This window comes from Podarcis pityusensis (assembly GCF_964106645.2).
Source record: "Podarcis pityusensis genome assembly, chromosome: 9".
NCBI lineage: Eukaryota > Metazoa > Chordata > Lepidosauria > Squamata > Lacertidae > Podarcis > Podarcis pityusensis.
In genome coordinates this window covers 30377192-30521370 of record NC_138034.1, presented here as the reverse complement: position 1 = coordinate 30521370, position 144179 = coordinate 30377192, and the positions used below count along the sequence as shown (strand labels likewise).

General features: G+C 40.7%; 2 protein-coding genes and 1 long non-coding RNA gene across 4 annotated transcripts; 1 reads left to right on the top strand and 2 right to left on the bottom strand.

The window, feature by feature from the left end:
• Window positions 1-921: 921 nt before the first annotated feature.
• On the bottom strand, window positions 922-19438 carry HPGD (15-hydroxyprostaglandin dehydrogenase). The gene is made up of 7 exons (XM_081022159.1): window positions 19121-19438; window positions 17014-17137; window positions 14148-14254; window positions 6488-6584; window positions 3541-3617; window positions 2895-3058; window positions 922-2064 (listed from the first exon to the last, which is right to left on the bottom strand). The coding sequence occupies exons 1-7, from the start codon at window positions 19211-19213 to the stop codon at window positions 1920-1922; spliced, it is 807 nt and encodes a 268-aa protein (XP_080878285.1). The 5' UTR covers window positions 19214-19438; the 3' UTR covers window positions 922-1919.
• Window positions 19439-52883: 33445 nt separating this feature from the next.
• Window positions 52884-72522, top strand: LOC308485971. Its single transcript, XR_013990893.1, has 3 exons — window positions 52884-52919; window positions 66419-66548; window positions 72100-72522. It is a non-coding gene; the product is annotated as an uncharacterized lncRNA (long non-coding RNA).
• GLRA3 (glycine receptor alpha 3) lies at window positions 61167-131204 on the bottom strand. 2 transcript variants are annotated; one of them, XM_081022201.1, is made up of 10 exons: window positions 130500-131204; window positions 110011-110138; window positions 101204-101271; window positions 87493-87716; window positions 85380-85462; window positions 79492-79629; window positions 76982-77196; window positions 73890-74036; window positions 68224-68343; window positions 61167-62570 (listed from the first exon to the last, which is right to left on the bottom strand). In XM_081022201.1, exons 1-10 carry the CDS (start codon window positions 130568-130570, stop codon window positions 62289-62291), a joined length of 1476 nt encoding a protein of 491 aa, XP_080878327.1. In that variant the 5' UTR covers window positions 130571-131204; the 3' UTR covers window positions 61167-62288. The 2 variants fall into 2 exon arrangements, with proteins under 2 accessions (XP_080878327.1, XP_080878326.1); XM_081022200.1 differs by lacking the exon at window positions 68224-68343 and having other exon boundaries at window positions 130500-131197.
• Window positions 131205-144179: the final 12975 nt, after the last annotated feature.

Here is a 144179-nt window from a genome sequence, read left to right as displayed (position 1 = left end):
AATGGTGGATTCACCACCTACCCCAAACTTTATGTGTAGGACTACCTGGGGATAAGTGGACAGGCCCTATGTAAGACCTTGCTATGGAAGTCTTTGGTCACCATATTCAGAGCCAGGAAGAAGATAAATCGGGTTCATCTGGGGTTTTTGCTTCCCACATAGCAATTGTCACAACTTGATGGCGGATAAGGCATTGGGTTGGATCCTTAGTCTAGGTGGATGGGGGGTTGGGAGCCCCCTGGCCTGGTCCAAGGAATCAGGGTATCTTGTTAAAGGGATCAAGGGGGAGGTGTTTCTGCCTGGATGCCCAGATGGCAGCTGATGGGCCATAGCATCCTCAAAACGGTGCTCCCGATTCTATATATGTCATAGGACAACCCTTAACCTTGGTTTAACTCTGCCAAATAATCAAGCAGCAGACTGGTACACATCCAATGTCTGTGCCAAAACCTGACATCAGTAATCAATAAAGTTGTGGCCAGTTTAAATCCCAAGTGGTTGTCCTGTGTTTATTGTAATATCACCTTGCCTTGGACCCACTGCCCATGGCTTCACTGTGCTTGGAACCGCAAAGGTTGTCTCAAATTCAAATGAAGTCCTCCTGTTTGGTATTTTAGATGAAATATGTAAGGAAAGTTTTAAAATGTTAACATTGCTTGCATATTTGAACATTTTAAGTATTTTGCATCTACTATGTAGCTTTTTGAAATGTAGTAGTAAAAAATACAGCTTTCTAAGAGGAAAAAAGCAGTACAGGGTTCGTATTTCATACTGAAAAGGAAAATGAACTGAAGTCATTTCATTAAGTATTAATAAATGACAATTGGTTCCCTTTGTATAACAAAAATATCTTGTTCACATTAAGAAAACAAACATGTACCTGAGTTAAAAAAATTAAATGCCCATTACAGAATAACCAAATTGATTTTAAAGTTTATTTTCTTTGCAGTAACTACACAGGCCACATACAAGGTTTCTGAACCACAAAATTCAGTAATATGATCCTTAAGTAGTTATTGATATTAACCCTTTACAAGCTTTCTTTAAAGACAGAGTAACTTACAAAATGTCCTTTTTAAATTTTAAAATATTAGGTAGTAGCAGCCTTGGCCCTGGCATTGCTCAGGAATTCTACGATCCGACCCCCTCCCCCCATCAGTGCAGCTTTGAAATCAGTGGTTAAAATCAGTGCAGTTCAGAAAGGTTCAGTCTACCATATTGATTCAAAATGGCATCCAATTGTACCCAAACACAGATGAGGCCCTGTTACTTGATCTCAGGAACCATCATGCAAAATTTGGTTATGATAGCTTAAGATATCTGCAGATGCATAGCAAACAGACAAACTGTCCCAAATATATGGTTTAATTCTGTATTTCACACCATGGCTTGAATCCACAGATGACCTGTGTTTTGCTTAGTGTCAAACTAACTGTGATAACTACTTCCCCACCCTTTCCACACATGGGTGCTCCTGTTTTCCCCATGAGTCACCCCTCAGTATGTCAAATTACCACCCAAAAGTTCACTATGTGAGCAAAACTCCTGCGATTTTTCAGTTTTCCAGGACTGCAAATGGATCCCCCCCCCCCCCGGAAGGAATTAACATGGGGATGAGTGCCAAACTACATTCCACTAGATTTATAGAAGTGGCTTTTACATTGTGTGAAAGATCTAGTGAAGTGTGGAAATTATCAGGGAAGGAAACATCAGGAGAATCGAATAAACTGCCATCTGAATGCAGCCTCATATTAAGTTAAGAACTAAACTTCTAAAATTAAAAAATTAATATAAAAAATCATGTTTGTTTTGTATCTAATTCCTCACACAAGGAATATTGGCAGCAATATTTAGAACTCAGGTGTACCATTAGCATTGCTTTACAACTCAAAACAATTTCATTTCAGGAATGAAAACAGTCACAAATTAGAATTCCCTGTTTCAATGGGTGCTGTGTTATATTCATGAAAATGAATTCCTCGCTTCGTTGTTATCTTCATAACTTGTCCATTTAGTGAATCATCTTCAAGGATTTGTATCAATCCTTTGGCAATTAGTGTTGGTCTAAAAATGAATTTAAGTGATAAGAATCAGATACTCTGTCAGAATAGGTCCCCTGTCTGCTGTTAACTAAATCTATTCTTTAAATACAATCTGCCTCACAAGAGCATGTGAGCTTACAGAATGGCGATGACAGTTCAGTGAAAGAGAACATGGGATGGGAGAGAGGAGAAAGGGTCTAACCCCCACCCCCGGCCCAGACTGTACTCCTAATAGCTGGCATGTTGTAGAGGCTCCTTAAGTAAAGTTGAGACCTGTCTGGTATGACCTACTGCTGGTTTTTTTGTCTGTTTTCTTTCTCTAAAACTTTGCTGATGCACTTTAAGTGCTTTGATTACAGGAAAACAGGAATATAGCTCTTTCCAGTATTATTAAATAATTTCTATTAGGCTGAATTGGCATCTGTCTACCTCGAAAGACCATGGAGTGTGCCTCTAGTGGCGAAGTAAAACACTGGAGAATCACAGCACCCGCTGTGGCTGCAGTTTCCTGCTGCTTCCTGTGTTGGTTCCTGCTGCTTCCTGTGTTGTTTTTGCTGCATTACGCAGCGGCACGGTGACCTCCCCATGGTGCAAGCCTGGGCAGTGTGTATGGAGATCCTGGGCTGCCCAGATGACAAGACCCACCCCCTTGCCCTCGCTGATGTGGCCCAAAGGAAAGCAGAGCTTGGCTGCAGGAGTTGCCAGAAGGAAGCGTACAAGACACCATCCAACCGTTTTAGGAACTCCACTCTGTATTTGTTTAGGGTTTACTCCTTAGCCTTTTCTTCTCCCGAACTTGTCCTGTAAGGCGGTGGGTAATCTGACAAATACCATTGTGCCTACTTTACTTACTCCAATACGCCGTAGACTTCCATCATATCTTTGATCTTGTCAATGTATGCAACATATTGACCCATGTTTTCTTCCTTGTCTATTGACTGAAGAATTGGTGTGTTGACAAAAGCAGGACAGATGGTATTTATTCGTACACCATAGTTCGCTGCCTCAGAAGCCATCTACAGGAAAATGGCAGACATGTTAAGTGTTGGTGGTGTTGGGGAATCCAGTTGCTGATCACTTATAACAATAATTATCAGAGACTAGGAAGCATATTGTATGATCAACATTTGCCAATGCAATACATATTTAAGGCAGGCAGGTGTATGATAGTATTTATGTAACACTCAAATAAACTGACTACTGTCACAAAATATGTTTCTCAGAACTAGAACTAGCCCATCCTTTGTGGCTTTAGGTTTTCCCCAATTCAGATGCTTCTCTTAGCATTGCTGTCACTTTAACGAGCTGAAAGACATTCAGAAATCCTGGCAACCAGATTCTGAAGCAGCAAGATTAATTTTTATTTATAAAGCATAGTTACTTTGAATAGCTAAGATATTCAGATAATGCAGTTATTTTATAGATGAGAGGAGGGAAAATAGCAAGGTGAGTTTGTCATGAGGAAAATTATGAGAATTCTTCAGCTGCCCATACTCACGGCTATTGAACGTGTAAATCCAATTACCCCATGCTTTGAAGCACAGTACACTGGCTGGAATGCAACAGGCATAAGTCCTTTAACAATGGAAAGGAAAACAGTTACAAATATTTATTAAAATGAGCATCACTCCTGATAACTAATACTGAATGAAACTAAAAAGAACTGAGCCTGCATAAGTAAACATTTCTGGTTTTATATGTTTATTTTAAGGTTTTTGCTGCAATAGAAGGTGGGAAAGATGGGTTATTATTTTTTATACAACTTATTAATTGCTTTTCCAATTCATGTGGTATTCAAAGCAACACACAGAATAGTTTGAAAATGAACACTTCAGAAGTGATATTAGGGCAGATATAAGGGATGCTTTCCATCACAAACACAAGTCATGATTTTTCACAAAGTGGCTCATTCCACACGTGGGTGCTACCAAGGTCCACAAAACAGTGCCCTCAGCATGTGGCAAACAATTCACCATGGGGAGGGATATGAAGGTCTAATCAGAGTTGGATTAAGACAAAAAAAATTAAGGCTAATCCACATGCATAAAGTGAGCCTTGTAAGATCCCATGTATCAGCCAAGTTCTTCCGTGGGATCCCTCCTGCACCTGTGGGATTCCTACAGTGGGCTTGCTCCATTGATCAACTGGGCAGCTACCACTTTAACATAAGGTTGCTTGGGAGAATTGTGGGGAACTTTAGATGGCATGCAGCCACCCCTGTCCCTGAGGATGGAGGTCCTGTGAAACATGCCTCCCCTCTTAGCGGTGTAACTGGCGCTGACATTGTTATCATTTTGGCACCAGATCAAGACTTAATTATTTTCTCAGGCATTTTAAGGGTTTTGCTGTTTGACTCCGTCGCTGTTGTTTTGCTTTCAGCAGCCTCTGTTTATTTTGATATAGGTTTTATTGTTTTAGCATTTTATTGTATGGTTTGTTTAAACTATGAACTAGACTCCACCCTTAGTAGGTGAAGGGCAGCTTATAAAGATTTCAAAATAAATAAATGAAATGGATACGATCTGTTTCTAAACATATGTATTTGCATTTTTGTAGTTGTATATGCTACAGTTAGTATTTTTGGACATCAGAAAGTAAGACTTTAGACTATAGCTATACTTTGAAGGTATTTACAAATGGTTAAGTTCTGTCAGAGTCTTTCATTAAGTTCATGGATGTTAAGAAAATAAAAATGAGAAGTTTATTGTTCTTATGTGTTTGCCTGGAGCAAGAGCTATTCACTTCTCTGTGGTGTGTGCTATTATAGATTCAGCATTTGGGTGGGTTTTGTTTTGTGTTTTGCTGGTATAACTTCCCATGTTTACTTGAACTGGAAATAATAATGTTTAATGAACACATAGTCATAGCACCCTCTACAAGAGACAGGAAGTTCATAGATAAGACAGATTACAAGTCCTTAACTTCTCATTGTTAGCACTGCTGCTATACTGCATACTGAAAAGTGCAATTATTATTTAATTTGTTAGTAGCCCAAATCCATGAGTCTGTAGGTGACTTGCAAAAAAATTAAAATATAAAAAGTTTAAAACAACATCCATAAACAAATGACATTTTAAAATACAGTGATCTACTGTATTTTGAGCTCTCTTCTTCTATTTGGTTGACGGATGACACTAATGCTTTGACTTGGCAAATGCCACAACAGAATTTTGGAGAGCCGAAGGCACATTTTCGTTGTGGAGAAATGCTTTCTCTTTCTTTCTTTCTTTCTTTCTTTCTGTCTGTCAGGTGCTGGTGTGATTGCTCGAGAGCAAACAGGCAAGACTCCGACCTGTCTTTCCCAGGCTTTATTATTAGTGCAAACTATTTACAGTGAAGAGCGTCACAAGTTCATGTCTGGCTCACTTGCTAGCAGAATCTGGGAGTGGGCGGTCCTTATACCTCCTCCAGCATAACAGTCATGTGACCCCCAACCTTCTCCTCCCTTCCCTTCCCTTCCCTGCGCCTAAACCTACTGCGCAGACTGGGCGCTGGCAAAGGGGTACTTCCCTCCCCTCCGATTTGCTCAGGCTCAGTGTTGAGGCTCTCCCTAGCATCCCCTGCCCCCACCACTTCCTCTCCACTGGAGGTGGGGCTTCCCTCCTCACCAGAGGAGGAACTGCTTCGCAAGATTTTCGGAGGTTCCCTATAACACAACTGCTCTTCCACCTCTCGGCTCTGAGCTGATGGCAGTTCCCTGACTCACCCTTCCTTCCTTCCTTCCTTCCTTCCTTCCAAGTTCATAAAATTTATACACTGTTTGATTGTAAAAAATGAATTCTGCTCATATTGATCCAGTGCAGATTCCAAGGTGTAGTTAGCAGAGTAAAAAAACTTAAAATACATTGCAGGATTCCCAAAATATAGACAAGAGGCAATATTTCATCCAGCAGAGCTTTACTGCTACTGAAGTCAAATGAGCATAATGGTCATAAATCTAATACATTCAGGATTGGCACAGTCCATAAGAAATCCAGTTGCAGCAGACTTAACCTAAACTTACAATAACTTAGCATTTAGCATATTATATACAGAACACCACACCAGAATGAAAGAGAGATAGAAAGTGAAAACCATGCTCCTTCTGGCCTATTATTATATAGTCAGTATCACCATGAGTGAAAGAGATAACAGAACCAGTTTAAACCAGCTGTTCAGCTTCTCTGAAGGAATAACCCAAACATCTGGAACCTTCCGCTTGTTTTTGGGAGGAACAGAAACTTAGTGGCAGCTAGAAACTTCCAGCTTGTATCACACAGAGAAGCTTCCAGAACCTTCTTGAGTCAATTAGAATAGGAAAGATCTCTACACTTTAAACCAATTCTTTTTGTACCAAGGAATGCAAACTGACAGTTTTTAAGAAATTAATATAATCTCACTGGTCTTCAACCTAATGGAAATGCAAAAAATAGCCTTAAAATAAATAAGCTATATAAACTTCTTACCTGCTAGTGATGCTACATTAACAATAACTCCTCCATTATGTCCATTTTGAGTTTTCATGTGTTCTAAGCCGATATATGTTCCTCTGATCACTGAAATCTGGTACAGAGAACACAAAGGAAGTGTCGCACTTAAGTCTCTTCTCAGTCTGACATTAGTCTGTTACAATCAGACTTTCAGTAAGTATATTCAACAAGTTTAAAATCACTGTGGTTGCTTCCCTTTGTATTCCTCAAACATATAAGTTATCTAGAAATAAATTATTAAGGTGTCAATACTTTGATCTGCCTCCTTTTTTACAATGCCCCTTATCTTCAGCTCTTATAAGTGGTCTTCTAGATTTCCTAGAAATTCTGATTAACGGCAAATGGACCTAGAGCCCTTCTAGGTACCTGACAAATTAACTGTAGAACAACTTTACCCGTGTCAAGGTACCATATCTATGAAGTTTGAAACCCTAAAAAAGGGAAGGGGAATTAGATCCAAAAGCTACCAATCCTCCATAGGTTGACAGGTAGGTGGCTTGGTCATCATGAATTTGCACCTTTGTCAGAATGCAGGATGACAGAAAAAGGCACCAGGTTCTAAAAGTGCCACATTCTGCCTGCAAAGGAAGAATTGGGAGTGCATTTAAATTACATTCCTGATTCTTCATTTGCAGCAGCCATGGCTTCAATTTTCCACATCTGAAGATGGCTCAGCAAAAAAGCCTTATGGACCTAATTAGGCCTGCAAGCCCAAGAATCTTCAAAACTTATCATTTTCACTTCTGTGGAGAAGACACCTCTCCATGCTTGCTGTGAGAGTGGAAGGAAATTGTCATTTAAGTTACACATGTGTGCAACTGCTGCACACAGTTATTCCAGCAAGAAGTTGTGCATTGTTTGCAAAGGCTGCAAAAAGCAGAGCTTGCAAGCTTCCCCACCACCCCCTCTGCAGTTTTGAAACTCTTTGTCAGCTTCCCCTCTACAGTGAAGGGGCTTCTCCAATACTGTCACTGTATCACTTTAAGCGAGAACGGTAGAAAGTACAACAGCTTGTTTAAAGGGTTATCTAGGCCAGAGGTTCCAAACTATAGTTTACAGCCCACTGGTGGTCAGCAGGCTTCATTCAGGTGGTTCGTGTAGTCTGAAATGCATAGGTGAAATCTATAGAACGCCCTTACTATACAGTACAGGCAAAACTAATGGAAGGGTTGCAAATTTCCAAGAATCGCACAGCTATTGTGAACAACCTAGCAGAACTAGGGCAGGAGTGGGGAGAAAGTTTGTAAATTTCAGCATTACTCTTTACAAACTTTGATTGGTGGGTCAATAACATATATAATTAGTGCTGATTGTCCCATGCCTGGCAGTTGGATGGGGAAACTGTTGTGCGAGGGAGAAGTAAACACACATATACTGTATGCATGAACAGGTGTTTGGAAACTCCACTGCCACACAAGACATTTCACAGAATTTCTGCTGCTTTTCTGCACCATAAGAATGTAAGACCAGGCTAGTGGCCCATCTAATTCAGCATCCTGTTCTCAACAGCTATCCAGCTTCCCCCAACAGTGGAAACAGAGTACAGCCAAGTATTGATATCCTCCATGAATTTGTCCAGTCCTCTTTCAAAGCCATTACTGCCTCTTGTGGGACTGAATTCCATAGTTTAACTATCTGTTGTGTGAAGAGGTACTCAATACGATACAATACGATACAATAATCTTTATTGTCATTGTCCCATACAGAACAACGAAATTGAAAATATCTGCATAAGGCATTTAAAAATCAACAAGCCTGCTATCCAAGCCTGGTTAACCCCCTAAAAACTCTAATAAAGGTAAAGGTAAAGGGACCCCTGACCATTAGGTCCAATCGTGGCCGACTCTGGGGTTGTAGTGCTCATCTCGATTTATTGGCCGAGGGAGCCGGCGTACAGCTTCCGGGTCATATGGCCAGCATGACTAAGCTGCTTCTGGTGAACCAGAGCAGCGCACGGAAACGCCGTTTCCCTTCCCGTCGGAGCGGTACCTATTTATCTACTTGCACTTTGACGTGCTTTCAAACTGCTAGGTTGGCAGGAGCTGGGACCGAGCAATGGGAGCTCACCCCGTCACGGGGATTTGAACCGCCGACCTTCCGATCGGCAAGTCCTAGGCTCAGTGGTTTTGACCACAGCACCACCCCCGTCCTTACACCGTGCTTAAAATCAAAATCTCATTTGTATAAAAACTGTTTCTCAGGCGGCTAGTCCTAGTCTTTATAACCCTGTACCTTCTTCCAGAAGGCAGAAGCTGAAAGAGATCATTTCCAGGGTGCGTACTATCCTGCACTATCTCTGCAGCTTTCTTATGACACCTGGACTGTCTGTCCTGAAGGTTCCAATAGCCAGCTTCAGTGGATTCCCACGAGTTCTAGTGTTATGATACGCTTCAGTTAGCTAAGACACCAGGGTATGCAGTACTGGTTAAATCGTGTCCTCCCTAAAAGAGGGCACATGTTGTGGTGAGACCTGGAGACCAACCTCCTGTCTTGTGGGTGGGTTGGATTGCTCAGCCACAACACCCGATTGGTAGGTTCCTCATTGCTGGGTTCAATTTGACCAATGGGGCGCAGTCCAAATGGATCAAGGGACCTATATATACCCATGCACGTGATCCAGAGCTTCCTCTTTCAGCTTGTGCATTCGGAACACCTGCCCACCTCTCCTTATTTTTAGGGCATTGTGCAATTGACCTTGCTATGCAGTCATGTGTCGTCTGTTGTCTGGGACAGGGGCACGGCAGGAATTTGCCCACTTGGCTGATTGGCTGTTGCCATTTGGGTTTCGCCTGCCGCGTAGCAAATTGTCATAACTTGTAAGGTTGTGGATAGGCACTAGTTCCAGCGATAGGGGTGGGGGAGCGGTCTCGTCATCCCTATGTGAAGGGAATTCTATTAAAGGAATCCAGGGATTCAACTGGTTTGGTCAACCGCTATGAGGGGGTTGTGCCTGAGTCCAGGGGGGCATCTGGGTGGTGAACAGAGTCTGTTCCCGGCTTTTCACCTTCCCAGGTGTTCACTCTTGACTAACCTATGCTGGTGCCCTGGGTCAGCGCTGCCTGCAAGGGTGCAGGGAGATAGTCGAACCAGAGCCGATGCAACCACTCACCTTCTGTAATCAATAAAGTTGTGGCCTAAATTCTGCCAAAAAACAAAACTAAAATTTGAGTTATGTGTGAATTTATTTAGGGGGGAGGTCTCTGGATCTGAATATGCAAAAAGTAATCATAATGTTATGCACAGCATGTCTTCTCTCTGATGTCTGTTCTGGGTACTCATTTGCTTTGAGCACTCTGAAGAACTAGTGACAGGAAGAATAATAAGTGACTCGGATTTCCTTGTTCATCACATATAGATTGTCTACATGCCCCGCCCCCTGGCCCTGGATCTTGTACTCATCCAAAGCAAGTCTTTCAAATGCTCTCCACTTCTTAACCAGGACATAACTGACTTCCCCAATAGCTCTTTTCAGTTGCATAATTATTATTTTTTCTGGCAGCTTCTAGTCCTGCAAGTATGAATATGACTATCCCATTTACCACCAGGCCTGTCTCACTCATCATGATGCAAGCAAAATTATGAAGAAGAAGAAACGCATCATGTCAACTTCCTCTTATGTCATCCAGTTTCGAAGAGGAAAATCTAGAGATGTGGGTATCCTGCCATATGTAACCCTTCATCAGTCCTAGAACTCAAGTAAATACCCTCTGTCTCAACATCACCCTCTAGGCACACCTCCCATTAACAGATTTTTCTCCTATACCCTTTCATTTGTCAAGCATATTACTACCATCTTTCTTCATTATGAACATTATGAACATCTGCACACTTTTCAGCACAAATGCTTGTTAAAAGCCTTAGTAGCTTATGCTAATTTTGTACGTAGTAGCATTTAGACACCAGCTTATTCTATGTGTCATTTGCCTGATAGTTCTACAACAAACAGCACACATTTGCTAATCTTTACACTAGTAATAACCAGTGATCAATTCACAACTAAGGGTAGATCCATTTAAACTGAAGTACTTTCAACTTTCCTTAATTTGGGTAGAAAATATTTGAGTACTAAAGTTCCCACTGAAGGGCAAGATCCCCTCCCCATTAATTTTTAATAGAACTCAAAATTTAAAAACCTGTGGTTTGTTATTTATTTTTATTTATTTTAATATAGCTTTACTGTCTTGCTATAAAAATATTCAAAGTAGCAAACAAAATACAAAAGTTAATGCTATATATCCCAAATTATCAATTAATATCACAATGAAGCTATAAAAATCAAGACTGAGTCATGCAGCAGCAAAGTCCATTTAAAAGGCAATATTTTGCTCTCTCTTACCAACTTTATTTTAAATCCTGCATGAGAAGGTTCTGTGTCAGGATGATTTTTGTGAGATGCGACAGGACAATATGTTTTGTTAGCCAGTTTTTGCCTCTAGTATGTGTGTGTAAGGAGTTTACATAAGGGAACTAATAGATGTATAAAAGGGAACAATTATTGTTTTGGTCTACCAGTTAATTGAATAAAAACGTGCCTGAACAAACCACATGCAATCAAAATTCGCCTTCTTTAAAATGCCTTTGAGCATTTCCATTTCTTACTAACAGCAGATTTGGCTTATGCATTGCTTAAAAAAAAAAAATGTAATCAGTTGCATAGAGCAGGCATAGGCAAACTTGGCCCTCCAGATGTTTTGGGACTACAACCTCCATCATCCTTGATCACTGGTCCTGTTAGCTAGGGATGATGGGAGTTGTAGTCCCAAAACATCTGGAGGGCCAAGTTTGCCTATGCCTGGCATAGAGATTCAGCAAAGGACAGGAATACATAAAAAGCTGTGGAAGTCACTGCCTTCATCCTGAAAACAGCAGGCATATAATCATCACTACAAAGTGCAAACCACTTTACTGATTAGCTGATACTAATTAACAGCTCATATAATGTACAGTATATGCTGTCTGGGGTGTTAGGGGAGGGGTGGTACCTCTGGTGGGAGACACAAGCTCCTTCTTTGCTTCTAGAAGCTGTCAGCATGTGACAGTGGCCATACCTGGGAAAGGGCTTTGACTGGCTGGCTAAACCAGGAGAGGGTAGCTGATGGGTCTCAAAACCTTGGTTAGTTATGGGCTTCTGGCAGATTGACTGGACAAGACCAATAGTGGTCCAATGGTCAAGACGGCTATTTCAGCACGCACTGTAGAGGAATATGTGGGGCAGATGGGGCTCGTTACCCTAGGAAAGTAGCTCATTGAGGATAAGGAATACCCTGATCCATAATCTCTGATGCCTTGCGGCTATGCTGTTTCCTGATAAGGGCTTTGGGAGTAAACCCCAGAGAAAATCTGTATCTGCTGCCTTGCAGGATATCTTTGGGAAAAGAAAAGGCTAAGGAGTAAAACCTACACAAATTTGGAATGGAGCCCTAAGACAGAGAGCCAGCGTGGTGTAGTGGTTAAAAGCGGTGGACTCATAATCTGGTGAACCAGGTTCACGTCTCCGCTCCTCCACATGCAGCTGCTGGGTGACCTTGGGCCAGTCACACTTCTTTGAAGTCTCTCAGCCCCACTCACCTCACAGAGTGTTTGTTGTGGGGGAAGAAGGAGAATGTTAGCCGCTTTGAGACTCTTTCGGGTAGTGATAAAGCGGGATATCAAATCCAAACACAGTTGATGGTGCCTTGTACATCTCTTTCTGACAACACCTGCAGCCAAGCTGGTGCCAAACATATTGCTCTGCTTTCGTTTGGACCACATTAGCAAAGCCAAGTGGGGAGGGTCATCTGGGAAGCCCAGGACCTTCATACACACTGCCCAGGCTTGTGCCCCAGGGAGGTCATGTTGGTACTGCTTATGCAGTGGTTTGACTTCACCAATGGAGGCACCGTCTCCTGTGACAGATGGCTACCACTACCACCACCACCAATACTGTATACTGAGCTGCCTTATGCTGAGATAAACCACTAGTTCATCTAAACTAGAACTAACTTGACCAGCAACAGGTCTCCAAAGTGTTTACTAGACTTTTAAAATCTTTGAAACTGAACATGCCATAGACTCAGCCTGCTTCTGTGTTCTATGTGCCATGAATCTATGGCCTTTTGCAATCTTTTAGGCTATTAAGCTACTTCATTATGAGATTTAAGAATGGAATCCTAACCATGCTTACTACGGACTTACTTTTCACACCTTAAATGAGAAATCAGATACTGTATAAGACTTTCAGTTTAAGCCTGTTTCCCTGATAGGACATTCTAATGCCAATTATATAAGGTGTGTTCACAAGTTACATTCAACGAATGTAAAATTTGTGTACACAAATAGTTGAGCTCTACACTCACAGTTATTCACATGTAACATTTGAATGTGTACACAGTAGTTGAGCTGTACAAGTGTACACTCTTTCACACAAACACTTGTACGTGTGTAGAGACAGCTTATACGTGTGTTCAGTGCAACATGTGAACAAGCCTGCACAAACACTGTTGCTGTTATGAAATATGCACAAATGAAGCTCTCGATCATTTTGAGCAATCTGTTTTCACATGTTTTGTTTTATTCTGCATTTTCTTGTACTACCCTAGGGGACATTAAAACACCATTCTTTGTTACCTTTCTCCTTCTTTTCAAAAGCTCATTGTGGTCTTAAGGCCGACACCCTCTCCTTTATTTGTTTTAGTTTATAGAGTTTTGTACTGTGCTGTTTATTGCCTTTGTACTTGAAACTAGGACAATGACCTTGTTTAGGTCCTGCTTTTCATTTGAATTGTGCTTTACATATTGAGGCAATATCAAAAGTAAATAAGTATGTAATCATTCCTGGAGACCAGCCAGGTTTCAGCAGAGTACTGACACAATGCTCACAGTGCTCATTGTTGGATCTATCTGCCAGTATTTTTTCATCACCATACCCAGCCACTGAGATGCAGTTTAGTTTGTCATACTAAAATAGCAGTACAAGCAACGATTACAAGTAAATGAAACTGCAATTTAACTTTGTCTTGTAAGAAATGTAGCGTACTAGAAGACGGAATTTAGCATTGTATTATTACTTCAGGTGCACTTTTACATAGTTATTAAACCACTAAGCCAAGTGTGAACTTCTTTCTGGCCACAATTCTGTGTATGCATACCTGGAAGGAAGTGCCATTGGAAGTAAGTACAGTGGTACCTCAGGTTACAGACGCTTCAGGTTACAGACTCCGCTAACCCAGAAATAGTACCTCAGGTTAAGAACTTTGCTTCAGGATGAGAACAGAAATCATGCGGCGGCGGCGCAGTGGCAGTGAGAGGCCCCATTATCTAAAGTGGTACCTCAGGTTAAGAACAGTTTCAGCTTAAGAACGGACCTCCAGAACGAATTAAGTTCTTAACCCAAGGTACTACTGTAAACATGCACACTATGTTCCTCATCCTCATCCTCACTGTAGCACAGGTTCTGTACAGTACGATCATCTCCATAGTATTTCAAATCCCACTACGTTCAATGGGACTTAGTCCAGAGTAACTGCGTACAGGGCAACAATCTTAAAACTGTTAGTGGCCATCGATCCTACACATTTATCCTATCCTAGCATTTATAATGCTGTACAGGTTTTGTTTTTTTTAAAATGGAAATATTTAATGTATGAATTAATCTTACCAAGTTAACTTGGACTGTGATTTCCCAGTTTTTTTCATTATTCACTCCAGCATTGTTAACCACAATATCCAGCTTTCCAAAATGTTCAAATGCCTTCTTAAAAGCATCTGCAAGCAAATAGGGGTTAGAGTGAAAATATATTTTTTCATTATTTCCATACAATTCATCATTCTAGAATGATGGCAACAACATGATCTAAAGTATGAATTTTGCTTAAATGTGAATACAAAGAATTGTACTCATCTATAGCACTTCCTTTATTCTTCATAAAGTATATTTGTATCGTATGATAACATTTTATCAATTGAATGGATAAATTGATTCAGCCCCTCAATGTTGGTACGTTAGTCTTGCCTGTCCCTTGGTACATAAAAGTTTTTGTAGGGCTCTTTAGGTAGGGGCCGGAGGAATGGCCTCCCTGAATCTGGCTTTGTGATTTGTTTCAGAGCAAAGCATTAGGTAACCCTAGTGTCTGCAAAGATGAAAAACCGAATTAGTAAAGGGGTTCCTGGTGCTCATGATAGGATTTGTTTCCATGTGAACAGTAGGATCCTCATGCAGATTCCAATGTGTTTAAGTAAATATGAATACAGAATTATCATCAGAGGATGGTAATTATACAGGTTAATCCTTTCAGAACAAAATGATATGATTTGTTTTTTTTTTAATATATAGACATAATCTGTAATACAATCACAGATTAAGGAAATTATTAATCGAGCAAAAATTGACTGGTTCTTGATATCTCCTTTCTAAAGCTGTTACTAAAGATCTATCCCCCCCCCCAATAGTTCTCTAGGGTCCATGATAATTAATAGACAAATATTTGCACCAAGAGTCCACAAACTGCTTCATTCCTAGATATTGTCAACTCATCCCCTTAAATCCCATAACCTAGAAATGATTTAGCTTTACCACCAGCCATAGTTGTACAATCCTGCCAGGCTGACAGAAGAAGCGTTTGAATTTGATATCCTGCTTTATCACTACCCTAAGGAGTCTCAAAGCCGCCAACAATCTCATTTCCCTTCCTCCCACACAACAAACACTCTGTGAGGTGAGTGAGGCTGAGAGACTTCAGAGAAGTGATTAGCCCAAGGTCACCCAGCAGCTGCATGTGGAGGAGCGGAGACACACACCCGGTTCACCAGATTACTGCTCCCAACCACTACATTACACTGGCTACACCACAGTGTACGCTTCTGTGTTTTTGTTTTTGTTTTGCATTTAGAGATAGCTCTCTCTATTAGGAAGTGTTTCCCCACCTGTTAGCATTGCAATCAGCTACTTTGTGTAGACTCAGTTATTTTACTTTAAATGGATTATAACTGGGGCAATGCATGACTGCTACTAGACACAGGAGCCACCTGCTGGATCAGTCCAATGGCCTATCTAGTCTAGCATCCTGTTCTCACAGTGGCTAATTGGTTGCCAGTGGGAAGTCCAAAAGCAGAACCCGAGCAGAACTATGCTCTCCTGACCTGAAATTTCCAGCAAATTGCATTTGCGAGCATACTGTCTCCAACCGTGGAGGCAGAACATAGCAAATATGGTAATTAGCTGTTGAAAACTTTATCCTCCAGTCTCTTTTAAAGCCATCCAAGTTAATGGCCATCTACTTTTTGTGGGAGCAAATTCCATAGTTTAAACCTATGCACTTTCTTATAAGAAAGTGTGACTATACCAAAACCCTCCCATTAACTGAAAAGAATCCTGCTATTCTAGTATTTTGATGAATATCCTACTTTGTGTATGTGCCAATGACTGTTTTTTTTCTTCCAATTTAATTTTCATTCAATAAAAATGCAACAAATTTAAATCATTATTCATATAGTGCAAATTATAAACCGTATGGTTTTCATTAGACCAATATTACAATTTATAAGTGCTGACAAACCATCTCCCACCAAATCTTTCTGCTCTATTGTTTTTCTGAGGTAAGTACCTGTTTTCTTTTCTTTTTAAAAAAATTGGTGATCCCATAACCACACATTCCTGTTCAGAAAATAGTATCAGGAAGACTAATACAGCTAATAAAGAGTTATAACAAAAAACAAAATTCAGACAGAATCTTTCATGAAAAGCCTCTCGGTCCAAGTTTTATGGGCTTCTGTGTTACTTATTTGGACTGCTGAACAAATGTGTGAAATAACAACTTGTATTAAATGCTATCAGTTGCTGAAATGTTCTCTGCACTGAGCAAAGTCCCATTGTAGCCATTTAGAAGTCAGCTTCCTTCTATGTAAATATGCATAAGATTACAGCACACAACTCTAAACTCCCAACAAGTCTCAATTCCTCCAGACACTAAGAACAGCTTTTCAATCTGCACTGTAAATGGCTTTTTAAATTTGGGGACACTAAAATGATGTTAGTTATGCATAAATGGGAGAGGAAGTGCTACCTTTAATGTTAAACCATACTACTGGGTTTATTTTAATACCAAGTAGCTGTTTTCTTCTCTCTTCCCTACATATGATAATTGGCTTTCAATTTCATTTTTTTATAATGCTTATTTCAATATCTAATGTCATGGACTAGGTGGGAATGTTCTGTATTAAAGTTTAAGAATAAAACAAAACATGGTACAGTTTTTCACATATTGGGTTCATACAAACATCACAAAATATCCTGTAATTTATTTTTCTTTGTAATATGCCAACTAATTCAATTGAGGAAACACATTGCTATTGTTTCACATTTGTAGATTTCCTACACATTTATAAATCCTGGTTGGATATCGGCTTTCTTCACCACAGCCTAACCTGCACAGATTTTATATCTATAACATATTTTCTTCCCGTGACTCTGACAGGATAAACAGCAGGACACACACACACACACACACACACACACCCCTCTTTACCTTTTAGTTTTTCTTCACTTGAAACATCACAAGAAATAAATATGGTCCTCTGTGCTTCAAACTGCTTGTCAAAGGCATCTTTGCTTGCTTTTCCTCGTTCCACATTCTGATCCACAAGTGCTACCTGAGTGAAAAGGATAATGACAATAAGATTATGAGAGATAAGAAAGAATGATTATGTTCTTCATAGGGAGAATGGAAGATCTGTTTTAGAGGGTGATAAGAAGACTGACTATCTAGGCAGCACGAGATTTTGGGTAGTACAGGTGGTTCCCTTCAGAGGGGGCAGCAAACTGAGATGATCCATAATTGAGAAGATCCATTTGGGGGTGCCAAATTCCGAAAAATTACCAAAGTCTGCCCCTTAGCATTACATAAGATAATGTGTGAAGAAATTATGTTTACATGTTATTCAGTATACAATGTATATACTAGACATACACTGCACATAAAGTTCATGCATGATCCAGCTAACAAGCACTTTTATGTCCTGTTCAAAGGGAAGATTAAGCTTGTGCTTCCATCTTTCCTAATTAAGTCAATAGGCATTTAAAGTGTTTAATATTTGCCGGATGCTTCGTATGTCTAACAGTGCAATACAATGGATGTTTATGCAGAAGTAAATGGCACTATGTCAGATGGGACTCGCTTCCTAGTAAGCATCTTTGCGTGCATGTGCAAAACAACTTGCCACCTTCTGTTTCAACTTTTAAACACCAGCTAAAAACTTATTATTATTATTATTGTATTAGGCTTATGCAGGTAATTAAGACTCTTATCTTTCCACAATAGATAGTTGGCTTCTGATTTTAATTTTGATTAAATAGCTTTTAATGCAGAATTGCTGCAAACTACTGTATGGGGAAATGCACCCAGCAGACAAAATGTATTGAGAGGAGTTAGTGATCTGACACGGTTATTCCTGCCTCTGTTCCTTCCCCCTCCCTTGCTTATGTTAAGCTTTTTGATGGTATGAGAACAGTCTTTAATGTCCTGAGAGAGTTGGGAGCCCCACACAGCTGCCTTAATCAGGTGTGGAAGATATGCTGGGTACCGTCTTTGATATTGGACATGGTTTTGAGAAAGTGAGGCATTGGGAGGGGGTGGCTAATGGATCATCGGCACATGGCCAGTCTGGCAAGCCAGAGTCTGGCAAGCCAGAGTCTGGCAATGCTATCTATAAAATCGGATGGTTTGGGCAGAGTTTCTTTGAAGCTGGTGCACAGACTGATCGGCCGCAGGGCCCTGCAAACTGAGGCTACCTGGGAGAGTTTCTTCCAAGCGGCAGATTGAACTGCTTGCTTGGTATGTATACATCGCTTGCTGTTTTAGAATAAAATCTTTAATCTTCTCACTCACTTGCATATTTTGTATTATTTCTCAATCTCATTTTAAAAGAACCACCTTGCCTCTGGCAATAATAATAATAATAATAATAATAATAATAATAATAATATATTATTTATACCCCACCCATCTGGCTGTGTTTCCCCAGCCACTCTGGGCGGCTTCCAGCAAAATATTAAAATACAAGAATTCTTCAAATATTAAAAGCTTTCCTGGCAAGACAGCTACTCTGATTCTTTTTAATGAATAGCAGTATATCCTATTTGATAACTAAAGAATAAAAACAAAACAAAATAAGGCCCATTTAATTCAAAGGGACTTCTTTCTGACTTACTAGGAATAGATCTGACCTTGAGTGTATATATGGCTAAGGTTTTGTCTCTATAGTGACGGCTAAGCAAACGCATACATACGTGTATGCAAACAGAGATACACACGTATACTGCGTAGGTACACGTGTCTGTAGCATTGGTAAGTATCATTTCGAATACAGACACCGTGGATACATTTGAGCAGGTAAATGTATGCATTTTACACATACGCAGCATACTTTGAAACAGGCACTCTCTCTCTCACTCACACACACACGAGCTTCACAGCCCACAGCAAACGCGGGAGGAAGACCAATAGCTTCGCGGGAGCCACGGCGCGCACGCAGAGGAGGAGCCCGGTTGGTGGCTGCGTCCTCGGAGCGAGGCGGAGGCGACGCGGAGAAGGCGCGAGCCCAGATGCCGCGGTCCCTCGCCCCCCACTTCCTTACCTTGCAGCCCTTCTCCAGCAAGGCTCGGGCGAAGGCGTTCCCGATGCCCTGCGCTGCCCCCGTGACCAGAGCCACTTTGTCTTTCAGGTGCATTCCGACGGCCGGCGGGAGCGCTCTCCCCCAGTGCCCTGCCTCTGTCTCTGTCCGCCCTTCCTCAGGCAACTGGGGATTGATTTATTACTCGCTCCTCGTTTTTAATCTCCCCACAGCCTCGAGGGTTTCCCCCCACTTCCCCTCCCTCCCTCGCTCCCTCCTCTCTTTTCTTTTTTCGAAGGAGGCGGGAACGAGGGAAGTGCCTGAAGTCGGAGACACGAATACGCACGAGCGCGCCGAAGGAGCCCAACTTGGTTGTCACCTGCGCCGGAGTTGCCACCCGCCCTTTGTCCCTCCCCTCCTCCACCTCCAGCCGCCGCTGGCGCTTCCCCTTCGGGAGGGACTGTCGGCGGCGCGGACGGGAGCCGTCGGCTGCTCTCTGTCCCTGGGTCTGGTTTCGGACAGAGCGCGGCCACCAGCGCCTCAGGGAGCCCTGGAGATAAAGGGCGAACCGAGCTGCTCTGGCGAGAGAAGCGAACCCCCCTCACCCACCCACTCCTCCGCATCTCGTTCCTTCTTACCGCCTCCTCTTGATAAGCAAATTAGAGAGATATATATTTATTTTTCCAGGCTAGGGAGCTGTCTTCATTTCTGTTCGACAGCCTCCCGCGAAAACAAGCAACTTCTCTCCGGAGAGGGACTTTCCCTCCCTCCCTCCTCCTTCTCCTCCCTTTCTTTCTTTGGCAGCCCCTGAAGCCAGGCACGTTTTCCTTGTCCCAATTTGCACGATAAGGGCAGGGCGAAGAATTGAAACTACCGAGGAAACAAAAGATCCTCGGTCAGGATAAGGAGGAGGGGCAGGGCAGCTTTTCCTCAGAGACCATCAGTATGGGTGGGTGTGCCCCTGTAAGCAAATATTATTGCTGCCATAGCTTTCTTCACCTTTGCAAGCCTTGGCCTACAGCGGAGGGTTGGGGGAAGAGTATCCAGCACCCGCTGCTTTCCTTGAAGGTGTCTGATCCTTTCGTTTTCAACAAAAGAACATGCCCCATTTGTGGGGCAATGATCGATCAATCAATGATAGAGTTGGAAGGGACCCTGAGGGTCATCTAGTCCAACCCCGTGCAATGCAGGAATCTTTTGCCCAACGTGGGGGTCCTGACTCTGAGATAAGAGTCTCCTGCTCTACCAACTGTGCTATCCAAGTTTATAATTTTTAACGTTGTACCTATGAATTCACTAGACACAATCGTTATGCTGGGGTGAAATTAGGCTTCTTGGGGCTTTGTTATCATTTTAAACCTTTCTTTCCAAATAGATTTCTATATGTGGGATATATCTAGTCATTATTTCTGAGAGCTGTTCTTGTCTACCAAGCCAATCAGAGAATGTGACAGTTGTGATTAAGGTTTTTAAGGGTTAAAACTCTCACTATGATTTGAGCTCAGATGCATAACCATTGTAGTGGATAGGTAAAGGACCCCTGGATGGTTAAGTCCAGTCAAAGGCGACAATGAGGTTGTGGTGTTCATCTCGCTTTCAGGCCAAGGGAGCCGGTGTTTGTCCACAGACAGCTTTCCGGGTCATGTGGCCAGCATGACTAAACTGCTTTTGGTGCAACGGGGACACTGTGACGGAAGCCAAAGTGCATGGAAACACTGTTTACTTTCCTGCCACAGCAATACCTATTTATCTACTTGCACTGGCATGCTTTCGAACTGCTAGGTTGGCAGCAGCTGGGACAGAGCAATGGGAGCTCACCCTATTGTGGGGATTCGAGCCGCCAACCTTCTGATCGGCAAGCCCAAGAGGCTCAGTTGTTTAGACCACATTGCCACTGGTAGTAGATACAGAATAGGTGTTGTAGGCACAGACCCCCTTGAATCTTGAAGCCTTTATAAAGAGTACATTTTGCATTGCAGCTGTTCCAGAGCCTAGATGAGAGCACAGTAGGTGCCACAATGAAAGAAACGGAGTGTGCACCTCTTTTTAAAAAAGCCATAAATACAGCAGTTCTGAAGACAATATTCACATGAGGACTGCAAATATATACAGTAGGTGCACACAATATAGATGCACGTCTAGTGTTGCTTATGAGCTTAATAACACAAATGAAAAAAATACTTTAGGATTCGACTTTTGCAAGGCAGGATATTTGAGTTTCTCCAATTTCTCCTACCCAGTGCTGTCTGCCCCCTCCCCCCAAAAAAATTTCTCAAAGCTGCTCCTGAGGGTTGTGGGGACACCTCTGGAACAATATGGGATGTGACAACAGAGGGCTGTAATGAGTGGATGTTTGGATTGGATTCCTCACCTTGTGCTAGCAGGAAAGGTTATGCTAGTTCAAATCCACCATGTGATACAAGTCTATATTCTGTTGTGATAAATGGGGAGAATAAGAACACATATTTCGTGAGCAATAGTTGCATCTAATAATGGAATACTTAAATATAAAAGTTTGTAACTGGATAAAGCAATGAGGCCAGAGTTTAACTGTATTGCAGGAGGCACATAAAGTGTGCAGAGCATTAACCCAGAAAAAAAATGACAAGAAAAAAATATTAAAATGTTGAATACCTCATGTTGTCAAAGCAACATGAAATGTTACAGATTCTTTTTACAGTCCTTGAATTTTCACTGGCTTTGGCCTGTTTCATTGTATATTCATGGAGTAAACATGTCCAATAGGATGCAAATGAGGAAAGGAAATTGAGGAAAGAGAAAACTGGATTTCCAGATTGTATATTTTTAGGGTGGGAAATAGGAGCACCTATATGATATTAAACTGCTTGCCCTCAAAAGAAAAGCAGGATTTCATTAACCCCTTTCCTTTCAATTTTCAAGTTTATAAATCAGCTGTTGAATTCCTTTATTAATAATTGTTGTTGCATTTGTATTCTACCTTTTTGTCTAAAGAGCTCAAGGTGGTTTACATGGTTCTCCTGTTCCTCCTTATTTAATCCTCACAAAATCCCTGTGAAGTAGGGTAGGTTGAGAGGTAGTGACTGGCTCAAAGTCACCTAGTGAGTTTATCCTGCTGTCATGGTTTGGCCAGTTCAATAATTGTGTTTTAATGTGATGTAAAAGATTCTGATCTCCACAGGCTGTGCTGAAAAAGGAGGAGAGAGCATGAGCTTGAAGCTTATTTTTGTAACAGTAAACCATGTGTTACATCTGAAAAGGCTTATTTTTGTAACAGTAAACCATGTGTTACATCTGAAAAGGCCAATGTGTCATTTTTCCTTGAAAAGATGCTGGGAAACAGATCTTTCTTTGTGAATGACCATCAGATCCCCATCAGGTCTTTAGAAATACCATTTGTTGTTGTTGAATGGCTGCAATAAGAAATACAATGATTTTCTTAAGAAATAGATTTATTTTCACGTCTTGGTCTACTGGCACAACTACAGAAAACGGTCGAACAAAAGTTGGGAACATTTTTAAAGTGAAACATCTTATGATGAATTAGCGCAGGCAAGAGGAATCCCATACTCAAACCCTGCTTTTTGACGTTCAACAAAAGAGCCTGCCTAATGTGTTTGTGCTGAACTGATTTAGAACCTGCAGGAGCAAAAAGTTACCTTTAGGGAAAACATTTCTTCCTGGACAGATTAGCTGCAAAATATGGCATCAAACTTCAGAAAGTATGAGCATAAGGCAGACAGAAAAGCGGCTCTGTTTGAGAGGCTGAAAATTATACTCCTAAGGCCTATTATGGACAAAGTAATGTGTGGGAGTCTGTTACTGGAGAACCTGTGGAGTTTAAATGCAATCAAATTTCGTCTGCGGGATATGAATTAAAATTTGAAGATAAACTGGGAAACACATAAAAGTGCTTGAACGAAGTAATTTTGCAATCAGATAACTCAGAAGAGGTGTGTAGTGTGATTGCATATGCACACAAGGTTCATCTCAGGAAACTTTTGTATCTATCTGTGTAGCTGTGCTGTCTTCTTTTTTTAAAAAATGGGGTCAGTAGAAAAGGAAAAATGTCCTCATGCGCCCTACTGCCAATTTGACCAAATGTTCTGTATTTCTTTGGAAATGTGGAACTGCAGCTTCAAAGGCCCACGTTAGTTGGAGAATTTCAGAGCACAGGGAACGCTTTGCCCATGGAAAGCAATTTCAACGCAAACATATTTAGAAATGGTAGAATTGGTTGATGTGATGCTAAAAGTTGCTTCCATGCTTGGTTGCAAAAACATGTTATAAATAAGTCCAAACGTAGGGTGTGGAAATGATATACGAATACCTTTAGGCACAGTGTAATGCTTCCTGTGGCAGAGCCAAAGGCACAGCTGCCAACAATACCATATGTACAGCCAAGCACAAATTCTCCTTCCAGCCAACTTTGCAGTGCAAATGGAAGTGTATTTGTAAGAGTGCAGAGTGCCAAGCAGCTCATCTTGGTGAATTTTGACAAATTCTCCAGACATGTCACTTGGATCAGAGAACGGGGGAGAGAATGCAAAGAAGAATCCAAAGAGCATAGTAACAGATTACAGCAAGAGCTCTGCAGGGACACTCTTAATGAAGAAGCCCAACACAGGGGGTAGTGTTGATTGTTATGAAGCACTTTGACATTTCAGATGTTGCTACATGTAGATGCTCTTGTGGTAAAGAATTATTATAACACCATGAGCAATTTCTGCCAGTATGTAAGGCAGGGAAAGGGAAACAAAGACAAGCTGAAATACAATTGAGTATTTTCACATCCCCTCTTCTCAGCAATTTTCCTCCCTCCTTTGATCAAAATACTCAGATAATCACTCCAATTTTTCTAGCTTTAAGGATAGTTGTAGCTTGCACTTGCCCTATTACTTATCTACCATACAAAGAATGTCAAAGTAAGTAGATATGATAAATCAATTTGTTGTGCAGTACTTACCTGCTCCTTTGTAATTCTATCAAATAAACTCCCAAACAGAATTGTTTAGTAGCCAATGGATAAGTGGAAGAAGACAAAATCAGTGGGCAGAAATATTTCAATGCAATAATAATAGAATACTAGAGACGCTCCCTAAAAGTGGCGGCAAAGATGAGTAAGAAAACTAGAGAAGTAAATTACTGCTATGAAAAGGTGCACCGCATCTTAGGAAACAACTGGGCAGGGAAATTTTCATGAAGACTTGAAAATCTATGAAGTGTAAATGCCCAAATAGTTTTTGTCCATCTTTTTTGTCCATGTTTCTGGGCAAGAGCTGTGGAGATGATGATAAAGTCCCCTATATGGAAAACATTCTTCATGTTTTGGGAAAGTAACTTCGGCATCCATGTTGCCCCTACTGTCCAAAGGATAGCTCAGTCAGTAGAGCATGAGACTCTTAATCTCAGGGTTGTGGGTTCAATCCCCATGATGGGCAAAAGATTCCTGTCTTGCAGGAGGCTGGACTAGATGACCCTTGTGACCCATTCCAACTATGATTCTATGAATAATTCCTAAGAGGACAGGCATGCTTTCTTTGGATCCCAGAAACCATTTTTTTTTAATTGATAGGTCTGCATCAGTGTTAGAAACAGAGATATGAAAGCTAGGAGCTAAATAGCACCTTAAACCTAGGTTATGGGCACAACAAGAGACTGTCTAGGCATGCTTTTTAAATAACAAGAACACAAAGCTGAAAATGAATGAACTGCAGCTAAAATATTATGTTCATTTTTCACATGGTCTAGTCCACCCCCTGCCTACCCCCTAATATTCTTAAGATGGTCTCTTCTCCAACCTTCAGAGAGTAGCTGGAAATAGGGAGGCAGAAAAAGGCCCTCCTTTCCTTCCACTCTGCAGTTCTAACCTGAAATCTTAGGCACAGTACTGCACCCAGAGCTCAGAAACTGCTCGCGCTAGTGAAATTCCCTGTCGCAAAATGAGCCTAGAACAATGGGAGTTTTGAACACTGGCCTACATGACATCATGGATATCACTGAATGATGCAGCTCTGCGTGCTCATTTATTTAAAATGTTAAACATTCTCTCCTCCTAACAGGGCAATTGGTCACGAATCAGGAAAGATTCAGAGGAAGACAACCAAATGAACTTCCCTCAACAGTATGGGTGTTATTTCAGCTGCAGCTGGTATTCTTCCTTTACAGGCTATTTTTTAGGCCAGCTGTGCTGTGAGAATGAAAAGAGGGAAAGCTAAGCAAACAGAATCCCTGACATGACTTCATGTTGCCGTTCTAGGTGAAAACAAACCAATCCATCCCCAACATGATGGGGACTAGCTATCATTAGGTTTTCATTAGGCTTTTCAAAGTTTAGCTAGTGCATTTTAATATATTATTTCTTTGTTATTATCTCTTAGGGCTGTTTCAAGCACTGAGTAGTGGGAAGATCTTACACATGTAGTGGTGGAATTAGTACACATCCCCCATTACTTCTTTGCAGAGGTGCCAACTTGAATAACATATTGGGGGGCCCAAGCAAGCCCTACCCTGCATAATTGATCACATGACACAGTGCACAGACACCATTTCAGTGCCAATGCCCATCAACTTGGGAGCAGTGGCGCTCTCAAACATTTTATTGGGGAGACCGAAGGACCCTTGGCTCTTAAGAGTAGGCTCCTATGACTGGGAAAGGCACCCACCCACCTCACATACAGGATGTTTGGAAACATCCTGTATGTGATATAAAGCTTCTTTTAAACCATGAAATGAATAGGCATAAACTTGTTTAATTTATATTATTTGCAGTGAAATCTTACAATTGGCTAATTCTATTGGTTCCTGTAAGCAAAAATTAAATTTTGCTCAAGTAATCTCTGTTGCATACCTCAAAATGAAGTTTGACAGATCTTCCTGTGTTTAAGTATCCCTGAAACCAATTCAGAAATGCGTTATGTATTATTCAGTTGAAGTAAATGCCCCTGTCTTTGAAGTAAACGATCTTAGAACATGGATGTAACATTTTGCTACAGCTTATGCAACTATTTACCATCACTTCAGTATTCTCTTTGCACTCACACTGTCTACGGTAGCATGCAGTAAGACAATTCTTTGGGGTGCAAGACTGAACTTGCTCATTATATGTAAAATGTGTCTAAGATAGGAATTCAGAATAGTCCTAGCATCTCTCTAAAGAAAAGGATCATTTTCCTGCTTGTTCTGAAATATGAATACCATCACAAGCATTTTAAGCATATTTTCATGAGAAAGGAATAGGACATCTTCATATTGTGGCATGTTTGTAAATATGCAGAACCTACATATGAAATTTAAACTTTTAAGGTGTTGTTAATTATAAATTACCAGTTACATATGCTATTAGTAGAAAACAAATTTATCAGAAGGCTGGTTTCTGTTGAAGTAATGTTTAAAGGTTGTTTGACTGTGAGCAGGAAGAGAGAAGTAGATTGGGGATTCATTGTGGAATCCCCCCCTTTTGTGTTTGATTTAGTTGGAGTAACAAATGTCTGTTTTAAAAACTTTTAATGTGGCATCCTCAACTCTAAGCACATTTTCCTCAGTATTTTTTAAATCTGTCTGCCTTTGTGGTTAGCTCCCAAGTAGCTAGGTCAGCAGCAGGCTGATAGGGAACTTAATTTAAAAATAATAATATCAGTGCTCCTTAGCTGACAATTCTGCCCGCAGGGACAACCTTATCTGAGGTTTTCCCACAGTGGATATAATCATGCTGCTTACTCTGGTCTCCACTGAACCAAAAGGCTAAATCTGGCCAGTTTGAGAAGGTGCTCTGACTCATAAAGTTAGCTAATGAAAACATCCAGCCTCAGCGAGTAGATTATGTTAACGTTTCCATTTCTCAATAGAGCATTATTGCTGAATAGGTTCTTTAGGGAGAGAAGTAAAGTGAGCCGAATTTCCCTAGTGGGAAAGTAGAAGTATAAAAATAGAACTGTACATATAATGAAAAAGCAGCTGATGTTTCATGTAGTCCAAACTCCCTGCCCTTATAGTATAGCTAAAGCAATATCACCCTTAAAAACTTCAAAACAGGTGATTTCTCAGCTCATTCATTTATTGTGCTTAAAAAAAAAACCCCTACTTAACTCTCTGATAGTCCTTTTGAAAAACAACAGCACTGTTTCTTATCCTGTCTGAGGTTCAGTGCTATCTCCTGGGCTACACTGGTTTATGTGATTCATGATGGAAAGAGTTTTAGTGATAACATTTTGGTTTAGTTATTATTTGCATTGCATAATGGTAGATTGTAGCTTTAAAACAACAAAACAAAACAAAACCAAAACCAAACAAACTTGATTGGGTAGGATAATGACCGGCTCAAGTAATAGTCCTGATTTTACACTTGGGATTTCAGACAAAACTTTGAAGGTCCAATAATATAGGACCTTTATTCACGACCGCTTGCTTTAATACAACACTTGCATCATTATGAGTTTTCTGTCTCCAAGTACAAGTTTTATTTAATCCAAAGAGTTCAGGGTTTAGGCCATTGTTCTGATCTAGGACAGAACAATGGAGAAATACTGCAAAGACAACTGGGAAGACCTCTAGCCAAGAAAGCTTTATTGAGAGTGTGTACTCTTTGACTTAAAGAACACGGGGGTTACAGTGACATGTACAATAACATAAGCAGTTTGCCATAAATTGCTGCTTAAATGTAGGAATATGTTATCCTATTTACAGTGCAGGTTTACTTAGAAGTGAACTGTGTTCAGTGAGGCTTATTCTCAAGAAGGGTTGGTCCCAGGCTTCAAATAGGCCCCCACCCCAAACACATGATCCACCCCAAGACAGCAGTGTCTTTCTTCTGCTGCTATTAACACAGCATAATGATGATGATAACTTTTATTTATATGCCACTCATCCAACTGGGTTGCCCCAGTGACTCTGGAAAGCTCCCAACAAAATATTAAAAATGCTTAGACATAAAAGCAGTTGATTTAAAACAAGTTAAGTCCAATTAAAACCAAATTAAAACTGTATTATCTGGGAGCTCCGGGACTGTAATTTATACCCTGCCCATGTGGCTGGGTTTCCCCAGCCACTCTGGGCGGCTTCTAACCGAATATTAAAAACACAATACAGCATTAAAAATTTAAAAATTCCCTAAACAGGGCTGCCTTCAGATGCCCTTTAAAAGTAAGATAGTTGCTTATTTCCTTGACATCTGATGGGAGGGCATTCCACAGGGCGGGAGCCACTACCAAGAAAGCCCTCTGCTTGGTTCCCTGTAACTTCACTTCTTGCAGGGAGGGAAACACCAGAAGGCCCTCAGAGCTGGACCTCGGTGTCTGGGCTGAACGATGGGGGTGGAGACACTCCTTCAGGTATCCTGGGCCAAGGCTGTTTAGGGCTTTAAAGGGCAGCACCAACACTTTGAATTGTGCTCGGAAACATACTGGGAGCCAATGCAAAAAACACAATAAAACCTAGAAAATGAAAACAAAAAATACAAATACAGATAAAAAGGTAAAGGATCCCTGACAGTTAAGTCCAGTCGCAAACGACTCTGGGGTTGCGGCGCTCATCTTGCTTTACTGGCTGAGGGAGCCAACGTTTGTCCACAGACAGTTTTTCCGGGTCATGTAGCGAGCATGACTAAGCCCTTCTGGCGAAACCAGTGCAGCGCACGGAAACGCCGTTTACCTTTCCACCAGAGCGGTACCTATTTATCTACTTGCACTTTGACGTGCTTTCAAACTGCTAGGTGGGCAGGAGCTGGGACCGAGCAATGGGAGCTCACCCCGTCACGGGGATTCAAACTGCCGACCTTCTGATCAGCAAGCCCTAGGCTCAGTGGTTTAGACCACAGCGCCAGCGCATCCTGCAAATACAAATACAAAATACAAATTAACATGTACCATTTAATAACAATTTACACCCTCCCCTCCAAAATAATTTGCTACCTTCTATGCTCAGCTCCTGGGCTGTAACTGGGCAGCAGAGAGGAAGTGATCCCACTTTTGAGCTCGGATCCCCTCTACAAAGGCCACCTGCCATTTTAATTAACTCAAAATGCAAGGCCGCAGCCCACACGTATTTGAAATTATTTCCTAGATCTGTGAGCTGGGGGCATTTCCTTTGGGGTAAATGAAAATGGCTGGTGTCCCCTGTGAATGGGGCCAGGGAACCTACCCTTGTCAGAGGCTCTTCTGAACCACTGGAGACTTTGGCCAACACCCATCCTTGTTAGCCACTGGCCCGGGGGGAAACATTAAGTAAGGTTGTGTATGCTATAAATTGTATGGCAAATTTGGTATAAACAAGTGAAACTGACAACACCATGTTGCAGCATAGATGTTCCTGCTCAGGACTGCACTCTCTATATCCCTTCCTGCTCCACAGTGATATGGTATTCTATTGCCACAGAGCCTGCTCAGTCCTCATTGAGCCATCTTATTTCTCTACTCACCCTTTTAGGGTGTGTGCTTCTGCAACCCTGATGTTACTTCTCTGTTGTGGGTGGGGCTGTTTTGGCTACATACGCAACAACACAGATGCATAACCACTGGATATAGAAGAGCTGCTTTCTCATACGGTAACTAGCAGTATGAATATATCACCCGAAACCCAGAACTATCACACTTGCCACTTGCTTGAAAATCCTGCCCTGTGCAACAGTATTCAAGGCAGTTTGACATTAATTACTAAACATTCCTGACAGACAAGTCAGAAAAGTGCCTGAAGGAAAATACAGACTAACTTGTTCTTTTGGATGTTGAGTCAATACAGGCACTAAAAGGAAATGTATCTGGTTTGGGATGAATAACTTCCTAGAATAGCAAGGCAATCTAGAAAGTTATAGGATGACAGTTGTATGGCAAGAGACTCCTTTATTTTTGTCACAGAATTCCCAATGAGTGGAATAGATATTTTGAAGGAGACATATGTATTTACATGGGCAGATTTTTCTGAAAATTGATCCAGAGGAGATCTTGTAAAGCATAGAAGTTGCACAGTTCTGCATCTTTCTTTAATTTTGGGAAAGCCCTGAAACTTGTGCTGCCTCACCTGCCTCCCCCCAAAAGAAAACAGGAATTCTGAAATTCAATAAATTCCAAGGTTGGTGTTTCATAATTCCATGGTGCTGTTCAATCCCTTAAGGCTGACATAGTCTATTTATTTTTATTTCTAGAAAAATTGATTTCTCCTATCAATAACCTATTTTTGTTCATTAGAGTTATGTTGTTCATTGACTGATTTACTGAGAAATCTAAACAGTTGCAACTGATTCAATTCTGAAAACTATTCATCAAATTTGAATGTCGTCTCTGAAGTAATTTGAACATGCCTTTCCCAGCTAGATAAATGGGTATTTATGTGTCCACTCTTGTTCTGAATATAATAATAATAATAATAATAATAATAATAATAATAATAATAATTAATACTCAACCCATCTGGCTAGGTTTCCCCAGCCACTCTGGGTGGCTTTCAACAAAATATTTAAAATACAATAAAACACCAGACATTAAAAACTTCCCTAAACATTTGTTGTTGCTTTTGTGCTTTTGTTTTCAATTATTTTATGTGTAAACTGCCTGGAGACAGTGGATTAGAATGAAATTAATAAATTAATTGTAACAACAACAATGTTTCGTTGTTTAAAAGTTGATCTCACTTATCAAACTGAGTATATATGCTTTAACTTTATTTTTATGTTATCTTTCTTATGCCATACCCTAAACTAAAACTCCTCATAGAACTTAGGCTGAAATCTTGCCCCTGCCTGATACTGATGGTTGGTGGGGAGAGACCTTAGGGAGAAGTGCAGGCTTTTCTACATTGGGCTGCAGCAGAGGCCTGAAACATGACATTCCAAAGACAGAGTTGGGCCAACCATGGAACTGCTGGATCCAATGCCAGCCCAGTTCCAGTAAAAGAGCCTGATATTGGGTCCTCTGCTGTGCTAGACTGGAACTGGTGCAGCTAACTCGCCAGAAAAACCATATCTACCTTCCATCTTGACTGGTTGGGGTTCAGATCCTTTGGTGGGCCTTCTGCTCCATTTGACCCTCAGTTGGACTAGGATTGCTCTGCCCCTGTCTATCTGTTATGTTCCCTCTCCTGTGGATAGCACATAGTTTGTACCCAAACATCTCCAGCAGCAGCATCCTCGGTGAAGCCACCAAGTGGGAGGCACCATGATGCTGTTTGTCAATTGAAATTCTATTGCAGTTTGTTGCACAACTATCAGCCAGGAACACATCACAAACTGTCACTTCTTTTTATACTCAGTAATTCCATTCACTTGAACTGGCATATTGAGCAACTCAAGTCCAATGGCTTTTGCTTTGTGGATGCATGTAGACGGAGCCAAACTCGGCACATTAAACCCCTATTGGCAAGGTGTACAGAAAAATGTCTAAAGATAATTGCCCATTTCCAATAAATGGTTATGCAAGAGATGAGTGATGGTGAGAAGTGTTTTCCAAATGCAGGTGAGGTAACAGTTGATGGTTCACTTTTATTCCAGTCTTTTCACCATGTGGCACCAACAATGGATTTATTCACATATGCTACCTTATATCACAGCAGATTCATATATTGGTCAGCTGAAGGACAGGAGAAGATACAGAGTATTTACTTTTCAAACTACAAATCACATTAGCTCCTTGAGACGTTTCAGAAGAATGCTATGGAAAACCACCAAGATATTGAAGAGAATGACCTGGGTCACACTCCCTGATCCTCTCTCCCATTAAATGTCATTAATCAGGGTGACCAAGGCAGTTTCAGTATCATGACCTGGCCTAAATCCAGACAAGAATGTCTCCAAGTACAAGTGACTCTCAATTTACATGGGGGTTTTGTTCCAGGGATAGCATGTAAATTCAAAATTGTGTATAGTCAAAGTTTTAAAATAGGTGTACTAAATTCTAGCCTTTTTTTCTGGCCACAGTTCAGAGTGCTTATTCTTTTCATGGTCATTTCTGAGGTAAAACTTTGTTTTGAGGAAAACTGTATGTCAGCTGTCTATGCTTTATACTAAGAGGTGTTTAGATACATGGTATCAGAATGTGCAGGTGGCTAACTGACTTTGAATGGGTGGGTGGATGGATGGATAGATAGATGGTGATGATAGAGGATAGATGATAGATGATAGATAGATAGATAGATAGATAGATAGATAGACAGACAGACAGATAGATAGATAGACAGACAGACAGAAAGATAGATATAGATTTGAGTGCAAGGCCCTCAAAAACAGAGCATTGAAAATGGCAGGCTTTGAGTGGTTTGGTTAGTGGACATTCTGCCTCATCCCAGTGAATCACACTAGTGCCCTAAGGGAAATTTCCACCCAAATTTGAAGTGATTGGCTGCAGACAAGCCCTAGTAGGAAAATAAAAGGTAAGTCACAAACCAGAGTCTAGGTCAGTCATTGTGAAGAAGGTCAGTCACAATGAAGATGACAGGCAGCATGAGGAGAAGCAGAAGCAGAAGTGGATAACTGATGGTATGAATAGGGAGATAGGTCTCATTTATCCTATGTCTCTCCTGAGAGTGACCAAAGCCAATTCACTCAGTGGGTCTAGATTGGGTTCATCTACATATATCTGCCACTGTGCCACTACTACCTACTCCAAAAATCCTTCCAGCAGAAGGGAATTTGTGTCTGGGCAGTAGTTGTTAAATATAATTGGGTCTAGGGTGGTTTTTGTTTTAGGAGTGAGTGCCCTACTACACCCTTCAAGGTGGCAGGCACTACCGAAACATAATGACACATTTAGCACAGCCTGAATCCACCCTGTCACTATCATAATCCAAGAAGGGCAAGAGTTGAGAGGTCAAGAAGGTAGTCCTATTGATGCACACATCTCTTCCACAGCATCAAACCCATTAACTAAAACTGATTCCCAAAGCCAAGCTTGATGGTGCAATGGACTGTCAAAACCATGGTATCAAGACTGCTGAGGGGAAAAAAAACAATTTCTCATCAAAGTGCCTAGCAAAACAGCTACTATGGGCCTCCACAGGATCCATGACCCTATTTAACAAGTCAGTATTAACAAACCTCAAACCACTGTTCCCTACTCAAGGATGTAGTGAAGCTAGTGGATCATTTTCAGTGCATAATTATGTGCTCTAAGATGTGTTTGATCAGCTTCACAGGATGTATTGCACCATATGTACTGTAGCCATTGTCTGGCCTGTTTCAGAGTGCATGGTTCCCTAGGTTATCCAGGCCTATTATGGGCTCCACAGCAGTGGAGAAGCCACTCAGGAGCAATTGCCCTACCAGATTTTGCCATTTCATAATGAGAATAAGGCATTGTTGGGACCACCAGTTCTGTACACTGGCAAATCTACCAGAACATTAAGCAATTCATCAGTGTCATCCATCGGTCTATGGGACTGGAAAATCCAGTAAGATCCCCCACTCCTGCAGGAGAGAACTGCTACTGTGAGTCCAAATCTCACCAGGAGCTGAAACATCATGAGACCACCCCATTCCCCTCAACCACCTACCAGTCTGTGTTCATGCTGCACCAAACCCCATATGGGTCAAACTGAGTCAGACCAACTCCACCTAGCTTGTCAATCCAACTCTCAGTGATGCATGCTAGGTTGGATTCATCATTCATGGCTAAATCCTAGATAAGCAAGGGTTTATTGTGAAGTGCAAGCCACTGTTTACTTTGCTCTGCCCATTATGCTGCTTTTTGCTTGCTAAAAGCAAGCCACAGAATGCCTGATGGTTTTGCTTTCTTACCTGACCTCACCTAAAAACATAAGAAGAGCCCTGCTGGATCACTGGATGATATCAAAGGTTCCTTTAGTCCAGCATCCTGGTCCCACAGCACTCCTGCCACTTGTAAATCCCAGCAAGTAGTATTCAGAGGTATGCTGTCTCTAACAATAGGTAGTACATAGTCATCATGGCTAGTAGTCACTGATAGTATTAATCTGCCTAACTCCCTTTTAATACCATGCAAGCCGGTAATCAAGTCTGGAGACAACCCCTGCTAGTGGGGAAAGGGGTGGAGGAGGCACATACGTTGCATGTCATTCATGCATGTGGGTAGAGATGAATGAACAGAAGAGAATGCTGTTGCAAATTGCACATGAACAGCATTCTGTACAAAATTTGGAACTCAAGATAGAGCAATGGAGAATTCCTAGTGAATTGGTTTCCCATTGGAAACAAGATCATGTAGTTCAGAATGCTGAAATTTGGAGAGAAATTTAAATTAGGATATTTTGGATGCTTCCTTTTCCCTTTGCTCTTCAGGCATTTTCCATGAAAAATTGTCATAGTTTGCACTACATCCCATGTACAGTTGTTGCTTAATGCTCCAATTCTGGAGCATTAATTCTGGAGCATTACACAAAAGCAAGGAACCTGCTTCATCTTGCTGTTTTGTACAATGTCTAACTAGACATCATGATGAATGCGTACACCCATAAATGACTGAAACCCTTCCCATAAGATGATTTACCCTGCTTCTTGAGCAGTACATTGTTGTTGTTGTTTAGTCATTCAGTTGTGTCTGACTCTTCGTGACTCCATGGACTAGAGCACACCAGGCACTCCTGTCTTCCACTGCCTCCCACAGTTTGGTCAGACTCAGGTGTTTTCAAAATACAGTGCTACCTCTGGATGCGAACGGGATCCGTTCTGGAGCCCTGTTTGCATCCTAAAGCAAACATAAGACGCAACTGCACATCTGCGTGGGTCGTGTTTCGCTGCTTCCATGCATGCGTGTGACGTCATTTTGAGCGTCTGCAAATGCGCAAGCGGCGAAACCCGGAAGTAACGTGCTCCATTACTTCCGGGTCGCCATGGAGCGCAACCCAAAAATATTTAAGCTGAAGCGTATTCATCCTGAGGTATGACTGTAATGCAATTAAGAGAACCAGTTGGTAAACCAGGAAAGTTGGCAATAATATTTTGGCAAGGTTATTAATTTGTGTTGGCTGAAGAAATATCATGCAAGGTGTTTTCTAATATTACTGCCAAATGATTGATTAACTGAAGTGATTTACAAAGTGCTCCCTTTCTCTCTCCATTTTTGTATACAGAAACCAGTGTATATAATCTAAATTTGCTGGTGATGTGGCCTAAACATTCATGGTGTCTGAACTGGTGGCAACAGACCAGGAATGAAACCTTGGGGGTCATAGTAGATGGCTAAATGTCAACCCAGTGTGCAGCAGCCATGAAAAAGGCAGATTCCATACTAGAGATTATTAGGAAAGGAACTGAAAATAAAACTGCTGGTATCCTAAAACAAATCTATGTGCAACTACATTTGGAAGCTGAGAGAACATAGAGCGCATTGCAGTAGTCCATTCTTGAAGCAACCAATGCATGAACTACTGTGGCAAGGCTTTCCTGGTTCAGGAATGGCCATAGCTGTCAAATCAGCTGCAGCTGGTAAAAGGCACTTAAAGCTGAGTGTCACCAGCATATTGGATTTGGATTGGATTTGGATTTGATATCCCACTTTATCACTACCCGAAGGAGTCTCAAAGCGGCTAACATTCTCCTTTCCCTTCCTCCCCCACGATAAACACTCTGTGAGGTGAGTGGGGCTGAGAGACTTCAGAGAAGTGTGGCTGGCCCAAGGTCACCCAGCAGCTGCATGTGGAGGAGCGGAGACGCGAACCCGGTTCCCCAGATTACGAGTCCACTGCTCTTAACCACTACACAACACTGGCACTACACCATATTGATGGCACCTCACCCAGAAATGCCTAATGACAGCTCCTAATGGCATCATGTAGATATTAAATAGTGCTGGAGATAAGATAGTCCCCTGTGGCACCCCATAAAATATGCTAGCCTGTGTGCATTAGTCTACTAATGGCTTCTCCAGTGTTCATGCCCCAACAAATGATTTCTTTAAAGTATTAGCAAAGTGGGGAGAATTCAACATCTATCGGTTCATAAGAAAGATACACCAATGTTGAACCACTTGACATTCCCATAGCTAGACAGGTGAATATTAATAGCCTATTCGTGGTTCATAGTCTCTCAAAGAGATATTTTTGTGGAATATGTTTCTTCAACTGTTAAAAAAACAACAACCAAGCAGCTGAAACCGTAATTAAATGTACTTTATATTAACCCACTGTTTCACTGCACAGTCTGGATTTTGCCTGGAAATATATCTTGCAGAAGAATGTATGTGTGATTATTCACGGTTGCCTGTAAACCAAGATTAGCTGCTTCTGTGAAAGTCAGGCATGAGTTTGGAAAACATGAATTGTTAATATAGAGTAGATATATAAAGCAGTCTGACTGCTGTACACCTTCTATGAAGTTATTTGCTTGCAAAAGCATATTTCCTAAGAAAGGACAAAGAAAGGCCATATGACCTCTGCTGAACTGGTTCAGTTGTTCATGAAAAACAGGATCTAAATTCCATAAAGATGTCATACAACTGCAGATACCTACTGCTCTCTAATCCCTGATATGAGACATGTTGCCACATGCAATTGGAAGGCAACAGTGTTGACCCGTATTTTCTTTCTAAATCAAAAGCAGCTTTTAAAAGCAAATGTTTCAATATAAGAAGTGGACTGAGGAGAAGGAGGCTGCTTTATCCTTTCTGTGTCAGCCATTTTTTGCTCAACACCCCATGGCAGCCTGCTATTTATCACACAAGAAGTAAATAGTCATCTCCTCTTTTGTGACTGGGTAAAAAGTGGCTTGAGGGGAGGTGGATTCTGAGCAGAAAACAGTTGGAAGGGAAAGGGTTAAGCTTAGCTCATTGCCCTTTTGCATGCAATAAGTTCAACAGGGCAAGATGTTCTTATAAGAGTGATTGTACTTTTGCATTCTTCATCAGTGGGGCTATCCAAGTCATGTAGCTTTTTGTGAATGAGTCACAAAAGCATGTAGGAATATATCTGTTGTAAAAAACAACAACAACTCTACTTTCGTTAGGCATTATTTTTGCTTGTCAGTGCATGACACCCATCTCTTTGCATCGGAGGGCTGAAATAAGAAGCTGACACCAGTAGCTGCATTGAACTAAGCGCCACTTTAAACCTGCAGGTGTATCTGGTATATAATACCCAGGGCTTTTTTTCTGGTCAGAACTTGCCAGAACTCAGTTTCAGCACCTCTCAGGTGGGCTCCACTGCCATTCTAAGGGAACAAGGGAAGTTTTACATAGTGAATTCCAGCTCCTCTTTTTCTAGAAAAATAGCACTGATCGTACCCAATAATCTTTTTTAATGATCTACAAAGTTTCTTCCCAAAACAGATGTGAGCAATCCCTCCAAAATATGTACAATATCTGATCCCAGAGCCTGATATCTCCAAATTTATCTTCTCGGAAATTATAGCTTTGTTTCAGATACAGCTGTTGCACTCGTGTCCTGCCTGTAAGCTCACTGCACTACAGGCACCCGGTTGGCCACGCTGTGAGAACAGGATCCTGGCCTACATGGCCATTGACCTGTTGCAGCAGGCTGTTCTTTTGTTGCTGTTGTAATTATCACTGATTTATTAATTGCCTTCTAAAACTAGCCTATCAAGGTGACTTACCCTTAATTGAAAACAGTTATAAACACAAAAACAGCAAGAACATTTCAAACAAGACTAAAACCATAACAAAGTAGATGCTCATGGTAACTACCTATTTATCCAGCTGGGAAAGTCTGTCAGAACAAAAAATGTCTTCAGTTGTTTCTGGAAAGTGGGAGCCTTTCGTAGTATTACACCGGGGTAGGCAACCTAAGGCCCGGGGGCGGATGCGGCCTGATCACCTTCTAAATCCGGCCCGTGGACAGTCTGGGAATCAGCGTGTTTTTACATGAGTAGAATGTGCGCTTTTATTTAAAATGCACCTCTGGGTTATTTGTGGGGCCTGCCTGGTGTTTTTACATGAGCAGAATGTGTGCTTTTATTTAAAATGCATCTCTGGGTTATTTGTGGGGCATAGGAATTCGTTCATCCCCCCCCCCAACATGGTCTGCAGGATGGTGATCCAGCCAATGGCTGAAAAAGGTTGCTGACCCCTGTATTATACCAGTGAAACAGAATCTTATAAACATTTCCCATAAGGAGAATAGTTATAGGAGTGTTATATACCACAGTGCTGCTCCTCTGGTCTTCTGGCTGTGTCAAGTTGTGCTGTGCCAAGAATCTAGGCAGGCAGAGTTGGGTGAAATCCATTTTACCCACCTCACCTATTTAGGTTTCTGTAAGGCAACCTCAGGTCGGCTGTATCATCCATGATAATAATAATAATAATTATTTTCCCAGCCACTCTGGGCAGCTCCCAACAAAATATTAAAACAGAATAAAACATAAAACATTAAAAACTTCCCTAAACAGGGCTGCCTTCAGATGCCTTCAAAAAGTCAGTTAGACTGTAAGCTATGCTAGTGCATTACGGAAGGCCTCAGGTTCATTCCCTAGCAATCCAGTTATAAAAGGAGTGGGTGGCAAATGAGAGAAAGACCCTTGACTGAGATCTTGAAGAGAAACAGGAACCTACATAGGAAGTTGTCTTATGCCAAGTCAGACCTGGAGATGCAAGGACTTGAACCCAAGACCTTGCCCATTGATTTGTGCCCCTTTCCCAGTGTGAGAGCTCATACCAGTTAGAGTTAATACTGGGTAGATGAACACATAATCTGACCTTGTTTAAGGCAGCTTCCATTTTCCTAAAGGTGATAGCCTGAAATCCACCTTCTGTTTATCCTCACAATTGTCCTGGGTTGTTCACTTTACTTAAAAGAATTTTTTTTTAAAGTGAAGTACCTCTGAATAACTCAGGACCATTCTGAAGGCAAACAGCTAGTGACCTTTAGGCTATCACCTCTAGCAATTGATGTATTTTCCATGGTGTATTCTAATAACTTATAACATAGCCTGAAGTTTGGTATAAGGGAAGGCCGTTCCCTGGTCTAGATTTTTAAATGTGACAGGCAGATGTGAGGAAAAGATACAAAAAATAAGTTAATTGGTACACAGTGTACAAAAATAATAATGCAGCATCTGCCTGCAGGCAGGCATGTAAAGGATTTCAATCTAATTGCCAATCATTAGCAGCAAAAGACATATGTAATATATCAGGAGAAAAGGAAGGATTTTCTAAGAATTTAAGCACTTTAAGTCCCCCTCCTGTAGTTTGCCAGCTATTTATGGAAAGCAATTTGTGTGTCCTTTCAATGTGAGATTCATTTATTTATTTCACCTTTCCTCCAAGGAGCTCCAAGGTGATGTAAATGGCTCAGGACCGCAAAATCTCAAGGACTACCTCTCCCCATATGAACCAACTTGGATTGTGTGAGCCTCATCTGGGCCCTTATTTGTGCGCAGTCTCCACAAGATGTTTGGAGGGCAGAAACACAAGAGCAGGCCTTTTCTGTGGTGGCACCCTGCTTGTGGAATGCCTTCTCCAGCGAGCCTTTGTTATGTATCTTTAGGTGCCAGACAAAAACATCCTTCTTTCCCCATGCCTTTAAATGGGTGTAATTGTTTTTGTTTGTTATGTATTTTTGTGTTTTTATATTGTAAACCTCCCTGTGATCCTCAAATGAAGGGCGGTATAGAAATTTAAATAATTTATAATACAGTGGTACCTCAGGTTACATACGCTTCAGGTTACATACGCTTCAGGTTACAGACTCCGCTAACCCAGAAATAGTGCTTCAGGTTAAGAACCTTGCTTCAGGACGAGAACAGAAATTGTGTTCCGGCGGCAGGGCGGCAGCAGGAGGCCCCATTAGCTAAAGTGGTGCTTCAGGTTAAGAACAGTTTCAGGTTAAGAACGGACCTCCGGAACGAATTAAGTACTTAACCTGAGGTACCACTGTAATGTCCTCCTCCTCATATAATTTGCACAACAACCCTGTGAGATAGGATAGGCTGAGAGGCAATAATTGTCCCAAGATCACCCAGTGAGCTTTGGGGTTGAGTGGGGATTTGAACCCTGATCTTCTAGGTCCTAGTCTGGCACTCTAACCACTATACCACACTGACACTAGTACTGTGGGAGTTTGCTGCTAAGGCTAATTATGCCCAGTGTGCTAAGGAAGAGCAATTTAAATTGTTGTAAAGCCTGCTGAGAGAGACTTGCCTGTTTGCATCAAGGGCATTTTCTGGGCTATGGAGCAAAGGTAGATTTCTCCATGGTGTTTTCATTAATGGCGGCTGCCAACAGATACTGTAGGTGTGTTGATAACATGTTTGCTTTTTACAGGCGTAGTCACAAGGAACTCATTAACCTGCCTAATAAATCTAAAGTGGCATAGAAAATCTAAAAAGTGCAAATGTTTACATTATTATTTTAGGAGAGGCTTATTGGTTCAAAGCAGGCAACACCCACACTCATACTTGTGTATGGTGCATCTTATAACATTTTGTGAACCTTTTATTTGTGTTTGTGTTAACATTAAAAAAAAAAATTCTGAAGGAGGAGGGTTGATAGTCTAAATTAAAAGTAATAGACCAAACTTGGTTCAATTTGTACACTTCCTGCAATTTTTTTTAAAAACTCCCTGTGCACAAATGAATAAATAATTGCCTGTGTGCCTAGTTTGGGGGGGAAAAGATGGTGCAGGAGTGATTGCAGAGAGGGACAGAAACACAGGCCAGCTGCATTCTGTCACGGTCTGCCCACTGGTGTGGATAGCAAGCTGCAGAACAGCAAACTGGCATCCAGGCAGAATTTGTAAAAACTCATTCGCCAATCATGCACACGGGGGGGGGGGGGAGAATATGAATGACTTTTGTTTGGACTCGCTCACCCTGCCCCACTTCCTCAGAGTAAGGCATAGGAATGGGGCAGGCACTCTGCAGAGAACTAAGTACTTGCAATATCTTTGCTGGGCGAGTAGCTGGGGATGATATCAGTGGTGGATGATGAGGCAAGTTCATTCACTGCTAAGAGAAGTGCTTCATTAAAGGTAAAGGGACCCCTGACCATTTGGTCTAGTCGTGGACGACTCTGGGGTTGCGGCGCCCATCTCGCTTTATTGGCCGAGGGAGCCAGAGTACAGCTTCCAGGTCATGTGGCCAGCATGACTAAGCCGCTTCTGGTGAACCAGAGCAGTGCACGGAAACGCTGTTTACCTTCCCGCTGGAGCGGTACCTATTTATCTACTTGCACTTTGACGTGCTTTCGAACTGCTAAGTTGGCAGGATCAGGGACCGAACAACTGGAGCTCACCCCGTCATGGGGATTCGAACAGCTGACCTTTTGATTGGCAAGTCCTAGGCTCTGTGGTTTAACCCACAGCGCCACCGCGTCCCAAGTGCTTCTTTGCATTTCATGCAAATGCCAGCCCTGAGCCTCAGTGTGTCTTAAGACCGTGTTCTCTAGGAATGAGACTACAGAAATAAGTTAAAACATTGAATCCATTTCCAGGATAAGAATGTTTTCAGCGATGGTCCAGTCTCACATTCTGCGTTTGGTGTGATTTTTGAAAGCCTAAGGAAGAAAAAAGGATTACTATGTCAGCACTCTGAAGAAGAGTTCATTACCAAAGCAGCCTGAGAAAGTGATATGAGTCAGGCTCCCAGCTCTAACTAGTGTTATCAGTGCTCCCATTTGCAAGATTTCCAAAGTAAACGAAAGTTAGGAACAAGCAAGATTACATCCGTACTAGCTAGAATACATTGAAGAAGCAATTTCTCAGGAGCTTTTCTAGGAGTTGATAGTTGAGGCCTGCCTTTAAAATAGTTATCTGATAAATCTCAGTTCAGTTTGTTATGAATGAAAATAGCATTGTTTAGCAAATGTCAATATGGTAGTGTAATCAGGCCTGAAACAAAAATTTCACTATATTGCGGGTGGGGTGGGGGTGGGATGCCAAAATTAAAGTTGTCTAATATTTCATTTTAGACTTGAAAAGCCTTATTAATGACTGTTATGTCAAATTTCAGCAAAGGTTGCTTTGGAGAAACTTACGTTAGCTGATTAAATGTGAGAGAGCAGGTTTGTTGCTGTTTAGGGATGATATATTCTTATTTTATATGCAGATATGTGCAGCTGTTCTAACTTATTTAAGATACAAGATGCAAGACCAGAACTTTATGGCTGATATCGGTAGTGTGAGCTTCCAGAAATACCTAGATCCTGCCTTTGTATAAATAGGTGCATTTGCCAGACTATTTTGAATTGTGGAACAAGAAGAAATACAAATGTGATTCATTCATTCATTGTTTTTGTTGAGAATTTAAAAGCTGCACATCAAAATGACATGATTCAGAACTGTGGAATGCCATAGAGAAATGCTTGATTTCTGTGAGGAATTCAGAACATTAGGTTATTTCTGACATTTTGTCCCTAAGTGCTTCTGGGAAATTATTTCTTAGAAGCCCGAAGGAACAAAATGCCATAAATAGTCATATTATATCCATAGTAAGGAAGAATGAATCTGTCAGTTTTGGTTCACTACGTTTTTCATTTTTTCCAACCTTAAATTCTGTTTTCCATATTTCTGCAGCAATCTGCAATCTGTTGTTTTATCTTTTTCTAAAAAATTGAAAATACGTCAGCATTTTAGGACAACTTACTCCTAATATTTGTATGCAGTTTTGAGTTTTTAGAAGAAATTTCCTCATGTAAAACATGTTTATATATTTTATGCACATTCTCCCCTAATACGTATCTTTTGTACATATTGTATGGATAGAGAACTGTATTACAGAATTCAGCATTTTGAAGGGTAGCTGTGTTTTCATTCACATATTAGTTCAAGAAGTGTGAATTAGGTAGTTTCTCATTAAATGCAAACAAAATAAATTTTCTCCTCCATTCCCAAAGTATATGCAAAAACAATATATTTATTTTATTTGATAATACAAGAACCATTTCCTGTCTGACATTGAATGTACCTCACTTATTTGCCTTCTGCTTGGTTTCTTTCTTTCTTTCTTTCTTTCTTTCTTTCTTTCTTTCTTTCTTTCTTTCTTTCTTTGATAAACTTAGATGTGTTCTGCAGTAGCTACACAGTGGCCTGCTCCCTCCCTCTCTCTCTCTCTCTCTCTCTCTCTCTCTCTATATATATATATAAACAAAATGTGATACTGAAGCTTGAGTCAAAGCTAGGGCCTGTGCCAGAGTCAGAGAAACACCTTGAGCTGGAATTTGAAGAGTCACAGACAAAAAGTGAATAGAAAGCCATGCTTCTAGTACTTGTGTTATTTCTCACCAATCCAAAGGCTTCATGAAGCCCTCACTTTGGCCTATGCAATGCCAGGCAATGTTGCACACCCTGTTATCTTCTGAAACTCTGAGCACACACAGTTCTGAATCACAGTGCAATCCTAATCGCACCTATTCAAAAAAAGGTCCTCTTGAACTCAATGGACTTTATTCCTGAGGTAAGTTGGGTACGGATTGTGGCCCTAGCCTCATTAGGAGTAGGTCTTTTCTTAATGCCGTGAGGTTCTTGGTCTCTATGTCTCTCACCTGGGATGAGTATGAGAGAGGTGGTTATCTAGATTTGATGATCCAGATGTTGTGCCCAAAGTGGCTCATGACATATGAAGTGAACAATTAAGTACAACAGTTCAAATACAGTGGTACCTCGGGTTAAGAACTTAATTCATTCTGGAGGTCCGTTCTTAACCTGAAACTGTTCTTAACCTGAGGTACCACTTTAGCTAATGGGGCCTCCCGCTGCTGCTGCACCGCTGGCGCACGATTTCTGTTCTCATCCTGAAGCAAAGTTCTTAACCCAAGGTACTATTTCTGGGTTAGCGGAGTCTGTAACCTGAAGCGTCTGTAACCTGAAGCATCTGTAACTGGAGGTACCACTGTGTGTGTGTGTGTATATATATATATTTGAAACAATTAAAAATAAATATCAATAAATACATACCAAAATAATAACCCAATCCGGACTGAGCTTCAGTTTGTTGGCCCTCACCCATTATTGAAGCAAGACCTCGGTCCAGCACATCCCCTACCACACCTGCAGATGTAAAGGAGAAGTGGAGCTGGGTGTCATCACCATATTACTGACAGCATAACTCTTAAACTGGAAATAATAATTCAAGTAGGACCAGAATCACTGCAAAGCAGTGCTGCCCACCCCCAACTCTGACAATTACTCCAGAAAAATACCATGGTCGACCAAAAGCTACTGAGAGGCCGAGGAGAATGAACAGGGACACATTTTCCTTGTCTCTCTCCTGACAGAGGTTGTCATACAGGGCGACCCAAGCAATTTCTGTGCCAAAACAGGGCCTTAACTCTGATAGAAATGTATCTAGAAAACTGAAATGTATCTAGCCAACTGTCCCCTCACTGCTAGTTTTTTTTGTCAGCCACAAAGGGTTGATGATACAAATGGAATACTGATTTTTGCACTTTGCTCAGCACTGCTGAGAAATGTTGAGAAATGATTTGGAACTTTCGAGTCAATGCTCTTTGCTTGATTATTAGGTTTTTATTTTTAATAAAATATTGGAGGGATATTTATGTGTGCACTGGCATTTTTTACATTTCAGAAGACTCATGAGACTCCTTTGTCTGTTTTCATGATGAATTTAGGTAATGAAAGCCAGCACTGGAAAGAAAGCCAGTATGTTTGACCTTACACAACTCCTGCAGTTTCTTTCATACAGATAATATTTGCTGAATCTAGCTAAGAGATAATAGTGTGTATATTGGACTAAATGACTTTAAATCAGTGTAGTCCTAGCAAAGTCCAAGTGAAAAATGGAACCAATCACCATAATGAATGAAGTTTATTTGACTTCTTAAGCTCATGTTTCCTGTTAATTCTTCTCATTTAATAAGTAACCATTTAACTCACTCAAAAGGTCTATATTTTGGAGAAACGTACCTTTCAAAATAGTATATATTGTACCTTTCTTCTCTGAAATGGATTGAATAGTCCACATATCGCTAAATGTTAGTACAGATAGCAATATTTCTTTTTCATTCAGCACCATAACAGCACTGTGAGAATTATTACATTTTAACTGAAGCTGAAAAGAAGCAGCATGTTACTAGCTGCCATTTGAATAATAAAGCTAACAATTATTTGATTCTATTTTTATGTCCCGAGATAGCCAAAAGGCATAACTTCTGCACAGCAGATGGGTGGGGTAGAAATAATAATAATAATAATATTAATATATTTTCTCCATCCATACATTGTTATTATCTCCCCTTTTCCCTTTATCCACCTGCTCCAAAACATTTTATTTTATTTTTTATTTATGCCCCACCTTTCCCCTGACACAGAATCAAGGCGGCTTACAGATAAAATAAAAACCGCTTAAAACACAGGGGGAAATCATTTAAAAAACAATTAAACATTAACAGAATTAAAACACACAGAACCTATAAAAAACACACATATAAATACAATAAAAAGTGGTAAAAACTGAATGTTCTGCCCACAGCTCCCCTGTCACCAAAACTAGTTCTGCAGGTCTGTTTAAATGAGGACAGTTTGTGGCTTGAAGTTTGAAGGGGGGTTTTCATTGCAGACTTCAACTGCAAACAAGCAAACTACTAGTAATCAGAGATGTGCAGAACAAAGTGATTAAAATGGGCAGAAGAGGAAAACAAGTTGCAGGTTGCGACCTGAACGTATTCTGGTGCTGCATATTTTGTGATCTCATTTGAGAAGAGGTTCCTGAAGCTCAGAGGTCAGGTCCTCTTGGGAGAGAGACTTGGGAACGATATGTCCTTCTACAATGGACACATTGGTGCCTCTGGAAAGAGAAGCGAAGGACAGGATGCCTAATGCCTAAGTAAATGTAGAGCCTCATGACAAAAGCAGGATGGTCATTCTGTAGAGTGTTTCTATTTATTAGAAGCATCTTCTATTTTGTACATTTTATAGGCAATAAATAAAAACAATGTGTTCTGTATTCAATTGTGATTGATAGGTGAGACACACATATAGTAAAAATGAAATAAATGTAACCACAGGAAATAAAGGAACATTCTAATGCTAAGTACATTATTTGGATAGAGGTTTATTTGAAATTGTGTGACGGTCTTAATCCAGTAACACATGCAGTAGGATCAAAGCATCAAAGCTTTTAAACTTCTGTTAACCAACAGTACTAATTTTCAAAGCACCAGAAATTAGTTCTGAAACAGAGAGAGGTGTTAGAAGACAGTTCTTGATGCAGTGGTGGGAAGGCTGAGTTGTGTAAAGGCAATAAAAGAGACATTAGCCCTTCAGAGACCTGTTTATCAAATATATAGATTGACATAGGCTGCAAACCATAAAGCTGCACAGCTTCACTTCATTTCAGTAAGGCATTAGTGATGCATGCCTCACAATAATTAGTAAGTATGAGCAGTAAGACAATGCCTGATGGATTGCAGCTGTATTTTCTTTAACAATGAAAACAGCCCAGAAAATGAAAAATTGCATTTAATAAAAGATACTGGGAAGGAAGTTCTTTTGGCTCAAACAATATTCTGGAACATTTAGTGCAGAGCCAGTATTTACATGTCAGCAGTTCTAAATGAACCCCTAATGGTGATATAATTTGAGATATTTGGCACCTATCTGTCCTAAGATGTCAAGGAACTGTTTCCTTTAGCGTGACTTATGCAGGCTGGGGGTGGGGCAAAAGCACCACAGCACTGGTTTTTATGTCTTAAGTGTAACAGTGTCTCTGTTAAAAAAATATTTAGGGCAAGTTTATATTAATTCTGAAACTGTGTCCAATTTTATTTTACCCGCACAATAGCAATGTAGTCATGAAGTTTTAGGGAAAAAAGATAAAAGAAGAAGATCCATTATTATATCTACTGCATTTAAAAAGGGCTAATCAGAAAAAAGAACAGGAGCTACTGGTAGATCTTTAGATGATTTTCAGTAGATCAACAAAGGTTTCTGGTTCCAAGCTGTTTAACAATAGCAACAACAAGACAACTTTTCCCAACTACATTTCACAGCTAAAACGAAGTCAATGAGGACTAGAGTGAGCTTTTGCGTGGATGGATTGTGAACTCAGTTCTGGTCCTGAGAACAAATTCCTAGGTCAGAGGCACACTATATTTTCAAGCTCTATGATTTTGGCACCTGGTTCTCACTAGAAGATTCCGGAATTCTAGTAAAGAAATAAAGTAGACCTGACAACTCTGAAATCTTCCCACTCCTGATTTAAAGTGTCAGGTCTCCCATTTTGATCAGGGGTATTATTCTGGGCTAAGAGGGAGTGCTCTTTCATGCTCTTTCCACAACTTAAATCCTTTTTCATGCTCTTTCCACAACTCAAATCGTATGCCTGGCTTTGAAGCTATTTCATTTAGCCATTAGCCACAGAGCTGAGTGAGTGAAAGACCACTATAAGTACCTTTCTTTCTCTTCTCTTTGACAACTAAGAGCTTCATGGTGTTTGTGTGTGTGCATGTGTGTGTGTTGTGGGGGATAAATGGCTGATTTAAGTTAATGAATTGGAAGGGGAAGAGTTAGTTAGTTCCTCCCTCCCTCAGTCCAATAGTACTGATCACACATCCTCTTAAACTGCTTTCAATGAAGGAACGTTGGGAGTTGTTGATGATGGATCTCCAACTTTGGATTATTTTTCCCCACCACACAGCTGAGAGATATTAGTCATGAAACTGAGCATTTGGGCTCAGTTGAAATAGGCACACTTAAGCCTATTGACTTGTTGGATCACGCCCCAAATCTAAACAGGTTAATTATTGTTTAAAAGAACTGTTATATAATGAAGCTTTCAGAACATTTGTAGTACATTTGCCGAGTTCAATCAAACTAGACAAAATACGAAACACAGATCTTTTGATGGTGTGGGGAAGGGGATTAATGCCGTTCATGCAATTTCCTCCACAAATGTTTCTTCCCACAATCTGCTATTTGCCTCAGGAGATAAGGTGCTATTTGTGTTTCAGGTGTTTAGGTAGAGGTCTAGAATGGCCAGCACCTTGAGGCTTGTTGGATGGAAGGCAATCCACAACTACCCCCATGATCACCTGAATTGGTGGGACTGCTTGAAGTGGTTCTCTTGGAGTCTTCCAGATGCCAAATGCTAAGGGGTGGTGGTGGCTGACACTAGTCAGGCCACACACCTATGGCTTCGCTTTATAGAAATATGGTTTTGCCATCTTTCATGATAGCTTGGGTGAGGGAGTTGCTTTGGGGCAGTTTGGCAGGAGATTTCCTGCCTGGCAAAACAGGTTGTGCCTCACCACACAATTGGATTCACACAATTTCTTCTATGTTATATTTTAATAAGTATACCCTTTAAAAAACCACAAATGTTTATTTATGGATTTTGGAGTTTATATATTTATGGATTTTGGAGTTTATATATCACAGGTAATAGTTTAGGTACACCCAGTAGTCAGGACTGGATTAACCATTAAGCAAAATAAGCACACGCCAGCAGAGCCAGTGTGGTGTAGTGGTTAAGAGCAGTGGACTTGTAATCTGGTGAACTGGGTTCGATTCCCTGCTCCTCCACATGCAGCTGCTGGGTGACCTTGGGCTTGTCACACTTCTCTCTGAAGTCTCTCAGCCCCACTCACCTCACAGAGTGTTTGTTGTGGGGGAGGAGGGGAAAGGAGAATGTTAGCCGCTTTGAGACTCCTTAGGGTAGTGATAAAGTGGGATATCAAATCCAAACTCTTCTTCTTAGGACATCAAGAGGAGCACCAGAAATTTTTCCCCATTGCCAGATTTTTAACATTAATGGTCACAAATTGCTCAGCTAAGTGTTCATTTTTTCAGTCAAACATGTTAAAAATTCCAACAGAACAACTATGCAACAAGGCCGGTTGGATACCTTATCTCTACTAAGTACTGAAGCAGATGCGTTACATAAGATTAGGTTTGAGGATCTGATCAAAGACTTGGCAATTAGAAAAATCAGGATAAAATTTTCCAATAGAAATAAAGCGGAAGTATACCACAATAAAATTTATTTTCCATCTTACTGTAGGTTTTGCTTCATTTTGAAAAATAAAACTTTCTTTTATAGTTTATTATTGTTTATATCTTGAATTAGATATATATGGGGGCACGGAAATCTCTTAATTGCTTAGGGCCCCGAAAGGTGTTAATCCAGCCCTTCCAATAGTCATAACATGTCAGGAATAAAGAACACTATGCCTGAAATATGCAGCAACCCTCTGGCCCAACATGCTCCCCTGCTTGGCTTATATTTTTCTCAAATTATGGTGCATGTGAAAAGGAAACATGCATTCCATACTTAGGACTACACAGAAAAAAAGGTATAAATGTTTATAATTGTCTTTTCCCTAGAAAATCAGGCTTTATGCTTGTTTATCCTACACTTTGATTCCAGGTGCCTATATATAATTGTGCCTATATATTTTCCTACCAAGGAACTGGTGCAGGAGGAAAGTGTTGATCCCAGATCACCCGCAATGTAGCCCTAATTCGGATCAGAGGCTTCTGTAGTTACTTTAAAAAATAATGAAGAATAAGGTCTTGTGATAACTCCTCTTACATCTCAGAAACTTAGAGACTGAAATGAGACATATCTGGAGCCAGAGCCACTGGCAATTTGCAATGCAATTATAGATCTGTCTGTTGAGAAGTAACCCCACTTGAGTTCAATGGCACCGATTATCAGTTAAGTGTAGATAGCTTTGCAGTCTTAGCCCATCTTTCTTAATAGCTTAAATCACCTTAGAGACAGGGAAACTGTACAGCCTTTGCCTTCCATGTGGTTTGGAGATAAAATTAAGTAGAAGCATGCGAAATGAATCAGATTCCATTTATTCCCCCCAAAACTGAAAGAAACCCTAGAGAGATTTGTTTATCTAAAAACACGGCACTAGAAATTTGTCTAGGCAGCTTAATTTATAATCATTTTATTAGTTGATGTGAACAAATTGCCTTTCAACTGTGCGAGTTCCCAAAGAGGAGATTGTTGGTGCTATGCTTCTCCCTTGACCTCCTGATGCTTAAGGATAAGCCATCGTTTGGCTCAGTATGTCATCCAAACCTAGGCTTATGGTTTGTTTCCTCAGGACAAGGCATCCATCTTTTTCTGCTTAGTGGTACCTAACAGGACACAAGTTGAAAGCTATGCATTGTAGTTCATAGACATGTTGAAGAGGCTGGTGCAAACCCCAAATCCATCCCCAAATCCAGGCAATTCCAGATTCCTCTGGCATTACTATTTGGAGAGGGTGTGTGTGAGAGGAACTGCAAAGACATTCACCACAAACTCCCTGGAAATCTTTACACGTCTCTTGATTTAATTTTGGACAGCACCCTTTACTATGAGATCTAGCTTTCCTTTTGACTTAATTTATCATATATACCACACACACACACACACACACACACATATATGGACGTGGGTGGCGCTGTGGTCTAAACCACTGAGCCTTGGGCTTGCCGATCGGAAGGTTGGCGGTTCGAATTCCCGTGACGGGGTGAGCTCTCGTTGCTCAGTCCCAGCTCCTGCCAACCTAGCAGTTCGAAAGCACGTCAAAGTGCAAGTAGATAAATAGGTACCACTCCGGCGGGAAGGTAAACGGCATTTCCGTGTGCTGCTCTGGTTCGCCAGAAGCGGCTTAGTCATGCTGGCCACATGACCCGGAAGCTGTACGCCAGCTCCCTCGGCCAATAAAGCGAGATGAGCAACCCCAGAGTTGGTCACGACTGGACCTAATGGTCAGGGGTCCCTTTACCTTTACCATATATATACATATATATATATATATATATATATGGCAAAAGAGAGAATATTTAGGGGCATTATTTCAAAGCTTTTAGCCAGGAAAATTCCTAATTTTTAGCCAAAATAAATGGGCACCTCACTTAAACAATGTTTTTTTAAAAAAGAACATTTTTTAACCACAAAATTACAATAACAAAATCCCCATCTCAACTGATTCTCCTTTCAATCTTAGTTGTCATCCTGTTGTAGAAGCCAAACTTAAATTTAGCAGTGTTATAAGGGGATCAATGTTTGGCTCTGAATATTAAGAGAAAACCGACAACAAACAGCTGAGCAACTTTAATACTGTGCCTTTATGAAGTGGGTTTTATTTAAATTCCCTGTTTAAGATACTTAGCTTTATATTTCTTTCAAGTTATACAGCAATGTAGAAAGCATATGAGTGTTTATTCTTCCCTGTGTATATAATCTCCTTTATATTTGCAAAACATTACACACACATAACAGTAAATATAACTCCATTATATTATGACCTTCAAAGGTCGTTGGCAGTCAGTTTTGTCCTACACAGTTGCTAAATAAACTTTGCATAAAAACACCATGCCTCCTACCTGGCTGGATGCATTGAGATTGAGATACCTGTACTGACTGCTACAGGACTATAGGCCAAAATATATTGAGGGCACCAGCTTGGCAAAGGCTATTTTATACATATGCATATAAATGGAAGGCCAGTATATAGGTAACTTTACCGTTAATTAATTTGTCCTGGTGCAGGGATTGTGTGACATACCCTCAGGTCAGAAAATCACCAGTCTGGAAGTGCATTCTTCCCTCTGTGATCTTTTCACATCTCTGATGAACCCAGCATTTGGGCCAGAGTGTACGAGTTAAAAATATGCTTTGGATCAGGAGTGGGGAACCTCTGGTCTGTAGGCCAAACGTGACCTGGCAAGCTTCTTCACTTGGACCACGAGACCCTTTTCTTGAAACCATGTTCAGCTGTTCCACATCAGACATCATATGGGACATTAGCTGGCAAGCAGGTAAAGATGCAGCTGCAGAAAGCAGGATTAATCCTTGGGCGTTTGCCCATTCTTTTGGAAATGTCTGTACGGGGGGGGGGGGAGAGTTAATAGGTAGACCAATAGAAAAGCCAGAGGTGGAGACTACCTGTTTATAAAAAGGGCTTAGCCCGAGGTTTAGTGGGTTAGTAGTTAGTTGGTTGGGAAGAAGCAGTTGGCAGACAGATGGAAATAGAGAGACAGTTAGTGCAGTTGGTTCTTGTGTGAGGGGAGGTAGAAGAGTTAGAGACAGGATAAAATAAGACTAAGAGCATAAAGGGTAACAGCGTTTCGAATGCATTTAAAGTTTATGTGTGTTTGCAATAAACTATAGTCTTCCTTGTTAACTTGAGAACCTGACTGAGACAAAATGATTTACCGGGGAGAACCTGGTTGGTGGCAATGGATTAGTGGTGTATGGGTTAATAGTCCATGAGATGACCGGGAGCTCCGTATGAACGCCACAATCCTCTAGCAGATAATTCCACAGGCAGTGTGCCACTACCAAGAAGGCCCTGTCTTGCATCGGCACCCAGTGCGCTATGCTGGCTGGTGGGACCATGAGAAGATCTTCCCCAGATCTTAAGGCTTGGGCCAGCAGATGTTGGCTTTGTGTAGACAAAGCCCTACAGCTTCCATAAAACTGTGCCACCAATTCCCAACCCACAGACCCACTCCGGGAGGATGCCACTGTTGGCAGTATCCAAAGCCACTGAGAGATCAAGGAGTTGTATTTCACCTCTCTTTCTTTCAATAAAGGTCAGGGCAACCAAAGCTGTTTCACTGCTGAAACCAAATCTGAAGACATAGCCCATAGGAAGCTGAGCCAGATCATTGATCTCCCTAGCTCAGGGGTGGGGAACCTTTGGCCCTCCAGATGTTGACTCTCATCACACCTAGCATGCATGGCCAATGGCCAAAGATGAAGTTGTGAGTTTAGTTCAGTAAGATCTGGAAGACCAAACATTTTCCACCTGTGAGCTAGTTCAGTATTGCCTACACTTGACTTGCAGCACCTTCCTAGGGCAGATATGGATTTTGGCTAAAATCCATGTATATGGCTTCCTGTGGGAGTGCCCTGGGTGCAGAGTAAACAGTAGTATGCACACAGCCTTAATTAGAAAAGGCACCCATATTGAAACTGCACCGTTCAGCCGTTAGCTGTGCAGCTGAGTGGGATGCAAAGGAGAGATACGAACATGAGGTAGGCATGGACTTTGCTACAGTGTTTTCTCGTCGTCAGCACTGCTGCTGTAGTGAAATAAAAGCAGCCTAATTAGGCACACAATTTCCTCTAGTGTGCACATTCTCCTGGTGCCTAATCAGGGTTCCTAATTAGTAGCACAACACCTTTCAGCTATGGTTTATTTGATAGTAGGAATGAAGCTCAGTAACCTTATGCATTATACTCTCTAACGGATAGGGAAAGAGAGCCATCTGGTGGCAGGCTTGCCGTGATACTGATAAATAGACTGTGCTTGTGAACAGAGTAGCATTAGGTGACATTCTCAGAAAGTGATGAGCTGTAAAATATAACCACATAATGGATACTCACAGCATATTTGGAAGTGATTCACATGGAGAAGAGATGGAATGTCCAGTGTTGTTGCTCTTAATAGCTTATAATTTCTATTTCTGCTGACGTAGGCCACCCAATAACCCAGTAGGAGAATGCATGAAAAAGGTCCAAGTAAACTGCTTAAAGAAACTTTTGTGTGCTTTTTAATGTCCATTTATAAAAAATAAGTCTACACTTACTTCAGTCTTCGGTGTATATTTATACTAATTTATGACACTGATCCTAGCTGATTTCTTCCCAATTTTCAGAGGTGTAAATGTACCAAGGTAAATGGTTTTATAAATGGTTTGGAAAATGTGGCAATTAAACAATTGCAAATGTATATGCGTATATAGTTTCAAGGTTACAGACTGTGTCAAAAAGCCAAATAACGTCTTATGTGGAAAAATCTGTGATTGGATCTCCAAACATAATTGTCTTCATCTAAATGTAACTTGGGGGGGCATGTCCTGATTTTGATAATATAATGAACCCCAAGAACTGCCTAGAGGTGCACAGGGGGAAAGTACTACTAGGAAAAGAAGGGAGAGTATTTTGCTACCACCATAAAAGGATCAGGTCATATGGAAAAGTTTCATCATATTAAAGTTTGGGCTGCTTCCAAACAACCTGTTTTATTGACTATTTATCCTGATTTGTTTGCACAAAGTTTGCAGGGAAGTTTGATGTTTACTATTTCATGAGCATTTTTCCCAATCTGTTTGCACAAAGTTGTTATCCGGACTTGTCATCAATCTATTTATATACTAAAAACAGTGCTCCCCCCTCTTTAAAATGTTTAGGGGTACTCTATTTTGACTCAAGAAAACCACCATTTTATAGTCCAAATCAGGGAAAATAAATAAAGTAAATGGACAAAAGTGCAGTGATTCACAAAATGTTTAGGGGTATGCGTCCCCCTACTTCCCCCCAGAAAAAAGCACTGACTAAAAAGAACTGCACACATGAAAATCTTTTTAAACTGATCACTTTAGTTTCTCATTTATCTAAATTTCATTATCTCATGCTGTAATTCTGTACTCACTTACCTGAGACAATGTCCCATTGAGTGCACTATGCTTACATGTTCAACCTCTAAGTGAACATGTTGAGGTTTGCAATGTTCACACGCTGATTCCATTATGTCCACATAATAATGGCTACATGAAATCATCACTTCTATTCTTCACATCCCATACAACAATAAAACTGCATATTTTTCTACTTTTTCAATCAGTGAAAACATCTTAAAGTTTTTATATATGCTGTAACCTGCCCAGAGTGGCTGGGGAAACCCAGCCAGATGGGCGGGGTAAAAATAATAAAATTATTATTATTATTATTATTATTATTATTATTATTATTATTACTACTACTACTATGAACTGCAGGTTCAGTCCCTATATGGGGCAGCTGCATTGCAGTGGGCTGGACTAGATGATTCCCCAGGATCCCTTTCAAATCTACAATTCTATGATTCTATATAATGTGTTTATATTATGTTCATGAATGCATGTGCTTTTATGCACACTTTCCCCCTAATATACGCATTTTTGTAAACAGAGGTTGGAGTACCCTGTTGCAAAATTTGGATAAGTGCACATTTCGAAAAATGGCTGTTTTTCAGTTCTTACATTGTTTTGGAAAGTACAAATTTGATAGACATGGCTTTAAGAGTGAAGAGAATCAAATTTCTTCCTTGTTGTTGCTGGAGACTGAATCCAGAGTTTAACTTACTTAAAGTTTAAAAGGTATTTGGGGGATTTCAGCCCATGCATCTTCTGTAAAGATAACTGCTTAGACAAGCTGATGTGCATGGACTATTGCTTTTGTAGACAAATTAGTCACCTTATGGCACCCACATGACATGTATACATTATTTTTTAATATTTCCTTAGAAGCATATCCCACTCTGCAGTGAAGCCCCTGAACTTAAGAAGGTATTTGGGTATTGAGCAACTGAGTGTTGCTCATCGTGGGAATTTCCATATTGGCTACTCTTGAAGGAGGTAGTTCACAGGATTTTCGTTTATCATTTCCTCTCATGTTTGTTCCTGTATTTCCACCAGAAAAAGCATTCCTTTCCCCGACCCCAGTTTGTTTTCTAAATATTTGCGATTTGACACTCAATAGTCAATGCTTAAATTGTGTTAACAGTTTGAGCAGAGTCTTGAAAAATGGTAGCTTTTATTCTTGTTTTAGAACAAAATATATACAGTTACATGAACACCATAGGCAGCACACAACTGAATACCTCTGTCAGCAGAGCATGTTAGCTGTAGTGCTGAATATAGGAATACAAGAAAGAAAAGGAGTTTAATTAAACTCATGCATGACACTTTTCATTGGATTTTACTGAAAAGAAATACTTCTAGACACAAATTGGTATTTGCTGCTGTCTAGACAGAACTCACAGGATGATATGTTTAAAAATCACAGACAAGTCATTAACACACTAGTATAACCATATTATTATTTTTTTGCTCTCACCTTTTAAGGAAGCTTGGCTCACTACCACACAAGCTACTGTATATAATGTTTAAACTCCATGTTAAAAGCTTATGGCACAGTTTCTTTTCATGTGGCTCACAATTAAATATCCATATAATGTCAAAATTTACGCAGTCCATTTCATCCATTGATACTGTCCTGTCATAGGTTGACGTTTGCTAACTTAAGGAATGGCTCTTGCATATTTCATGGAGATGAAAGTGAAGAAGTGCAATAAATATCAAAGCATATCAAGAATACAGCATGAGCCAGCGTTTTGTGGCCTTTAACCCAACTATTTTCCTCAGTCTCATCTTTTTGCACAAATATTCCAAAGTGATAATGGTTAAGAGACCACTGTGCAATGTATGTTTTGCCAGGAGGCACCATTCTGTAACCTCTGCAAAAAGAAGAAGCTCCCATACAATAGACACATCCCAAAACCTGTATGCACATCTTTGTATTTCCCTATAAGTTAATTTGCAAAATAGATTTCAGAGCTGTTTTGAAAGCAAACAAAAACACCATTAACTCAATGTTCTCTTATCAAACTAACCTCCGTTAGTACAGATTCTGCACTGAGTTACAAGATTATTGTAAGAATTACTATGAAGCAAATTTTGGAGAGCTATCAATGCATTGAAGCAAATTCTACCCCAACTGAGAATTGGAATTACATGTGGAGGGTTTATGTTGTGCTCTTAGTCTTACCGACTATGTCACTTTCTTGCAGTTACAATTTAAGCTGGGCTGAATGATAATAACAAACAGTTCTTTCATCTAGTAGAAAATATCATGAAGTAAAAATACAATTTTTATTTTTAAGGTTAGAGAATTTATCACCCCCAAAATATTTTTAATCTAAATATTTCTTAACCCTAAAGAATATTCCTTAAAATGATTACTTATCAGTGCTGTAACAGGCAGAGCTATGTCGTATTAGCATTTGTCTTTCCTTATGTCTAAAGTGCACATTTAGATTGCTTTATAGAACTCTACCTGGTATTACACAGACAAAATATGTGCTTTTAATAAAGATTTGTATCAGTACTCTCAAATATAAAAATTTATAATAATGCCTAAAATAAAGCTCAATGAAGAAATATATAGGATTAAAATGGAACTGGTGGGAAACAAGACGTTTATTTTGTAACGTCTCCAAGCCCATTTAAACAAATGGTACACACACTCAAAACTCCTCTAACTATTTTAAATACTGGGTCATATTTCTCTCTGAAATAACACCTCTTTCCCTCCACTTATGGAAGCTTCATGGTGAATGAGAAGCAATAGCACATTAGCTGCTATACTTAGTAGTACAACCATACAACTTTACAATATCTTGCATCTAAATGTGTACTAAGCTGACAAGAGTTGAGCTGCTTTAAATTCAGGAGACCGATAATAGTGGGATATGCCTGCAACACAGGATAAATTGTAATGAAATTATTCCTCGTTCTCCCTTCACATTTTACATGGTTATAATCTATAAAAGAAGCCAGATCCAGGCCTCCAAATTTCAGGTCAGATATCAGTGCCTCATATGAAGCTGCTTTTATGCCTGATCAAATCATTTGTCAATCAAGCCCAGTATTGTCTAGTTTGACCTATAGCAGCTCTCCAGGGTTTCCCTCAGAAGTCTTTAATATCCCTTTCTGCCTGATACATTTAAATGGAGATACCAGGGATTGGACCTTGGACCACCTGCTTGCAAAGCTTGTGGTCTTCCAATAAGCCATGTCCCATCCTCTTCTTCTGCCACACAGAAGTCAGAGTGACTAATACTAATAAATTAGTGCGCACCTCAAAGCTAAGTTTCCTTGTGCTTGTTCCAGAAAGAGTGCCTGCATGATTACCTATAACTTCACTTTCCACTCCTTCAACTCTCTGATGAGAAAATCTAAATATCTGCCTGCCATGTACCAGCTCAGGAAGCAGGACATACTAGTGACCAGAAGAGATCAATTGGATTTCATCATGTAATCTAACAACAATTAAATTGAAATGCATTTCCCATTGCACGGTCTTATGACTAAATAAATTGTTCTCAAAACATCCTGTGGTACCTTCTTCCACATATTCTACAAACAATGCTCTCAGTGAGGGTTTTTTTAATGTCCTCAGGTAAAAAACGTAGGCTTTCACCTCAATTGGTGTCTAACATAAATTTTAACACCCTAGTGGTCAATATTTGCATTTGTGCATCTCCTGCAATGCCAGTGGGCATTGATCTCTGTCTGCCCCATTTCAAAGCACTTTTTAGGGGGGCAGCACAGATTAAAATTGTGCCCAAAATACATTAGGTATGCTGTTCCTTTTTGGGGGGGGGGGACTACATGGCTACAGTAGGGAGAATCCGAGTGTGTAAAATGGATTTTGAAGTGTTTGCATATGTTCCATAAGGATATAATAATGATACTTGCCTAAGATAACTGAGCCCTTTGATCATAATTTGGGGCTGAAAAGGTCTTTCATATTTCCATATGGATGTGGATGACAAACAGTTCTTGTGTTATTGGACTTCGTAATAAATAATAATATTTAGAGAGTGGAGTAGGAAACAGAACCCTATTCATGTGGCTAATACATGAATGAGAGGTAGAACTACTATGCTGTCCTTTATCTTGTGCATACATGTCCAGTTCTGCACCCTGAAGTTCTGAAGGTGGAATCAAGCAAACCTTAAGCAAACGCAATGTAGTTGGGAGCCCTGGGACCTACACAAGTACAACATATGGGGCTGAAAACATTGGAGGTAAGGCCAAATGATAGGGTTCCTATCAATGCATTAGCTGTCTCCATGGAAATACTAATGCCTGGAAGGGGTTAGAGACTGAAAGAGATAAATTCCACATATTTCCACTCATGAATGTTTTGAGCTTCACATACTTCCATACGGCACATAAGAATCCATGGTTCATTTAAGACAGCATTTTGGTTCCAACAAAAGCCAGTCGGATGCTTCTATTCATGAAAGGGCTCGTCTACAATTCCACTTGTCCCATGTCTAGAAAGCATGGGTCCAAGTGGGTTCCCACTTTCCTCATGCTTTCGAGGCAGGAATCTGAGTGGTTTTGCTTTTGCTCTTTCATGCTAAATCAGGAAAAAAATGGGAATCTGTGGAAAACATGATTGCTGTTTGTTCCAATTCAGCACTTTACTGCAGCCTTGTTTAGAGGTTGTGAAGTTGCATCTGATTTTTGTTGTTGCTTTTTTTCGTGTGTGTGGAAGGACATGAAGTTCAGCCATTCTGGTGCCTCTGCCTCCTTCCTTATCCACGACTTCCAACACTAATTTCTTCTGGGTTCGTTCACAGGCAAAATAATGATCACCATGTTGCAAAACAGTGACATCAGATCAAAAGTGTTGCCCAGTTGCCTAGGCAATGCAGATACACTTCTCTGACTTTCTGTACTTTGCTGCCTGCATGACAGTGATTGAAGATAGGAAGAAATGTCCATTTGACTAGGAAATGTGGGGATGCTTCATTATCTTCCGGCAATTTGCTGGAGATCTTCCAATTTTCTGGCAAATGGTTCTTATCATCATGACTGTGAGCAGCCATGAATAACAAAATTGGTGTAAATTGGATTCTCCCCCCTGCTGGGGATTTCACACACTGAATATGTCCTAATTCACCCCAGAATTTTGCAGTGGCTGATACTTCATCTCAGTCCCAGCCGCCGCACTATAGGGTGTATCTAACATAGAGCCTGCAGTAACCTGAATACAGGGGAAACATGTTTGCTAACTTTTGTCACTTTGCTGAAATCACTGGGGGTTTTGTAACAGTGCACTAAATCCATAAGAAGCATTAGTTTGTCTGACAGGGTCCGCAACACCATTCCTGGATTTATTTGTGTGATAGGTTGTCATATGCCTGCTGGTATTTTAGACTTAATAAAATAGGCACTAGTGGATTGCTGGTATTTTTTGGTGGCATGAGACAACACAAAACCTTCCTTTATCATTCTGCATTGTAAAGAAGTGAAATGAATTTGATGATATGCCCTTATGCCCCAACTTTATCCCATTACCTGCACTCTATATCCAATGAAAGAATAATTTTGGGAGTAAAAGTTAAAACTTAGTTTATAATGCTTTGTGCAGAACATTCCCCTAGGCCAGGTTAAAGGGTATATCTTAGTATCGCACCCACGGCTCATGAACTGAGAAATACTGGATTTTCTCTGTAGTGCTGCTTGCCTCCACTCTTTCAAACTCACCACCTTTCCCATAGATTAGGCACCTAATCCTGTTCAAATAGAAACTATCTCAAGCCATTCGTATCCTCAATAGGCATGCCTAACTTTTTATGTTGAGTTACCAAAGTAGTATGGCCACACAATCTGTGGCTACTGGAAATAAAGTTGAGAGGGCTCCCCCCTTTTTTTCTATCCATAGCCCTAGAGTGTCTGTAGACTTCTGTTATGTTCAGAAATTGTACAAAATTCATTTGCACGAATATTTACTTAGATTTAACAACGCATTTTAAATCGTTAGCCTTTGTATTGATCACACTGAAGGCAGATTCAGAAATGTATAACCGAGATAGCACAGTCGTCACAGACTGGCCACGCCACCTAAAGTTTTACATTGGGAATCATTTGTTTGAAAGTACTTGCTCAAGAAAATATCTCCTGACACCAATATAACACTATGTTAGAGCTGTTTTTGACACAGGGCACAATTTGCATATGGTTTCCACCCACCCATACTTAAATGGATCTATTTAAATCAAATTTGCTTTTCTTTTTTTCTTTTTAAAGTCATCTTAGTAAATATTTCTATAACAGACACATTACGGAAATAGTCCTGTATCACATTTGTTCTTATTTAAAAATCAAAGTAAAACTTCAGCTTTGATTTTCTTTATCCTTCAAAGCAGCATGTTTTCTCTCCCCTCTCTGGTGTTCAACAATAAACTCTTGTGGTTTTTCTGTTGGCACACTTTCAGAACATATAGCATTCCACTGCATTAGATAAGCTGTAGAGCAAATATATTCTGTCTTTGCTGATGAGAACTGTCAGAAGAAACAAAAAACAGCTTCTAGGTGCAAAGTTCTATTCTATATTTTCTTTTAAGCCTATAACATAATATATAATTATTGAGAGAATTAATTTAAAGGACTGTGCAATTCTAGAAAAAGGAAATAAATTTCCTTAATTTAAATATCAAGATGAAACACCACACCAGGAGGTGTGCTAGATTGTACTTCCACCATTCACACTGGGGCCCTGCAAACTACGCCCGATCAGGGTTTCTCAACTATGCAGAGCAGATATTGGGAAATGTGGGTGGGTGGAATTGGGAGGGAAGGGAACAAGAGCAATTCCTATTTGTGCAAGTGACAGTCAGTTGCACAAGTAGAATGCCATAGTTGGCTATCCGGTATCTTCATAGGAAGGTTTTCGTTTCCCCCAATTTTGTTCTAGCACTTCTTTTGACGTTGTTCAGCACATATGTATGTAAAGTCAGTTAAAATAAATGGGTGATACATATGATTTTCATCATGTTTACCTGGAAGTAAGTTGAACTGATTTCAATGACACTAACTTCCTAGTGTATATTATGTGTATATTACAGAATTAAATATGCACCACTGCCCCATAATTTCAATAGCTTTAAGCATATTTAACCTTCATGGAACAAAATCCTCTCCCCCTCTAGGGCCCTGGAGGTGACAATACTCATTTGAGTGACTCAGAATATCTGACCTCACATCCTATCATGTAGAATCTATGTTACATTTTAGAGTAAATACCAGAAGCAAGTGATCTGTTTCCTCAACAGAAGGTCTAGCCTGCTGAGTCATACTCTGTGTACTGGTAAAGGATGTGATTAGACAGTTTCCTGCCTTGAATGCACAGAGAAATTTCGCCAAGGCATACTTTTTCTTTTTATAAAACGGCCAGCAATCAACAAACTGCTTATTCCAGTGCAGAACTGAAGCCTCACCAAAAACACCAGCAGCATTTCACAGAGTAAGTGGATTGTGTCATTATGAAGTATTTTATATGAGATTTCTCTCTTTAATGTGCAGCCTAATATATGCTCGGTGTTTATTATAAAAGACATTGGCAGTGTCTTTAAATTGAGAAAATGTGCTTCGTCACTTAAAGGGAAACTTCTTTTTTTAAACACCCCCCCCATGGCAAATCTTGACTTATAAAGTTTAAAGGAAACTTTAAAGTGGAATAGCATTTCTGTTAATATGGCACTTTGCTGCAAGAAACGTCAGAAAATACTATACCATTATGGAACAGCATCTATAAATACATTGGCAGTAGAGTTTTAATTTAGAAGGTTGTGGTTTTTCTTTGCAAAAGCTGGCTACTTTTAGCTAATAAGAAGTTGAATCGCTGTTGCAGCAGATACTGTAGCTTCTTCGGATTCCACTCTTCTATCCTTTTGTGACTTTGCATAGCAAGTCAAATGTGATTTTTTCCCTCCACGCCCTTTATGAGCCAATCGGTATTTGTACCATAGTAATAGAGAACCAGAACCGTTAAGCACTGGAAACCTTAATCTTGTTTTTGGTGAATGTCCTCGTGCCGAACGATTTTGTAGATGACCCAGTAAAAAATGTTGAATATCAGAAAGGCTAGTGGGAAACAGGCTCGGGAGATGGTGTCAATTTTCTTGGCCCGATCAATGAATACCTTCCTCATGTCTTCAGGGCTTTTTGGTGCAGGTTGAACTGGATTGTTTGGTGCTTTTGGAACCACTCCATCTTTTGCTTGTATACATGGTGGCCCCATTCCATAGCCTGTAAAACTGAACCGATTTTCTCTTGAATCTTCATCCTGTAAAAATAAATAAACAGGAAAAGTTTTCACCTGGAAATTCTAACAACTGAAATCTTCGAGACCCTTTATATCATTATTCAAAAAAATATTAAAACTATCGCTCTATATCCTCCCCGCCCACAATATAATCAGCTGCTGCAAATGCAGTAATACCAGTAGCCCAACTACTGCTGTGCTGGCTGCAATTTGATTTCTATTTGAGTCACAATTCAATAATTCTAAAGTAAGGTAAAGGGACCCCTGACCATTAGGTCCAGTCGTGGCCGACTCTGGGGTTGGGGCTCTCATCTCGCTTTATTGGCCGAGGAAGCCGGCGTACAGCTTCCAGGTCATGCGGCCAGCATGACTAAGCCTCTTCTGGCAAACCAGAGCAGCACACGGAAACACCATTTACCTTCCCGCCGGAACGGTACCTATTTATCTACTTGCACTTTGATGTGCTTTGGAACTGCTAGGTTGACAGGATAAGGGACCAAGCAACGGGAGCTCACCCCATTGCGGGGATTCGAACCGCCGACCTTCTGATTGGCAAGTCCTAGGCTCTGTGGTTTAACCCACAGCACCACCCGCATCCCTTAATTCTAAAGTACTCGTTGGTTATTTCATCTATGAAGAATGAATCCTGGTTCCATCAACTCCTTCAAGCTTCTTGCATTGAATGAAATTGTCTGAATGGAGATTGTAAGCATGGCCAGTTGAACATCTTTTCTGCAATCTGGTGAATTAACATTCATCTGGACACACTAACAGAAACCCCTTCTGACCTTCCTGTCCAATGTGGGAAGTCAATTGCAGGGGTTGTGGAGCAGTATGCTCTCCTTTCTGTATTCACTAAAACAATTAAATCTACATATCTGCATAGGGCTTTTGACATCTGCCCATGTGAGAAATTTTAAAATCCAATATCTGTTCCTGCCTGTCACTGAGTATTATGTTTCTTAGGATGGTTATCTTACATCTGCCTATAGATAATCTTGTTAGCTGTAGCCAGTGCTATTTTTCTAGAAAAAGAAGTGCCGGAATTCACCACAAACACCTCCCTTGTTCTGTTAAAGAACAAGGCAGTGGCACTCACCTGAGAAGTGCCAGAACTGAGTTCTGGCAAGTTTCAGCTGGGGAAAAAAAAGGCCCTGGCTGTAGCTGGATAGTTGTAGCTTTCAGTTGCTTCTGCAGTGGAGGACAGTATATAATAATCACACCTCTCATAATAACTATGTTAACTTGTGATCCTGGGCTAGAACTGGGCTGTTACCAGGATACATGCAATAATAGTTAATGGCCCAGATGACCATTACAAGTGTGTACAGTGGTACCTCGGGTTATGGACTTAATTTGTTCCGGAGGTCCGTTCGTAACTTGAAACCGTTCTTAACCTGAGGCGCGCTTTTGCTAATGGGGCCTCCCGCTGCCGCTGCACGATTTCCGTTCTCATCCTGGGGCAAAGTTTGTAACCCGAGGTACTACTTCTGGGTTAGCGGAGTTTGTAACCCGAAGTGTTTGTAACCCGAGGTGTTTGTAACCCGAGGTACCACTGTACTTGGTTCAGATGGATACCGAATTTTGGATTGAATCAGGAAGATTCAGAGAGATTTGGGGATCTTCCAAGGCAAAGTGGGTCTCCTTTGAACTGAGCTGCTCCTGAAGCATCAAATAGACTCAGATTGTTGGTCTCTTTGAAATTTCAAGTGTCTAATGCAAAGATCTTTTTTTTGCATAAGGTCAGGAAGGGGACTTTAGTTTTCTTTCTGACAGATCTACCTTCCAAAGAGGGAATAACTTTTCTACATTAGGAGTGATGAAAAAGAAGGAACTGACTGTTCTCAACTGAGCATAAATTTCCCCACAAAACCCACAAACTGCTTTTATTGATCACAAGTCCTTCTCCCCTGCACCAATTAATTCTCCTGAAACGTTACCGGTTACTGATCTGTAGGCATTTCTACAACATTTGCTATTTTCATACATAACTCTGCCCAAACCACAGGAAGGTAAGTAAATCCTTTTCTTCATTTAGTTCTCCAACCCTCCCAAGTGGTTTCAAAGGAACCCAACACAAAAAATGTTGCACCTTTGCTTTTGAAATCTAGCATTTTTGAAAACCTAGAAGCACCTCTTTGACATATACTGCTTTCATACCAACTGTCTACAAAACAACAAAAGTTGGTGAGGGTTATTGGACAACAACACACAACAAGCAAGCACTTTCTGTGCTACCTTTTGAGTGCTGGCTGAAAACTTTTTATTCCACCAGGACTATGCAGGCAATTAAGAATGAGTACTTCCACAATGGTTAATTGGTTAATGTCTTTTTTTAACCTTTCTATGTTTTTTATTGTATGGTTTTATGTTTTATTGTTCTAAAACACGTTGATATAGTTTGTCAGATGTAGTGGTATATACATATATATATAAATAAAAATAACCTGGGAAAAGAAAAACCCCCTTTAAAACCACCCTAAAACTGTAAAGGCTGTCTTGGAAGAAACTTCCTTGTACCTATCCTCCTTACATTTGATGGTACCCGTCCCCAGAGAAAGGGAAATGCCAGCTTGCCAATGGAGTGGAAACAACTCCATCAGAAGCCCCCCTAGTTGGCTGCTGGAAGGCTCCACTGGCTGGAAGCACTGGCGGAGGAACGGGGGTGCAGAGGGAGAAGACCTCCCCCAGCACCTATATTCCGGTAGGGTGCCATCGCAGCACCTCCCCAGACACGTGCCGCACACCCCCATGTGCCGGGTGCCACACCCCCACAGGTGGCGCGTCACACCCCCAGAACGCATGTCATGTCCCCACGGGTGGCATGCCACACCTCCAGGATGGGCGCCACACCCCCAGGGCACCATCACGCCCCCGCCTGCTCTCCGCCCCCGGTAGTGGAGCATGCAGCTTCGTCACTGGCTGGAAGGCTTTGCTGGCAAGACCTCCCAAGAACAGGATGTGAACATAGCTAGGTATCTGTGTGTGTGTGTGTGTGTGTGTGTGTGTGTGAGAGAGAGAGAGAGAGAGAGAGAGAGAGAGTTTCTGAATCATCTTGTTCTGTGTTTTCTTCCTCCCCTTTTGAGCAAGGGACAGCTTGCATGCAGCGGAGCAACTGTTGGCAGACTGGGGGGTGGGCCTCAAAACCAGAAGATTCCTGACTTTAGTACTGCTCAGTACTGGACAGCTTCCAGATTAACTCTGCCAAGATAATGTCATGTGAAGATTTTTGCTATGGCATTTTAGTATGTTGAATATTCCATTTCAAGGCACTCCCTCATGTGGTGAGATGTGGTGCTTTGCCCTCCAAGGGAACATTTGTTTAAGAAAAAAAGCCTTTGCCCAGTGTGTTAAATACTAGTTTCCTTAATGTGAGACCATATTCATACAAAATGAGATTGAAAGAGTTACCTGTTGGTAACTTTATCACATTAAAAGGTGATGTGTGATTATGCCAAATGATGGGTAAAGATTGCCATTAAAATTATTACATCATTAATTGATTTTAAAGGGTCTTAAAAACAAAAGAAGGCAATACACAATTATTTTATCAAGAAATACAGATGCATTATTTCCATACAGTACCTTCTAGAGGAAACATGACATAGAGTTCCATGACAAGGGATTATTGTTTCTAGGAGACTTCTGCGCTCCTAACTTTCTCTAGACTATGTACATAGTCTGCAGCTGAGCTTGATTAAAAATGTTCACTGCGAAATAGTGAAATCAGTGCAACAATAAAGAGGAAATTGCTTTCAAAGTCTGCAGGTGTATCCAGAAGAACTCAGAAACAGGATGAACTGAAAACATTAACTGGTATCCAAAGAGAGCTCTTTTTAACAAGAAAGTCTACATTGGCTTTCCTGCAGGTATGGCTGCCTCCCCACCCCTGATAAACAAAAATAAATAAAGATTGAACACAACAAGGAAATAAATAAGCTGTGGATTGCTAACAAATGAAGAATAACAAAGATACAAAATGAAAATAGGACATGAATGGTATGACATGATTCAAAATAATAAAAAAATCTTGTTTTTACTTCAAATACTGTGAAATATAACTTCTTCATTATAGTTAACCCTAGGCAATTATATATAAAGCTTGATATACATGGTCAGCAAATATCAGGCATGTAGGTTCTACTAATATGGAACCCATTTTAAACCCCTGGCAATGTATTATATTATCATTTCAACCTGTCTCTGTATCCTGCATCATTCAACGGAATGAAGTCACATTCAATATTATTATTTTCCATATTATTCATAATTCAGCATTCTCTTATTGCCTGCAAATAATGCAATTGCAATCCTTTTACTATTACTAACATTGTGCTGCCACAGTATGGTCACACCTGTCTGCCATTTTTAGTGACAGAGAGATGGATTGAACTACCAGATTCTTTTCTAGAAACGTTTTGGGGAAATTTAATCCCACCCAAATTAGATTTTGGATTTGTAGTGGCATCTGGTAAAATGACAGAATGATTTCTAAATGGCTGTCAAATGGCTGCTAGATCTTGCCACACGCATGTGGTAGCCTTTCATATGGCACATGGCCATGAGGGCCAACAAGACTCTCAGCCTATACGCATTGATGGAGATGCCCACAATCAGTTGTAGCAGATTGAGAATATTCTGAAGCTAGTATTACCTTTGTAACACACACACACACACACACACACACACACACACACACTCATGTGAACTGGGCCTTTCTCAGATAAAAATAATAATCTGATTAATTTTTATAGCAAGAGGACCTACTTAAACATACCACTTAGAAACATTTACAAATATTCAATCCATCACCTCTCTACACCACGTCTTTTTGAATTGTTGTGATATTAAGGATTGTACCTGATTTCTGCTGCACTGTCTCCTGTTCTCCTTGATTGACCAAAACTATAAGGTCTCACATACCACAGATGTACTTTATACCAGGCCCCTTAAGCTTACTCTGGTGTAGGGCCCTCATGAAGTGCCCACTTGAGTACATTTAAGATTATGGAATGCGCCTGACACTCAGTTGCGTGGCTGAATCGTTGAAGCTTCCAGAACCTATCCCACCGTCTCCAGTAGCTTTTGAGAAATGCATATGCTTCTTTACAAAGACACAGTAGGAGTGAAGCAGACAATATTAGATCATTTCACAGTGGTCATGTGCGAAGCATATTCATGCTCCTTTCAAAGAAGTAGATCTGGAGCTGCATTAGTAAATGGTGAGAGGTTGCTTCTTCTGGACCCTGGGCACAAGGGGCACCCTATCACTGACTTATTTGCTTATCTACTGAAGGTCTCTCAGATCCTGGCAATGCTTTAACATTGCCTCAGTATAGGAAACCTTAATTGTTTCTTAATATTTATATTGTTTTTGTGGAAGTATTTAGGTGTACCATATTTAGATGTATTAATTTCTAAACCATGTTTTGAGGAGAAAGAAAATCAGATGTGAATTCTATGTTACGAGCTCAAAATTAACCACCACAAATTTTATTTCCATGGTGAAGGGAGGCTGAACCTCTCTAGTAACAATATGTATCATCACACAGTAGTAGTAATGGAAGTTCACAGAGTCCACATGGAAAGACATTAGTTCAGACAAATGGACTGGGCCTTTGTTAATGACTGGGTAGCATGTTAGGACAAATGGGACATCTTCTACATAGTTTACCCTTAAATTTATATTGTAGATTTGAGGCAAAGTCCCGTCTATGAATTCTGTACTTCTCAAGCCATTGCTACGCCGCAATGATTCATTGATTTCATTTCCATCAAGCACTCCCTCATAAAACTTTCATCAAAATGGAAGGCAGACCACAAAGACAACAAAAGAAAATAAAAGGGAAAAAAGAAAATGATTATTAGTGAAAAAAACATATAATCAACCTAGTCTACAAGTAGTATGGCATTTAGAACTTGGGTTAAAAAGTTGAAGAAAAGTTGAAAAGTAAATAAAGACTAGTAAAATGTAGCCTTAGATGTAACACTATATTTCCTTCAACACAAGCACAAAATTAGTATGCATGCTTGCTTCTTTTAAAGTGGAAATGCCAACAAGCAAAGCAATATCCATATGTATCATTTATTTATGATACACCTCCAACTTACTCTCTGCAACCCCTGTAAGTGCTTTTTAAAGGGCAAAATGGGTGTGAATTTTAGATGCATTCATCCTAAATATCTTTAGATCCAGTTCATGAATTTAGTGATACTGATTCATGCAAAGGCAAAACCCCAACTTACACAGATGACTGCAGAATCTTCAAAATATAAGTACACAATTTCCCAACGCCTCTTCCAAAAGTTTCCAGTTGCAATCACTATTTTTTAAATCAGCTGCTGTATGTTTTCAATGCTTGTATTACTGATACCCCTCATAGATGTGATGTTCTCTCTTCTCAAAAATATTTCAGAAGGTACAGCTCCCCATCATTATGTGGGGAGCCCACTTTGTGCAATGCCCATGTGGCATGATGGGAGGGAGCCACTTCCTCCCCCTCAGAACCTCCCTTGAGGTCCAGGCCGGTCCTGCTCATAGAAGCCAATTGGAAGTCCAGAGGGTAGAGCTGGGCAAGCAGATCTGAGGGATAACCTGTTTCCACAGGCCTGTTCCTAGATTATAAATTTGGGTATCGGTCATGTTTCCTACCTACCTTCTTTCAAATAATGGGCATCGTTGCTATGAGCTTTGGTTCATCACTGCTTATTAGGCCTAGGAAGGAATGTTACTTGCAGCTGCAACTGGCCAAGAAGCTATGAGGTTGTTTTTTGTTTTTGTTTTTAAAAAATATTTATTGTCACAATTATTATTTGGTTGGGATTCATAACATATTGAAAGGGGGACCCACCTCATAAGGGGTCTTGGGAGTGTCTCACTACAGCATCAGAATATGCCTGAGGGGCTGAGCTGCCCCACATCCAGGCTTCTGAGGGGTCTATGGTTTGCCCACCATGTGGACTAGGGGAGACATAGGACAGCAGATGTTGTCTGCTTGTTTTGTCAGGATACTTGCCTATACTATGTCAAAAGTTGTGGCAAGTTCCAATCCACATCAGTTTTCCCATGCGTGTGCCGTGGCTGTAGAACATGCCATAAAGTGTGAGGGCCACAATCTCTCTCTTTGCTGTAATGATGATTTCAGCAGGTAGTGCGGAAACCTGTCCATGAATTTACTTGTTTGTAGTATTAGCTTCTGAGTATTCTAAACAGAGCAGCTGAAGTCAATTTGCAACTGCAGCTCAACCCTGGAACTATCTGGTGCAGATTTCAAGGTTAAGCATCAATTGACTTTTCAATATCTAATATTCAGTGCTCATCCAAAAGTATCTGATCTTTGACATGTGATATTTTATATGCATCAGTATGCAGTGTTCGACACATTGTCAGGACTGCTGGTTTACCATATTTCCCCACATATTATTTCTCATTGAGCAATATTTGATACTTGGCACCTGATACCTGTCATTATCAAATGATCTGTTATTTAATAATCTGCACATAATACAGAATTTACTATTTAACATTTAATTTTTTGCTATTTCTTGTATTAGTTGGAGGCTGTAAGTGGCTATTTGCTCGACTGCCTATAGCAGGAATAATCTCCAGATTTTAGTTTAAAAAACAAAAGAATAAGAAGATAATTGGTGGCATTTGTGGGCTGGTGGGCTCCCCTCCCCAGGCCTAATTTCTCATGTGCGCATTTTTTCAACTAGAAGCTCTCCGGAGCTGGTGTTTTTTGGGAAAAGGTCAAGCCACTTGTTTTCTCCCTCAGTTATATAGCTCACTAGGAAAAATAAGTAACACCAAAAGCATGTTTGAATGACATAAATTGAAGTGATACATGAAGTGATTCCATTAAATGAATGCTTGACGAGAATAATAATAAAAAAGGAAAACCTAAATGAAATCTCACAAAATATTTACGTATCTGTGGTTGGCTGATCACAACTTCACTCCAAGAACTAATAGGAGGAACTGTGGTGAATTTGACACTGGAAGGGTTGAAAAAGGGGGGGGGGGAGTATTTTCTACATCTTGTCCTAGAACAGAGACTGGTCCAGCACTGTAGCTCTGATCATTTCACTTTTTCAGTCTACTACAGTTTGTTGACCTGGATATTCAACCAGAAACCTCTAACCAGAAGACTGTTTCAGCACTAATTCCTGCAGTCTCAAAACGTTGTGTGTGTGATGAGAGACTGTGCTCCTATGCATTTCCCATTGCATATAGACTGTAAGGAAGGTGGGACATACACATCTACATCTGTATGAACACAGGTTTGACTGCAAAAAGAATCCTTCCAAAAAGTGGAAGAATTATGGAAATCAAATGTACCTCTGTGCAAATATACATACCGGTATTTGTTCCATGCTGTATCATGCATACAGCATTTGCAGTCTACAGATTATATGGACAAAGCATTATTCAGCAAAGCAAAGGAGGGGAATTTAGCTAACAATGGTTCTCCAATCAGGAAGGAATGTAACAATTAAATGTCAATAATCATCTCACCAAGGGACAATCCAACCAATCATTCATTCTCAATTCTTGAATGTTGAAGTCAGATTCCAAAATCATTAACAGGTTTCTAGATCATTGGCCTGATAGTGTATAAAATAGCTATCCATATGTGAGAAACTCTGAGTGGATGGCATATGATTATTGAATAGCAGTTTCATTATTCTGACCACATCCCCATATAGTATTTAATATTGCTATGTCAGAAATGGAATACAGTGGTACCTTGGTTCTCAAACTTAATTCATTCTGGGAGTCTGTTCGACTCCCAAAACTGTTCAAAAACCAAGGCGCAGCTACTGATTGGCTGCAGGAGCTTCCTGTACTTAAGCGGAAGCCGTGTTGGATGTTCGGCTTCCGAAAAATGTTCACAAACCAGAGGAGTTACTTCCAGGTTTGCGACATTCGGGAGCCAATTTGTTTGGCAACTAAGCCGTTCGAGAACCAAGGTACGACTGTACTGTGTTAAGCAGCACATTTCTTTGATCAATTTACACAGCATGCTTCTAATGTTCATGAAAGGAAATAAATGTAGAACGCAATAGATACCTTATGGTTGTATCCAACTAAGTCATATTCATACTAGACCCCATGAAATCAATGGACTTAAATGAATTAATACCAAAAAAATTCAATGGATTGACACTGAGTAAGCCTTAGTTGGATAGAGCCCTATGGAAAAAATTTATTTCTTGATCTCTGCTCATCTCCTGGTTAGATAAAATCCAACTGGCCAAGTTTTTTCTTTTTTCTTTTAACCTGACTGCAGATTAAAAAGAAAAAGAAAATTAAAAGTCCTAAACTAGAAAACTAGTGACTGTTTAACCACTGTCAGATGGATAAAAAATTAGAAACTAAGCTGTATAATTATCTGAGATCAAAAGGAAGAAGCAAAGAAGGATATTGCAGGTTGTTAATGAAATCCAATTACATGTTCCAATTTACCAATGAGAAAATCCATTCCTCTTACAAACTGAAATGGAACCAACTATTTGCCCGTGTTCACTAAAATTCATTTTTGTTCCATAGGGGCTTCAGCATGATACAGATTCTCACTTCTGCAGATTCTATCACATTATAATCTGGATGATTGGAGCTCATCTGCTAGCAATGTTAAATACTTCTAAGTTCTAGGTCACCTCTAACTGTGTAAGCCTATAAAACATCTGTGCATTTGTGTATGTATTTAAATTTGTGTTGCATTTGGTACCAAGAAGAATATTGGAGTTAACTCATTGTCCCATGAATACCAGTCATTTTATAATATGATAAAACATTTTAAGATTTGTCAAGACTCAGTGTCGTGTGACTGAATTTTATTCCTGCTGTTATCTGGGAAGAAAGACGAATGTCAGCTTTGAAACAGGAGGACTTTACAGCCCAGCCCTCAATGAGAGTTACATTAGTCACCACCCATAAGGAGCTGTTGGGTTATAGGATCACATTGGCACTCTTCTTGTCCTTGGATACTCATTTGCATCTATTTTTATTGGTGCAAAAAAGAAATGAAAATGTATTACAACTTATAAAATGGTTGATGTCTATTAGGTTGTGTGTGGGGTGAGTGTTAAACATCTTGCATTGTTTTGTTCCACTTACAACATCTAGAGTGCTTTACTTTGAGCATGCCACCAGCCTGGTGCTCACAGGTGTCATGGCACCCACAAAGTCTTCTAGTAGTGCTACACAATGAGTTTCCCTTCCTTCCTTCCTTCCTTCCTTCCTTCCTTCCTTCCTTCCTAGAACGCTTCTAGCCCTCCCAGAGATGAAGTTATGGGAAGGCACCTTCTAAGCAATTTATGTGAAATGAGAGTGGTATGGTTACCTTACATTTTCCCTCTGGTACTGAGGAATGCTCCCTGTTGTTGTTAGACGGGAACAGCACCAGGAGGACACAGCTGACTTCCCATGAGAAGCATAGAGTTGTTAGGTTGGTTGTCTCTCTAATTTTGTGTTATGCCATGCTCTTTGTGGCAGACATTTTGCTTTATGCCATCCCCCCTCCACGGCAGCCATTTTGTGACAGGCACCAGCAGCAAATTCAAAATGTGCCCACTAGTAAAAACATGATTGGAGACCCCTGATGTAGAGAATGTGATATGGATTTGCGGTGGCCGTCTGCATCCATATATTATTTCCTGCTGCAGTTTCCAGCCCCTTCTTGTTCTCCAGAGGATCAGTCATAGGTGTCCTTCCTTCCTATGATGCAACTATGTCCTCAGGGTCCTTGTACCCCTGCTCAGATTCCTAACCCCTTTGGTTATTTTGTGGGCTCATCTTCAACTTGCTGCACAACCCATTTTAAAAAGGTCATGATAAATAGATAAATCCATATTGACTCTGTAAGTGTGGAATCGAACTGCTAAATACATGCAACGTCTAATTCCCTCTCTTGCCACTCCCCAATACAAAAGTACCAAAAACAAGTCTTATATAAGTAAGTAGATTAAACAAATGTGAATACATCTATCAAGGTCTTCCATTGAACCATAGTAGCAAATTATTTTAACACATTTCAAACCATCAGTTTCCATCGTGAACGGGCAATCTGCTATTATTCTCAGAGGGTGAAATTAAACTCTGTGCAGCAAGCTTCCACGAGGCTCTTGTCCCACTTAAATCCCTTTTTAATCCTTTCTCTGAAGGTTTCAGCGGGATTTGTGAATTACACAGGCCTTGTGCTGACCTTAGGCAGACAGAATGTTATCCTGTGTTAACATGTTACTTGTACAGCCACTCCAAGACACTGTACCATTGTTACAAAGCAGACAGCCCTTTCTGCTGCCTGTATTTCTTTAACCAATGGCTGTCATATTTACCTTGTTCTTCTTCCTCTTTCGGTGGAATCTCAAAAGTTCTTTATGCTGCCTTGACACAAAGTTTACAGCTGCATATTCCAGAAGTGCCGAGAATACAAAAAGCAGGCATACAGCCATCCAGATGTCAATAGCCTTGACGTACGAGACCTATAGATAGCACAGAGTATAAGACTGCTGGTATTAGAAACACAGATGGGAAGTGCAGTGTCTCCTAATGTCAAAGAAAGAGAAATGTGTTTCCCCAAGCCCAGAGAGAAAGCTAGTTTTACGGGGGGAAAGGGCAAAGGCCAAATCTATATTTCCCATAAAAGTAACATTTCCTGAACACTTCACACTAAAAGCACTATCCTAAGATTTCCTGTGCCATTACATATAAATATATAGGGTGAAACCTACCAGCTATTGTGCTAACACAGCATTGCAAATCATTCTTCTTTCTTCTTTGGCAATAATTCGTAGCTGAGTAAGATTGTCTTCCATAAATACAGTTTTAACAGTGAGTCTGTAAGTGACTATGGAGGACAATTCTGGAGCTACACGTCCTTCCACAGTGGGGACACTGTGTTTCCAGGCGGGAGTTGAACACGGTGTGGATTTGCCAAGCGTGCCTTTCTCTTAGCACATTTCTCCCTAGCGTCCTGAGTTCGAGTGTCTTCAAAGCCCATGACACCTTTGGTAAAGGCTGTTTTCCAATTGGAGCGCTCGCAGGCCAGTGTTTCCCAATTGTTGGTATGGAAGGAACAAAACCTCAGCCCAAATGCTCACAATCTCACCCACTGAATATTTTTGAATCTAACAAAAATGTATTATTATTCTAGATATGGCTATGTCTTTGAGCTCCACATGTCCCCACATCATCATATGGTTCCCATTCCCAGCTTAGATGGGTAGAGTTCCACAAATTAACTTATTTTAGGATTTAAGCTGGTGGTAAGATCCAATGATGCCAGCTGCTTTTGGAATGGACTTCTGTTCATGTAACAGCACTTGCCCTTCTCTTTCCGCTGCACCCACCTATCCCTGAAATCTACATTGTGGGGTTCGGGAACCCACTGTGGAAGATTGGGGGGCAGGGTTGCAGGAAGGACAAGAGGAGAGTCCTGTTGCATCCACTGACACATACTAAAATCAAGAGGAGATGAGCTCACATCAGGCATTTAGCTGTTTAAAGTTGTTTGCCTAAATAGGAAATGTTCACTTTCCTATTCAGGAAAACAACTTTAAAAAGCTAAATGTCAGGGTCGCTGTTGAAGGGCCGGAAAGGAATTTTCCTGAATTGGCAGGTTTTGCCTTTCCCGTAGCAAAATGTCACAACTTTGGTGGTTTCAGGCCTTGGGCGGAATCCTTTAGTCTATCTTCCTACATGGGTGTGTGTGTGTGAAGCAGTGACCCGTGCCCCCCTTGCGGCGGTGATACCAGGTTTCCCCGTTAAAGGGGTCTTGAGGGGAGGCATTGGCCATAAACCGAGAGGTTGTCATTGCTCTCCCTTCCAACAGTATCCTTTAACTACAAAATAGTGCATCCCAGCTATTCAAAACAGTCATAACTTTAGCTATGCATCAAAAAAGCTTTGGAGTTAGAAAGAAATATTTTAACTTTTCTCTTATGAATAGCTGGGATGTAGTACATATGTAGAAGCATTTGGAGCTATTTAAAGAAGCAGCAAATATTCCACTTTTAGGTGCTGAACACAGTATTTTAGCCCAGTTCCTCACCACATCCATTATGACAAAAGAAATTAAGCTATACAGCCAAGTGGACTATTTCTTTTCTTCAGAGACACTGGCCAATTCTTTCTCAGAACTGAACATCTAGTAGTAAAAGTTTCAAACAGTACAACACTTCAGAACACTTTTTAGTTTCAGTTATATTGATGTACTGTTCTGTTGAAGTCAGCATCAGGGTTTCTTCAAAGTGAAAGGAAACGGAATTTGACCTTGAAACAGTAAATCAAATAACAGAGATCTCACACTAGTGATGCTTTATGTCTGCCATCACCCTGTGAGCTACAGGGAATTGTAAGACCTGTATGTACAAATCAGGGTGTTGTAACTGCCAAAAATGTGTTCAGGAGAAAAATAAATAAAGCTACTACTTACAACTATATTCACTATTTTATGGCAATGGGTATCAAGTGGCTATTGCACAAGAGAGTTGCAATACTACTTCTGAACAGCAGGTTTTGTAATCATAGATTTATTATCATACCTAGCTTAGTCGTTCAAGTGCAGCTATATAGAGATTTACACATATAATTGAAATAAAGGCTGAAGTGCACTACACAAATGGTTTAGCTTTAATCCCCAAAACTTGCCCCACTGAAAAGATCTTTCAAGGTTTATGAAGGTACACTAGCCACCCCCCATCCAGATTCTGCTGAAAACACACTTTCTCTTCAATTATAATGTTTGCAAGTATCAATAGCATGAGATACCCCATGATTTGTGAATCCACCCTCACTGGATTCTTGGTGGTATCTGGAGAAAGCCCAAAACTTACAAGATGATGGGCTAAGACAACAATGAGCATTTACAAAGATTATGACCAGGAACGGGTATTGTTTGCCTCAGGGAAGCTATTCTTGGTAGCAGCATCATGGCAACTACAGCTTCAGCTCTAGCCCTCAGCTTGGATCTCAGCAAATCTCTGGACAGTTCCACATGTGCGGGTCTAATATAACTGCCTGTCTTAAGTACTTTTGCTTCCAAAAGTAGTTGTCACAAGAAAGCACTATTGACTGATCCTAAGAGGTTCTGAGGGAATGTGGCACAAAAGGGAGTAGAGCAATATAAAACAAATGCCTTACTGCACAGTAAGGAAAATCTCCAATGAGAATCTACATTTCCACCACCAGCAGAGAATTTGACATGGTTGAAAATGATTAAAGCAATTTAAGGTTAATTTACAAGGTGAAAATGTCCTTTGCTACTGCAGTTCTTCCATAAACTGTGCTATACTGTACATATCTTGCTAGCGCACATGTTTTAAGACTAGGAGGGCTAACACACAATATATGGGGGGGAAATAGCCCCATGTTCAAGGAGGAGCAAAACACACACAGAGAAATATATAAAGTCCAAGAGCTTGCATACCTTTGGCAGGGAAGCCCGTGACCCTGAACTCTGTGTTGTCATGGTGAGAACTGTTGTTATTCCTAAAGCCACTCTTGCTGGTGCCGCATCCATATTGATCCAAAAGGACACCCAGGAAAGTATGACAATTAGGAGGCTGGGTATGTACATCTGAATGAGATAATAGCCCATCTGCCTTTCAAGGTGGAATCGAACTTCAATGCATGTAAACTTGCCTAGTTACAACAGAGACAAATTGTTAGCGGAATTAGCTGCGGGGTTTTTTATCAGTGGTAAGAAAAGCAACGATACAGCAATTTTAAAAAATAGCTTTCTGTTTATAACAGTTGATGAAAGTGACTAATCCAGGGGTTGGCAACCTAAGGCCCATGCGCCTCCGCGCCAGAAGGAGTGCCAGAAATAGCGTTTGAGCATGCGTGCATCCGTGCGCACTCCAGCCCACCGCAACGTCTGCAGGACCAGGAACTGGCCCAAGCCACAAAAACTTTGCCGACCCCTGGACTAATCTATAATTTTTTTCAGGTTTTTCTTACTCTTTTCCATTTCTATTTAGGGAAAAAAATACATTCATATGATTCGCAATATACTTAAATCATGTTACATGCCAGAGACAAACAGTGGGTAGCCTTTCAGGTCATGATTGTGAACTTCTAGAACAGGTGATACTGTTCTAGAGAGAACAGTTACGAAGAGAATGCTGGACTAGGTAGACTTTTCATCCAATCAAGCAAGGAGTTTCTTAAGAGTACTGGAGAACACAGGCTTTGGGTTATTCAATCATTTGTAACATTACTCTGACTTTTCATAATAACACTGCACAGTCACTACACAACTTTGAAAGCCACCTTAACAGCCATGGCTTCCCCCGAAAGAATCCTGAGAACTGTAGCTTGTTAACAGTGCTGAGAGTTGTTAGGAGACAACCCACAGTGCTACAGTTCCCAGTACCATTAACAAACTACAGTTCCCAATGGTCTTTGAGGGAAGCCATGACTGTTAAAGTGATGTAAGAGTACTTTAATTGTGTGGTGAGGCTATGACCTAAGTCAATCGGAGTGCTTCTTGTGCAAATAGGTTAACCCACAATATTACAAATGTCTTCATCATAACCTGCTTCTGCATTAAGGAATCCAGTTTGAGCTTTGTACAAGGCCTGATGAAAACTGGAACATTAATTTGGGAAGACAGGGAGTATAAAGAGCAAAAATTAAATTCATGATAAATGCAAGAGAGAGAGAGAAAGACAGAGAGAGAAAGAAAGAGAGAGAGAGAGAGAAACTTGGGAAACTGCTTACTTAAATCATTGTTAATAATTCTCCATTTTCCCCTCTGATCATGTTATTTAATCAAGGAACTCTTATTACAGGGATTGGCATATGGTTTGTTCCACAGGTTGATCAACAGAGGCAGAGGCATAGCTCTGCCAGCTGACACAAAGGTGATTAAACTTCTGTTTTGCTATCTACCCAGCTCTACTATATTTCTGTCCAGAAGCTAAAATATAGGCTAGGGTTATTCTGAACATTCCACCTTGCTGAACTTTTGGTGGGTTCAAAGAGGGACCATCTTTTTTTTATTCTAGAAATAATGCTACATTATCAGGTAGCACAATTTCCAGGGATATTCCAGGGCTGGTTTGAAAGCACATGGCTTTGTAGCTACATGCCCTAGCTCTTACTTTTAACAAAGTTTTTTTTTCTTTTTTAATGGATGTAAAGTCCTCAGACCATCTCTTAGTATTGTAAGCTTAGTATTGTAAGCTATTGTACTCTCCAACCCCTCACATGACTTTCTTTCTCCCCTGGATATTGCCAAATTCCTTCCCTGTTATGCTTTTCTTTCAGAGTCCATGGATAATGGGTATTGAGACTTAGGACCCAGGTGAAAAGATGTGGTATTATTATTATTATTATTATTATTATTATTATTAATTACCCACCCTTCACCCTAAGGTTTCAAGGTTACAACAATTTTTTAAAAATAGTATGTTCCAGAATGTGTGAGATTTAGGTTCAAATCTCTGTTCAGACATGAATTTATTGGCTTCGATTCACTGAGTCTAAAAAGAGCTCTGACAGGAAAAATGGAAGACTCCAACAATCTCCCTGATTTCATTTGTGTTTCATTGCATGCCTCTTCCCCAGCTTCTTTGGCTTTCACCCAAAACCAAACCTCCATGTACGTCTGCTCCCTTGTGTCTTTCCCTGCTTCCCTCTTGCCTTTCTTAAGCTCCTATAAGTAAAATGGGCTCATAAAACTACACTTTGGATTCTTTTTTTCCTACTTCAAAAGTCTGTCGCTGTTTTTCCTATGAGATTATGATCCCCTTGGTTGCCACTTGGTGGTGGTAGCCATAATGTTCAGCAGACAACATCCCATCGCTTTCCACAAGCCATTTGTGCTGCTTTGTCATCACTTGTTTTGAGTACATTGCTGAATACTCCTAATGACTAACAGGAAAGAGAAACAACAGGACTTTCAGTTGTCAACAAACTACGTGATTCTTCTACCTGTGTTGTAATGCTTGGTGCAGTAACATAAATCTTTATCTTCTTTCAAGAGAAACTGTGGCAAAGTGAGTCCATCGGCCACCTGGACAGCCCCCTTTTCTTGCCACTCAAAGATGAGATCGTTCATCGTGTATCCAACTAGGAATTAAAAACAAAGCACACAGAAGATGCTGTCATAACATAAAATTTGCTTAATCTCAAGATTCCATTATGAAGTGAAATTTTCAAATTTTGCCTGAGATTTTCCTAAATGAAGAAAAGACATTTTCTTCTTTATCATTCTTCTTATTAATATTATTATTATCACCATCATCACCATCATCAGTGTAAAGTGTAGGAAGAAAAGTTTCTGACATCCTGGCTCAAATTAAGCTCAGAGTATCCCCATTAAATGTGCTGATCTATGAAATCAGTCCTTATTAATTTCATCAAAATTGACCAGATGTTCTGAAATATTCCATCTATTTGTTTGTCTTCCATGAGGTTTTCCTTTGATGCTTAGCTGGGCAGTGATGACAACAATGCAAAAAGGTATAGTGTAAATGTTTCCTGTTTTAGTTTGGATTCCTGTGTTCTTTTGCGTTTGAAGTTTTTAATAACTATCTAGAAAGCAACCTTAGCTCTAAAATGGTGTTATCATGCATATAACCTTACTGCTGTGTTTCTCAATGAACAATATCATGCAATATTACCCTATTACAAATCCATAGAAGAAGCTTACAGAGAGAGAACCACAGATGCATATATTTTATCACACCTTGTATACATTCAGATGAAAACCAGCTGTGTGTAAAACAAATTATCATTTGAAGCATGCAGATTCTAGCCAGGAGTAAAATCTCATGAGTGCAACTCATTGAACTGACAAGGAACAACTGCTATGTCAAAATGGATTTTCAGAAATGAGATTCATTCATTTAATATGTATTTTAATTATAATTATCTGCCATGGTCACTAACTCGTTCTATGTTACAATTCATTTAACTATGAAAAATGCATAGGCAATTGCTGATACAATATTTTCTTTCTACCTTTTGTCCTTTTGAAGACATGAGGCAACCTGGAATTCACTTTTTCACTGCTATGTTTTAAAATCACTAAGAAAAAGATATCAGACTAGTGAAGGTTGAGATAGTATAAATTATTCTACAGGGTTGTAGCTGGGTTGAATTTGTGCTTTTCATATATACACACTATATAGCCTGTGCCAAAACTTGCATTGCACCAGCGTGTACCTAATCTGTAACAACAGACATGCCAATTTTAATAAATCTGGCATTACGGGAGCAACAAGACAGCACCCTAGGCAGATATGCCAACAAAACACATCTAGTATTTGGGTTCCATTATCAAAAGTAAACCATTTCAGCAATATATAATAGGCACATGGAAGAGACACTTAAGGGAACCTTGGGTTCCCAGATGTTGTTGGACTAAAGTTCCCATCATCCCTAGCTAGCAAGACCTGTGGTCAGGGATGATGGCAGTTGTAGTCCAACAACATCTGAGGACACAACGTTGAGAAAGAAGGGTTTAAGGGAATGTATGCCAGCCCAGGAGCTGGTGTAAATGAAGCATCAGAAAAATCAGGAAAAGTACACAAAACACGCCTCCACCTTCGCTTTCATCCTACTGGGATAGAGCTCAGTGGGGGTGTTTGATAAGGCAGAGAAAACAACTTCAGTCTCCTTTTCTTCTACCCCATGGTCTTATGGATGTTCACAGGAAGAAAGGTTCTTGTTCCATCCTTTCCCCCTCAAAATGCAGCTTTGGAAAGTTGAGGGGGTCGTGCTCCATCCCTCATGGCTCAGGAGGCCCCCTCAATTGTTCAGAGAGGCTTTGAGGACAATCATGTGCCTGTGAGGGTTCTTGTGTGAACTTATCTAAGGATGGAAGCCTTTAATCTTAATGTGTACATTACCCACCAAGAAGACCTGCTTTGTGTCTCCTCCATATACCTATTATACAAAAGTATGTGTTGTTTTTAAAGATGTGACCTAACACTATATAAGTCTGAGATTTTACACACTTCTTGTCTATCAAAGAATAAGGAGTGGTGGCATCAGCACTATTTTTAGGGTGTCTTTCTTCGCCAATGTGTGATCCCAAACAATCAGGAATCTCAAGGAGAACATGGTGTCCTTGCATCACATAGCTGATCAAATTCATGGTGGTGTCACAAAAGGTAGACAAAACTTTTCCACTGTTCTCTCTCTGAATTGGGCAGGGAGAATGAATATGTTTGTACACATTACCCAGGCAACAGTTCCCTATTTTGCCCCAATGTGCTAACAGTTATATTGTTTTCCAGGGCTACGGTACAAGAATTTTGCCAGAACCAATTTCTAGTTGCACTAGGTTCTGCATGTCTGGCTGGGTCAGATGGTAGACATAATGCAATGCAATCTTTACGTGCACCCCATTTACATTTTGCAACAATGGGAAGTTAGGATTGGTGAAAGGAATTCCACCACAGTTTCCTCCTCCACTTTCCCTGGACACTTCCCTTTGAACAATGGTACAGAAATTACCAAAGAGGATAGACATGTTATGTGGGATCAGACTAACACTTCATGCATTAAGTATGCAATAAATATATTATAGCACATTCCATGAAGATCCCATTCAGGTCAATGGGATTGCATTTTAAAGTGCCACATGACTATTTTCTGCTTTTGCTATAATAGACTAACATTGTCCCATACATGACATTGGCAATGAGAAAGCTATGTATCTTTTTACATGGTTATTTAGTTCATTTTAGTTTATAATATCAAAATTTATAAGTGATCTTCATGGACACTTGGCTATAGTTTAGAAAATATTGGAACAGCCTGCCAAAACAGAGTGAGACTTTGGACTGATCCTGTGAGCAGTTGGCAGTCCCCTGTTCTTTCCCAATTCAGTAAGATTAGCACTTTAGACTGCTTTGTTGATAACCGTGTCAAACTTATTTCATTTCATTGCAATCATGAGCTGACCCAAGACATATAAATATATTAGGAGAACTCTGTGTTACTGCACCAGAAATGACATCATTATCAAATACACTTTGTGCACCAGAGGGCAGAAAGTCACTGCGCTTGCCTCAGTGGGGAAGAGTGGGATTGTGAAGAGATGGGAGCAGACAAGCAGACCATGGTGTGTTCAAACAGCCTTTCAGAAACCGCCAAGGAAGCTACATTTTTGTAATTCTACATGCTTGATACAGGGTAGAACCAATAGGGATATGATTAACAGTCAGTATGATAGGATAGACTTGGATAATAAGCTTGTAGCATGATGCCTACATAGCAAAAATATTACCCATGGGCATCAAAGTCTTATTTCTGCAGCCTACCTTCTAGGACTGCCATATTTTGAAGAGGAAAAAAAGAGGGCACTCTGACTACTCTGATTTTAAATACCCCTACTATATTTAGCCTATAGATGTTGTGATATCTTGCTGAGGGGGTGGGTAGGAGAAGAGAAGAGGAAAGCAAGTTTTCAACCACCAGTTATGTCTAGATCTCATCGAAAAAGTATAGACAGAGACATTTTGGCAAATTTGAAAAATCCACTCAGAAGAAATTTAACCCCTGAAAAAGAAGTGTCCTGGAAAAAGAGGCACATAGTAACCCTACTTATCTCTAAACTTTGACTATGTGCCACCTGCAGCCCAGTCATCCTGGATAAGAAACAAGTCCTCTTCAGGCATTGTCTCCACACAATCCAATTCCTGTGGAGGAAGGCAGTGGAGACACATCCACTTTTCCTGCTGCCATCATCACATCCTTGTGGCCTGCCCCTCCATTGCCCACATGTTGGGGTAGTGTCTGAAGAGTGGCACCTATTCTATATGTGCCAGAGGTTCTAAAGCACAGGGAGGCAAGCAGGCTCTTTCTTCAGATATCCTACTCGGCAACATGTAGCCACCAGGGGTATGGGATCTGTGGAAACGCTAAGGAGATAGTGGGGCAGGAGACACAGCTCCATTCTCTTCCTCCATGTGATTATGGTCCATGAATAACCATGGTTTAGAGGTCCCGGGCCCTAAGGAAGTCAGACTATCCTCCACCAGGGCCAGGGCCTTTTCAGTGATGGCTCCGACCTGGGGAATGCTCTGTCCCATGAGACTAGGGCCCTTCAGGATTTAACCTCCTTCCGCTGGGCCTGTAAGACAGAGCTATTCTGCCTGGCCTTTAATTTGGATTCAGCCTGATCTTTTATTTTCCTTCTCTTCCCTCCCCCTCCCCTTTTATGAACATTACCCGCTCCAAGACCCCACAGCTAATTCTCCCCTGGCCTCCTCACTGGCCCAAGTAGGACTAATTCAGCCAGCTAGCCCTGGTGACTAATGCTTATTAGATAGATTTCCTCCAAATTGATTTCTGAACTTTGAATTTTATTGTTATTCATGTTTTTATACTGTATTTTATACTGCTTTTACAATTAAGTGTTTTAAATTTGTTCTTAGCTGCCCTGAGCCTGGTTTTCTGAACCAGGAAGGGCGGGGTATAAATAAAAATGTATCATTTATTTATTATGATGATCATGCCTTAAAGGAAAATGCCTTAAACTATGGCGAGGGGCTTTACTAGGGAAATTGGTGACCTATATGTGTCCCACAAAGCCTAGTCTGGTCTACATGTTGATAACTAATACAAGTGGTGGACTCTGTGGCCTTAAAATAGAAAAAAGGAAAACTGGAAGAAATCTTTAATTTTATTTTTCAATGTTACTTTTCCATTCTGCAGAATGACCAGTATTTATTGCTGGATGCCACCCCCCTCTCTTAGTTTTATCATATACACAAAAGTGCCCTCAGCACAATGGAAGGCTCCATAGTGTTTTTGTATAGGAAGCTTTTGTTCACAAAGAGCTCGATTGGTTTAGACATTTTGCCTTATAGTTCTCTGAGCCGAAGTGACTTATTTGAGTTCTGTTCTCATTATTTTTTTACAAATTACTATTTAGGGCACATGTTCCAGAGCAGCTTTGCTTTGCTGACTGAATCTGAGCGGATCTCTAGGAATCCCGCTGTGGTTCAAAAATATCAAAATGTTGACTGCAGTGATTTTACTACTTTTCGGCAAAGCAACCCAATGACATGCCTTTAGCAGGCCCAAATGCACAAGGCTCTACTTGAAGAGTAGAATTCTAGGAGCTAGATATATCAAAAATGCTTTTCAGTGTGACCCAGGTTCCACTGAGAAAAACAAGTGGATACTATGGTTTAACATTCCAGCCCGCTTATTCTAGTCTGACTGGTGGACGATCACTACTATTAATATAAATCTCACATACATACAATATATATCACCCAATACTTGTCATTTTCTGCTGTCCCATATCAGGACCATTACAACTACCAGTAGCGGGGCAGTTTGGCTATAACATAGAAAATATGAAAGAGAAGGCATCAGTGACTGTGTTTCCATTCTCCAAAATTTGGGGTCTCATTCAAAGAGGTTGGGGAGATGAGTATTTTCTTCATGCAGAAACGAAACAAGGGGATCATTATAATTATTTAGGATTGATTTTTGGCATAATTCACATACTTTGGCCACTAGACTACTGCTCATTCAACCAGACTTCCCTTTTCTTTCTTCCCCCTCAGAACCTCTCATGCTCTCCAAATTAGCTTTGGAGGGTCCTAAAAGCAGAAGGAGAGGAAGGCGGAGGTCTGATTGTGCAGAGGGAAGTCCATTCCACTTCTGCATGGATACCATTGGATATCACCCATTACTGCCTATAATATTTGATCCATATAACATCAACATGAAACATGATGCATTTGAAGAAGGCAGCTTTTGCCTATGAAAGCTTATGCTGCAATACTTAAGTTGCTTTCAAGGTGCCACAGGACTATGTGTTATGAACATGAGAATACTATGTTCACACTTACAGCTTTCCAGCTGCATGATACATGTTTGGACATCCATTGGGAAATTTTTGAGGTCCATTGGGCAGGAGAGTATTAAAGTCAATCTGAAAGAATACAGAAGAACTATTATAAAGCGAATGTTGGCCAACACACATTGTCACATATTCAAAATTACTACACACACATCCATTATTCAATAAAGAACAAGAGTCTTGGAAAGCAGGCAGGTGTACAAACCATTTAGGCATTTGGGAAATAATATGAAGTCAATATGCTTAATTCGTGGAGAAAAAATAAGGTTTTCAATTCTACCTTACTTGGAAGTAAACGCCATGAAAATAAATGGAGCTTACCCCCTGAGTAAGCAAGTTTTTCACGACAGCATTTTCTAAATACAATTCCTGCCCTGATGGAATTGTATTGTAGCCTAGACCCTAATCCTGCAAGTCCATATTAGTTGTTTGTGATATTACAACCAACAGCAATTTAAGTCTTTCAAATAAAAGCCCTCTGAGCCTGCTGGAGGAAACCTTCTGTTTCCTACAAGGAAAGATGATCCTTTATGATTTCAGTGAAAGTGTTGCACTGATATCCTCTGTCTACAGGTGCCAGAAAGGTAGAATGAGTTAATGGAAGAATCCCCTAACAAGAGTGAAAATGAAGGACCTTTGGAAAACAACATTCACAGAGTTGTTTTTGGTCCCCCCCCCCCCCCGGGGGAGGAACCATCTAAGAAGGGGTGAAATCTAAACAATGTTACACTTTGCACAACGTTGTACAATGATCTACACATAGATTTCTCAATCTGAAAAGAATAGTGCCAGAACTGGCTCTGTGTGTGTCTCCCATTTCATAAAGGCAGCAGGGAAAAGTCACTTTGTGTCTGAGACCTGACCAAGGGGCAGCTATTACTGGGTGGTTAACTTTCTGGATCATGGTCAGAACTTGGGTCCAAGTCAGGTCTTGAACCAAGAACCTGAGAAACATGTAGCAGAGATTTCAAACCCAGGTTTGATAGTTACTTCAGTTCCAATACCTTTATCTGTTTAATAGATTTTATGCTGCTGCTACATGATTGTGGCCATGGAGGGGGAAAAGGCAATTCTGCACAGCTCTTATTTATTTGACTTCACTTTAAATGTTTTCATAGTTCTCTTAAAACTACTATTATCTGCCACATATGCTTAACTGAATCATCAACACACCCCAAATGGTGGGAAAGACTTCTTCTTTTTAACACACATTGCATACTTACACTATGGACTTCACTAACACTAGATAGCCACCAGCTTAGATGGTTTTAAAAGATTATACAACTTCATGAAGACAAAGCTTTAAACAGCTACTAGTAACATGCTACCTCCTGGATCAGAGGCAACATGCCTATGAGTATCAGTCACCAATACCAGGCAACAGTAGGAGAAAATATTGCCCTCATGTCCTGCCTGCAGCCTTCCTATAGGTATCTGGTTGGTCACAGCTGAAGCTGGATGCTGGACTGTTTAAGATTTGGCCTGATCCTGCAGGGCTTTTCTTACATCATGTTTTTTGTTCTTATTTTGGTAACTGCTGATCTATTGTGGTCAACAATATATGAGAAATATATATTCTAGACATCTAGAAGTGAATAATCACTGAACTGTTACTGAAATGAATTAAGGAATTCAGAGTAGACATTTATTTAAGACATCCATTCACAGTACTACTTTACCAGAGAAAAGACTCGCCCCTAAAAAAGAGACACAACTCTTATTAGCACAACACTTTTCTCCCACATCTAAGCTTTAGTTTGTTAATAGAAGGCTAGAACCAGTAAATAAAACTAAAAATAATGGGTTGTGGGTTTTTTTTCCTTTCAGAAGAAAATTCAGCAGTGAGACCTCTGTGTTCAATTGAAAGAAATGGCCTCTACATGGAACCATGGCATTTTAAACAGCCTCCAGTTATTTCACCAATTGAATTACATATGGATGACTTAGAGAAATCAGCCTATGTCCTTGTATCTATGTATGTGAACAATCCACAACAAGGGAATGCAGCGACTGTTTTCATTAAGGGAAAGTGTACCGCATCCAAACTAAATCATAACCTCATTGCTTCCATATCACATCAGAGCCTTTTATTTGCAATTTACCTGATGGAATAGAGAACATTTCCATTTTTAAAAATCCGTAGCAATTTGTTGTCTGTTGTTACTTCATGAAAATTGGCGCCTTTTTCATTGGCAAAGAACAAGTCAGGTTTCCAGATAGAGTCCAACATGGATGGGTCCAAATCTAGAGAGTCATCTGGATATTCACTATAAGCAAGACGGGGGTCATTCCAGTTCTGACGGAGAAAGATGTTCACACGATAATCCTAAAATAAAACCAAAAGTATTTAGTGTTTTTAGCTCCAACCTTTCATTTGGTTGAATAATATGGAATTTACTAGCTGTATCCTTTAAATAAACTTAACTCCCTGGAGTCCTTGATTATATTACTCATCCCTGGCTTCAACCTTATACTGTTTAGTCACTGAACATAATACTGTATTAAAACCTAAATTGCATTACAAATATTAATCCATCAATTTGGAAAGAAATGGTCACAGTCCTGAAACACTAATTATTTACAGAGAATAAAGCTGAAATGATTCAAACATGTATTATTTTGTACAATCAAAGAGTAGATTTATATTTACAGAGGTAATTTGCTTTCCTGTAAGAGGATTATTATATAATAATTCAGTTTCTTCTTCTCTTCTCAATTAGTATTAATGGACAAGAAATAAGCCTGACCTTATATAAGCCTAACAGAACATGTGCGTGAAGTACTTTCCCAAAACTCTGGAGAGATATTTGGGGGACTACAATATACTGTTGTATGGCATGCCATTGACATTTTTCAATGAACTCAGCAGCTTCAGGTGTGGGGTAAAGAAGAGAGAAGGCAAATCCTCCTGGATAAGGAGTTGCCTCCTTTGTTCCTAAGGTTTTTCTTAATGGCTGCTAGGGCCAGTGCAGTGTAGTAATAAGAATGCATGAAGATGTCTCAAAATGTCACAAAACAATGTGCAAATGATAAACATATAATATCCAAGAGTGATGCAAATGTATATTGGGAGCTCGTAGTGTAATACATTATGAGGACTGGGATAGCTGATAGTAACTGTGAATGAACAGAAACAAACACAATAGTTGGAGATGTGAGCGTTGAGGGTGAATCCATTGTGGGGAAAGCTGGATAGTGAAAGACATAATATAGCCCTCCTGGTGGTAAAACAAGTAGATTATTTGTGCATTTGTCTCTAGCCAGTAGAAATATATATGAATCTGGAATAAATGGGGAGGGGGGGCGTATAGTGGAAAAATTATGAAGTGCAAGGTTCTTTACCCCAGTAATTATGTTTTAGACATTAATTTCCACTCTTTCTTTTCCATGTCCATTTTCCATTTCCCCTTTTCAAAAAAGGGAAAGTCCAACATTTATATGACGATTATATTTACTAATAGTTTACAGTGCATGTTCACCTGATACATTTTGACAGCCTTTCTAATTTTAGGAACAACTCAGTGAGCCATCAAGGCAGAATCAAAACCCCTCCGGAAATTTTGCACTTTCTCTAATAAAGCCTATGAGAGTGCCCTCAAATTTGGAAGTTTAGAGACGACTTCCCCCGCTGTTCTGCTGGGGTAGCATATATGCTCAGTGACATTATTCTTCCCATACATCTTTTATTCCTTTAGACTAGAAGTGAGAACACCTTTTTTAAAAAAAACCAACAACAAATCTCTTGATAGTAAAATCCTTTACGTAGAATAGTTGTCGTAAGTGTGTGATGAAGAGACCGAAAGCTGTCAGCGCTGTCAGTAGTGTGAGTCACAATAGTGCTGCTAATTTCATCAAGGTCATGCAATCAAAAGAACTGGGCACATTTCAAGGGAACAATAGGCTTGCACAAAACAATTGCTTTTCCTGCTGCACCAGCCCTTAAAGGAACCACCGCAGCTCCTTTCCTTATCACCCTCCTTTTGCTTCATTTCAATATTTTCTTCTTCTTCTTTGCTTAAAACACAAACACAAAAGCAGCACCTTTAGCTGGTCGAATGAAATCTCCAGCATCCCCTGACCTTCTAATTTCATTACCATTTGCTCAAACTTGGATGAGCACATTGGGTGCATGTGCCAACACCCCCAAGCAGCCTTAGCGTCTAATCTTTTTAAACCTCACATGGTAGAACTGCATTCTATAATTAAAAATACAATGAATGGTTTGCAGTTAATTTGGATTGCATGCTTTGCATGCTTACAACACAGAGATGTTTTTAAAAATCACAAAATGTTGTTGGACTAGGGCAAAGGATGAATGCAGCCTCGTTTCCTCAAACTGCAGACTCTTACAGTGGGTCCCTCCCAGGAATCGCACGCTCTGTGCCACAAGGTTGGCTTACCAGAGGAGGGAGCTGACAACCTCTTCTCTGCTGTACTTTGATGCAAATATAGTAGATCGAAATAGGACAGTATTGTAGGAGTCCGGTGCAGAGCTGAAACAGTGTCTTTGGTTTTGTTTTCAGTTTCATTATTGCCAAAAAGCACTTCCGTTTTTCAGTGCATTTTCCACAGCTTCCTGAAATTTCATTTATTTTTCAGTTAAACTCTGCACATTAAACCTCAGACACAGCTGTAAAAACCCTCAAAGGATGTTTGTTTAAGACTCTATGGTAGTGTTCAGGCCCTGAGCTAGCCCAGGGATGGATGAATCAGCTTGTTTCCTTACTGTGCTCACTCATAATTCTGTTCCACCCTGTTTCCACATTAATCTGTGATCTGCATGCATATTTGCATAGTATTTCAAAGACACATTTCTTCTCCAGATAAGCATTTCATTTCTAAAGCTAGGATTTCTCAAAATATATATTTTGAAATGCACTTTAAAAAAAGAAGACAAGAAATGTGTCACCGCAGAGCAAATCTGATAGACAGCTATGTTCTGATCAACAGATTACTCCAAGAGGTGCAGACCAGGTCAGTTCATATCAGGATTCACCAGAATAGAATTCCTCCTGCATCCTTTGCTCATCGTGCATAGCTCAGGTGAACTCCAGAGCTTTTGAAGCAAATGAACTGTGCAGTCAGGCATTTTGGAAGCTCTCAGACAGAACAGAAATGCTGTGACAACTAATCCCTAATCTTGTGTAACCAAACCCAAGGAAGCTCCACACCCAAAATTGCTCTTGGAACTTCTTTGCTATGTAGGGCTGCCAAATCTTTAATCAGCTCCTACTACTTTGTTTATAAAGCAACATCATCTGCAGGCAGGTGATAATATTTATCTCCATGTGGTGAAAAGCAGCTTCACTTATTGATTTTTTTCGGCGTAGCTCAAACTGCTGGTCAGACTGTTTAGCTTTGATCTGGTCAATTGGCAATGCTGGGAGGGGTTTTTTTGGGGGGGGTCTTTTCCGCTTCTTTGCCCACCAGCCATTTAACCAGCAGCCATGTAACCTCTACAGCTGCCACCATACAATGCTGAGAAGGTGATGGAATGGGAAATAAGGTAAGATCAGAACAAAAAGAATTTTGTCTCACTCATATAAATAGTAGGTAGGCAGTCATCAATATCTTTTTAGATTATCTTGAATCTTTGCTGTCTACAGAATTAACGATTGGAGAAACAAGTCTCTTTTCGGATGGTGAAAGAATTTATTTGACAGACAGGCTCAATAATGAACCATGTACCTAAAGGTGTGATTACTGACTGTGACAGCAGGCGTATGGATTTTTAAAAATGTAATCCCTGTGTTTATCATCAATGCTACTGCAAACCAGTCACCAGGGAAGTGAACTGTGGCAAACAATTTGCTAAAGGCCTGCTTGGTAAAACACGCAGACTTTTTGCTGTTTTCTACGTACCATCAGTAAGCTACCAAAAAATAAATAAAAAGGCGTGGGAGCCTGATCCTATGCATATTTACTGACTGTGTTCAGTGGGCAAAGAACAACAGTGCTGGAGTATGATGTTGTTGTATCCTTTGTGTGTCTCTTGACTCATCTAACACTTTACAGTTAGAATTCAAAAGTGACTAAAACTATGGAATGCACTTGCTGATACACTGTAAATGGTTCTAAAGGTAAAGGGACCCCTGACCATTAGGTCCAGTCGTGGACAACTCTGGGGTTGCGGCGCTCATCTTGCTTTATTGGCCGAGGGAGCTTCCAGGTCATCTGGCCAGCATGACTAAGCTGCTTCTGGTGAACCAGAGCAGCACACGGAAACGCCGTTTACCTTCCCGCTGGAATGGTACCTATTTATCTACTTGCATTTTGACGTGCTTTCGAACTGCTAGGTTGGCAGGAGCAGAGACCAAGCAACAGGAGCTCACCCCGTCACGGGGATTCAAACCGCCGACCTTCTGATCGACAAGCCCTAGGCTCTGTGGTTTAACCCACAGCGCCACCCGCATCCCACAGTACATAAGTGGTTCTAGCTGTACATAAAAAAGGAATGTAAAAGGCAAAATGATTATATCCACTTTGAAGCAGAAGAGAAGGAGCAGATTTTTCAACATATTATTAGAAGTTTATTGTGCATAACAGCAGCAAGGGTGACATGTTGCATCCTTCAATTTAATTAAGGGTAGCGAACATGTCGCTCCACCGCAAGAGTTCCACAAGACCTATCTTCATGTGTATGGGAGACCATCTTCATAGGGAGGGACACTTGGATAGCAGAGGACAGTTGGAGGGAAAGTGCAATGGTATGTTTTATAGGGTTTGTTAAGGATTATGGTGCCATAGTTTCATATTCATCCTTTTCACTAAGCACCTGCAGGCAGTTTACTGATGCTCAGGAATAGCAGCCATATTGAGAAAAAAAATGGCAGACCCATTCCTAAGGCTACTATTGCATATATCTATACTCAGATTTGCAAAGAATGGCAAAGAATCTGGAGCATGGAGAAATTATATTTACATGTTATTTGTCTCAAAAGTTTTCTTAAATGCATCTTCAGTTGATTTAAAACAAAACAGAACAAAACATGGGAGCAAGCTAAATGAAAGACAGAAACTTGGATAGTAAATACTTTAGTATTTACTGTATGCAGGGGATGCGGGTGGCGCTGTGGTCTAAACCACTGAGCCTCTTGGGCTTGCTGATCAGAAGGTCAGTGGTTCGAATCCCTGTGATGGTGTTAACTCCCATTGCTCTGTCCCAGCTCCTGCCAACCTAGCAGTTCGAAAGCATGCCAGTGCAAGCAGATAAATAGGTACCACTACGGCAGGAAGGTAAACGGCATTTCCATGTGCTCTGGTTTCTGTCACGATGTTCCGTTGCACCAGAAGTGGTTTAGTCATGCTGGCCATATAATCTGGAAACCTGTCTGTGGACAAACGCCAGTTCCCTCAGCCTGAAAGCAAGATGAGCGCCGCAACCCCATAGTTGCCTTTGACTGGACTTAACTGTCCAGGGGTCCTTTACCTTTACCTTTTATTTACTGTATGCAAGATATTGTACTTCAGTTTCCACATGAGAATAACTTTATATTGGTTTCTTTCATTTACCTTGGTAATCACTTCACACAAGAGTTAACACAGCAGATTCAATTTTGAGTGTGCAACAATTTCTGTTACCATCATGCAATTTATGCAAATCTATACAGTTGCCCTTATTGTGTCAGATGCTTCCCTGGCTTAATTTGTGAACATACTGGGACCAGTCTAAACATAATACGTGTTAAAAACAAAAAGTAGCCAGAGGGAAATAATTTTTCCAATGTCTTCGGCATTTAGCTGTCTCTCCAAGCGTGTAGGTTAATCTCAGCTTGATATATAGATGACTTTACCCTTAACTCCTATTAGAGTTAATGGCACTTAAACTCGTAAATCCCTCTCCATCAGCATAATGCACTCTTCTAGCCTATATTCCTTTTGCACTGACAGTTTATTTTCAGTCTTCTTTCAGAGCCAAAAGTCACAGAACTTTACAATAATGTGAAATCCGAAATAAACACAGAAGCAAAACAACCTGCCAACTTCTTAACCATCCATGGTAGTTGCACCATTAACAGCTGCTTGATGTGCATCCTTCAGCAGGTGACAATGTTTATTTATCTACAGTGAACAAAAAGATTTGCCTGTTGATGTCTGCCAAGCAAGTGGTTGATGAAGGCTTAAAAAAAAATATTCTCTGTCTATTGCAGATACAACATTCTGTTGAATTTCTTCTCAGGACCAATGGACAACTGAAGCCTGAGACTTTCTATGTAAGTTTCCACAAAGCTTCTATGGGTAGTCTAAAAGGTGGTGTTTCTAACATTTATAGAGGTCTTTTATCTTGTTTAATGGTTTCCAACATGAGTTTAAAAGGAAGTATGGGAAGCTGATATCGGTTTGACAATAGATGATAAAACTTGGCAAGCATTGTGTCAAAAGCCTCCAATTAGTGTTATGTTTCCTATCCATGATGAAAGTAATGTTATGCTAGTATTTTACCCCTGCTAAAGTTGCTAGGAAAAATGCTGGTCTTTCAAATATATATTGGAGAGGGTGTCGGGGTAGGGATTATTCCACCCCTCTCTTTTTGTTTTATTTTAAAACTAGTAAAAGTGTAAAAGAAAAAGTCAGGCCTCAATTTTTTCTCAGTCCATTAAAAACCCCATACATTATCATTTCCTTTATTATTATGGTGCTTCAGTTCCTGAACACTCAACAACAGTTGCCCTCTCAACCACTTAATTCATTTTTTTTAAATAATATTTATTACTTTTAAACCTTACAAAAAGGAGAAAAGAAAAGAAGAAAGAAAAGAAAAGCAAAAGCAAAAAAGCAACCTCCCCAAAAAACCCCCAATACAGTACAATATATAAACAATACACAACACAACATTAACATTAACACACATCATACCATCTCAATATCCTCTCTTTCATTCCCTTGTTTCATCGACCTCCTCTCACCTCCCTTTTTGTATTTCATTTCTATTAATTATTTCAGCAAATCCTTTCCATCTTTCTCTATTTTCTGTCATGTGATTATCTTAACATATTTTAACCTTATTTTCCATTAATACTATAATACTTATTTATGCTTAATTCCTTAAAACATTTCTACTAAAGCCATATAATTCCCTTCCAACATTTTTCTAACACTCATTAATTTTACATTGTTTCCATATATAGATTTTAAACTTTTTCCAATATTCTTCCACCGTCTCTTCTCCCTGGTCTCGGATTCTGCCAGTCATTTCCGTCAATTCCATATAGTCCATCAACCTGGTGATCTTCTATCCGAGGCTCTTAACTCTTTTCCAAGTCCCTTCTGCAAGTCTTCTTCATATTTATACATGCACTTTACGTTGTCTTCTCCTGATCTTGTTCTTATTTTCCTTCCTTTGATGCTGAAAAGTAGATCTCGGGGAAATTCCCATCTAGCAATGTTTTTATTCCTTCTCGACAAATCAGCCAAATCTCCATAGTTAAAACTGAAATTCAAAAGATATTTCCAGTCGTATTTCAAAGTTCCTCAAAGTCTGGCGGTCCCCACAATTCCAGTCTCCTCCTGACCCAAGTCCAGGTCCCAAAGGTCAATAAATCCCTGCATGAAGGGATCTATCCAACTTTCCTTCTTCAGTCCAAGCGGGGCTCCAATCCTCAAAGTCTGACTTTCTCTAAATTCAGTCTTAAAAGGCATCAACTTATAATCATCAAATTGCATCTGTAAGGCTGGGGCTCTCTCCCTCTCCACTTGTGCAGCTTGAGGTTCCACAACAACCACGTTCTCCCCCGCCTTCTCCTCAATTTGCCATGTCAAAATAGATCCCTGTATCGATTCCTGAGTAATTTCTGTATTAATATTCACTTTTTGTCCCAAATTAGTCACTTTTTGTTCCAAGTTATCAATTTTTATAGTCCAAGCATCCATCTTCTTATGGAGCTGTTCCAGTGAATCATTAATCTTACATAATGCAACCACTAAGGCTTCTTCTGTCAACATTCTTAACGGCCCAAGGTCAATCCCAGATTCTCACAGTTTTATCTTGCAGGTGGAAATTTCCTCAGCTCAGCTCATGTAACAATTTCAAAGGCTTCCTCTAGGGGGAAACAATTTCTATTTGTATCAATCCTTTTAAGCACAGTTCAAACAATAAAGTTAGTTTCAATTTTCAATTACTTTTACTCCTTTTTAAACGCAGAAGGAGACAATGGAAACAATGTATTTCTCTTCTTTAACTTACTGTCAACAAACGATCTATTCACAGTCAATGAGCATATCCAAAACTTCAGTCTTACTGGCAGCCCGTTTCCAGGTTCAGAGCAGTGGTAATTTAACTTCACTCTCTCCTGCAGGCTTACGCGATCTAAAATTTTCCCCCTCTTCTCCTGCTTCCAAGGGGGGTTTGATGATTTAGCCGCTGGAAGTTTAATCCTTTATGAAAGGCTTTCCAAGACTTTAGCTTGCAGCCTCTTTGCTTCAGTCTATATACAAAAGGGGAAGGTGGACTTCCTGTTTGAAACCTCCCCGTTTCAGTGCCAGATTAAGACGTTTAAAAATCCAATTTTCCGTTCTACTCACGGGTAGTTGTTTTAAGATCAAATTGTCCACAGGAAAAATCAGCGCTCTCTGGCAACAGCAATGCGGCTTCACTCCGTGAAAGAAGCAGTCAATTCGAAGCACCGCACCACTCACCCCACGTCGCTCCGGATCCCCGAAACCGGGTTTCCCCGCGAGTAGGGGAGGCGCAAAAGGTGCCAGCCGAATCCCACGTTCACAGGCTTCTCCCGCCTGTGATTTTTGGTGGGTCCCCGCCTTCGCCGTGGCGGTCAGACCCTAATTTCCACGAAGCAAATTCCTCCCGATCAGAGGAGTTCAGCCATTACTGGAGGTGCTAACCCGGAGGTTCTCAACCACTTAATTCAAAGCAGTCTTATTGACTTTCGTCTGCTCATTATGAGTGATGTATGGTCTGCCACATTTTGCCTTTTGAACACACACAAGGCGTGTAGCCACTTCTTTTTTACACCAGCAGCATGCAACCCGGTGCCCCCACATGATGCTGATCTACAGCCTCTATCATCTCTGACCATTGATCATACCTGGGGTTGACAGGGGCTGGAATACAAACACATTACTGGGAGGGCATCACATTGTTCATTCATACTCTCTGTACCCTGGATTGTCAATGAAATGCAAAGCTACACACTTGCTTCTCATGAATTTTGGGAGTTTTCTGGAGGCCAGCTGGGCTAGCAGCTTTGGAGCTGGGACAGCTGAGGTTGTCACATCCAAACAATAATTGTCATTTTTGCTGTTCAGGCTAGGCACTGCTGGCAATCATCTCCCTGTGTCTTTAAGTCTATTTTCTCAGTATGAAACACTGGGAGTGAAAGTTCCACTTGTTGAGTTTTTATTTGTCACACAGCAAGGTACATGGAACCTGCCAGAAGTGAGTTAGCATGCAAGCCTAATTTCCTAGTTCTTCTTCAAAATGTGACTAATGTGTTTCCAAGGCTGACTCTCTCTATGATTATGAGATTAATAGCCTCTTTGACCTGAGTTTTCTAAGAATAAGACAACTAGACAGCCTCACACAAAAGAGCAGATCTAGTGCCAGCTTCAGCATGCAAGTCAGATCAGTCACTTCCTGTTCCTGGTCCAGTCAATGTGCTTATTAGCAGCCAGCCTTGAAATGCCTGTGAGGAAAAGCTTGGCAGGACTAAGCAAGAGACATGGTTCCTTTACACAGATAATTGGCTCCATTAAAGTCGCTTGCTGTTCGATCCCTTTCCAAGTGTCAATGAAACAGTGGCACATTTACTAGTCTCTTAGGATCTGCTGCTTATTTCAGAAGTGCTGTAGTATTCTGTTAAGCAGCTTAAAAACAACGAGGCACAATCTCTCACATTTCGGGAGATCGTCGCAGAACTATGATAAGGGTCACTGGCAGGATCTAAAGAAAGACTTCCTGAAGAATGGGAGGTTCCTGATGATAGGAAGCTGGCAAATACAGGGCTGACTTGCTGCCTCCTCTCCTTCTAACCCAATGTGACATGTAACAACCACGAAAAATGCCGAAGGGCACAATATATTGATAACGAGAAGAAGAGTCTACAATAAAATAGGCAAAAAAAATCATTACAGTTTCAAAACATACATCCCAGCAAGACGTACAAAGAACCATATAGCACAAACATTATTAGTGTATATATGTCTCTCTCATATCTGTCTCTACAGCCACAGCAGGTGTTGCAGACTTCTAACAGTATGACTTCACCCCCAAAGGAGCATTCCTCCATAGTATCCTGGGACAGATGGATGCCAGACCCAAGAATTCTCTAAGAAGCTGATGAGAGGCTTCCAGGTAAGATCCTGTTTGAAAGAACTTCCTAAGATGGTAACATCTTTAAAGCATTTTAAGGCCCTGGTTGTAGTTTCCACAAATGGGTGGGGATACTTCAGGAATGGTTAACTCTCCAAACTAACTTGATTCCAGGAAGGCAAACCCACTGAAGGGGTCTAAAATTATAGGTAGGTGATAATTTTGGGCTGCCTGGACATTCCTTGAAATCCTCTATGTGCAATTTGGCCATTAGGCAAGCATGGTGATGTGGCAAGTGTGTGGTTACATAGAATGGTGCCTTTGTATTTGATTCCCCCCCCCTTTTCTTTTTTGTACAGTGTTCTGAGCTGCCTAGTTCATGGGTAGGAAAATTGTGTTCCTACAGGGGGTGTTAGACCTGCAACTCCCATTGTCCCTGATCTCTGGCCATGGTGGCTGGGGCTGATGGGACCTGGAGTCCAAAAATGTCACCCAGTGGCTATAGGCTAGCCACCTTCTGCTCTCATTCATTAGTACTCTTGGCTGGTGACAGGCAAACAGTGCTATCAGGCTACAATTCAGGATGCCTCTGTAACCCCTCCCCACAAGCAAGGGGGAGGAATTCAGCTGTGACCACCAGCTCTTGCATTTTTATTCCAAGTTTGATGGAAAGGAGAGACCAGCTGAAGAGGCAAAGCAGTCCCATCCTCTCTTTGAGTATATGAAGGTATAAACTAGTAGTACCATATGCAGGCGGGGGGTGGGTGGGTGGTAACTTAATAAAGCTCAGCCTACTTGGATACTGTCACCATCCTAAAAATTAATTTAAAGAATTTATTTTGCATGTACATTTCCTCTCCTTCATTTGCTCCGTTACTATGTTTTCTACATTAGCTTCTAGCATTCTTTGATAAATGGGAGACAACTGGGCATGAGGTGATCTATGCTTAGAAACTATAACTGACCAAGCACATTTCTGTTGTGTTTAGAAATTTCCCTTCACATTCAGCTTCCCTTTTTCACTTAATGTAACAGAATCAAGCGTGAGCCATTTGGGAAGGGCCATGTCTTGGTGGTAGAGCATCTTCTTTAAATGCAGATCACCTACCCAATCAACAGCATTTCTAGGTAGGACTAGGAGAAAGCTTTGTCTGAAACCCTGGAGAGCTACTACTGTTCACTGTAGATGATGCTGAAATAGATGGACCAATGGTCTGAATCTTCATAAGGCAGTTTCCTATGTTTCCATTACAGTTTAAAGAGTTATAGACAGGGTATGATGCAAAAGAGGATAAAGCTCCTGTGTCATTATTAGTTGTAGAGAAGAGGGAATTTCATCAGATGTAGCTTGCATGACATTCTCGTTGAAGATCTCTAACTTTTTAAAAGCAACCATCACACACACACACACACACACACACACACACACACACCTTGTTTTGAATTTACTCAGCTGTTGGTTGTTTTCTTATGACCAAGCCAGCGAAATAACAGATTTTGGTCTACATATATTAGAGTAAGCTACATTAAAATAAAATGGACTTTAAAAGTATTTCTTCGATTCCTGTGAAATATCATTAATGCACATTTGAGAAGGAGGTATGCATGTTAAATAACATAGATAGTTCAGAATATAGAACATACACTTAATATCTTTGTCTGCTGTGCACTTAGAACATAGTAAAATGTAGGGGAAATGTTGCACCCCTAAATTCTAAGCTTTCTTCAGAAAACTATTTAGATAGTGATTTAATTAAAACTTCTCCTTCACCCAAAACAGTAAGTGAAATGTAATAGTGGCATGGATAAAATAAAACAATATCTGAAAGGTGTTCAAGAAAACAGCATCAAAATATTCCCAAGCTATATTGAAGTATCAGATGTTAACCTGTAACTAAGGTACATAACATCCCTACTTTAATTTTAAAGAGCTTTTCTTGTTCGGTACAGTGAAGTTAAAGAATATAGATGCTAAACCAAGAGAGAGGTCACAAATAGAGCTATGTGTGTTTTAAACATGCTCATATTCTCAAAATGATGGCTTTGATTCTGACAGAATTTGACAATTGCTGACCGCAAGAAAATCCTCCTTTGAGCTGCATCAATGCATAATTTAGAAGCGAACTATTACAGAGCCCTGGCATTCCTCTACATTCAGAGCAGCAGTTTACTAGGGAGTTCTGAAAATGATGTACTATGAGAAGTGAAAAATAAAAAAAACCTATGCAATAATTTATAATTGACTGCAGCCAAGGCCCTAGAGATGAATATGTATTGCATGTACCCACCTAATTGCAGCTTTCATTTTAGATGAGTGAGTTTCTGACTCTTATCATGGAATGAAAAGATCTCAATGTGTGTGAGGAGGGTCTGCCAAAGACTGAGAAACTATGGAGTCAGTATGATCAGGATACAACACTTCTGTATATATCTGTGCATCTTCCTCTCTTCCCTAGGACCTTCCCCACTTTGTCCACAATATAGTTCCACTCAGTTGCTCCACTCCAGTGGTACCTTGTTCTGATAGGATTCTTATGCAAGGACTTATCCATTCACTTCAACGTAAAGACCAGCTCTGCACATGTAGATCTTTCATTTCCATTCAAATAAGTGTGAATGTTCTCATATTGTTTCATAATGTGCAAATATGATAAATTAGGCTTGAAAGATGAAATGGATTGAATATTTCATTCACATTCACCCTTCTTTGAATGTTGCAATGCAATTCTCCAAACAATGTTTATAAAAACGTACATAAAAACAAATACAGTAGTGGAAGTAACACAAAAAATTCATTATGTAAGAGAAATTGCTTGCAAGAATGTATGTGTTAGTCAAAACTACATACAAAATGTGTTTATTAGGAGAAATCCACTCTGAATTTTCGTGAGGATTTGTTTTTTTTTGTTTTGTAAATTGCTGCAGAAACACTGAGAACTGAATTTAAGATTGGCAAAATGAAACTGGCAGATCCTTCCATCCCTAGCAGTAAGGTGAAGGAAAATTAAATAAGGGCAGAGTAGAAAACAAGGGATGAAAAGAGCACCAGGTCACATAATAGCAGAAAAGAAGTAAAAGATCATTCATTTAAAATAAACAAACCCAGATAGGTTTGTTTCTTTCAAAGGCATTCAACAGCCAAATCAATCCTTCACATTTAGAAGTTAGATTTTAATACAAAGTTCTGGAATTGTAATACAAATTTTCTTGAATGTCTGACATGAAGAATAATCCTTCATACTTGGCAAAGGGATGCAGACATGAAGCTGCCCTTTTCAGTGGAAGGAATGGAGATGCTTATGCAGGAACTCTGCAAGTACATGGAAGCATATGCCCTGTTCAGCACTCAAGTGATTAACCACAAATGGAGTGTGTTTCATTTTAGAAGGCTCCACCTGCCAGTTAAAGAACACTGATCAGGATTGCATGCAAGTACATTCAAAGGTAAGTGCTAGTAAGATCTGCAGGACTTACTTCCAGGTTAGTGTGCACGTGATTGCAGTCTAAATAATTTGAAATGTAATTGTTTGTGATAAAGAACATCTTACCATGGTTGTTTCTGCAATGGATCCAAAACTGTTTATAAAGATGTTGCATGTCACATTTACCGGAGGCCCTGTAAATGAAATCAAAATGAGGAGAAATTACTGCTCACACCAAACAAACAAGTCAAAACTTGTGGCTGCTAAACCAGGGATGGCAAACCTTTTTTTATCCCAAGGTCCACATTCTCTTCTGGACAACCTTTTGGGGGACCACATGCCATGGCAAAAGGAGACAGAACAATGAAGGTGATGCTTATCTTTGCACATACGCTAGTTTCTACACACCCACCCACTCTGACCACCATCCAAGCAAGAAAGAGACATTGTCAGGAGAAGGCAAAGCAGGGGTTGCGGTGGGGTAAGGATCATTACTTGAGAGAATGTGTGGCCTCTGAGGGGCAGGCTTGGAGGGCGGAAATTGGCCCCATGCATGAGCTTTTCTATGCATGAGCTAAGAGAAATGGAGGTAGTACTGCAGCCCTAAGACCACCTTTCATATATCCTTTTCTTTGAGTACCTTTCCATTTCTATGTGCATTTTAAAGAATTTCCCCTTAAAACTCCACAGACAAATGGGATAGGATGGGCTTACTTTCATTCCCTTGCAGAACTGGAGTGGAGATTGTTCCACATCATCTTTTTTTCTGTAATCCACAATAGGCTGCCATCCAGAGACCTTGAGAGCGTACGCAAAGTTCATCTGAAGGCCAGATGTTTGGAGAAAAGGCATGTGGGTGAGTAGATGCAGAAAGTCCCAGGTTCGGTCACTGGTATCTCTGAGAAGCTGAAAAGGGCTCCTGAATGGAGCTCAAGGACAGCTGCTGTCAGTATGGGCAAGAATGAACTAGTTGAGCCAACAGTCTGACTCAACAGCAGGACTGGGACCATGTTGTGCTGACAGAATCACAGAATTGTAGATTTGGAAGGAGTCCAAAGGGTCATGTTGTGCAATGCAGGGATCACACAAAGGTTTAACTATTTCTGTGCATTAGAGTTTCCCCAAATACAGTCATGTAGCAGATACTAGCAATCAAACCCTCCCAGAATTCATATCAGCTTTGGGAAATTTTTGGGGCAGGACAGGCGGAGAGTAGAATTAATCTGGCTCCCAAAATCCTTGGCTCTGCTTACATGCATGGTGGTGTCACAATCTTTGTCCTTTTGGTTTTCAAGCATCTCATTCTGCTGCCCCCCCCCCAATTTGTGAGTGGGAAGAAGAAAAGGCTGTTGCCAGAAGGAAGGTGATTAAATGCTCCAGTGCACGCGTGGAATACCATTATTCCAACACCTATTGCACAATTGCACAAATTTAATTTAAACTGGATGCTAAAATCGTTTACCTTTGGAGGAGAAAAAGCAATCCAGCTGGTGCTACCAGTTGGTAGCTGATCAGAACGATCAGCTAAGTGCCTGCTATGAGTCCTATAATAATGGGCAGTATGCTTGTCACTTTCAGTGGAACAATGTACACTGCAGCCTTTCGGTGCAATGACTGAAAGTGACACTGTTTCAACAGATCTATTCCTTTAAGTTAGATCAAATCACATTTTACTGCCCTGACAAGTTAGACAGGGTTGTCAAGTAGAAAAAAGGGACACACTCCCTCAGGTATCTGTCAAAGGCAGTCTAGACATGTTTCCTGCCTCAACATCCAACATTTGCAGAGGTCCAAAAAACACACCCAAAACCCCCACACCCCATTCTGAACACTGGTTGTGTAGCCCTTTGTTTCACATGCATTTGAATGTATATCACTGGATTTTTCTATTCTTTGCTGGGAGATCCACTAGTGAGGATGGGGAACCTGTGGACCTCCAGGCATTGTTGGACTCTGGTGCTCACAGAGGGGTGCCTAGCAACTTTACTGCGTTCCTTTAGCCATGTGCTGAAGATGCACCTCTCTACCACAGCCTTGACAGCTAAGGTATTTGCTGAATTTGTACTCTTTTGTTCCATTGGGATTGGTTTGATAGTTGTAATGGTTTCTATCCATGTGCACGCCGTTGTTCTATCCTGCTCTGGGACCTTGCGGCAAAGCGTGGGCATGGAATCTTCTAACTAAATAAATAAATGAGACCCAGCCAGCATGGTCAATGGCCAACGGATAACTGGGCACTGGATCGCTAGAGGTTTTCCATCCCTGAACTAGGAGAACTGTTGCTTTGAGTCCAGTGATTTTTTTCTGGGGATACTCAAGTACTGGCACCTTCTCCCCTCTCCCCCAATGTCCCCAGCACCTTTTTTTCTTTTAAAAAAGCACTGTTTGAGCCATTTCTGTTAGTAAAGTGATTAATTATTATTATTAATAATAAACACACGTGGTTCTGCTCACAGACATGCCCTTCCTTCATGTGGGTACTGCGAGGATGAGATGCCCCTCAAACCCAACACTCAGGAGTGCATTCACACTGCACTGCTGAAGAGATGGAACAATTCAGAATTGTTGCATAAAGGGATTAAATTTCGGAATAAGAATCATTCAATCAGTGCTTGTTATATCTGAAATGCAGCTTTTGTATGGCTGACGTAAGAAATAATGGATTATTCTTCTGACAGGAAAAGTGCTTTTTGCAGAAGTAATGATCTCCTTTTTAAAAAATTATTCTTATTAAATATTTTCTTGGTTTATGAAAGTACATGCCCTGTCCCTTTTTTCAGGTTGTGCAGTCGTTCTTACAAATCAGTTACATTTGTTGTGAGACATTAGTGTTGAGTACAGTACAGTGGTACCTCGGGTTAAGTACTTAATTCGTTCCGGAGGTCCGTACTTAACCTGAAACTGTTCTTAACCTGGAGCACCACTTTAGCTAATGGGGCCTCCTGCTGCCGCCGCACCGCCAGAGCACGATTTCTGTTCTCATCCTGAAGCAAAGTTCTTAACCTGAAGAACTATTTCTCCTTTAGCGGAGTCTGTAACCTGAAGCGTATGTAACCTGAAGCGTATGTAACCTGAGGTACCACTGTATAAGGTTGGGGAAGAAGAGGGGTGGGGGAGGAGGGGTGGTGTGGTGTGGTGAGGCTTATATTCTTTTGTATAGTGTACATATGTGATCTCCTTTTTAAAAAAAATCAAATAAGGTGTCTTTTGAGACTCATTAGTACTTGGTTATTGGCACTGTAGTTGGTGTAGCCTCCTCTCTTTTATATGTATGGTAACAGGCCAGTTTTGTTGTACTTTCCCTCTTTTCTTCTAACATGCACTGGGTGCACTTGTGGGGCTAAAGGTGAAATTCATAAATGGGAAATATAATAAACTGTCATGTGAATGCAGCCAATGTTTCTCTCTCTCTCTCTCTCTCTCTCTCTCTCTCTCTCTCTCTCTCTCTCTCTCCTGCTCTGCAACATATCTAAGTTTCTGTCTGTTATTCAGGGAATAAATGTTTGGATAGTTTAACTTGAATTTTAATCATGAGGGGCAACTTGTATTAGTCTACTGAATGTTAACCTAGAATGTTTGAATTCCTCTCCCACCATCAACTACCAAGTGGACTTGGATATCCCAGACTTAGATACACATCTGTAAAATGGGAATAATTATATATTATCCAAAGTAGTTATAACAAAAGGAGGATATTAGTGCATTTTATTAATTTCCATTCATATCTAATTCCAGGAAAATTAAACTAAACCTAAGGTCCTTCTTAGATAACAATAATAATTAACATGCAAGGTAGAAAACAACCATTAAAAACCACTATGAAGAACTATAGTGTTGTGTCTAAATGCATAAAGCAATTGAATCACTGGAAGATTACAATGATGCTTTGCCACCATTTTGCTACAGGCTAAAAAACAAAAGTTTTTTTGATTTATTTATAATGAGCTAGACTGTCATAAGGGATAAGCGGTTGTGCCACTGTTAATGCTTTCCTGCACAGAAGCCAGTAGTAAGAAAACAATGTGCTTGGCAATCAATAATTGAAATAATAATTTGCCTGCCAGAAAGTGCTTGAAGCATCCTAGAAAGAACCTCCATACCCCCTCTCCAAAGTATGCAGTCCATACATGGCAAAGCTTTTTCAGATGTAAAGCTGATGGAATGGTGTCTATCAAGCACCAATTATACTCTACAATAGAGTTTGCTTTTTAAATGATTTTGCATTAGGCTATGGTTTACCATGACCACTTGAATGTGAGAAGTCCCAGAGAACAATTTGCACCTACTATGCTCCCCTGTGGGTTTTTTTAAGCTAAGTGAAGTGTGGCAGAGTGTGTAGAAGATTTAGGATGGATAAAAGAAACCTCTACTTCATGCAGTGCACAGTCAAACTATGCACCTTGGTCTCCAGGAGGCAGTGATAGCCACTGATTTAGATGGTTTTGAAAGAGGATTAGACAAATTCATGGAGGAGAGAGAGAGAGCTATCAATGGCTACAAGCCATGATGGCTATGCGCCACCTTCACAGTTGGAGGCAGCAATGCTGTTGAATACCAGTTGCTGGAAACCACAGGAGGGCAGAGTGCTCTTGTGCTCCTGTTCTGCCCTCCTCATTTCCCACACTGTTGGCTGCTGTGAGGACAATATGCTGGACCAGATGGGCCATTGGCTGTTCTTAGCTCATTATGAGTCTTTCAAACCAGTAATCACAGCTAAGGTCTCTCCACCTTAACCATGACCTATAGCCAAGGTTTGTTCCATGCTTACAGTTTGTGAGCATACAGTTTGTAAGGAGGAGAGACCTTAACTGCAACCTCAAGTTCAGATTACATCCTAATCCAAATTTTGGAATAGTTGATGCGCCATACTGAGCTAAAAAGCCCAGGGAGGAGAAGGAATGTGAAATTCTGCCAATTTTGGTTTCTATCGGGCCTCATCCACGCTCTTTTTTTTCCTGTGCCTAGAAAGCACAGATCTGAGCGGTTTTCTGCTAGTCCTGTGCTTTTCTAGGCATGGTTCCAAGAGGTTTTGCCGTTGTTCCACCACTTTGCCCCAGAAAACGCACTCTTTAGCCCTAAGTCAGAACCAACGGCCATCCATGGAAAAGCCAATTGCTATTTGTTCCAATTTAGCACTAAACTGCTGGTTTCCCCACAGTGAAAACAGTGGGGCACACAGAGATATGGATAAGCCCTTAGTTTCTCGTTTTCCCCACATATGTTGTTTTCCACATTTCCACATCATTTTGCAGATTTTTTTTTGGGAAGAAACAAACCCCTTCATGATAATTCAGCCTTTTAGTGTGATTTTCTCCTAATATACACATTTTTGTATGCAGTTTTCCTTATATACACATTTTTCAATGCAGTTTCTCCTAACAGAATGCATTTTTGTACCATGTTTTCATTAATATCTGCATTTTTATGCACACTTTACCCTAGTATATGCATTCTTATACATGCTACTTGGCTGGAAAACAGCACTGTGGAATTTGGAATAGTGTGAAGTTCAAGGGGTGTTGTGCCTTGTTTAAAAAAGTGTGAATTAGGTAGGTTCACCTTTAAATTATAACTGAATTGAAATTCTTCCTATTCCTGGTGAGAAGCAATGTGGCTGCCTCAGGAGCCAGGACATTTGAGCTTTCATGCTAAGTCATTGGTTGGCTTTAGGTGCAGAGTCCAAAATAATACGAAATTCTATTTAGCAATATTTTCTCCCAGAGTATAGAAACACACACAAACCAAAAACTCAGCAAAGAGGATGCTTATCTGAACAATATGTCTGAACCTCTCCTTGCAGGTATTCCTGCAACTGACATCTTCCTGTTTATCTTTGCTTTTGGAACATGAATTGTATTGTTTCTGGGCTATGATTTTACAGATATTACTTAGTGCTTTAGTATTTTAATTGCAATCTTGCGATTTTATTGATATTTTTATAGCATGATTGTTTCAGTTTTATGTTTCTGTTAAGCCACTCTGTGGCAGAAGGACAGGACTTAAAAACATTAAAACTAACTACCGCATTAATAGTTCAGATTTATTTTATTTTTTTGCAAAGTACGCTTTTAAGAAAGAGAAAAATGCCAAATTAGACTTGTGTCCCTTCTGTATTCCAGCAATTACAAAATAAGGCTTTTGATATTTAGAATACATGTTGCAGAAGAATTCACTACGTGCTCAACATCTGCCCTATTCCACAGTTGGCATGACCTCCTGCTGTCTATAATAAGCTCCACTATCCAATCTCCAAATGACCCTCCATGCCTTCAGCTTTCTACTAATGCTTTCCCCCGGAGATCTTTAAAGGATTCCAATAAAAAGTGGAAAGAGATTGGATTGCCTCCTATTATTTGCCTGAAGTCATCTTCTGTGCAGCGTAGCTAAGGTAGATTGAACTTGAAGTTTATGTGCTAATGGGAATAACTATGGTAAGTAAACGAGAACAGCTTCGGCTGCAAAGCAGTGGCAGTGGGGGAGAGAGAGTAATTAGGAAGATGATACCAGCACAACATCAGGAAAGTAATATTAGAAGTGCATATCTTATGTAACTGTGCAAGTTCACTTATATAGCAACCTTCTTTTTTCTCTCACCAAGCAAAAAACCCAAGCACACAAGGCTCAGCACATATGGAACAGCTGCCCATGGAGGCAGAATTAAATGGTTCCCTATGGCTAGGGAGCTGTTTGCGTGAAGTGGTTCGCTGAGTTGCTATGCAGATGAAGGAATTCAGGCTGCTCCTCTGCACATGTTTGGGTTTAAGGTTTCGAGGACATTGAGAACACTGATAGCTTACTATGTGGTCCAAGTCACCATGGGGAATGATTTAAATAAACCTCCCGATGGAAACCATTTTGTGTGAAAGAGAATATCTAGAAAGAGGGGAGCACCGTATGCAAGCAAATGGGATAAAATGGTCTAGCAACCTACATTCCCACATTATTCTGAGTTTAAACTCTGCTACTGAAGGCTCTCTCCTGCATTTTGAATCCAGGCACCCAGCCAATCCATACACATGGGTCATAGGGTTTCATATTTTCCACCCACATATAATTGCATGATGCAGTCCTCCACTGGGGTGGTATGAACACAAATACTGGACACGAATACTGGAATCATGTGAGCAGGACAAACTGTGTGTGTCTTTCCCAATTAGGTGATTATTGTGTGTGAAAGACCCACACAATTGACTTATTCATACACATCACTATTGAAAAAGATTCCAATACAAGGACAGAGCCAGGATCAGCTATGGCTGAGCCATCTGAAACCCATGTGGTCATAGAATCATAGAATCATAGAGTTGGAAGAGACCACAAGGGCCATCGAGTCCAACCCCCTGCCAAGCAGGAAACACCATCAGAGCACTCCTGACATATGGTTGTCAAGCCTCTGCTTAAAGACCTCCAAAGAAGGAGACTCCACCACACTCCTTTGCAGCAAATTCCACTGTCGAACAGCTCTTACTGTCAGGAAGTTCTTCCTAATGTTTAGGTGGAATCTTCTTTCTTCTAGTTTGGATCCATTGCTCCGTGTCCGCTTCTCTGGAGCAGCAGAAAACAACCTTTCTCCCTCCTCTATGTGACATCCTTTTATATATTTGAACATGGCTATCATATCACCCCTTAACCTCCTCTTCTCCAGGCTAAACATGCCCAGCTCCCTTAGCCATTCCTCATAAGGCATCGTTTCCAGGCCTTTGACCATTTTGGTTGCCCTCCTCTGGACACGTTCCAGTTTGTCAGTGTCCTTCTTGAACTGTGGTGCCCAGAACTGGACACAGTACTCCAGGTGAGGTCTGACCAGAGCAGAATACAGTGGCACTATTACTTCCCTTGATCTAGATGCTATACTCCTATTGATGAGGCCCAGAATTGCATTGGCTTTTTTAGCTGCCGCGTCACACTGTTGACTCATGTCAAGTTTGTGGTCAACCAAGACTCCTAGATCCTTTTCACATGTACTGCTCTCAAGCCAGGTGTCACCCATCTTGTATTTGTGCCTCTCATTTTTTTTGCCCAAGTGCAATACTTTACATTTCTTCCTGTTAAAATTCATCTTGTTTGTTTTGGCCCAGTTCTCTAATCTGTCAAGGTCGTTTTGAAGTGTGATCCTGTCCTCTGGGGTGTTAGCCACCCCTCCCAGTTTGGTGTCATCTGCAAATTTGATCAGGGTGCCCTTGAGTCCATCATCCAAGTCGTTGATAAAGATGTTGAATAAGACCAGGCCCAAGACAGAACCCTGTGGCACCCCGCTAGTCACTCTTCTCCAGGATGAAGAGGAACCATTGATGAGCACCCTTTGGGTTCGGTCAGTCAGCCAGTTACAAATCCACTGAGTGGTAGCATAGTCAAGACCGCATTTTACCAGCTTCTTTACAAGAATATCATGGGGCACCTTGTCAAATGCCTTGCTGAAATCAAGGTAGGCTACATCCACTGCGTTCCCTTCATCTACCAGGCTTGTAATTCTGTCAAAAAACGAGATCAGGTTAGTCTGACATGACTTATTTTTCAGAAATCCATGCTGACTATTGGTGATCACAGCATTCCTTTCTAGGTGCTCACAGACTGTTTGCTTAATGATCTGCTCCAGAATCTTCCCTGGTATTGATGTCAGAATGACTGGGCGGTAATTATTTGGGTCCTCTCTTTTCCCCTTTTTGAAAATAGGGACAACATTTGCCCTCCTCCAGTCTGCCGGGACTTCGCCTGTTCTCCAGGAATTCTCGTCTCCCTCCTTTAGGAATGGTGGGCATTGCTCTAGAAGTCTGAACCAGCAGAAGAACATGTAGTTGTTTTAAAAAAGAAAAGATTGCTGAAGTGTGAATGATCAAAACCATATTCTCAATTATGAGCCAAACATTTTTCTTGCTTCTAAAACAATTCAAGCAACATTATAACCCAAATGGATACCTGGGAGATGACATTACCTTTGAAGTTCGGTCTTATTCTTGCATCGTAGCCAGACATCCTACCCATTAATTTATCCAGGAAATCTGATGGAGACATTGGCATGCTGCGTGATCTTGCACTGTCTGTTTCCTTCGTGGCCACCAAACTAAAAGCAAGCAAAATCCACACTTTTAATCAGCTTAAGCATCCAATATTTTTGAGATTCAAAAATGATGTCTTTGTAAGAATGAGCTTAAATGATAATTGTTGAAAACTAAATTGAGAATTTCATTGGTACTACTATTTTCCCCTTACCCTAAATTAACCAAACATATTTTAACAGAATAACACCAAATGAGAAAATGAATATACAGTATTTTTAAGGTTGCCATCCTAAGCAAATATCAGTGGAAACCAAAGTTGTGGCTTAGTGGAAAAAGGTTGTACCAAAGCTCTTTTAATATATTTCATCTGGGATGCCCAATAAGTGAATGACTCCCATTGTGAAATATATTTCCATGGGATATAAACCCTATTCAGGAGTTCAACTCATGAGTAAGTGGCCCAAATGCAACAACAGAGGTTCTTACATGAGAGTAAGGAGGAAAGCTTTATTTAAGGCTTACAATGGCACAGGTCAGGCTATGGGTACAGATTCCCAAAAGCACAGCTAGAGAATTTAAGATCAGCATCAGGGATCTAAAACTAGATGAAAGCTGCAAAGATGTTCCAACAAATGGTCGCACGTCCCTGTCAGATTTTGAGTTCAGCTGTGGCGTGCTCTCCCTGTGAGGATGACACACTTGGAGGCACAAGCTTCTATGAAGAGCATGTATCTGTTACCAATAGCAGAGGTAGCCCTGAGTTTTCAATGATGGGATGGAGGTCAGTCCCCCAAGCTGTTGCTCCAGCTGCCCAGACTCCCCTCCTGGCAGGTTAAAACCCTCGTCCATTGCTAGGGAATCTTGCTGCTCCATGGCTAGAGCAGGATAGGCAGCTAATGTAGGACTGCCTACATTTTCCCAACATCTAAATGCACAGGAGGCCACACCCTCCCTCTCAGCCTGCTCCCCACATGTGGTGCCTTCCATGCTCTGCTTCTCAACTTCCTCATCGGACAGCAACAGCTGCTCCACTTGGACTCACAATAGTAGAACATGGGAGTAGAAGTGAATACCTTAAGCTTTGGCCCCTCCCTCACCTGCTACAAGTTGTGGCCTTTTCCTATTCACGGGGCCTTCCCTCACCACATATAATCCTGATTTCCCAGAGCTCCTCTTTGTGTGGGGAACCTACACAGTTAGGGCAGCATTCCCCAACCCACAGCAAATGGTCACCCTGCAACTTGCTGAGGGAAACAGCAGGGGTCAGAGACAGCACCTTCTATTTGCCACCATAGATTACTGGATATCCACGGGAAGACTGAATTTGAGAGCTGAATTTGAGAGTAATCACCCTCTCTCACTGCTGTTCTCCAGTGGGTAGTGTTCAGAGAACTGCCTCTGTTGATTCTGGAAGTAGCATACAGTGGTACCTCTGGTTAAGAAATTAATTCGTTCCGGACGTCCATTCTTAACCTGAAACTGTTCTTAACCTGAGGTACCCCTTTAGCTAATGGGGCCTCCTGCTGCCACCACGCCACCGCCGTGCAATTTCTGTTCTTATCCTAAGGTAAAGTTCTTAACCCAAGGTACTACTTCTGGGTTAGTGGAGTCTGTAACCCGAAGTGTTTGTAACCCGAGGTGTTTGAAACCCAAGGTACCACTGTATAGCCACCATGACTAATGGCATTACACAAGAATAAATTACAAGACTGACTGGTAATGCATACAAAGATTCCCCCAGTCACCCACCAATGGCCTAATTCTCTGTACTTATGCTGTGTTGTATAAATAACATACAGTCGTACCTTGGATCCCAAATGCCTTGGCTCCTGAACAAATCGGCTTCCAAATGATCAAAACCCAGAAGTGAGTGTTCCAGTTTTCGAATGATTTTTGGAAGCCTTGTGTGGCTTCCGATTGGCTGCAGGATGCTTCTGCAGCAACTTGGAAGCCACGCCTTGATTTTTGAACAGTTTCAGGAGTCGAACGGACTCCCAGAATTCATTCTGTTTGAGAACCAAGGTACGACTGTATAGGAATGGACTTGGTAGCACAGCCATGTGCATATATTCGCAGTGTTCAGCTGGGTTTACATCCATTTAAATGGGCATAGATTGCAGCTTCAGAGTCTGAACATGCAGCTGAATACAAGCAGGTGCCATTAATTAAGTGTCTGGATGTTGCAGCAAGAGCCACCCCTGTTGGGTTTTATGGTTGAAGGTGCCTATGCAAATTTGACTGCCAGTCATAGACTTTGAGGGTGTGGTAGAGAGAAATTGGGTAAAGCGATCAAATCCCAATCCCTTTTACGCATGTTGGATCAACCATTTGCACAGAGCTACTGCTGTATCACAGATTAAAACTGTTCCATGTACTGCCACCCAATGTCAAGGACACCTCTTAATGTCAGGGGGAAAGCATTAGAGTTTCAGAACAAGATGCCACCCATTATCTTTCATTCTTGTCTTTTTAACTTGGTTCATCCTTCGACATGCTTTCTTCTGAATCTACTTCAACGGTTTGTCTCAGCCATTTCCCAGAGCAACACAAATCCATTTCATACAAACGCTGAAGTAGGTGACTCCTTATGAAAGCTCGGCCCACAGGAAAAACACATAAAGTACCCCTGCATCATGTGACTTTTGCTGCTTACACACTACAGCTTAAATCATATCACACACAGCTCCCTAAGAGGCTTTGCATCACAACAATTTGGCATGGTGGCAGCAATGACACCACAAGAGTAAAACAAGTATTAAGCCTCCAGTGACTACTCTTCAACCAGGCCTTGGGCTGATTAATACTCTACAGCCTTTTAAGTGTGTCTGTGGGAAGGGGGGGGCGTTATTGTTCTGTTGTTTTGGTTTAATTATTTACTTGTGTTTTACCCTGTATTTTATTCTGTGAACCACCTTGAGATCTTCTGATGAAAGGCAGTATATTAAATAAATAAAAATAATAAGATAAGAATACTCTTCTACATTTTACCTGTGTCACACATTTCAGGGGAGGGGGAATATATCATTTCCTTCTAAATCCATTTGAATGATGCTACAGCTGTGCTTCTGAAACAGTGGGGCACATGACCCACCAGTGGGCCTTGGTGCCACAGCCTACCCTGCCCTTTGCTATTCTACCCCCCTTTTGCTTGGACTAATGCCAGCATCAGAATCTTTTTGTATGCTGAGTAAAAATGGCAAGAAATCAAAAGAATTTTGGGGTAGAGGAAATTCTCCTTCTTCTGAGGCAAAATTGCAAGAGAAGGTGCTGAAGGAAAATTGAAAATGAGATAAAATGTGTCCAGATTAGATCAATTGAAGTTAATGGACATGGCTAACTTAGATTTATTATGGTACGTTCTACAGAAAGACAGCTTACCTAAAACTGCTAGCATAGTGCTTGAAGTGTTGTTATGCACCCCATAATCTGGATAAAACAATATCTCCCCTGAAGTAAACTCTTCACCCCAGAAGGTCATATGGCATCAGATTGTTCCAGATAACTCATTGTGCACAAAGTTCATCTTCCTTTAAAAGAAGCCTCTGCAGTAGAATTACAACTAAAGTCAATGAAAGCAGCTCTCTCCCAGGCAAAATTGTCATCTTGGCCCAGCATGAAAAGTGTCATTTTTAATATCTTGCTCTTCTTGTGCGTTCTGAACTCTCTGCGACATTCTAAAGGATGTTCACATACACAGAAGATCACAGTCCCAGTATAACCTATTTCAACTACAACGTTAGTTTATTTTTATTTTAAATATAATTGTTTGTAGGTCCCCTAAAAAGAATCTAGTCAATAAATACAAAGAATGACTACAGCAGTCTGTGCTGAAAAGAACCCAAAACACCCCTGAAGGGGAAAGAAATGTAGTGTTTGGCTTCATACTGTTTTTTACAAGTGCTTGACCCCCTCAATACATCACTCAGTACTCATCACAATATTACTCCAGTTACCAGGAGTCATGCCTGATTAATAAAAAATGTTTCTTTATGAGGCACTCAGTCTCTGCTGTTGCTTCACCTGCTCCCGAGCCTCAACACTAAGAATTAGGTGTGGTGGAAAATTAAAATAAAAACCTGCCTATACTCTGCACAAACTCAGGCATTCTTGATTCTTCATACCTGTAGTACGTGACTTGAGTCCTGGCACTGAACTGAAAACAACATGTCTCTTCTAGGCCCAAGTCACTGACACAATGCTGTTGCTTGAGTGCAAATCCAAATGTTATCAAGAATCATAGAGTTGGAAGGGATCATCTAGTCTAACCCCCTGCAGTGCAGGAATAGGAAGCTCTCCCATACAGGGGTCAAACTTGCAACCTTGGCATTATCAGCACCATGCTCTAACCAACCGAGCTATATAGGCTGACATACAGTTGGAAAGGACCTTAATGCACAATGGAAACAAATATGTTGATGCTGAAGATCTGTGCTGTGAACTTACAGCAATAGCTCAAGGACTTCCAAAGTTTATGCCACCACAAGGAGTATTTCTCTTCATATGACAACAAAAATTCCTGGATAATGTGCCTAATGTTTCTGTTGCTCTAAGGGTCCTTCTAAACACTTCCAGTATCAGTGGCATGTGGTAACCGCAGTTTCTGAAAGTGCAAACTTATAAGAACTTACATATGCTCAACAATATTTCAAAACAGACTACTTGATTTGTCAGTTATATCATTTGAACATGCTCAAGCATCAACCCTTGACCTGAAGGAACTGGTGGCCAAATTAGCAAAGGAAAAGGCATGCAAAGTGATATTTTGATGTGCCTAAAATTGAAACTTTTTAGAGACAAGATTATTCAAAAAGATTTGTGTGCTAAAACATCTTCTTCTGCATTTGAGAAAGATAATTTAATTGCAATTTAAATGAAATTTAGCAGTTTCAAGTTTTGTGCTTTTCGCACACACCCCTACAAGGTATCTCTTTTTGAAAATTGAAGATAGAATTATTTTTAGGTAGGATGCAAGTGCTTTGCCTTGCCTAGGGCACAAGATAACCCCGACAGCTGCACTGAACACAATGCATGCCTGAGAGATGGCCACCCAACTTTCTCTAACATCAAGGAATCATTTACAACATTCTGAGGTGCTGTGAAGGAGCCCACCTTGGACCAAAACACCCATATTTCTGGTCTGACTAATGAAAGAGCAAAGTTTCAGCTTGAATGCTTGCTAAAAGCTGAAAAACACTTTTCAGTGGAGTGTGATAAGGGAATTCATGGAAGAAACACATTCAAGCACAGGCAAATAGGCAAGTACTTACAGTAGATGGGCATTAACAACATCAAAGTTTTATAAGCAGTGCACTGAAGGAAAAACTGATATCAGTTTATGTCTACATCTGACAAAGTATCAGTCTTGTGTGGGCATGCATATTGAATATCAAACATGTATACTACATCTGAAGAACATACCGTACTATACTGGTCTGACCACAGCTGGAGAGGACATCATTCTTGAATAGTAGTTAGGAAAAAATGACAGCCACATGTTAAGAAACTGTCCTTCCAAACAGACACACCCCAAATAATATCAAAGTCTGCTGCTGACAAAGAACTGCGAAGAATACTGCCATCTTTATTTGTACTGTGCATTATTAAAAAAATTATTTGCAGAATATTTTCAAGAGCAGAAGAAAAACAAAGAAACAAGCTTAGGTACTAGTTTCTTCTCCCACCTCTAGATTAGAGACTAGAAGCAATAAAGCAGTAAAGTCACCATAAGTGACTCACCAAGTAAAATCTTAGTATTGTATTGTTATGAGTTTGGGGTGTTAAACTGTATGCTGAGACCCACCTGATACCCTCACCTGGTTTAGCTAGCCAGTCATAGCCATTCCCAGGGTGTGGCTGCTGTCACATACCAACAGCTTCTAGGAGCCACAGGGGAGAGCTGAGTGCAGGGTGGGGACCAAAGGTGGACAAACTATCCCAGAAGGAGTATGATATGTTACCCACCAAAAGTACTACCCTCCCCGAACACCCCATACACCCCAAATATACAAGCAATATTCCAAAATATATAGTACATTGTCCAGAGGCCCCATCCAGCCCCCACAAGGACGACACACAACTAGAAGTTTAGTTCTTCATTGGCAAAGCACTAGGGCACAAGAATTACATGCACCACTCCTGCTAAAGAGCTTGCTAGGCACGTCCCTCTTCAGACCTGTGCTCCTATCCAAGAGTTGGAGCAACAGTGTGTCATGCCCCCTTCAGCACATTTAAACCCCCTCCTCTGACATGGTGTGCACAAGTGTGGCATTTGTACGGAGCCCCCGGTCGTTTCACGGACTATTGACCCATACACCACTAATCCGCTGCCACCAACCAGGTTCTCCCCAGTAAATCACAATTATTTTATCCTGTCTCTAACTCTTCTACCTCCCCTCACACAAGAACCAACTGCACTAACTGTCTCTCTATTTCCATCTGTCTTCCAACTGCTTTAACTCCCAACTGCTTTTCCCTTATTGCTTTTTCCCAACTGTCTAAACCTCTGGCTAAGTCTTTTTAAAAACAGGTAGGCTCCGCCTCTGGCTTTTCTATTGGTCTACCTATTAACCCTTTCTCTCCCCCTGTACAGACATTTCCAAAAGAACGGGCACATGCCACAACAAGCAACCAGCAACTTCTCCTGCACTACAGCTACAGCTGCTCCTGAAACTTTAAGCCCTTCCTTGTCCTTGGAGACAGTGGGGGGGGGGGCGATGGAGGAGATTCTAACAGCCCAACTCTCTTTGGGATTGTCTCTTCCACCTCTGCGCCTTCCTGCAACTCTTCCCCCACATTTGAGTCTTTTCTCCCTGCTTCACAGGTGGAACAAAACCACTCAAATTACTGGCTCAATTCTCTGGATCATTCTCCTGCCCTTCTGCCTCCTCTGCACAGCCTTCAGATTCCTGCCTGTTCCTGACATAGAAAAATGCAAAACAACAACAACCAAAAAACACAACAACAACAACAAAAACCCACAAAACAACCAAAACAACCCCCCTCCCAGCTTTTCAGGTTTTTAGTCCAGTATCACAATGACTAAGTTATGTATGTTTAGCCTAGATGGTAGATTTGCTAGCCTAGCCTAGCTCCACTGTAGGTCACTTCTAGTTACTGTAACATCGGCAAGTGAAGGAGTAAGTAGAAACACAGTTAGCGGCTATGTATTTATATATTTGACAGAAAAACAAACTCGTGCAGGGAACCTTAACAAGAAACTAATGAGACATATTTTGCTCACAGATAGTTTCTGTGAAGAATTGCCCAGTTATATCACATGCTGCCTTTGCAAAACAAGACTCTTTAATGAGTGGGTGCACAATAGAAAGGCACATTTCTTTATTACCATTGCAGTTACAGTTTCCATTAGTAATAATGCAAGTTTTATATATGCAGAAGGCGTGGAATTATTCTCCTCATTCTCTGCATATCTTTATTAGCAGCTTTAAAAACAACACAACACTTGGACTTCAAGTGTTTAGACCAGCCTTCACCAGCTTGGTTCCCTCTAGATATTTTGGACTACAAACGCCTACCAGTGAGAGCCAGTGTGGTGTAGTGGTTAAGAATGATAGACTCATAATCTGGGGAACCGGATTTGCGTCTCCGCTCCTCCACATGCAGCTGCTGGGTGACCTTGGGCTAGTCACACTTCTTTGAAGTCTCTCAGCCCCACTCACCTCACAGAGTGTTTGTTGTGGGGGAGGAAGGGAAAGGAGACTGTTAGCCGCTTTGAGACTCCTTCGGGTAGTGATAAAGCGGGATATCAAATCCAAACTCTTCTACCAGCTCCAGCCGTCACTCTCATGCCTCTGTGGGGTTGGCAGTCCAATGCATCTAGAGAGCAGTTGGTTGGCAACGGCTGGTCTTAAGAGAAGGTGAAATGGAAACTGGATGGAGGTCACCAAGAGAATTTTCACTAACTTGGCTTTGGAGAGCTACATTGTGTATATGAATGGATGGGAAACATTTTAGTGCCTCTTCCATGTCAGAGATGTGGACAATAACATTTTCTAGCTTCTCGGATTTCAGCAATATGCCAATGAAGGTGAGAAGGAGACACTGCAGCTGGGTCCCTCCCATCAAGGAGATGAATGAAGGTGCCCAACCCTTTCCCCACAGTTGTAGCCCCTGGGCAATATACAGATATGGTCTTGTCAGAAGCCATCACCTAGCTGATGCTTGGTGGTGTAGATAAGGACCTTCTTAAAGGACTGGTGGGCACTGGAGGCCGATCACATCTGGGGAGTTCTCTGGGGCCAGAGAAAGAGATTTCCCCACTCCTGCTATAGGTTATACTGGATGTTCTTAGTACCATAATGGAAGGCAGGGGGATCCCATGTGATTTAAACTTAGTGAAAAGCAGTATGTAGAGCTTGTAAAATAAAATAAAATAAAAAGGATTTTAAAATGCTGGTTTTAAAAGCTTAGGCTATATTAAAACCAAGGCTATTGATTTTTTCTTTACAAATGCATTGCTATTTCATAATAGCACATTGATAATAGCACATTGATTCCAAATGCTAGAAAATTAAACTCCTCTGAATAATTAAACAGGATGATACTGTTTGGTTAAACATTATAACATTATTCATATTTTGAAGAGGAGAGGAATCCCAAAGGCTCCGTCGACATAAAGTGTTCCTGACCAAGAAAGGGTGGGTGGGAGATATCATCAATAAATCATGCTGCACAGAGCTACAACTATTCCATGTTATTTATCAAAATCTATTCTCATCTGAGTGAACTGTAAAACTGAAATACTGCAAAAGGCAAATTACAAGGCTCTCAATGCAGCTGCAATATATATTTTCTTCTTTTGTTTTAATTTATTCCTCAAAGTGAAACAGGATGGTTTAGATCAATAGCCTCCAGATGAGAGATGTAAAACTTCTAGAAAATTTGAGGCCATGGGAATGAAAACCCTTTCATTTTGCTTGTGTATGTGTGTGTAGGAAAAAGCAGAAATTATATATGCTTCCTTTTTTCATTGTAGAGATGGGCAAGCTCTCCTCAGTTTTGGATTAATTTAGAAGTGATACAAGTTATTAAAGAAAAAAATCAGCAAGAACTCTGAGACAATCCAAAGCTTAAATAATCATCCCATCCCATTTTTGCCAGACCTACCAATCACTCAAACAGCTTCCCTCACAGCCCCCAAACACAATGCCCCTTTCTCTTTATTTTCCAGTGAAGCACTGACATAAACAACAGTAGCACATGGAGACAATGAAGGGATGGAGGTCTTCTCCTTTCTCCTCTCTCTCTTCACCACTAGGGTGTGCTGTGGAACAGCATGCCAGGAAGAAAGTCTAGGTGGCCCTTTGGACTGGTAATTTACTCAGTAGCTACTGCAATGTGAAGACTATTAAGTTTCAAGGGCCACTGTGCCCTTCATCCACAGCATGCCAGAGCACAGAAGCAGGGAGGAGAACATCTCCCTTACCCTCATGTCCTGCTGTTGCTCCTGTTGCCACAAATTTAGTAAAGGAGAGTGGGAGTTTGTTTGAGAGGTGCTGGCAAGAAGGATGTTGACCACTCTTTTGGAGTCAGATTTTAGTCTGAGCTGGAGAAGAATTGAAGGGCTTGAAGAAGATTATTTCTCCATTCAGGAGAGCTTTTGCAGTCTCCAAAATTATCATCTGAGGCTGAGCTTGGAGAAGGTTGCTGGCATCTTGTAATCATTTACCAAAGGTGTCATGGACTTAGAAGATGCTCAAACTCAGGACGAAAGAGAGAAATGTGCAAAGGCACGTTTCGCAAACCCTCACCATGATCAACTCCCACCCAGAAACGCATGTCTCCACTGTGGAAGGATGTGCGGATCCAGAATTGGCCTCCACAGTCACTTACGGACTCACTGTTAAGTCTGTGTTCATGGAAGACCATCTAACTTGGCTATGAGTGATCACCAAAGAAGAAGAAGAAGAAATCATTTGTGAGGAGAAAGCTACATGATCAATTTGTGATCAGCACACAAATGGCTCAGTCTGTCAACAGCATCTCATCTCTCTGGATGGACTTAAAATTGACCTTTCCCTGGCCAATTTGTGCACATTTGCTCTGATTTCTGACATGCTACCACATTCTATGCAAAACAGAATCAGGTGATGATTAGTATCATGTTCCGGAATCAATGGGGGAAAGGTGGGGCACTTGCTAGACCTATCAAGAGCCCCATCAATGCATCCCAATGTCATAGTTGTGATGAGTTGTAGCCAAGTAGTCTCTGCAAATGTTACAACACATTTTTTCATAGAGCTACTCTTGCAGAACAGATGAAAAATGCAGGGGATATTGGATCTTCTAACAAAAAACAAGATGGTTGAATAATTCTGTTGATTTTTGCAACCCCTGCACTGAATGAAATTTAAGGAGCTGATTCTTACCATTAAAGAGCCCTTGTGTATCTTAAGAATATCTCCTTCTGTAAAATCCCATCCACCCACCTATCCATCCATAAAGATCTAGTGAAGGAGCTCTTTTCATATCCCATTTATGCTGGAGATAAAATTTGTGCAAGGGCAGCATCTTGTCCATAGTGATCCCAACCCTTTGGAACCAATTGACTTACCATCAGAATAAGACTAACCTTAAAATTATAATGAAGCAGCAGTGATGCCTTCTGTTATTGGAAGACTTTCTAATACTGTACACTTCATTTTTATGACCCATGGCTAGTTAGTAGCTTTCTGAAAATATGGCTGACTTATAATTCCTTATGACACTTAAATGACTGTTGAGTTTTTAAACTCTTATTTTATTACTTTGTAAGTGACTTAGAGAAGTGATGATGTATTTCAGTTATCGATAACTGAAATGTGGGGCATAACAGTTTTAAATTAAACTCTGTCTTGAATACATTGGAGGCCCACCAAACTCAATAATGTTCAAAGACAATTCAATAGAAAGATAAATCACGCTCCAATGGACGGTGGAATTAGTGAGGAATGCATGTTATAATATCTTTACTTCACTCTTCAAGGTGAAGTTTAGCCCAGTAAAACCAGCAATCATTACTATTTGGAAACTTGCATTAATACAGGAGTTAACACTTATTTTCTCTGTTAAGTTAGTGCATATATGTGTTAGGGGGAATATAAATTGGGTAGTTAATGTGCATAACAACTGGCCATTGTGCACCTTTACCAGGCCTCATAGAAAACGTGTAGATAATTTGTCTATGAAGAGGGAATTGTGCAAATTTCCAGGTCAAAATAAATAATTTCCAGCCAGAGCTGGCCTACAAATGAGCTGGGGTGAAGCAGCTGCCTCAAGTTGCTGAGATGCAAAAGGTAGCATTTCCTACTCTACCCCATTGCTTCAACCACTGGTGGAGAAGCTCTGCTTTGTTGCTGATCTGCAGCACCAAAGCTTTCTGGAACGCTCCCCCCCCCCCATTTGCCAAGCTTTGGCAAGAGTGGAGTGTTCCGGATGCCCTTGCAGAATTACCACCACCACCCAGCAGAAAATACTTTGCAAGGACCTTTCCCTGAGGGGTGGGCAGCCACTCCTGGCACCAACAGGCTCCTGAGAGCATGTATATATTGCCCTAATATTGTACATTCTTCTGTCATTACGCATAATCTTTAATAGGCATATTCTCCATAAGACCTAGTGAAACTGCACATTGGCCAGTTATTTTGCACATTAACTGTTAAACTTACATTGCCCTTAAAATATTTATCTGAGGGTTATTTTTTTTAAAAGCAAATAACGTTGTCTTATACAGTGGTACCTCAGGTTACATACGCTTCAGGTTACAGACTCCGCTAACCCAGAAATAGTACCTCGGGTTAAGAACTTTGCTTCAGGATGAGAACAGAAATCGTGCTCCGGTGGCGCGGCGGCAGCAGGAGGCCCCATTAGCTAAAGTGGTGTTTAAGGTTAAGAACAGTTTCAGGTTAAGAACAGACCTCTGGAACAAATTAAGTACTTAACCCGAGGTACCACTGTACATGGAAACATACGGTACATTTAATTACTCATAATCTGAACTGTGGGCCAATCATACAATTATCAAACATGCACATCATGTAACCCTCTTACCAATCCAATAATTATTAAATAATCATATTGACTTAGCTAATAGCATGTACTTGATTCTTTGGACATTGTGTATATTAGTAAATGTTCTCTATCTGTTAAAAAGATTTATATTGCCTTTCATCGATACAAGAACCAGTGTGGGGAACAATATATATTTTAAAAACCTATAAAAGATGCCAGTAAAACTAAAGTCCACTTCTTAAAACACCAGTAAAAGAAGACAATTTTAAAAGGGTTGACAGAGGTGAAGGCTAAATTAGATATATCTTTATGTATTGAAGTGAGATAGCATTCCACAAATGGGGTGCCATGATGAAATGAGCCTCTCTTGACAGTGGAATTCAAAAAAGAGTCCCCTTTGCTGCTCTTAAAGCATTGACAGGCTGGTAATAGTGAGGAGCCCTTTTCAGGTATTTATGACAAGGGTGAGAAACTGCATCTGGATGGAGACCAGATCATTCCAGATCATTATCTCTCTCACCACCCATATGCCAAGTTGGACAGGTGTGCAAGTCTGACAACTGGGCGAGTTAGACAAGTGTGCAGGTGACCCCTTTTTTGCTTGCATGGTTTGAATCAAATTGTGAGGGCAAAGGCATTACCCATGGTCTTGGAAAGCCCCATGGAAGCCCCACCTCCAATCAGCTGAACAGCAGTGCTTGCAACCCTCATTTTGACTGAGTTGGCTTGGTTGAAATGGCCTTGTCAGCACATGGGAAGGCCTGGTGAGCCTAATCAGACCTTCAGGCTAGAGCTTGCACACCCTGATATGGGGCTTTAAAAGTAAGCAGCAGCATCTAGTATGGCACAGTTTACTGCATCCTCATGCCTTGCTTCATAATTTCACTTTCCCATAGGGAAATTAGTATTATTTTGGAGGAGTTTGCACATTCTTTGATTGCTTTTCCATGCACAAGTCCATGTAGTACTCAATATCTAGAGTCATCAATATCTAAAGTCCTTAATATCTAAAGCTGAAGTCCAAGGGATCAAAACTGACACTAACCTTTGTATTTTTCTTTACTAACTGGTTTGTGGTTTGGAATTCTAGTGACATGTGTTGTAAAGAATAACAATATTATTTCCAGAGTGACTCACCTCTATTTGTAGAGCAAGTCAGTTAGCTTGGAGCATATTAAGAATGGTTAATAATAGGAAAATGAGTTTAGCACAGCATGAGGTGTGAAATGTAAATAGAAATCCAAGCATCATTTTAATTTGGTTGTCTTATAAACTGCCAAGTCCCATGATAGTTTCCAGCCTTGGCTTTTTCTTCATCTGAAAAATGAACTATTTCACTTAGACTTTCCTATGGGCAAGCCGATAATGTGCGTTAAGTCCATGTGTGCAGAATGTGGAATGTAGACAATCAACAAGGTCTTATGTACCATAGAGCAATCACATAGCCACTCTGTAATGTGTCAAAGTCTGAATGGAGCCGTTCAATTTCTAGTTTGGGCATGGCAGTCCCATTGCTCCCATGACTTCAAGAAGAGAGTTTAAGCTAAGTTGATTTTCACTGACTTGGCTAAGATGAAGTCATCTGAAATCTGCAGCTTTGGTCACATTTAGTAATTTTATTATTAGGTTTAAACCTTTCTGTACTGGACATTCAAAATTCAATAGAATAATATATATATATATATATATATATATATATATATATATATATATATTCACAAAACCATTTAGAAGCCTGTACTGTGCTTCTAAATGAAGCATAGGCAGGAGCAAGATGAGGGGAACCATTTTAATTCCTTTTTGAATGCTTTGTAGGTTGCTACCTTTGTGGCCATCAGAATTCCCCTTGCTAACGCAACAACATGACCAATGGCATTATGCTGGTAACAGACATATTCCTGACAGTTGTACAAGTGTAGCAATCGACTGTTTGCATGGGCATTGGAGAAAAGATGGTGGGATAAACTAGTACAGGAGATGACACATCTGTGATGCACCATAACAGAGACCTTGCCTGGTCACCTGGCTCTATGCAATTCTACATGCCAGTTGTATCAGGGTAAGCCATGCTAATGGGATTTAAATGGACAGGCAGCATAGTAGGCCAGAATTGCTTCACACAGAATGCCTCTGAAGCTATGTCCTAACAAGCCTCTGTGTGCACTTCTGCAGCTACTCATATCTATACATCAGAGTGTGAAAGGGGAAAAATCAAAGGAGATAACAAAATACTGGTTTTCCAAAAGCAGAACAATCCAACTACTATTTCTTTTGATATGAGATATTGTTAGACCAATTTCTGAAATGTATAAGGAAACCTTAGCTGACAAAGAATTTGAAGCCCTGACCAAGATTTGTGAAGAAAATGAATAGAATGTGAAAACGAGCATAAAGATTCGTGACAGATTAATTGTACCAATCCTTAGCTTTCTTAATCGTAAAGTAGTGGCAGTAGCAGACAGCTATATAGGAAATACTAAACAATGAACTAAAAGAATAATGGCCTATATCATGTTTTTCCTGTAAAAAACATAGTCAAATAATATGAAAACAGGACAATCTTTGCTTCAGTTTTCAGATTCCCCCCCCCAACAAAAGCATTAACACTATTAATGGGAAGTATTTGATGGCACAACCTTCCCCTATATTGAACTTTTGGAATTAACTTTTTATTTCTGGCTGAAAACCTACTTTAAATGCATCTGCAAAGTGTGAAGGCCATAGAAATCAAATACTTCCCCTTAATAGTCTTAATGCTTTTGAAGACCTTAGAATGGGTCAAAACATTAAAACAAGAACAATAATAAAACCATAACACAACCACAACCATCCTCCAACTATCTGTAAACATAATAATACACAAGCCAGACATGCAGAGCTGTTTTCGGGGGGGGGGGGGGGACAACAACTAAAAAACAGAGAAGGAGTCCTTCAGGTAACCAAGTCCTAAACTGCTCAGGAATTTATATGTCAAAACAAAAAACTTGAATCAGGCTTGGTAGCAAATAAGCATCCAGGATATGTCTTTTCAGACTGGTGTTACATGGCATTACATCTATCAGGTCCATCAAGATCCTGGTATCTGTATTTTGCACTCTCAGCAATCTCCATATAGTATTCAGGGGCAGCTGACATAGAGCACATTGTAGCAGTCTAGATGTGAAGTTACAAAGTAGAACATAGATTATTGTCGCCTGGCTATATCTATTGAGCCATAGCTGAAAACAGGTCCTCTGACCCTTATACTTCTAGCAACAAGGTAGAATCACCTCTAGATTATGTGCAAATGCAGATTTAGGACAATGTGACTGGTTCCCCAACACAGGGTGCAGGGGCCAAAGAGGTGTCTTCTGGCTCCTTCCCAAAGTCTAAGCTAGTGCTTGTCTGGCTTTGGAAAGAAGACAGGAGAACTTTAGGACTCTGCCAGAGCCTTGTGCCTCCTTCCCAAAGCCCAGCATCCCCTTTGGAAAGGCGGCTTTGGCCCAAATTTTAGCCTCACATAGGGTGCCATATTACCAAGGTCCCCACCCCTGTTATGCACCTGGTCCTTTAGGTGCAATGCAGGCCCATTTAGAACATACCTATTTCCTGCCTACCTCTTGCTGTTCTAGCTTCTGGCTTAGCTGCATGAAGCCTTCGCAGGGCAGCGGGGAGCCTTCATCCCGCTCCCCTGCGGAGGCTTCACGGGCTATCCCAGAAGCCAGAACAGCTAGAGGGAGCGCTGCGCAAAGCCTCCTGAGCAAAGAGGGAGGAGCGCTCCCTCTTCGCTCAGGAGGCTTCTTATTTCTTGTTTTCCTCCCCTAAAAACTAGGTGCGTCTTATGGTCGGGTGCGTCTTATAGAGCGGAAAATACGGTGTATGTTTATTAAAGTTTTATATATGTTTCAGAATTCAAAAGAAATAACAAAGAAAATTAGAGATGCAAAAATATGCCCCATTGAGTCACAATAAGCTGTTTAGCCTAGAGCAGGGTTTCTCAAACTTAGGTCTCCAGTTGTTGTTGGACTACAACTCCCATCATCCCTGACCACTTGTCCTGCTAGGTAAGGATGATGGGAACTGCTGTCCCAAAACAGCTGGAGACCCAAGTTTGGGAAACCTATCCTAGAGCAACAATGGGGAACCTGAGACCTTCTAATCAGCCCCAGCCAGCCTAGCCCAGTCCAGCTACATCTGGAAGGCTGCAGGTTTCCTATTCCTGATGTAGTTCGGAGCCCAATATACATTCATTTTGAGATTTGGTTCCTATTCCTGAAATAGTAACCTTCCGAGCATGAACTATATATGACCTACCTTAATGTCTTCCCAGTGTGAGGCAGCCTTCGCCAACCTGATGCTCTTCAGATGTTTTGGACTACAACTCCCATCAGTGTTGGCCATCATAGCCAATGGTCAGGTATAATGGGAGCTGTAGCTCAAAACATCTGGAGGGTAATAGGATGACAAAGACTGGTTGAGGTGTGTGTGTGTGTGTGCAAGCTCCCATGTTCCCTATTTCGTTAAATAATCTAAATGTGATACTTTGGTATCAACATCAGTGCTTTTTATTGCTCAGTATTCTCACTCATGGGAAAAAGGAACACAAAGCACTATCCTGGGCATGTTGCCATGCTTCTTATAGTAACTATTTCTAATTATGTTTATACAAGTATATTTATACAACATTTATAAAATCTTGCAGTGTGGAGTGCTCCAGTTCATGAGTTCAGCTAGCCAACCATGTTGTCTTCTAGGCTACTCCATTCCATTCCCTGTTCCAACATTTAGCATTCCATTACTACCGAGCATTCACAGTCCTCATTTGACTGTTTAGTCCCCCAACCCCAATATTTTTTGGTAGTTCTGCAAACCTTGGGGACCCCTGGGCGTACAGATACTGCTCTCTTGTTTTTTCAGTGGCCTTGAATTGGCTACAGTCTTTTCAACACCCATCAGATGAGTTTGCTATTAGAGTTTGTGATATGCCAGAAATTTCCATCCACATAATTTCTCTCAGTCTCACTTCACTCTGGGCGTTGTAGTCTTAAAACTGCACAAACTCCTTCTCTTTCCATCTCATCCCGTGTCTGTCCTCTGTCTTTTATTTTGTTCTATAAAACCTTTAATTATCGTAGGATGAACACATAGTGAATCCAAAGCAGTGAGAATATAACTCATGCTTTGTATGGTTTGGTAAACAGTAGTCTTATATTTCACACAGGGATGTATTTAAAAGACTATTTCACCACACAGAATACTGCAGCAAAAAAGTCTGCTTCTGGAGATTTTTCACATAATACATATTCTGGTGAATTTCTTGTAAGAATGGTTGGATGGAACATACACCTCCAAGTGAAAATTAGTTCTAACTTTAAATTATAGGATGATAGCTCTTATATTCTACGCTCCTACGTTATTGCTCAACACACCCACTCGCTCCATTTCCCTGTTGTGACTCAAGAACAGATCCCTCCAACTAGAGGTCACTCTCACTTGTCACAAACACTTTTATATGCGTCATTACCTCTCAACTATTGTCTGAGATTATTTCTCTCTCACTCAGATAGGGGGCTGAAGCATTGTGGCATCTATGTATAAAAAAAGCAAAATGTACTCTTCTCATTATTGTTGACTTTTTTAAAAAAAATATGAAAGTATATTACCTCTAAGTTTTGGCACATTTGTGAAATTTTATCCAAAATTAGAAATACATTTTCCACAAAAAGATCAGAGGTATTGTCTACCTCTTCAGCATATACAGGTCTGCTGGTCCCTACGTATTGGACATGAAATGGGGTGATGTTAGGCACATTTGACTAATTTTGAGACTACTGCCTCTACTCTCCAAACAAGTGGGGCACATGGCAACAAAGCAGGTGAGGAGTGTTTCTGTTCTAGGTTCAAGCCATAACATCTCCCTCTCTCCAGTTGTTCTTTTCCCTTCCAACAAGCAGTTAACATTCCATGCCCAGTGAGCATGCTCAATTGTCATTGAGATGGTATGCCTCTCTCCATTTTGGGGTTTTCCTTGGGCTGGGTGAGGGTTTTTTTTTCTACGGGGGAACAAGCTGGGCATGATCTCAGTCCTATTATATTCTTAATTTTTCAGCTGATGCCTACAGACAGTTCTGTCTCCAGTACCTGAGGCATTAAGTAACTTCTCAGTGTGATCGAAGAAGTGACTTACTCAAATAGGTAGACAAATACAAATATCTTGTTCTATTCCAGGCATCCCACTCTGTTGTCCCCCACCCCAGTTGTATGGTTATCCCCCTCTCATCCATTCAACATTCTATCCCCCACAAAACTAAATATTGTCAATCCCAGAACCTCTCCCATTCTCTTAGAATGGCAATGGCGCCCACCAGAGAAGTGCTAGAACTGAGTTCCTGTGAGTTCCCCCTGAAAAAAGCCCTGCCTGGGTGTATCTCTGGGTTCTGCAAGTATTCCGTCTTGTGCACCAATGGTTCACATAAGCACAAATGTGGGAAGACTCAGATTACTATTAGCATATAGACTAGTACCTCACTTTTTAATAGTATACCAGGAATTCTCTCACTCTAAGAAAAATCAGGTGCACCTACGTCCCATTGAAGTAAGTGGATTTTAAGCGTATGCACTTTTTATTTCAAGAGATTTATATACATTTCTTGCTGCTTCCTAATAGTTTTTGTCATACATTAAAAAACACATCTGCTTTAGTAAAATAAAATTAACAGCTAAAGCTGAAATATGTGGCTTGTAAATAACATGCCAATGACATATCTAGTAGGGCTCATTTCATTTCCCCCTCTAGCTCTGCATGTCCTCACAATGTTGTGCACTTTCCCCATAACCTGATTAGGAGTTCCTCCCTTTGACCCTCTCACCCTTCCTAGTACCATCATAGCTATTATCTTTTAACCAGAGCTTGATCATTTTACCAGTCTGCGAAAGTGAAATTAAATGAGTCCATCCTGGCTGGTGGTCAACTGAAGATATAACCCAATAACCTCTGGAGTCAATATGAACTTGAAATTAGTTGGGGGTGCAAGGCTTCAAGTATAATTGCCCTGTTGACTTCTGCTTCTCAGAAATGCACCTAGCATAGTACCACTGAATAAAAATAGTTTAAAGAGCGCTTTGTAATACCCTTTCACTAAGTTGAGAATGGAGGCTCAGTTACTTGTTTTGTACATGAGCCCTTCAAAAAAACAAGATTCATCTTACCAGCCATGCCATAAAATAATCACCAGATCTACTTCATACCATTCCCTTCCATTAATGTTATAACCATCGTGACATTGAGGCACAACCTAAAGAAATTAGTTTTGCATTTCATAATGCAGATTAGCAGCTTAAGACCATGCAGACAAACATGCAGAAGCCTCAGGTGATACTTGCTAATTTCAGGGGTCCCTCCATGTTTTTGTAGCACAGCTCATGAATATTTGTATGTGAAAAAGAATTTCATTTACACAATAGTTTTCTTCCTGCATGTTTTTTTATTTGACTATGAATATGTGCATAATATTTCAACATCTAATGCATGTTTGTCATGTATGCTGTATGAAAAGTTCTTCAGATAAAAACATGAATAGCCTAATATTTATGTTATCTGGCATGCTTTTCTTCACAATAGCTGGATATCACTGTTGTGAATTTTATTTTTATCATGACGGGTTATATATATATAGCTTGGATACTCCTTTAAGTCCTCACTTAGTTCTAGTTTTTATGGTTAGGTACTTGAGTTGGATTTTAAATAAGTTAAAATTATTAGATTTAAGCCAATTTTGATGCATTTTATTTTAATAAAACTAAACTGGCTTAAATTCAAACATGTAAACTGAACTGTGGAATGGGCTATAATCATTATTTTTAGGGTTCTGTGTGAAATATCCCAAGTGAGAGTGGGGCAACCCACTAAAATACACATTTGAATATCTGGCACAGAGAGTACACAGTGTAGTTTGGGGAAAACAATCCAATATCAAATTCTTTCTTTTCTTTGTGAAGCTGGCAGCTATTGGGACCTGGGATTGGCTCTTAGGGATTAATTGTCATATATTTATTTCAGTATGAAAGAATAACAGAGAGATTTCTAGTTCTGAATAAACACTCTACATTTCAAATATTGCTCAGTAATATTCTGTGCTTCGTAACAGAATAGCGGACAAAACAGGATACAGAACTCCAGGAGAACCAAACTTGGGGAGGGGGAGGCGAGATTTAAACGTCAGGCACAGGAGTACAAAACAAAAATGGCATGGGATGCAAGAGACTATTGCACAACAGTATCAGAATGTCCACATAAATCTCGCTTGCTAGTCGACGTCTGTGGGGGCATTACGAGTGGAAGAGGCATTTTCCACAGCTCCGTCCATGAGTCCCGTTGCCTCTGCCGCGCAATCACACCAAGTAAGGCACATCTGGGAGATCTAGCGGAGACTCACCTGAGCAGCACCGCAGCTTCCCACAGATAGAATCCCGAGACAGCTGCACGCAGGTATCTAATCCGGGCCATGATATGGTGAGGAATTCACAACCTCCTCCCAAGCGAACGTGTCCGAGTCATGAGGGAATCCAGGAGGCAAAGCGGAGGAAGGGAGAGTTCAGCTTGAGAGCTCTTGGAGAGGCTGCCGAGTGTTCAGCACCTCGGAGAGCTCCCCGGCACCCTCCAGCACCTGTAAATCCAATCGCGCGAGGACGCCCCTGCCCCGAGTCGTCTATTCTCCAGCGCCTGGGACTTCGGGCATTTTGGGGTGGTTGTTGTTGGCAACCAGCTCGCCAAGGGTTGCGCTGTGCATTTAAAGAGAGAGGCTGATCCCAGGGGGAAAGACCAGGCAGCCGAGCAGAGGCATCGGGAGAAGCGAAGCAGCGGCAGGGAAGACCTACTTTCCGCCTTCGCTTCCTCCGGTCCTTCCTTCTCCGGCCAGAAGCCAGCTCGCCACATTCCTGAACACTGGGAATGCCAGGGCTCGGGAGGGGAGGAGAGGGGAGGGGGAGGGGGCGGAGACGGAATCAAAGCAACGGACTTTCCTCAGCCAGTCAGGGGAGCTCCCAGGACGACGGAGCAGATAGGCAGAGCTGCCTCGCGAAGACGCAGAAAGGGGCGCTCGGTGGGAGCGCGTTTGCACAGAAGCACGGGGATTGACGAGGGATCCTCTAGGCAAAGATGGTGTGGAGAAGGACGGAGGAAAGGATTCCCAACCGCCTCAAGGAGGAGGAGGAGGAGGAGGAGGAGGAGGAGGGAGATGAGGGGAAGTGTTGTTTGGGAAGGGGATTGCTCCTTACTGTTGCGGAAAGACAAGAAAGACCTTGCCCGAAGGGACACGTGTCCCCTTAGTGCTTTGTCTCTTCATGACGGGAAAGTTTATGTTGTGCAATGGTGTTGTGGAAGCAGTGGGGTCTCTCTCTCTCTCTCTCTCTCTCTCTCTCTCTCTCTCTCTGTGTGTGTGTGTGTGTGTGTAAACATCTGGAACAAATGTGGTGAGGTTGTCATGATTCTCCGGGTCGAAGATGTTGATGGATGACTCGCCCTAGAGTTCAGAAAGAGGACTGTTACAGCCAGTAAGTGTGGCGAGTAACCATCAATGTCCAGCGCAATCAGTTATCTAAAATGAAGAAGGGAGGGAGAGAGAAGGATCGGCAGTACAATCCTGTGCATGTTTGCTCAGGAATGTCCTACTGTATTTAGCAGGGTTTACTCAGTAACTGATTTCAGGATCTTAGCCCACATGTATATATTGGTGGTGGAGCCGCTTCTACTGTTATCTTCATTGAGAAAGCAACATGAACAACCTTCTTCCCTGCGGATGGTTGGGATGCATACAAATTGGCTTCTGCTGTTTTTGGTAGCATATCAGTTAAATTATAAAATTAGACCAATTTAATGACTTGGTTTAAAAAACACGCATACAGACAAAGTACTCAAATTTGGTTTTAGGCATTCTTCCTCACATTCATCTTGGGCAATGAATCCACCCACTACAAGAATAATGTTAGAAATTGCTTTTCATTAAAATAACATTCTATTATTTTAGGCTGCATTACTAACTCTGTACTTGCATATAAACCCCATTGAATTTCAATGGAACTTACTTCTGAGCAGGCATGATAAGGATTGTGCTGTTAGTTATGTAAACATTGGGGGCTGGCCAATGTTGGTTTTACTCAGAGTAGACATACTGAAATTAACTGGGCTAAATTAATTTCAATGACTCTTCTTTGAATAAAAGTTAGTTGGATTCAATCTCTTCTTTTTAAGAAACTCTGAACTGGCACTTTAAGAGAAATGTAAAAATTTCATTCAAATTAGTTTCTACAATCAGCTTTGATAAGCATGTGCATGTATCAAAGGTGAGAAAAGAGGCATAAAACACATCTCCTCATATTTGGAGTACTAACTTTTTTAACTAAGCCATTTAATTTGTCCTGTTTCCCACAGAGACTTAAGCAGATGTGTTTTTCTTTTCACAGTATTAATTAAAACTACTATCAGGAGGTTTCTAGTGTAAATAGGCTGCAGTTATAATTTATATACACCATCCTACAGTAAGTATGTCTTATTCAACACTATGGAAATTCTTAAAGAGAAAACATGTTGTAAGTACTAGTTTTTCTCATAGTTAAATTCACTAGGCATATTTTGAATTGGTGCACTAATTGCCTTGTTCTTTGTTTTTAAGCTTGTGGAATGGGGAGCTTGTGGAATGGGGAAATGCCGGCAGTACTGTGTTAAAAAATATCTTTGAACACACACAAGACAGTGGATGCACAGTACATTCAAACTTTCCATATTTTACTGGTTTTGACTGTGTAGTCACAACCTATTTGTTTGTGGCTGGGATGGAGAATCTGTGGCACTCTAGATGTTGTGTATGACACTCACATCTTTTTACTGTTTCTTTCATTGTTAACACCACTAGACATATTTCCTGGTTAACTTCTTGACCATTGGCCATAATGGTGGCAGCTGATGGGTTGGAGGCCAGCAACTTCTGGAGGGACACAGGTTTCTCATACCTTAGGGTATGATCCAGGCAAAGTTAAGCACTTAACACCTACTGGGGAAAGCATGTCCTCTTCACATGTACCGGTAAATCAACTGGATTTAAAAGTACAGTGGTACCTCGGGTTAAGTACTTAATTCGTTCCGGAGGTCCGTTCTTAAGCTGAAGCAGTTCTTAACCTGAAGCACCACTTTAGCTAATGGGGCCTCCTGCTGCCGCTGCGCCACCAGAGCACAATTTTTGTTCTCATCCTGAAGCAAAGTTCTTAACCTGAAGCACTATTTCTGGGTTAGCAGAGTCTGTAAACTGAAGTGTATGTAACCTGAAGAGTATGTAACCCGAGGTACCACTGTATACATTTTTCCCCCTAGGTTGTATACTAATTTGTACTTTTTATTCCTACACCAACCCATAAAAACTAAAACTGACAAAGGATCAAAAGAAAACCTAATCAAGTGCTGAGCAATGCCTGGGTTCTATTGGACTGCACAGCTATTTACACGGATCCAAGGAGCCTTTGGGTTTGTTAGCCCTGTGCTAGATAGTACACTTTTTTAAAAAACAACAACAAACTAATGGAATTTTTCAAAAAAACAAACCATGTTATTGTATGGGCCATAGTTCTGCTATTCAAAGGGGGGGGGGGGATCCAAAACTACTTCTTGAGTTCACCTAAAATTTATTATTATTATTAACCAGGGTTTATTAGTCAACTGACTGTAATAGAAACCAGTAATCTGGAGTATGAGAGCAAGCTTCATTCTTTCATCCTTCTGTAGCAGCAACATAAATAAGTGGGCAGCAGAAAGTTGGAGACTAAAAGAAGGGAAGGCTGGAAAGGCTTCAGTTTTTCCTCAGAATAAGATCTGAGCTAGAATATAGTTTAGGTAGTCAAAATACTAACCACAAAATACTAACCATCGCAGTCATGTGGCTGTTCCCCCTCAAAGTAGGGGGTAAGTCGACACCTCTGATTGCAGCTTGCTTGATTGTTTTGTTTAACTAGGAAGCAAACCTTGTCCATCTTGAAGTCACAAAGGTGATGTGTGCATGTAATTGAGTTCTGTGATGTGTCTTACAATTTTCCAGCTATAATTTATACACACAAAATTGTTCTAGTGTGTGGACAGGGCTCAGAGTACTCTCCCTGTTTCAAGTGTTTGCTAAAGCCCATCTTAAAGATTAAAATTCCCACACAGTGCCATCCCAGCACAAATAGCTATGAGAGACTACTACTTTATGGAATGATGGAGAACAGACAGAATTAACCGCTTAAAGGTCCAGGCCCACAGAATTTCTAGGCATTATCTGGGCATAAGCGGTTCAATTGCTGGGCACCTCCTTGAAATCTAACCTCCTTAAAATCACGATGGTCTTTTGTGCTATGGCATTATAGCCCTCCTGGTATTCCTGAACTCCAATTCCCATCAACCCAGACAAGCATAAGATGATGGGAGTTGTAGTGTAACAACCTCTGGAGGGTCACAAGTTCCCCATCATTTGTATAGATCATTTACATGCCAACTATTTGCATAAATCTTAAAGAACTATTTGTGGCGAAAGGTGTAAAAAGAAAATACTTTGTCTTACTCACTATGAATGGCTGGTGCAGTCATGTTGAGTGATTAACTAGGATACCCAGTTAAAACAACAAGAGAAATGGGTTTCTAACTTGAGAATTCAAGAAAGAAAAGAAAGAAAAGAAAATGTGTCTTCACAGTTACAACCACCAGTGGAAATTATACCACTATAATGTAGGGCTTAGGTTTCCTGATGTCCTTAATATCTACAGGCTTATCTAGTTGAATGGTCTGTTCCCAGAGAATGATAGATTCAGATGGCTTTGTGATGGTTCTTCAGCACTTTCTTTTTGCCATTGCTTGCCATTGAGTTCAAGTTCTTGACAATATTGAGGATGCAGTAGTGTCTTGACGAAACCACTCACCTGGTTTTCTGAGAAACTACAGGTAGTGAAATGGAGGGATGATGGTAGACCAATTGGAGAGGGAAAACTAATGACCGATCTGATGAAACACAGGTTTTGTTTCACTTACAGGCCCACTCCATGGTGATGATGGTGGTAAAAACTTTCCTACCACCATTTCGATTGCACCGTCAGTCAACATAGCGATTTTATACGTGTCTGTTCAGAAGTAGCCTCCACAGAGTTCAACAGAGCTTACTCCCAGCTCAGTGTATATAGGGCTAAAGACTAAAATGTCAAACTGAACTGTGACAGCAAAGCTTCATTTGATCCAATACTTGTTTCTCTTCTGTTCAGATAATTAATGCCTGTTGCTTAAACTGATTCTCCTCTTCTGAGATGATAGATGAGAGGATAGGTGTTATTTCTATTTGCTATGTTCCTCCTCATAAACCTCTGACTGCTGAAGGTCTGGAATGATAGATAATGTTCTAAGCCCCCTAAACAAGATGGTGTGGAACATAATCCATTATGTTTGATCTCCAGTAGCCTAGTCCAATGAAAAATACTATATTGCAATGAATTATGCAGTTCATATTTTCGTGTTTATTTTTAAAGTTAAGAATGGTTTAGTTATGTCAGTTATGGTGGTTTTCTCGACCCCAAAGTTTCCTCAAGATGTAACTCAATCAAGTGTGCAAGCCCAGAGGCTTTAAGCTATCATTAAACATACAACCACAGAGAAAATGTCCTTTGATTAATACTGCCTCACAATTCAAGAGACCAAGGAAACAGAAAGGACTGAGGGCAATAGTTGTTTAAAGTTTCATACAATGACACTGATCCTGAAAGCAATTCAGGATACAAACCTAATAATTCTTACTCGAAATATCAATGAAATTAGTAAGACTTACTTCTCAGCAAACCTACTTAGAACTAGGCTCAAGACACTGATTTCTATTGTATGTAGCAGCTCATGTTAATTTTAGAGTAAGCAATTTGTCAACTACCGTGGAACAGCCTCCAGCATCTTCAGGCATTATGGAAAAGGAGGAATTACCATGTGAGATGAGACAATGGAGATGGGAGGACTTGGTCCTCCCACTTCCACTCCTGGCTTTATTGCCTCTCACAAATTGAAAAGTAGCTGGGAACCTCTTGTACCTATGGAAGTTCCTCATGTATTTGGGAGCCCTGGTTTTCCACAATACATATTCAGCTGATTATTTGCCATCAGGGAGCACTTGCTGCTTGATGAGTAGCATCTTCTCAGACAGTCATGGTCAATTGCCTTAGAAAAATGCAGAGTGTCTGCCAAATGCCGATTAAGTAGCTGCTCATAATTATCAGTGAACACCTATCAGATGCTCTCAACTAGCCTTGAGCAGCTTTCTGTTAAATTGGTTATCTTAACCCACCAACTTTTGTGATGTTTCAATAAAGGAGATTGGGTAGGATTGTACCTGCTAGCCCCCGTCTCTAGTCTCCACAAATTGATCAGGTCATGTAAACAGAGCTGTAGGCCCCAGCTACAAGCAAGTTTAGTTATATTTTAGTCACGGAACATAAAACCCAAATTGACTGTATCCATAAGTGGAATTGTTATTGTTTGTGGAGCAAAAGAGACCCGCCATTTTTATGATAAGTGTAAACCATTACTCATGGTGCACTGGAAGCTGGACGTGTATTTTGGTGCCATTGTGGTCAAATTGTAGCTGAATATTATGCCTGCTTTTCTATCAATGGAACAGTGGTAGGAATGCACTAATAGGGAAAACTTTCAGGGGGAAAGGGCCAGAATAAAATGCCTCCTAATAATGAGCGTAGTATAGCATTCTGCACTCTTTGAAGACTTGTTACTACACATTTAAAAAGCCATTAGGTAAAGGTGTGCAAGCATGTAAGAAAGGTACATTTGAGAGCTCCCCCTGTGAAAGCATCTAATTAAATGTCTAAGAATAGAATGCTTACACATTAGTCATGGAACTTTCAAAATGAATGCTGATGCTTAAATACAGAAGAGCAGGTATATAAATAGGATGATTTGTATTCCATTAACAGCTTGCCACTGAAAGATGAGTTCTGAAATTAATCTCGGGTGTTTATTTCTGAAATTGTAAATTATTAATGGGGTTCTGATTTGTACTCTTAATATGATCATGCTATGCTAACCTACATAGACTCTCTAGTTGCAGTTGCATCTTGAAACAATATACTGTAAATCTTCCAATTATTTTAATGGATTTTCATTGCACTCACTAGTGCCCAGTTATAAGTACTTTGGTTTCAGTCAGTGTGATATAGTGCATAGTGCTGACTTTAGATTAGAGCAGGCATAGGCAAACTCGGCCCTCCAGATGTTTTGAGACTACAATTCCCATCATCCCTGACCACTGGTCCTGTTAGCTAGGGATGATGGGAGTTGTAGTCCCAAAACATCTGGAGGGCCGAGTTTGCCTATGTCTGGATTAGAGAGAACTGGGTTCAAAACCTTCTCAGTCATAAAGCTCCCTAGGTGATTGTGGGTCTCTCACTATCGCTCTAATTAACATCCCTCCCAGGGTTGCTGTGGAGATAAAATGATGGATGAGCAGGATGCCCTTGAGGGTCATTTCACCCATTTAAAGCCCATCATGTTGTTGCCCATCATTAAGCCCATCATGATCATTTCAGTTACTGAAATCATTCTCTGTTTTTGGTTCTCCGTTGAGTTGGAAGGTGCTTCCAGATGGATGTTTATTGTCAGATAGGTGATCTTCATATATACAATGTTCATACAATCCCAGTGGCAACAAAATGCCAGCCCATATTTCTCCTTCCCAATTTAATCTGGATTTACCCTTTCCAGGAAAGAGCCAATAACTTTAAAATAAAACATGCTACAAAGGACCCAGTTGTGATATCTGAATGATCTGTTTTCACTATTAAGCCCACATCTGGAAGCTTCCAGAATGTAGGACTGCAAAGGGCTACCTGAATGTAGATACTGGATTTAAATTAATTCACATGTAGCAGCTCATTTGTGATCCTTCTGGCTTCCACAAGGCTACCCAAAATGTATATGAAACCCCTGGTATGATCATCATTATTAATGGTTGTGAAACCATTCAACTGCCTTTCCCTGTCAAGATCCCCATTTTCTCCCCTGTTGTTCTTGCTAGCGATTGAATCATTAGTCATAGCTATTTAAGCACAAGTTAAATGAGTCAAAATGAATTTCAAGGCAAAGAGACGTTATTAACTGGGGTATTGCTTTATAGAGTAATAGAAGTATGAGGGGCTTGCAGGGTCATCAAGTCCAATCTTCTACTCTGCAGCAATGCTCACTAAAACTAAATTGTTCCTGACAGGCATTTATCCAGTCTTGCTGTAGAAATAGAAACCTCTAGATATGGTGTTTTAACAATTTCTCCAGGCAACTGCTTCCATACAGATACTCTCTTGTGACAGACTCTAGATTCCATACTGGTTGCTTTACAGCTCAGGGCAGGTGCCCTGGCATTAGTTCACCAACTTCTCCTTGCCTAGAGCACAGATGTTAGCAAGTTATGCTACAGGCCAAAGCACCTGGGCTGCCTCCTCGGCTCTTCAAGGTTAGTTGCTGTCCAAAGCAGGCTGGAGGGGCCTCACAGCTGAGGCCGAAGACATGCATTCCTATGTTGATATGAAATAAGCAGCCAAATATTTGGCTTTATATCTGCAGCCTTGTAAACAGATAGTACCTGCCACAGTGGAAAATGCTTTCAATTTCCTTTAAATATTCTGACTCAGGAGCTCCTACCGTAACAACAGACTTAAACAATGTGAAAATGAGTGTCCCTTTGTAATGTTCATTGGCACTGTTGCTGAATGAGCTTTGATCTTATTTGGGAATGCCTCTCAGATGAAAATTCCCGCTCACCTCCTCCCAACGGGTGGGTGGAGTTTGCGACCCCATGTGGGGCTTACCTAGCCGGGTGCCACCCACCTGGTAACAGGGTGTGATTGGCCCACCCCTGCCTGGCAGGCCAATGGGCTGCAGGCAAGGGTGTGGCCGGGAGCAGGTACTGGGGCCGATCCTTCAGCCAACGCTCATTCTTCTTCCTTCTTTTTCAGGATTACCCACCCAACCTTCCCTAAATAATAAATTCGGCTTTCTAGTCACCTTTTTCTTCTTTTGCAGCTTAACCTTTTGCATTCCAGGTTAGTGGGCGCTGCTATGGTCATAAGATGGTTGCTGTATTCAGAACCCGGAAGGAATTTCCCCTGCATTGGCAAGTTTTGCCTTCCCCGTAGCAATTTGTCACAACTTTGGCGGTTTTGGGGCCTTGTTAAGGTCCGTATAGTTAAAGCCATGGTTTTCCCAGTAGTGATGTATGGAAGTGAGAGCTGGACCATAAAGAAGACTGATCGCCAAAGAATTGATGTTTTTGAATTATGGTGTTGGAGGAGACTCTTGAGAGTCCCATGGACTGCAAGAAGATCAAACCTCTCCATTCTGAAGGAAATCAGCCCTGAGTGCTCACTGGAAGGACAGATCCTGAAGCTGAGGCTCCAATACTTTGGCCACCTCATGAGAAGAGAAGACTCCCTGGAAAAGACCCTGATGTTGGGAAAGATGGAGGGCACAAGGAGAAGGGGACGACAGAGGATGAGATGGTTGGACAGTGTTCTCGAAGCTACCAGCATGAGTTTGACCAAACTGCGGGAGGCAGTGGAAGACAGGAGTGCCTGGCGTGCTCTGGTCCATGGGGTCACGAAGAGTTGGACACGACTAACAACTAAACAACAACAACAACAACAACAACAACAGGTATCCTTTAGTCTATCTTCGACTTTCGGGAGAGAGCAGGTCCCGTTAACGGGTGATTACGGGAGACACTGGCCCTAGAGCGGTGGCAAATTGGTCAAACTCTCAACTTAGGTGCAGTGCATGGGCACGCTGTGTAAGTTTACGCTTTGCAGTTCCCTCACACGGCACCTGATTGACTCTGCACATTCTCAGCCTCAGTGGGCTGAGAGGTATACCTTTCAAGGCTAGGGCCAAGTTTCCTACATCTGAAGTTCAATAAAGTTGTGGCCTAATTTGAACCCATACCTTGGTGTCTAGTTTCTTTCCTGTGGGGGGGGGGGAAGGCTCCAAGGACAGGGTTTAGCACGTGGGCTTGCAAATTATTCTGTGGGTTATAGAAAATTCTGAGCATCAGGTTGGTTCCCTCTCCTCTATTCAACTTCAGGAAATAAAGGTATTTCTCTCATTCATTCATTCACACACACACACACACACACACACACACACTATTTTGAAGGCCACAGACAGGCTTGAGTTAATATTTTGAATATATTTTTAATTAAAGAATTATACGTGTTACAGAATTTAAAAATAACAAGCAAAAGGGAGAGATGCGAATCTTACGTCACATGAAGCACTTTTACAGCCACCATGAGCTTTTTATTCTGTGAAGAGTCACTAAAGTTGGTGTTAGGGTATCTGTGATAGAACGTGATTAACTACATGCCGTCTTCTAATAACCAAGGGTAAAAGAGAAAGATGATATTTCATCTGGAACCTGAGCATAACATGGCAATAGATAGTGGATTTCGGAAATCTGACAGTGGCTATTTATTGCTTATTCCCAGCTTTTTGCATATTCTGTTTATTGCCATTGACTTAGTAATAAATTGAACACTTAAAAGAATGAATACTTCCACGCCAATCTCTTAATGTATCTTTATTTTCAGGGTTCCAATCTTGACAGGCCATGCTGCAGAAGGCAATTTGCAACTTTGTTCGTTTAACAGTAGTGAAAATAGGGGGATTGTGCAAGAGAGTGATATGATCAGAAGTCAACAAGATGTTGTTTGTGAGAGCCTTTCACCCCTCTCTCAAAAATCAGAGCGAAAACTAATTAATTTTCCAGCACCAAATGCCTGTGGCCAAAATTGCACAAATTATGTTTGGAGCTTTAAAACTTACTGCAGTTTTAGCCAGCTGACTTGTGGAATGTTTTATAAATCTTGTACTCATGAATTGTAGAATTTGCCCTTTTAACACCGTTTCATTTCATTTTTCCTCATCACCTTTTAGAAACTTTCATGCACCTTCAGTGGTCCTCTAGTCTGTGAAGTTCTTCAAAAAGGTTAATGAAAAGAAAGATAAAGGTGACTTGGTAGACATAATTTAAGTGATTTTATAAAACTTTGATAAGGTCTTTGTAGGAGAAGGCAAATAAATAACACTGGTCTTCAGTCCACTCCAAGTTATCATATATTTTAAAAAGTGGATGCTGATAGGAAGAAAGTGTTAGTGCACAGATAATCCTGCAGTATGTCCTGGGGTTAATGTTATCTGCAATGGTAAACTTGAAGTCAGAGTTCAGAAACAATTTCCCTTGAACCAATGATTAATCTTTAACTTCAGCAAATCATTTTACAACTTGCACTCTTAACTTTATACGTGATGAAGATTGAAAGCCAGGTGTAACCATTGAAGCCATTAAAAAAAAGAAAATTAAAAAAAGAGTTATCTCCATTGTGTGCTGAAAACTGCTCACAAATCAACATGGAATAACCAGACCACTTTGCTGTATGGACAGTTATAATATATACTTAGTTTGATTTCGCATGCCTTGCACCTCCTCCCACATCATGAGGAATTTATGAGAGATGGGATGGGGAATTTCCTCCACGCTTTGTATGTTTAAAAAGTTTCACTGATACTAACCGTGCTTGAAATATATATATATTAAAAATAATAATTGTCCAGTAGCGCCTTAGAGACCAACTAAGTTTGTTCTTGGTATAAGCTTTCGTGTGCATGCACACTTCTTCAGGTATCTTAGTTGGTCTCTAAGGGGCTACTGGACAATTTTTTATATTTTTTTATATATTTCGACTGCGTCATACCAGCACGACTACCTATCTGAATCACTAACTGTGCTTGTTTATGAAATCGTGTCCTCCCTAAAACCTTACAATTTGTAAGGTTGCGGATAGGCACCAGTTCAGGTGATAGGGATGGGAGAACGGTTTCACCATCCCTATGTGAAGGGTATTCCGTTAAAGGAATCCAGGGACTCAACTGGTTTGGTCAACCCCTGAGAGGGGGTTGTGCCCATGCCTGAGTTCAGGGGGGCATCGGGGGGGGGGTGAACATAGTCTGTTCCTGGCTTTTCGCCTACCCAGGTGTTCACCCTTGGCATACCTATGCTGGTTCCCTGGCTCAGCGCTGCCTGCAAGGATGCAGGGAGCTAGTTAAACCAGAGCCTATGCAACCACTCACCTTCTGTAATCAATAAAGTTGTGGCCTAAATTCTGCCAAAACCCAAAATTAAAATTTGAGTCAAGTGTGTCTTTATTTAGGGGGGAGGTCTCTGGGTCTGAACACGCAAAAGCAAAGGCTGTTGTAGTGATCCATAAGGGGGGGGGGGGACAACCATTGGGCAAAGCTTTTGAGTTCTCAAAAATGCTTAATTAGACTGGATGTGACACAAAGCAGTGGAAAATGAGGGGGGGGGGAGGCAAAAAAGAGCAAATGCTAAACTGGGTGTTATAGCCATGAGACCTGCATTTAGACTGAGAAACTGTTCAAAATCATGTTTAACATACTAAAACATGCAAAATTTTTCAGGGATACAGTCCTTTGTCCATAATACAGCCAGGCATTGCAAGCTGGACACTTGCTCACTCACACATTGATAATTGTATTTGTCAGCTGCTTTCCACAAAAAGAAGCATGCTCAAAGCAGCTTACAACAAAGAAAAATGGAACACATCTCAAAATCAACCATCAGAATAACATCACGATAGCAAATATGACAACATACAAAAACAACATTATAGTACTATACATATAATAATGTGATATTAACAGAACCTCCAGGCAATAGCAAAAATAACAAGTGAGCTAGACATTTTCACCTTGGTCCTAGAAACACCCCTTCCTTGATGTTGATCCTAGTCCTTCTCCTGCAGCAACTTGCAAGGCTTCTAAAGGTAGAGTGGGCTTGCTGAAAACATCCCTGCAATTATGTTGCAGCTTAGTGTCACCCAAATTCATAGGCCAAATCAGATGGCTATGAATTTCATTGCTACTTTGTACTGATTGTTGATCACAGCCATTTTGAGGGGTAAAATTAGCCCTTGGTGGATACACAATCAAGAGCACACCAAACTAAACCATTATGATAATAAAAACCATTCCAAGTTTTCAGTTTCTTTCAGTAATGCACTGATAAGTATTATTTCAGCTGAATAGAAACTGCCCTACACGTGTTCCCTGCCGTAATCCCCTATAGCAACAGTAGTCCTTTGACCATGTATGGAGTTTTGCTAAAGGTATCAGCCCTCCCCATCATTACATCACCATACCCACTTAGCTTAACTATGTCTGAAAATTCTGTAACAATGAGGTGGCATATGGGGACAGGAACTGCAAAGGAGAAGTGAAAATTCTATTTTGCAGTGGTGAAGCATCAGAGAACTGGGAGTCCATGATACGTAGGTATGTTATGTCCTTTGTTCTGTAATGTCCCAAGACCTTTCTGATTGTGCAGTGTTGAAAGAGGACCAACTTGTGCCTGAAAAATATGCTTGTCCTGTCCGTTTATGACATTGTCTTGTATTCAACTCAGCACATTGGTTGAGCCATGCAATATTCCACAATGTTCCTGAGACCTTAGCAGTCAGCAATGTACACGAAAGGTATTTGTGTTCGCCACAAGGTGGAATAATACCTGTCAGCAGGTTTCTTCTGTTGAACACATCACTTTGCAGCATATAATCACATTGGAGACAGCTACAAACACAGCTGAAATTCAAATGTGCTCAGTATGGCTAAGCTAAGAAACATCTTGAGAGAAGAAGAAAGCAGTAAGCCAGCAAAACTTACCATGTAGAACTTGTTACTGAAAAGTTTGGCAGATGGCAATTACAAATGCCAGATGGATTTAAAAAAAGAAAAAAGAATAGCTGCACAACAGATGTGGTAATCAACACTGGTAAAAATAAGCTAAACTTATGTTCATAGTTGTACTGTATGCTTGCAGGATCCTTTGATGAAATCATTTCTGAGTTAAATTGGCAAATTCAAGAAAAATCCAGGTTATCTATAGGTTAGAGACAGGAATGGCCCTGCCATTAGGTGGTTGACTCAGGCAGCTGATTTTGTGACAGGACAGGAAACTCGTACTTTCAGGATTATTGTAATAATATTCCTG

What these genes read in the sequence shown, in the direction of transcription:
- HPGD (XM_081022159.1), bottom strand. Translation starts at nt 19,213, where the DNA reads ATGCACCTGAAAGACAAAGTGGCTCTGGTCACGGGGGCAGCGCAGGGC. An exon ending in TGCTGGAGAAGGGCTGCAAG is followed by an intron (nt 17,138 to 19,120) that starts GTAAGGAAGTGG and finishes CTTTTCACTCAG; the next exon opens with GTAGCACTTGTGGATCAGAA. An exon ending in GATTTACACGTTCAATAGCC is followed by an intron (nt 3,059 to 3,540) that starts GTGAGTATGGGC and finishes ATTTTCCTGTAG; the next exon opens with ATGGCTTCTGAGGCAGCGAA.
- GLRA3 (XM_081022201.1), bottom strand. Translation starts at nt 130,570, where the DNA reads ATGGCCCGGATTAGATACCTGCGTGCAGCTGTCTCGGGATTCTATCTG. An exon ending in CACCAAGCATTACAACACAG is followed by an intron (nt 77,197 to 79,491) that starts GTAGAAGAATCA and finishes TGTTGTAACTAG; the next exon opens with GCAAGTTTACATGCATTGAA. An exon ending in GAAAGAGGAAGAAGAACAAG is followed by an intron (nt 68,344 to 73,889) that starts GTAAATATGACA and finishes TTTTGATGAAAG; the next exon opens with TTTTATGAGGGAGTGCTTGA.